Source organism: Chlamydotis macqueenii, chromosome 3, assembly GCF_036417535.1.
Source record: "Chlamydotis macqueenii isolate bChlMac1 chromosome 3, bChlMac1.mat, whole genome shotgun sequence".
Classification (NCBI taxonomy): domain Eukaryota; kingdom Metazoa; phylum Chordata; class Aves; order Otidiformes; family Otididae; genus Chlamydotis; species Chlamydotis macqueenii.
Window position 1 is genome coordinate 60,465,085 of NC_141558.1, and position 144,179 is coordinate 60,609,263.

Below are 144,179 nucleotides of genomic sequence, written 5' to 3' on the forward strand. Positions count from 1 at the left end.
CAGCCTTGGCTTCCTCAAAAGCTTCCTCGGTTTCTGTTGAAATGGCCATACTCAATTCTTTGGAATTTGGATTTGTAACCTCAGTAATTCCTGCAATTAATTCATTGCACAATTACGTCTTTTGTCACAGATTTGTTAAAATGGTATTGACTGCTATTTAACAATCTCCACCCAAAGAGATCACACAGCTGTAGAATTCTGAAGGTTTAACATTGAAAATGTTTCGTCTCTTCCCCTAGTATTCAACAGAAAAAGACTTTTCACCTGATTTCTTCAGCATCAAAACTTAGTCCTTTCTGGTTTTCCATTCTCCTCCTGTCTAGAGTATCTTGACAACCTGTCAAGTCAGCTGAAATGAGCGTGGTCCTCACTGGTAGGTTAATTATTTTCTATGCTGGTTAATGATTTTCCACACAGCCTACAACTTAACTGTTTGTATTGACACAGAAATAAATGATAAAATTGAGGGTATTTAATGAATATTTGTACACAGGAAAGTAACTGTTAATGAATAGTTACTAAATGAACAACTCAGAAGTTAGGTCCAGCTGCAGAATATCCTTTCTTCCTATGGAAAAAAAAAGATACATTTTTGTCTGCAATGTAGCGACACATAATTTCCATGGGATCATCAGTACATAGCATATGTTATTCAAACTTCTGAGTGGATGATGACTCTACACAGAAGAAGAAAGGAGATTTCTATTTGACTTATTCTTGAAATTAATCATAAAGTATCTGTCTACATATAAAACCACGAAAATGAAGTTTTCATTATTTGTAAAAAAAAAACACCGGAAAGCTTTTAATTATCTCAGATTTTTTTTTTGGGGGGGGAGGGGCAAGGCATTTTCTTTCCCACCAGTATGACTGGCAACAGAAACAAAATGAAGATTTTAACTTAGAACCATATGATTGCAGTATCTTTTCATTTCTAGGAAAAAAAAAAAGTGAGGCTGTTACTGTCTTTTGTTGTACTAGTTATTAAAACCACATTAACTGAAAAAAAAGTCCCAATTTGGCTATGTCCGTTTTCATGAGTGTTTTAAAATTATCAGACAATCAGTGTTCAATTTACAGTTTTTAATAGTTCAAATGTCAAAATCCTTGAACGTATGGATGCTGCAGCAGTTGGCTGCTCAGTTGGACAGTTGTTTGAAATGCTGCATTAATGGAATAAAGGAGACCCTTACTGTAGACTGAAGAGCTTAATTCTCAGTTTCTGTTGCTTTTTTCTTTTCTTCAAGTGAAATACCACTGTAGAAATTCTGAAGACTGCACCTATGGAGCCTCTTTAGATGACAACAAGCGTATGTAAGTGCCACTCTTTTCTGAGAACATTGACAGTTAAAATAAATCTACCATAGACTCCTCAAGCCCTAGGAAATCAAAATCATCATCACATTAGAACTGAAAGACTAAGTCTAATGTCAATATACAGAACTATACATAATAACTTAAGAAATAATGGAAAATGAGATACTTTCAGCAATTTTAAGCTTAAGCATACTTTGCGAGTTTTGATGCTACTGAACACTGACTTCTCTTAGAGAAATAAAGAGTAATGCATTCCTTGGCACCCACAGGCACACGACACGCTGATAGGCCCTGCAGCACCAGTTGTACCTACCCACAGGAACCAAACTGGCTTCCCCCATGGGCAGACAGGGTCGGTAAAAATGCTAACAGCACACCTCTCCCTCGCCAAGCAGTAGGACTGAATTTAGCGAGAATCAGCGGGAGGCGATACTGTGGAGCAACATGGTGCTTGTCCAAACACAAGACCCAGAAGGGCACCCAGATATGAATTCCATCCTAACGTCGCAGCACACTGAGCACGGCCTGGCCTGGAGGCAGTTAACCCAAAGTCAAACAAGAAGAAATCATAGAAACATAGAAGCATAGAACAGTTTGGGTTGGAAGAAGAAAGCATAGAAACATAGAAGCATAGAATGGTTTGGGTTGGAAGCGACTTTAAAGATCATCTACTTCCTATGCTCCTGCCATGGGAAGGGACACCTTCCACTAGACCAGGTTGCTCAAAGCCCCATCCAACCTGGCCTTTAACACTTCAGGGCTGGGGCATCAACAGTGTCTCTGGGCAACCTGTTCCAGTGCCTTACCACCCTCAGTGAATAATTTCTTCCTTATGCCTAATCTAAACCTACCCTCTTTTAGTTTAAAGCCATTACCCCTTGTCCTATCGCAACAGACCCTGCTAAAAGAGTTTCTCCCCATCTTTCTTGTAGGCCCCCTTTAGGTACTGTAAGACCGCTACGAGGTCTCCCCGGGGCCTCCTCTTCTCCAGGCTGAAGAGCCCCAATTCTCTCAGCCTGTCCTCACAGGAGAGGTGCTCCAGCCCTTTGGTCATCTTTGTGGCCTCCTCTGGACTCGCTCCAACAGGTCCCCGGGGAGGGCACTGAAGCCGGCTGCTGAGCTCCCACTCCAGATGTGCAGGCACCTGGCTGGCCTGGCGCCCCGCAGGTGGGGAGACGGCCCCCTCCAGCCTGCGGAGGAGACCCGCAGCCGGCAATAAAGCGCCGGCGAGCAGAGCTCGGGTTGTAAACCCGCACCCGTTGTCTGGCTGCGTGCCTCCGGCGGCACCGGGACGGGAACGGGGACCCAGACAGGCACCCCCGGCGCCGCGCACACCTGTGCAGGGGTCGCCGGGCGCCTTCGGGGAAGGCCGCGCCGCCGCCCCCGCCCACTTCCCGCGGCGAGGGTCGGGCAGCGGAAACTTTCTCCGCGCTCCCTCGTAAACACGGCCCGGAGCCCTCCCCCGGCCGCTATTTTGGAGCGGCCTGATGTCACAGCCGCCGCTCCAGGCTCGTGCCCGCAGGGAGGGGCGGCCCCCGCCCGCCCTCACCTGCAGAGAGGGGGCGGAAAGCGAGGGGCGGCCGAGCGGGGCGGGCAGGGAGGGAGGGGACAGCCCGCTCCGCGCCACGGCCAGCGTGGGTGTCGCAGGCTGCCGGCGGCCGCGCTCCCCGGCGGGGCGGGGCCGGCCCGGGCCGCCACGCTATTAATAATCGTGGTCGCGGCGGACGGAGGGCAGAGCGGCGAGGAACATGCAGGGTAACGGGCGGCAAGTGGCAGCAGGAAAGGACCATGAGGACCACCTCGGTGGGATAGGGGCGGCTGACGGTGGGCTGCAGGCTGCTGCCGTGCCCATGCTGCCGGCCATGGAGGTGGCCGAGGAGCCGGAGAAAGCTCCGGGCGGCAAGAGCAAGGACCCCAACACCTACAAAGTGCTCTCCCTGGTAAGGGGTCGCGGCGCCGCGGTGGGCGGGCGAGGGGCCTTCCCCGGGGCCCGCCTCGCCGCCGGGCGGGTGAGGAAGCGGTGCGGCGGCGGGCAGGTGTTGCACCCCGCGGGGCTGGGGACGGGCAAGCCTCGCCCCTTCCCCTCAGGGGCGGGAGAGGAGCCCGTGGCGGGGCATTCGGAGTCTCCTGGGGGAGGTGGGGGGGTCTGTTCCGCCGGTCCGGAGGGGGAAACCGCCCTCGGCACCAGCGGCTGCTCGGGACCCCTCGTTCCCGCCTGGGGAGCCGGCTTGGGGCAGCAGCGGGACGCTTGCGCCTGCATTGTTGCCCGTGGGCAGCAACCTGCCTCAATTGGGGGAGGGGTGTGAATTTGTCTTTTTTTTTTCTCTTTTGACAGCGCTCAGGCTTGAATCGTTTCTATTCTTTTGTAGTTTTAATGATTGTCCCATCTTCTGTCATATGGTTTTAGCTGTTTGGTGTAGGGAAGATAAAAACAGGTTAAACCAGGAAAATACGGCTGGAAAAGCTAAACGGTGTTCAAGAGCTGAAAGGATGGAGGAAGTATAAAAACTTGCTTTTCACTGAGTTTGAAGTACTGTGGATTGAAAGTTTGTCTCTAAGCGCTGCTTTCAGCCCTGGTTTGGAGGCCGTAGTGGCCAAAGCCATTGTTAGCCGGTAGGTCACGTTCCAGTTTTAGCCATGCTACTGTATTATAATTATCCTCCCTGAAGAGATGTGAAAATAAGACTTCCCAGATTGCCTGGAGTGATCATTATGAGGCTGAAGTCATTATCAAGGGGAAACAGCTGTGGCATTCTTGGAAGGCAGCTTCAGTGAAAGTGCAGCAGGCGTTATATGTATATGTATCCTTAAGTAGTTCTCTTTTGACACGTTAAAGCATAAGGATCAAGATGCCTTTCCAGGTTTACCTGTAGCTTTGTAATCTGGTTACTCTTTCAAGGGAACTGTCCACCATATCAAAGTGACTACAAATTGGTTGTATTTCTGACGTAATAGGTGGTAAGTTCGATTTCCAAGTTTGTTGGAACATTGTAAGAAAAATATCAAAGTTCATGTAAGGGTCTATGGTAGTTTTAATGTAGAAGGTTTTTTTTTTTTTGGCAACTATTCTGATGAAGAGTCCTCTGAAATAAAGGTAGCATTTATAGCTTGTTTCATTACTTTGTCGTCTTCTGGGGAGGTTGGGTTGTCCCATAAAAGCCATTGCAGTTGGATGGTGAAAACAGCTCAGCTTTTTTTCAGGCTTAGAAATAGGTAGTAATATTGGAAAATAATCATATGCTCTTCAAAACTTAATGTTGTTGCTCTGAGCTTTTTAGGCTCTAATACATCAAAATGATTAGAGATACATAGCCATGTAAAGACTGGAGTTGAGCACCAGTTAAAATGTTTGCAGGTACTACTCTTCTGAATTAAGTCCTTATTTTCCAAAGTATAGCTGTTCCTTGAGAATTGGCAAAACATTCATCCTGTGCTGACTAAAATGTCAGTGACTTATACGTCATCTATACAGAAATAATTTTAAACTTCTAAATATAAACCACCATGTAGTATTGTTTTCGGCTATTGCAGACACTGAGATAAAGTTTTTCCAAGTTCTCTCTGAATATTCCAAATTAAGTACTGTAGGTAATATTGGATTGAGTAAAACAAGAATATATTTAACCTGAACGTGTTAGAAAGTGGAAGACTGGACTTGGAAATGCAAGATTGTTCTTTGTCACAAGCCAGTGCAGTATAAATGCATTGATGCTATCATCCTGATCTAAGAAAGAAGTGAGTAGACTTATCTGCTTGGTGATTTCAGTTGGGCAATGTGAAACTGTAGAAGTGACTAGACCTAGGCAAACTCCATTTGCCTGCATTTACCCTAGTTGTATGCACTGTTGTTTCCTTTATTTAGGTAGATTTAAAAAAAAAAAATCTGGTTTCTGGTAAGTTTATGTTGAATTTCTTGTAAAAACTAATGAGTGCATTTCTGGTGATTAAAGAGTATTTGAATTACTTTTTTCTTTTTTTTTTTTTTTTTTTTTTTTCTGGAAAGCATAGACTTCCTTGGATTCCCCACTTCCTATCCATGTGCCTGCCCCCTGTAGATGTCTGTACAGTTTGTGAATACAACCTTGATGTTCCCAGCTTCCATCCGCGAGCCAACCTTACCCAGTTAGAGAGGAACTGCTGAGTTCCCATGTACAAAAGGTTCTACCATTGCAGACTCTACCCATGGGTTTTATTCGTTGCTCCAGAAGCCTCTGCATTACATGGCAGTACTTAGTTGTTAAACAAATATACATTGGTTGAGGAAGGATGTAGGTAAGTAAGGAAGTGATATAAAGTCACCTCTGGTTCTAACAGGCATAATTTTAAGTTCAGCTGTAGGTTTTTCATACCATGCAGGTTGCTGTTCTGTTGCTGCTGCACAGGGAGGATTCCCCAGGTGGTGGGACAGGCCCACAGGGGTTTACTAACCCATGGGGCTTCCCTAAGGCAATGGAGTGAAAACATCCAGCTTTCAGTAATCATGAGAGATAGTGATCCTTTTATCAATTTATGTCGTTTCTGTGCATACCTTTTCATTTAACGTCTTGCCAATTTTCTGAGCCCAATGAGCTGTCTGCCTATTTGCAGTGTCTCTAGGCTCACCCGCTGCCGTTGGGTGACTGAGCAGCATGTTGCCGTACAAGAGTAGTGTAATTCTTGCTTAGGTTTGAGGTTTTATCTTCCTTTCTGCCAGTGGCTCTTAGGCATTGCATTTTTGGTCTGATTCGCTCATTCCATTAAAATAAAAATTTCCATGCGTTTATAATGGATGAAACATTGAAGAAAAAAGTAACAAAATAGACAATGTTTCTTTTGATAGTTTCAGGCTTTATTTGTCAGAACTGGAAAACTCATTTATACTGATACTTTTGTTAAAAATTTCTTAAGGAGTTTTTGCAACTTGAGAATTCCTGATTAGAAAAAAAATTATCAAAAGATTCTAGGTAAGGTCCAGACTGGGATGTTGAAAATGTGTTAGTCTCCTCTAGGGAGTAACTCAAGTGTTTCTGAGTGCTTAAAGATAAATTGTGAGGTTTTTAAAAAATGCTGTGAGGAATACACTTAAAAATATTTGGTAAGTCTGGGATTACTTTTCCTTGTACTTTTTTCAAGAAGGCAGTCCAGTCTTTTTTTAAGACTACTGTTTTATGCAAGTGCCAAACGCTGAACAGTCTTCTGAAGTTTTCTTTTATTCAGTTGCCTTCTGCAATTCACTGAGAGGGTAGCTAGAACTTTTATAATACTCTGTGAATTCAAACAGTTTTATTTAACAAATTAAGACAGTGTAACTCTTGGTGCGTACTCCCACAGAGTTGTTCTGTGTTTTACGGCTGGTTGCAGATGCAGTGAGAAGCAATCCAGGATATGTGGTTGCACTCCTCTAGGTTTGGTTAGTCTTTCTTTTGGATGGTTAGTGAGCTCTTTATCAGCCTGAGGATCAGACTAAGGCAGTGGGTGAGACAAGGCCTTGTAATCATCTGCAGATTGAAGCTAGTGAAGGATACCACGATAAAGATGGCATCCTTGGGAGCCTCTGCCCTGATCTCTGTCTTTTTATCTAGCAGTGGAAATTAAGTGTGCTGCACTGTGTCCAGGGACTAGTAACCCAATATAAGTTTTTTCTTTCCCTATGCTTGGCATTTGTTAGATCCTCTTGGAACACTGTGTCCAGACTGGGGCCCTCCAGTATGGGAAAGATCGATTCAACTGAAGTAAGTTCAGCAAAGTGCTCCAGGGTGATCTGGGGCTGGAGCTTTTGTCCTGTGAGGAAAGGCTGAGGGACCTGGGCTTGTTCAGCATGGGGAAGAGATGGCTTGGGTGTGGAACACCTAACAGTACCTTCCCATGCTTCTAAGGACATCATCAAGAAAATAGAACCAGGTGTACTGTACTGGTGTGCGCAGTGGGAGAATGAGACGATGGCAATACATTGAAACAAGAGAGGTTCTTACTGGATATAGCAGAGGGAGGAGGAATTGCTATGAGGATAACTAAGTGTTGGAACAGATTGCAGAGAGAGGTTGTATTGTCTCTACTCTTGGAAGTTTTCAAGACTCAACGGCATAAACAGCACAAACCCATAAGCAGTCAGGTCTGAATTCAGTTTTGACCCAACTTTGGGTGGGAAGTTGGACTGAAAACCTCTTGAAGTCCCTTCTATCCTTATGATTCTATAAATCTGTTTCCAGTTGTCCATTGGTGTCTGTATTAAATTTAGTGTGTATATCTGAATCATAAACACCACAGAAATGGTGTGGAAACAACCTTTTCTTATGTAGGTGTCTGGAAGATTGCATGCTTATTTGGTTGTTTTAGTGCTGATGGGTTTTCCTCCTAAATATGTTTGAGGATGCCCAAACCTTTTTATAGGTTAGTACTTCTTTTGGAATAATGCATTTCTATAATCTTTCTCTAGAAAAGATGCAAAATACCAATTTAATTATTTTCTTTAATATATTTCTTAAGTTAATCTTGCTTTCTCTTCAACATCTGCTGTTGAGGAAGGAAAGATGGGGAGCAGTTAGTGAGAGAGCATGTGGGAAATGAAATTGACTTGCTGAGAAGTAGGGCATTGGCTGAGACCCTTCAAAAGCTTGTTCTGCTCTCAGGTTTGGGCTCCTAAGAGGGATATGATCACTGGATGAACTCCTGTCTTCTGCTGTTGCTGCTGTGTTGCTGCAGTGTAATCTTAATTCCCAGGGGAAGGGCTGCATAGAAAGCTGGTTCTGAACTCATGGATTTTTTCCCTTTGTGCTCAACATACAGGCTCAGGAATTAAGGTAACTAACTCATGTGAAGAGAGGAAATACTATGACAGGAAAGTGTTTGTGGCCAGACCTTGTGATTTGGAACGTGGTCATTGACTTTAGCCAACTTTGGTGTGGGTATTTTTGAGTATCAGTCAGTTCTTAAGAACTGGATTCAAGGACATTGTACATTGTGCCTGAGTTTGGGAGACCTGGGCATCATGTTCAGTCTTTAATGTTTTTTTTGTTCCTAAGCAAATCATTCAATTTCAGCCTTTTTTTGTACTGTTTTGTTTTATGTGCCTTGCCTTTTTTCCTTTTTCAGTTAAAAAATAGTAGTCCTTGCTGAAATTACTTGCTTCTATGAGCATGCTGTATTGAGTTTAGATGGAACTTGTGTGTTCTGAGAAACTCCACACAGCTTAACAGCAATATTAAAATGGCTGACTGTTAGGCAATCTAACGTTTTTTTTTTGGTTGTTTTTTTTTTTTTTTTTTTAGCAGCAAACATCATTTAGTGAAATATGGGGTAAAAAGTAACAGTGACAGGATGGCTATAGTTTAAATAGACTTTGAAGCACTTTTGGTTCAGAAATATTAAAGCAGTTCTTGGCCAATCTCCAATGCTTCAGTTTTTATAGGAAATTCTATTCCAGTGTTTGGAAACAAGTGTTTTACAGTAAGCATCTTGCCTGTCTTCCATCAATATTCCAGCTCTCCAGCTCCAGTAGCAGCTTCTTTTGAATTCTGAAGACACAGTAAAAACTGGTGTTTGACAAAAGGGTTTTTAAAATTGCATTTGCTGTTGATATTGCTTAAATGCATCTAATTACAATAAAATTGTAACTATAAATACACTGCTATCCAATTTAATCCACCAAAATAAAGTTGGAGATTTGGTGAAATTTAAGATTACTATGGCTTCTAATGTTTCTCTTCAGTAAACTTATTTTTCAAGGAAGACTTTGCAAATAATTCTCATTATACACAGGGAGCTGTAAACCCACGATTTCCTTACTCTTCAAGTGGGTACCTTCATATGGAGTATTGAAGACAAAAATCATAATCTTGTTCTCACACAGTAAAAAGCTAAGAAATACTTAGTGTCCTGGTTTCAGCAGGGATGGAGTTAATTTTCCTCTAGTGGCTGCTGTGTTTTGGATTTCGTGTGTGAAGAGTGTTGATAAAAACATTCTGATGATACGAGTTGTTGTTAATGAGACCAAGGACACTGTCTGGCTTTCCAAGTCTCGTTAATGTGCAGATGCGGGAAGCTGGGCGAAAGACAGACAGAATAATTGACCCAAACTGGCCAAAGAGAGTATTTCATGCCATAAACGTTATGCTCAGGATATAAGTGGGGGTTGCCCATGGGAGGAGGCATGCATTCCATTCCTTTCTGGCACCCATTCGGGTACCCTTGGCATCCTTTTCTTCTCTCCTGCTTGCTGGCATCATTCCCTCTACCTTGCTAGCTTGCTCTCCCCACTTCGCTTGCTGCTGGGTGTCATTTCCATGATCGCTGCTCAGGACGGGCTGCGTCGGTCATTCGGACATCAGGTGGTGAGAAACCGTACATTGTTCATTTTGTGTATTTTGTATATATTAATATCCTTAAATTCTGTTATCTTTGTAGTTTTTAGTATTTTTAGTAAACTGTTTTCATCTCAACCCACGAGTTTTCCTTTCTTCCCAATTTCTTTCCCCTGTCCTGCTGGGTAGGGGGAGGGTGAGTGAGAAACTGTGTGGTGATCTGGGCTAAACCACCACATTTAGCAATTATAACTCTGAAGGGTTTCCAGGGTCAATTTGTGTTCTTGCTTTACTTGCACTTTACTTCACGGAGGTAGTCAGCATATCTTATCCTAGATGACAGAAGCTGTTATGAAGGAAAAAATATTATCCTAAGAAATGCTTGCAAGAACTGGGGCTTTGTCTATACTTCTAAAAAAAAAAATCCCCCAAAACCAAACAAAAAAAACCCCACCCAAATTCTACTGATATAAAAATCTTCAAGGGAGAGGAGGGACTGCTTTTGTTTATAATTGTACTCAGAACTCATTTTAAATTTTATTGCCAAGCTAGGTTGACTTTGAGTGTGGCTGTGCCACAGTCAAAGGTATGATTGCGACTTTGCTAAGCATACTTCAGCTTACTTAAAGCTAGGTAGTTTAGGTATTGCTTTCAGCATAGTCAAAACAGTGTGGAGTTTAGGACAGGCTGCAAGATACTCTTTTATGTCTCTGAGCTGGAGGATTTCAGCCGTCTAGGGGATTTTGGTCGCCCCTCAGGGTGCAGTGTGAGAATGCTTCTGGCTTCCTGGACTGCAAGACTTGTCACAGGCTGAAGTACGCTTCACTGTGTGACTTGTGTGCTTCTGGCAACACTGCTGGCTGGTTGCCTGCCTGAAATCATTTGCATTGTGTCTAGGAAACTGAGTGTAGACTGTCTGCTGATGGATTAGGCTGTAGTGTGCTAGGATCAACCATTTGGTCCATTCAGGCAAAACAAATGAGTGATTGGGGCTGTGATTAGTGTCATGTGTACTCAGACTTCCTGCTCGAGTGTTCTGCTCAGACTCGATCCATACATTAGCATTTTCATTACCTTTCTTTAAATTTGCAGTAATAGTCTTTGTGTACCTGTCAGGGACCAGATGAGGGCAGGTCATAATGAAAGAGATGATAAACCTGTGTCCAGGTGTGACAGCAAGGCAGACATGGACAGTGGCCTCACTGACAAGGGACAGTCTTGCCATACCTGAGCAAAGAAGGTTTAGAGATGCTAACCAGATTCAGACAGTAGTCTAAACTGCCAGAGGAGTATCCTGTGATGAGGCAAGTCTGAATCCAAGGAAGGAAGTCAAGTCCATGAGTCTGAGTGAGGGTCTGGATCAACAGTGTACTTGACCAGGGTGGACTTAACTGCAGTGTGGCTATAACACAGCTCAGACAAGGGACAGAGGCAAGAGGTGGCTATATGCAGCTGCCAAAACAAGGTAGGGGAGACTCAGCAGAGGCATAGGCATCTTCCAGCTTTTTGTTGATGAGCTGTCCTGAAGGCTAGTTGAGGTTTTCCAAACAGTGCTCTCAACAGCTGAAACAGTACGAGAGGACTGGCCCCAAGGACAGGCAGCCAAACTCCGGGGAGTGGGGAAGCATGCTCTTGGTCTGAACACCACCTCCATGTAGTTCTGCAAGGCTCTCAGATACTAAAATAATAAGGAACACATTAATAGTTTAAATTGATAGACTTTCTGTAGAGATAATTATTAACTTGAATTCAGAAGAACTTAGTTATTGTGCTAAAACTGTTAGATTTCCGGCAAGGGCAAAAACATAAAGATTAAGCAAGGCTTTCTTCCAACTCCTGCTCTCGAAAATTTTTCCTTGGCATTCTTTCACTAACATCAGTAGAATTATACAAGGAGTGAATTGTTCTGATTTGGCTTGCCGTGGAAGCTACGTTCCTGTTGCTTTCAGCTGAAAGGAGGGGTAGAACAAATTGAAGGAAAACACAAAATGAAAACATTAAAGGTTTGAAAAGTTTCTTATCTTGGAGCTGGTATTAGAAATTAATATATTGGCAAACATCACTGTGACCATATGCTATGGGCAGTGGATAGATATTTGTCTTAAAGAATGTTCGGTCTGACAGAACTTGGCAATATGCTATATTGCAGTAGTATCCTGTTTGAATGAAATGGTACTATATCCAATTTTCAGAGAAGCTATTTTACAATGATCAATAATGGAATGGTATTTTGAAAATTGAAGAGGAAATATATTAAAACAATGAAAAAAATACACTTTTTGCACTGAAAAGCATAAAAATACTTTCCTTTTCTGCACAGGTATTGCACAGGTCAACTGTATAAAGTTTCCTTTAAGGGTACTTACAAGACATCAGTGGATTTTCTTGTAAATGGAATGTGGTGGAGGGCAAAGGAAAGTATAAGTAAGGACTTTTGGCAAATAGGCTATTGTTTAACTGTTCGACAGTAAGTAAATTAGCTAAGGAGAAAAGGGAATTATTGAGAAAAGAGGAAGTATTTATGTTACTGGAGAAACATAGGTAATGTGTACTTTGTCCTTCTATTGTGTAATGCCACATAGGCAAATCAACCTATATAAAAGCCTTTTAATATGTGGTAATATTTGGGCGTAAGTTTGTGTTAAAGGTTTCTTGTTTGTTTATTGTTCATAGAATAACAAAAAGTATAACATTGTTATAGCTGCTTACACAAAAGTCAATAATCAAACCCAGCCATTTATCTTCTGTTGTGCTTTTTATCTCTGGCATGGTCATGTGGGCCATTTCTTTAGTCCTCTTCTGGCTGAAATACAATGTTTCCAGGTTGTGAAGCATCAAAACTTGAAAATCTGCCTTTTCTTTTTTTGGGGGGGCTATATTCAAAGGGTGTAGAGGTACATAATGGCCTCTTTGTTAACCCTGGCCTTTGTTTTGGGAAAATGGCCAAAGGAGTCAGGAGTAAAGGTGTGCCTGTGGTCAATACCAGTGTGCTTAGTAGAGACCTACAGGGAATAGATTTGAAACCTTATTTGTCCTGTCTTCTTCCCGTACCCCTTTGATCTGCAATTTTTGACACTCCTTACCTTCTTACCAGATTTCTTCACTTGCTCTTTAAGGTCACTTTGTCTTTCTGCTCGACCTGATGTTGGTGGTGTGGTGGCAGTAGCAACAGCATCTGCCACAGAAAAATGGAGGTGAATGTGGATTTACTTGGTATATTTGGTAGTATTGTCAGTACCCAGAAGAGGCAGCCCCTTTTTTACACTGTTGTTACAACTCTCATGACAGTACTGTAAATTGGAACAGCTTTATTCTTGAAAAGGGATTTTTGGAATAGGAAAAGCATGAAATTGGCTCAAGGCCATGTTTTCTTCTCCAGTTTGGCTTTTATTCATTAGTCAAGTGCAGCTCGTTTGGACAACAGTTTTGAGTTGGCATAATACTGACTATTTCTTCTCTTTCTGTATAACTGTGCATTCACATGTGGCTGCCACTAAAGCAAATGGCATGTGGTGGTCTTTGTTTTGTGTTCATAGTCTGCTGTGCTAAATAAAATAATTGTGTCTGAAAGTACAATATTTACTTTTTTTCTTATAAATCAAGATCAGTTTTCAGTCCTATTTATCCTTAAGTTTTTATAAAAACCTACCTGCTGGTTAAATAGCAGAGTCAGCTGCTATCTCTTTTTCTGGGAATTTAACCAGACATTTTATTTCCTCTTCTTGGCTAGCGTATAGTTGCACTTTACTTTCTCTCTAAATTCTGCCATGGTGTGAAAATGTATTGAAAAACAAAACAGCCAGGGGTGAAATGTGTGTGCTTTGGTAACGGCTCATGTGTTAATGCCTTTTTAGAGAATGTGTACCTATACAGTTGGATAAGGGACAAATAAGAAAAATATTTTAGATTCTAGCTGACAGATGCTAACTCTATTCTGTTTTATCTCTTTCTTGTTAAAAACCAGATGCCTGAATAATTTTGGAAAGTATTTAGAGGGCTATAGTAGGATAATGTCTTCTGCTGATAATTCCCTGCTGAATGAACTGTTATCACTCTCTGGTAAGCTCAGTGAAGGCATTTTATAAAATCTTAAAGTGGCTTGAGCTACCTTTAAAACATTCTTGTCCTTTGAATAACCTTGGGTTGCAATAGTACAAAATAACAATCTTGAGAAGTTGAATAGAAACAGCGAGAGTAGACCTTCTGTGTGCTGGTTTGAGAAGAGGAACAATAATCCCTATATATTTTTAGAGCAAATTTTCTCTTTAGCTCTGAAAATGTTCTGTGTGTAAACTGCAACTTTTCCATTCTCTGACTTCAGGATAATTCAGTCACCTTCAGTGTTTCAGGACAACCAGAACCTGGAGAGCCTCAGTGGCTCTCCTACTCGTGGGGTCTGGGTGTGGAATGTGGATCAACAGAAGCAAGTACTTGAAGGCATAAAAGTATTTACAGATGTGGAAAGAAGAGGTGAATGGTGCAGAAAGAGGTGAATGGTGTGAGAAAGAGGTGGTGCACTTGTTTTCAGTGCTGATAACTTTTTTTTCCTTAGGTGATTTATTTAGCTATGCAGCTGTGCTGGCGTGAGTGAAATATCTACCTCCTTTCATTTTAGTAAACTTTATTAAGTATCTCCTGCTTTTGAATAAAACTGAGTTGTTGGAGGGTTATTCCTGTTTAAAAATAACTTTTGCAAGATGAGTAAGTGTTCCACTGTCCCTGGCAAGTGTAGATAAGGGTTTTTTTTCTCTGTGCAGTATGCTTTCTACATTTTTAATAGTGCCCTTTTAAAGACAGAAAGTGACCTGTTCTTACTTGAAATTCATCATTTACTACTGTGTTCTTTACACTTTTGCAGATGAAATTCTTTCTCAAACGTATTTCAGTGTTAAGGTCCAGGTTGTTAGTCATCTATTGTAGGTGCACAAAACAGTGAAAACATAGTATACCCTTAACAGATCCCAGTGGTTTTGAAAAATTCCATGGGTCTTTAGACTGGGTTTGTAATGTCAGTATTATAGATTTTTCTCCATTCATGGACAGACATGACACAAATGTGAGAGTCAATCGTGGAGATTAGAATGGAAAACTACTACTTTGCATTGCTACTTTGCTAATTATATAGCTGTTAGTTAGTGGATATGCCTTAAATATTGGAGTGACAATTTTGTTGGCCGTGGAATGCCAGAGGTGAAGAAAGGAAGATGGAAAGCAACTGAATACATGGTGGGCAAAGAGTGAGTAAGGTTAACGAAGAAAGAAACTCAATTCAGAGTCATTATTCCTTAAAAGAAATACCAATGCATTCTTTGCTGAAGAAAATGCACAACGGAAGAGTAGAGGGAAAGTAGCAGAGATGCAGAGCTAGGGAAGAGTGAAGAGAAAGGTAACAGTAACATTGACTGTATAAAGGAAGAGTAAAATACGATAGCAAAGGAAAGGTGGCGGTAGCTAAGGCTGGTGAGAGATTCTCTGTATGTCACTGAGACCTGTACAATTGACCTATCTCTTTGGGATCCAGTGTCTGCAGCCTGTGCATTTGCTGTCTCTGTGGCCCTTCCACCAGGTCCCCAAAATCACTGCTGAGAAATTCTTTTTAGCTGCAGCTCTAGAGATGAGTGATGGAAACAATCCTGCTCTGTAACCGTATTATCATATTTCCATCTGCCCAACTCGAAATAAGAGGCTTTTGAAATGTTTTCGGGATTGCAGTCTTCCAGACATTCAACCACCTATTCTCAACCACTAAATGTTTACAAAGCAAAGCTTTTATTGCTTCCTCCCACGTAAAGGAAGCAGTGATGGGACAGAGATTCACCCCTAGATGACAACGTTTTTTGATTCCAAAACAAACTTTCTAAAAAATATTTTTAAAACAAACAAGGACGCTTTCTTCTCTGCAGTTGTTACTGTGTTGGTTTAAAGCTGTTCTCTGATATTATATTAAAACAAAATCTAACATTTTGTGTTAGCAATCTCTCAAGTCATAGACCATGAAAAGTTCATGTGCTACTTGTATACAACAAGGCCAGGTTCTTTAATTTTATTTGCCTTCCTACTAAATGTTGGATTCCATATTCTTTCTTAACTGGACCTTTTTCTCAATTCTTGCTTTCTCTTTTTTGGGGGATATGGAGGAGAGAGAGAACAGGTAAGAATTTTTCCTTTTATTTAAAAAGAAGGACTAAAACTTGAAGGCAGGCATCAGATTGACAGTGTGGTAGTAGCTAGAGATTTAAGTCTGGTGCTTGCAGTAGGATGCTGCAGGGCTCTAATAAGATTCTTGGTAGTAAACCTTAAACTACATGTGCAGTTACTTGTCTTTACATAGATTTTAAAAAGTATGTAATCTTCACACAGTAGACTGCAGCATCCCAAAAGGATGCACCTGTGTGCAAAATACTTCAGGTAATATTAATAACCAATCTGCTGCAATGAGGTCCCATATAGCAAGAAGCAAAGTAAATTAGTCCATATTTGGGCTGCAGCAGTGAGATGACTTTCTGTACCTGGACAATCTTTAAAACTAGCTTGAATATTCCTCGTCATCTGCAGAGCTTTCCATTGACAAAAGGTGAACTGCTAGTGTAACACCTCTTGCTATGCCTCGTGAGGACTACTACTGCTGCTGTTGGCCAGTATTAGTTGTTCCAGCTGATTGTTCCACATTGTTCCAGCTGAACACTTGTGCCACTTGCATGGATAATATCCACATGACTGAAGTCATTCAAGCTCAAGATAAAGCTTTAGTTCAAAGCCTTAAACACTAAGCTGCAATTACACGGTGTAGTCAGCTATATTAGAGCTGGTTGTCCCAGAACATCACCAAATGCTTTACCTCTAAGCTCACCATTTTTGTGATGCTTCTTTATTAAGTGTTGAAGGAAGGAAGGAAGAAAGAAAGAAAGAAAAAAAAAAAGGGGGGAGGGAGAGCAGAGGGGGAAGCTTTAGTATTTTGCAGTAAAATATTTTTAAAACCGAAATTTAAGCTAATGGGACTGATGTTAAGAAAGAAAAAGCTTGAATGTAATAAATGAATAGAAGTTCCTAGATCTTCATTTATTGTAGATGGACATAGTGTACCAGGTAAAAACCTGGACCATGTTTTCTCTTGAAGGGAAATGTGAAAGAAAACACAAATTTCAAATAAATTTAAAAGCAGAACCAATTTGTAGTAGAGACACAGAGAACACCTGTAGTGTGTTGTGGTTTGTGATGCTATGAGGTTTCTGGAGTGTTGCTTGCAGGAAACAAAGGTTTCACTATTGCATCAAGTAGCATTACCATTTTGTAGTATTTCCTACCCAGAAGAATGTTCATATGCCTCAATGAACACAATCCTTTCATGTTTTTGCTTGTTGGAATTAATTATATTAATAGAAGTATAAAACTGACAATCTAGACTACAATACAAAATAGTGATTTTGTAATATTTGGTGCCAAAATCTCAGGAATTATTTGTGATAACTTCAGTGAGTATTTACCCATTTTAGTTGGGTAAGTACTCACGCACTTTGGCTTATTTTTACATTAATCTGGTGTCACAATTGAATTCCTGTTTTTGAAATGTGCATTACCTCCACTGAAGCTCCATAAGGGAATACTAATAGTCTGTTTAGTGGCACTGCGATGTGTTTTCATTACAAGGATGCCTTAGGTGGCCTAAGTCCCGTAGATCATGTAGCTATTTGAAGATATGGGAATAAAGCTCTTAAAGTAGGTGTGGTTTGTGTTTGTTTTAAAGTGTGTTTGTGGTGACATGTCAGAGGACATTCTGCTCTTTGGCCTTAGTAGCAGGGCCTGGTGGGAGCAGGGCAATATATCATCACCCTGAAATAAAATGTTGTCACATTGGCTTTTTAAAAACAAACCAATTTGTTGTTTCCAAGTAATATATAAATTAAAAGAACAATAACAGATTTTGATCTCTCCACTGATTTTGCTGGCTTTGACATCTTGCGTCTGATCTCCTACCTACCTAGCTGTGCATGTGCTCTTATCTAGGTGATATATTTTATATTGAAGATTTTAAAGGAACAGAACAACTTACATTGAAGATAATACTGTTGATACTGACTTAACAGAAAATGTCATTGGTACTGCACATTAATATACTGTTTTGTTTTTTTTTTTTTTTAAAAAAAAAGGCAAGTATAGAGCTGCGATTATGTTCGTTCTTGACAGCTGGGTTAGTAGAAACTTGCACTTTTCTATCAGTTATAGTGTATCTTGGTGCATTGATAATGCTAGACTTTTTTTCCTCCTTTTATTATTTTTGTTCTTTCCCTGTCAATTCAAAGATAAATTTCAACTCAAAAAGTACTTACTTTTCTGCAAGATGTTGTGTTGAGTAATCTAAGATTCCAGACTTGCCTTGTTCAGAATCCTAGGCCAAAGTTTAATCAAGTCCAGTCTATAATTACTTTTTTCATGAATGCTGTATATGTACTATTTTTTATATTGATTAATATGGTTTATGATAAATTGTACTTCATAAGATGCCCTGGTTTCAACTGGGATGGAGCTAATTTTCTTCCCAGTAGCTACTGTGTCTTGGATTTAGTATGGGATTTGGAATATGAAGAATGTTGATAATACACTGATGTTATTAGTTGCTGTTAAGAGATCAAGGACTCTTTTCCAGCTTCCCAGGTTTCATTAATGTGCAGGAAGCTGGCAGGGCTAAGGCTGCTACAGTTGAAAACCAAACTGGCCAAAGGAAGTAGTCCGTACCAGAGACATCATGCTCGTATGTAAGTGAGGGCTGGCCAGTGGGCAGCTCTCTTACTGCTTGGGATCATTCCAGGATCACTCTCTGTTCTGTGCTGCTTGGGACGGCCTGCATTGGTGGTTGGGCAGTGAGAAATTGTGCATCGTTCACTTTATATATTTTATTACCCGCATATTTTATTATTATTATTATTATTATCATTACTAATATATACTATTATTTCTTCCTTTGCTGTCCTAGTAAACTGTCGTTATCTCAATGCACCAGTTTTCCTTTTCTTTCTGAGTCTTTCCCCCATTTGCCTGGAGAGGAAGAGGATGAGTGAGTGGCTGTTGTTTGGATGCCAGCTGGGGTTAAACCATGACACAAATCCAGAATAATATCTGAATTTAAGTGCTACACATTCCAGAAATTGCTTTCTTACTGTCTTTATTAACTGCTTAGTGAACAAAATTGTAGAGTGAACTGTGTATTTTTTTTTTAAAACAAATAGTTTTTATTTATTCCAGTGCTCACAGTCTTTTAAAACGTAAGCTTGAGAAATAATTAGATGCATTTTAAAATGGGGTGATTTTTTTTTTTTTTTTTTGCCACATCACAACATGATTCAGGTGTCATACTGAAAAGACTGACTCAGCAGCTTTTGCTGATGGAGGAAGAAAAAAGGGAGACACTTTATGTAGTTGTGTACATAAAGTTATTGAAGTATTGCTTGAAATCGACTTTTCCTTAGAAAACAATGACCAGAAAGGTGGCGTATATGTTCTTTAATTCTGAGTAGGATAATTCTGAGTAGGAAAGTCTGCATTATTACAGTGCCTTCTCTTTCAGGACCTCTGGCAAACTACCTTATTACATTCTACACTTGAATACAATAGCCTTCATAAGTGCATTGTTGGCTTTCCTGGACCCTTTAATTACTAGATATGAACTGATAATACATATATTTTTCCTGAAGAGTTTATGGACCAAATACAGTACTTAATGAAGTTAAAAGGAATCTTTCACTGTATTTGGGTAGGCATTAGATCTTGCACCAAAATGCTGGGCAAGGGTAATGTGGTGCTTATTTGATAACTTCAATGCATTCAGAATCCGAAATAAACACAGGCATAGTTTCCGGTTAGTGTAAGACACTGTGGTCAGTCTAATGTGACATCCCACAGTTGCTTACCATGCTATGGACCAACATCTAGTATGAACTGGACACTAGGAAGTGGGAAAAGGTTTTCCTGCCCAAGAAAATTATAGGTATCACTTAAGGGCCATGCTTTCTGTTTGTAGTCTGTGGTCAATGGCAAAACGTTGCTTCACCTTCTTAAAACAATGTAGGAGGAAGGAAGAAGTGGAGCAAAAAGTTTTCTATAAATTTGATATATGTGTAACCATAAATCATCTTAATTTTTTGTTCATGAGAAAGAAATACATCATGTCTACATTAAATAACTTGATAAGAAATCAAATACACACGCCCAGTCTTGAGAATATTAATGTTCATGCGCCAGTAATTAATTACAAGCAACATAATTACTTGTGTGAGTAAAACTGCTTGTGAAAGCAGTGAAGTCAGCTTCCTAGTCTGCACGTTTATCAATTTCAGTACAATTGGATAGCATTATAGAGAAAATACGGGCTTTCAAAATAATTCAGTGGTCACTTAAGATTGCTTTCTTTTCCTTCCTGTCCCACAGGTACTGTGTGTCTGCGTGTTAACAACAATCCTAGGATGTATATTTGGACTGAAGCCTAGCTGTTCAAAAGATGGTAACTAATATGCCGTTTTTTAGTAACATTTCTAAGCAATTCATTTTTGTTTCTTTTCTTTTTCCTTTTTGAAAATTAATTCTGATATTATCAGAATGCCACCCTTTCTTGCTGCAGGAAGAGGGTTGGATGCATTGCTTGAGGAAGTTTCAGTTAGAGGGGAAGGAAAATACCAGGAAATAAAGCTCAGGTGTGTTCAGTACTTGTGTGTACTTACTTGAGAGGTAAACTGATCCTGGCACTCAGTGTCTGGTCTGGCAGCTTCTGTGTATCCCAGCTGTCACTGTGGTGATGTCACATGGCTGGCTTTTCTCGGTTCATTATAAAAACAAAAAACAAACAAACAAACAAAAAACCCAAAAAACAACCCCAAAGAAACAAACAAACAAAACCCCAAAAGACCAAACTCAATAGTTTGTTTCATGTTGTCCTGGAACGTTTGTTTTTCATCTTTTCCAGTTAATTGGGTTTTTTGTGTTTTTTGGTTTTGGGTTTTTTTGTTGTTGTTGTTTTTGGTTGTGTTTTTTTTTTTTTTTTTAACTGGTTAGAATTATAGTCTGAAAACATGCCTTGTGGAATTCCTCTGGCTGTTTTCTGCCCTGAAAAATATGTGGTTTTCCAATGGTGAAGTTGCTTCAGGTAGAAGGTTAATGAAAGATATTTAAAGAAATCAAGCTTCACTTTGGGATCAACTATCTAGAATAATTTAAAAGTTGATCTGTTTAACAAACAGTCCTAGAATGTTTTTTAACTAAATTTCAGATTGTTAATTTCCTGCTGGAATTGCTTTAGGTTTTTTCTCATTTTATTACAGCTTTGCGGTATTGACTCATTACTATCTCATTTTCCTAATATCATACACCTCAAGATTCTTGAAAAGAGGAGCTAAATGGTGAAGGATTTATTTATTTATTTTTAGACAACCTCAGTCTAGTGGAAGAATGCTATGTCTTTTGTGTGTAGGGTTGGTGCGTGGTTTTTTTTTTTAGCATTAAAACTGAAGAAAAATTAAGCCAGAGAACAATATACTCGAGTTCATGTCTCCTGTGTCTACTTTGGAACAGCCTTTCCTGTGTCTTGAAATAGTACATTAACCATGGTACAGTGGGATGTGGAACTGGGGCTTTTTCAGTTCCTCAGAATTGTAAGAAGACAGTCATTCAAACAGGGCATGAGCATGGGAGAGTTGCAAGCATAGCCAATGCAGTCTAGATTATAATTAATGTTTAATTATTTGGAGAAAGTGAAACATTATCTTATGTGAAAATGAAGATCAGTGTTCTCTGCAGAAGCATTTCATTAAGAGTTCAGGGCACCCTTATTGAAAACCTACGTTCAGATTTCCTCTGATAGAGACCTTCCATATTCTGAATGACTGTACTTGTATCTTCTGGTGATACAGAAAGACAGGGACAGTCACAACTAGAATTGTAGACTTTTGTTTAACTTGTTTCTGCCAATAATTAAAATACCATGCTCCTGATAAAATGGAACAGAACCCGTTGTCCAATATAATGAAAAAAGGATTTTTGTTCAATAAGAGTAGTTGGATCAAGACCTTGGTTTTCCTTTGGCTGTCACTCTTTTTGCAGTTACCCTGTAAATTGTGGAATGAGGTAGCTGTGTCATTGCACACGCTAACCTTATTAATTTCTCTTGTATGTTGACTGATTTGGGCTCAGACACTGACATCTAACACTATCCAATATTGCAGTGAAAACCTGCAAAGGCCGTTGTTTTGAAAGGACCTTTGGAAGCTGCCGTTGTGATAGAGATTGCATCAAGCTTGGAAACTGCTGCTTAGATTACCAGGAAACATGTATACAACCAGGTAAGGATGGAAATAAAAAAGTTGTGGGGGCAGCCTCTCATATTCTGTGACACGGGATATGCATGTGTGAGTACTGTCGTGGTCAGGTGGCTGTAACACCCGATTTCCTTCAGATGGGCTGCAAGTGGAAGAGATGGGATGCTGAACAGCAGGATGGTTCTGCTGTCAGTGGTCTCCCCCTCTTTGTGCTCCCTCCATTGCAGCCGTGGGTAGAGTTGCAGTGGTGATGATGGTACTCCTGTGGACGACCAGGGCTCTGGTGCAGCTGCTGTTGTACACAAAGTAAGCTTGTATTTCACCCAGCTGGATTACATAGGAGCTGACATAGCCAGTCGGCTGGCTTTCCTATAGCTCCTGTGGGGAGAAAGGCTGTGAGGGACTGTGCTGCTGCCCTCGCACTTGGAAAGAGGAGGAAAAACTGCGAATCGAGGTCTCTGCCAGCCTTTTGTTCTCTGTCTGAGGGTGAGAGAACAGTGACTTGCATTGTCCCTGGTATCAGAGACAAACTCCCACATTCTCAGGCAAGCCAAGAATAGGAGTGCATTCTGCATATAGTACCTTTATGTCATTGCCTGTGTGAAAAAAGGGGGAAGGACACGGCAGCTGTATGAAAGCTGCTATCTCTCCCTACCCAGCAGCTCGGGCCCTCTGCCTTGTTGCTCCCCAGCTTGAGTGTGAAGCAAGGGTCATGTGCTGGCCTTTGGGACAAGGAAGGATGACAAAATAGATTGTGCTGGTGAAGAATGATTATGAAGTAAGAAGCTGTTCTCATTATTTGCCAGAAAACCAAGGTCAGATGGGCAAAGGCGTGAGAAGTACCACAGAGAAATTATACAGGGAAAGATGTTAGTGTGGGTAGTAACACTAAGGACAGAACGTGACTATTTTCTCTAATTTAGTTTTGCCTTAATTCTTCATATGCAGCGTTCTTTTCAGTTAACTGTTTTTCTTCTTGCTTCTCTCTGTGTATTTGTAAAATTTATCAATGTAGTCTCACGTTGAAATTAAAAATTCCAATGTTGACTTTTAAAATTATTAAACTAAGCTCAGTTCCCTACTTCAACTGACTGCTATTGAAAGGTCATCTAAATTGCATAAAGCTTCTTGCTTATAGAATAGTTGCATGAGTTGTAATCTTCACTTTGTTTCATTATACCACTCTCCCTCAGTTTAAAGAATTCTTTAAAAGCAGCCTGGAGAGTCTGTCTTAGCACTAAGAATGAGAATTAGTTGCTTGGTGGTGTTTTTTAAAATTAATCTTCCTATGAGTTTATGTATATAGTCTCGAATAGTGGCAGAGTGATACCTATGCCGAAAAGGTGCAGAAAGAAGCTGGAGTGCTTGATGGTGACTAGTAAAATCCATTGCGACTTTAATGCAAGTCAGAATAAGTTACTGCTGCTTGGTGTTTTCTGTGTGTTCCAAATTCACGCTCAAGTTTGTGGTTTTTCTGGGGAGTTTGGGAGGTTTGTTACAGTGTGCATTTACCAGATTAAACTTGCATGAACTAGCATATTTAAGGAGATCTGTAAAGATGATTCTTTCTGATCTGTGTTATTTATAACCATATACTGCATAACTGTATTCAGATAGCTATGCTCTTGGATTATTTAGCCATGGGCGTTTCTATTTGTCAGAGTGCTGAGGCTTGCAATATTATGCATGCATGAGATCCCTCAGGACTGTTTTTCAGTGTGTACATATGAGACAGAACTTAACACTCAGTTTATTAATTCTGCACTTAAACTAGTATTAATCATTGTACTGTCCTTCTCTCTGTTTTTTTAGCCCACATATGGACGTGCAATAAATTCAGATGTGGAGAGAAGAGGCGACCAGAATATCATTGTTCCTGTTCAGATGATTGTGTGGAAAATAAAGATTGCTGTGTCAATTATCAAGCTGTTTGTAAAGGTAAGTATCCTCAACCAGTTCCTGCAGTCTCTCATATATGTACCCATATTTGTATGAAAGGAGCAAGGACGTAAAATAACTTTAGAAGGATCCAGTAAACTGGGAAAAAAAAAAAAAAAAAAAAGCCACAACTTGGATTTTTCAATAAGCATGTACTGTCTTAAATTGCACTCATTTGTTTTAAGGAGAGGCAAGCTGGGTTGAAGAAGAGTGTGAGGACATTACTGAACCTCAGTGTCCAAAAGGGTGAGGACATTGTATATTTGTATAGCTCTGCTCTTTGCTTACATTTAATTTTTTGAGATTATTTTCCTTTCTATGCCTTCCTGGAACCTGCTTGCCTTTCTTATCCACAGTAAGAGCAGCTGCTGGACAGAGAAGGACACCTGTTCAGCCAGCATTTGATAGTGCTTACTAACAGATCAGGTTGCTCTATCCCAGCAGCACTTGTGTATCCCAGCACTTGCTTGAGTTGCAAGATATGCCTGTTCCTGAACTCCGCTGTCTCTCACACATATGTATGCTCTTGGCAGCTCTGCCTTGTGTGAGCCTCATTATTGTCCTACATGTACTCCAATACCCACTGTCCCAAATACTTTGGGACCCACTCAGCAATCTCGGGCTCCTAAGACTGTCTCCCTTCCCTAAAGTCCTTTCCACTTCCTTGTCTCTTTCAGCCTCAAGGCTGCAAAATGTGGGTGAATGACTGTTTCACCAGGAGTGGGACAGCATTATTTGCAAGCTGTCTGAGCTACTTTCTTTAAAAGATATAAAATGCCTTGTATTCTCTGCCTCAGCTTCATGTTGGACCCCCTCCTGCAAGTGATGTATATGTTGTGTGAGGAATGACTTACATAGTTTGTGGCATCAGCACTCTGGCTCAAATGATACAGCAAAGCTCCCAGCCAGGAAAAAAGCCTGCATTTCTTGTAATGTTTTTAGCTGTTGTATTTTCAAATTAACTTTAAAGCAAAAGTTGGCTCCAAACTATGATTACATGTATAAGTTATTAATAGAAGCAACTTAACCATTCTTGATTGAGAAATGTTCCACTGGAAAATAGTTTGTAAATATGTTGCGGGGACAAATTGAATTCAGATATGTTCTTGTCTGAGAAGTGTCAAAAAAAAAAAAATCAAAACTTTTCATTTTGATGATTTTGAAATTGTAGTGGGCATTTTATTTTGTTCTTATGTCATTACTTTCTTTTAAATTATGTTAAGCTATTTAAATTGTGCTATATTTATTCATTGGAGTTATAATACTGTCAAACAAAATACACTTCCTTCTGAAATGTTTTTATATGAAATAACTACTTTTCATTCTGATTCAGAGCAGTAACAAACACTGACACTTCAGAAGCTTCAGCAAGACAGGAACTGGAGCTTCTGTCCAGCTTGGAGTCTGAGTCCCTGATAAGCCCCCACATAGGAGGGTGATATCCAGGTGGTTCTGGAAGCTTTTGTCATTAACTCCTGTTCTGAGGTCAGGGGCCATTCAGGACTGTGTGCTGGGAACTGACTCTAGGATGCTGATTTCCCTAACTCCAAGGGGTGGATAAACAAGCAAGAACCTTGTACAAATCCACAGTCAAAGTTGATGGTGTAAGTGCTGAAGGGCAACTCTGTTAACTTGTTTTTAGGGTTTTTTGTTTTATTTCTGTTCAGCAAATTAAAGGAATACGTAGTTACTCTATTAAAATTGTTTTAATCCTGGCAAAACCAGAAATATTGCAATAAAACCCAGCCCAGGAAAGGGTGATGCGTGGTCAAAGTTGAATCAAACAATGTTGACTGCACACTGTACTAGCACACAAGCCTCTCCCAAAACTTAACAGCTCTGTAAACAATCCACTTTTTCCTATGGTGAGGTAGGCAGGAGTGCAGGTGACTTTAGCTCAGTGTTCATTTTGAGGCCTCAGGATATGCATTCTGATACTGTGCGTATTAATACAACATGTTTTGTGGGTTCAAGTTGGTGGTTTTATTCTGTTTTGGTTTTAGTTTGTGTTTGCTCTTGTGGTGCAGAGTAGACAAATGACAATGAGGTGCTTAAAATCAGAAATCTTGCTGATTTCAGTGAGACTGATCAAATGCTTAAAATTAGGTACACACCTAAGTCTTTCCAAGACTAGATTCTATGTTACTTAATAGGATTATAAAGTTAATGGGCTATAAGATTTCAAGAGTGATCTAGTCTTTCCCAGTTTTCTAAGAGTGCAATATTACTCTTGAGAATTCTAACCTATTTAAGCAGTTTATCCTAGTGCTTAGCTAGATGGTTTTCCTGATGTCTTAGTGTCTTTTGCTGTACTTTAAGCCTATTACTATTTGTTCTGTCTTCATTGAGGTGGAAGAGCGCCTGATTCCTTTCCTCTTTACAGATCTCCTGTATATCTGAAGATTGCTATTATGCCTCCTGTTGAGGCTTTACATACATTTAGTTGAAAATAAAGCTTTACTTCCTGTGCTTTATTGCTGTATATAGGCAGTAGTGTATATGTGTGGGAGAGGAAGCTTTCTGTGTAATATGTTCAGCTTTTCAGGGGAACTTTCTTCTCTTTTTTTTTTCCTTTTTAATTCTATTTTTTTTCCTTCAATTGTGGTTTAACATGCCTGTGGTGAGGCAGGTCAACTTGGCAGTGTGGTCCTGCAGTTCTGCAGTTCTTGATCATCCAGACTGGTGAACCTGCTAGACCACAGCAAGCTTATGTTGCCTGCTTTGTTTCCATAGAAGCCAGTTTATGAAGGGGATAATTACCACTGCATTTCCTTCAGTTTGGAGTCAGGATGTGACTGTGGCATACATATTTATCCAAGAGCTGTGAAACACCCTTGGACATACTCTTTGGACACAGGCCGCATGAATCACTGTCAGGGACAAAACTTGAGCCTCCCAGGCTTGCTTGCTCATGGTAGCACTCTTGTTGAAGCAGCAAGTGTAATCTTGCCCACCGACAGGAAAAAATCATGGAAAAATCTCGAAACTGAGCTAAGGTCAGTTTGTCTGAGGATTTTACTGGAGTTGTTCCAAAGAGTGCAGTTCTAACATGGTCTATCATGCTTTGCTTTCCTGAGCACCAAGCAGGTCACTAACTATGAGTTTCAGCATGTGTAGAGTATATGAGAAGTGAAATGGCCAATCTCTCTAGTTGTGGCAATGGTCTATTTTGCCAAGTGTAATTTTACGTGTACAAGGGGGTCAGTAGCTGGATTTGCAGACAATCAAAACATGTACTTAACAGTTTGTTTACTAGTAAATGCCAAACCAGACACAGTTGTGTAAAGTTTCTTTCTAAGGAATTGTTTTAAACTTGGTTTGGTGTCTGTCTGGGGGGTTTTTGGTGTGGTGTTTTTTTTTTTTTATTTATTTTTTTGTTTGTTTTCAATAAGTAATATAGAGCAGTCTTTGCTTCAAAGTTCATATTTTATTTCAGGAAACTTTGCAGTGGAGATTTTTAGACCTCTGCATTGGAGGGAATCAGTGTGGAGGCAGAGAAGGTATTTGCCAAAGTTGCAGAGATCAGAATCTGTGGTGCAAGAAATACTTGTAATATGGGCAAAGGTAGTACATGAAGTTTCCCTACTCTGTTCTGCTGAAGGACTTTAGTATTGGTCTGAAGATCATGCATTTCTTGTTCCCAACTGCCCCTACTAAGACTTTCAAAAGATGGTATGAAATATACCGTATAAATAAGAACCAGACTACAAACACACAACTTACAAATACATCTTAATGTTTTAGTTTGTCTGGGGTATAGGGTAGACTACGTAATAGTTCTGACTAATGAAATCCTTTTGTCTGAATTCTTGTCTAAATTGTTGATTAAAATTTTCTAGGATAGACATGTTTTGGTTGCCTGACTAATCTTCAGTTTAATACAGTCACGTTTGTTTGACTGAAATAAGACTTATAAGTGTATCACTTGTAAATGACTCTTTGGATTTTTTTTTTGTGGGGTACCTCAGTAATTGTCAACACATTATAGACAGTATTTTTCTTCTATCCTCACTGTTTTATTTGGGAAAACTAAAGTGCAACAAAGTCTTTTTTTTTTTTTTGGGGGGCATTTTTTGTGTTTTTTTTTTTTTAAGTTCATTTTACAATTTGTAAACATAAAAAGGAAAAATGAGCTTATAATTGGCATGTAAAATATATTGAATTATTTAATCTGAATCTGTATTTTCAGTGGTGGTTGCTGTACTGCAGTGATTTTTTTTTTTTTTATTTTTTTAGTCTTGCATGTCCTCATTCCCATAGGTTAAACATAAGATATTACTGATAGTTACTGATGCCTGTTCCCATCTGTGATACAATGTTTTAAGTACTTAGTAGTTGGAGAGAAATTGTTTGAACAAGGCTGAAGCTAGGAACAAGTTAAGCCTAGAAAACCTAGGTCCTGTGGAGGCTGGAAGGGGAGAATTTATTTTTGCTAGTTCCAGTAAAATCAGTTTCTGAATTTATCTGTTAAGTTCCAGGCAGAAATACTGTTACAGTGTTTCAGTCATATTGCCACTTTTTTTTCAGTTTGGAGGTTGGTAGTACATCTGGCACAGTAACAAAGTTCTTCTTAGTTAAATAATCTTTGTAAGAGAAAAGGAAAAATGTTTGTGATAGTTGCTAATTTAACATATCCAGTACGCTAGACTTTCTTACAGTTTTGTTCTTTTGTTCACTGTATGTGTTAAAAAGGTAGTGTGTGGGGGTTTTTTTTAACTTTTTTTTTTTTTTTTTTTTTTTTCAGCTAGATTACAAGTTGTTCAGGAGCAAAGTGAATAAAGCAAAGCCATAGCTTCACATTACCTTTTCTCTTTCCCTGCTCTTACCTCGGTGGGGTAAGAGGTGGGGGCAGATTGGAGGGGCTGAGTATTGCTCCAGTGGGACTGATTTCAAGATAAGGAGTACCAAACCCACCAGACAGATTACATGAGCATCTTGGCTTGTTCTTTATTTTATAAGTGTTTGTCAAATCAAGCCTTTTCATTATTTCCCTGTGCATGCCCTACTGCAATCCTAAGCCTCTTTGGGCAGAGTTGCTACGCCAGTTTACGAGTAGAGGGACCAGGTGGCTGGTCTGCTCATCACTGCACCAGCCTGCAAACCTTCCTGTTTAGGAAGACTTACTTCCTTGGCCTGGTTTATAGTCCCATAATGAACCATCCCCATGATGTGAGGGGAAACTTTATTTCAATAAGTGATAGGAAATTATTTCTCTGATTCTGTGTTTTAATACTTCAATTTCTGTTTGTTCAGATTTACCAAGTCTCCAGTGTTACTATTTTCATTGGATGGCTTCAGAGCAGAATATTTGCAGACTTGGGGTGGACTTCTACCTGTTATTAGCAAATTACGTGAGTAGTTTCTTTATCTAAGCAACATTATGATGTTTTACCTGAAAATCTATAGATGCAGATATGCTTACACCTTAAAAACCTCACTTTTCTTCCATGGAAATTGAAGTTGTTGCCCTGAACAACTGTGCAGAGAGCTTGAGGTGTGGGAGCGTGGAAGGGCAAAGAGGCACGATTTTCAGTGAAACCTTAAAAATTATTAATTAGCCATTACTATATTTAGGAGGTGGATGCTTTTTGTTGTGAGCTTACTTTATTTCTTCAAAACAGAAGTAGATCCACTTCTTACTCTATGTTGCATGTTGTCTCATATTTAAGTGGAACGGCCTTAGAAAATGGAAAGCAAGGTAGAAAGCATTTTTTTTTATGTTTGAAGAAGAGAAGGAAGAGATTAGGAACAGATGATATAGAAAGGCTGGCGGAAGTGTACCGAATCTGAGAAAACTTTGATTTAACAAACACTTCTAGAAGAAATGAGACCATCATAAGTACATATTTTTTCCTAGCTTTTGTAGTGTCTTAGTTTAACTTTGTAGTGTCTAAGTTACTTTTCCTGTGTCTATTTTGGCTGTGGTCTGTAAAGAACCGATGGCATTTCTTGCCTGAAAAATATGCCAATCTTCTTGTCATTCATAAATTACTACCTGGAGTGGCTGGTTTCAGTTTGACTAAAAATAAATAAGTAAAAATACTTGCTTTTTATACAGTGGTTGTTACAACTTGATGTGTTCCAGAGAATAACAATTCACAGATGTATTTGAGGTTTTAGCCTTTTTGGTTTGTTCCATGTTAGAATAAAATGAAGCTCTTGAAACAGTTTATTTAGATGCAATTATAAAACTTTTCAACTGAAAAAGACTACTTGAGCATAGCAAGGAGTGGCTGGCTATTGCAAATGGAATAGCTCTGGCTGAGATACAAGATAAAGTGGCACAAAGCATCTGTAGGACTTCCAGGCTGTGACATGCACTTTCACATGCCTGTGGAAATTTATGCACCTAACTTAAGTAAGGTTTGCTTAAGTACTTTGGCCTGGCTTGTGACTTCACACTAGCAAATACTGTGTGCTAATCTCCTTAAAAACCTATGATTTTTATAACAAGGTAAAGAAAACTGAGATTTCATGGATTCATCCTAGAGTAAAAGTTTGTTGGTTTTCTGTTTGGTTTTTTTTTTTTTGTTTGTTTTTTTTTTTTTTTTTTTTTTTTTTTTTTAAATCACTATTTATTTTGTAGTCTCCTCTTAGTTTTTTGACAGGTGACTGAGAGCTAGGGTGCCACTATGGCAGTGGCAACTTCATCTCTGGGAGCACCCAGGGTGAAGTAGCTAGTTGGTCTCAAGCTGCAGACTTCACGTACTGGACACCAGCGCAACTTTGAAGGGTGTGATTTTTTTTTTTTTAATTTATTATTCGTTCTTATCTGTGCATGCTTTTCATAAAGACTGTAGGTTTTGCTCATGTGACCACTGAAGTCAGTCATAAGGAATATATAAAATTTGTATTAATAGCCATTTAGTCAGCTTGCAAATGAACTTATGAATTAAAAAAGAAGTGTTAACTCCAGAATTTTCAAGAAAGAAAACTTTCTGGAAATATGTTTTGGTTTTTCTTTTCTTTTTTTTTTTTTTTTTTAATAGGTGTATATCTTCATGAGAGAAACTTGCAAGGGTTTTTATTTCTGTGACCTTGCTGATTTTCTTTCTTCCTCCCTCTAGAGAAATGTGGAACGTACACTTCCAGTATGAGACCAGTGTATCCTTCAAAAACCTTTCCCAATCATTACTCCATTGTCACAGTAAGAATTCCTATATATTATATGTTTCCGCTACAGAAGAGACTGTTCATCATCAAGTTGTCTACAAGTGAATAGTATATTTCTCTGATGCCCTATTAAAATGATTGGATTTCCCTTCAGAATATGAAAATGTATATATTATACTCTTTAGATAAACAGTAATTGTATAACACTGCAGATAAGTAGTCAGATCTAATCTGATTAAGTAATGCAATCCTTCCAAGACTAGCTACAAGAATTCCTTTAAAGTCACTTTAAACCTCCTAACTTCTCTAAATATTTCTACTAAATTGCAGCTCTCTTTCTTGGAGCAAGAGTAGCCTCACTCCTTCAAACTGCCAACTTTGCTCCACTTGTTTAAGGTAGCTTGGCATGATGCAAAGAAGAGTAAGAAATGAAAGGAGAGGTTTGAACATCACATTGATGTTGACCCTGTGATAGACTGTACCCAAACCTGGATAGGAGTGTCACAAAACCGATCTTGTAAACTTATCACTGCCTGCGTATAGGAGCAAAAAGGAAAACAGATATTTTCAATGCTGAGTGCAGGGTTGGAATCCAGCAGATTCTTCTTAGTTTCATCATGTCAGAACTAAAAATCAATCAAATACTTGAGGCTCTGCACCTTCTTTCTTATCTTTCCAGTTTGTCAGTACTGCCTGTTGTTAAGTGAGGAGCACAGATTCAGGAATGATATGTTTAATTGTGTAATCCTCACAAATATCCATGATTGAATATGCAGCTAAGAAGCATTCATTATTCATGCCGTGCAGCCATGGGAGAGTGTCCCTGACTGCAGTATACAGCTTTATCTCTGGTCACCATTCTTAGGAAAAGTAGCAGGCCCTGGTGTTTATCCAGGTCCTAATGGTGATGGTGTTACATCCTTTAATGTTAAAAGGAGCTAGTCTGCTTGAAGGCAGAACACAGTCTGTTAAAACTACCTAACAGCTGGTGCCTCTGAGCACTTATTTCACTGCTTCTGTAAGGGTTATCATCAGCTAGAGATTTACCAACGGATATGCAATTCTCCTTTTGAAATCCCTGAGTTTTGGCCATGTGATGGAGGTCCAGTGTAGGTAACTGTTTTGTTCTTGATACTAAAGAGACAACATATGCGTGAACTGAGATGATGTCTTTCAGTTTGATCATAGAGCAAGCTTCTTGCCTCTTTTTTAATCTTACTGAGAAGCAGTTAAGAATTGGAAGGTAGAGCTCAGTAGCAGTGGTAGATGGTGCTGTTAAATTTGGGTCTTGAGGTGCTGGTGGCATATACACATAAAGATTATTCACTGGACATATTAGTCTAACTGACACCTGTTTGTGTAGCCAGAAGGTTCTTTTTCTTTATAACGTTGTGACAAGATATACTCTCAATTACAGGGGCTGTATCCTGAATCTCATGGTATAATTGATAACAAGATGTATGACCCCAAAAGAAATGCATCCTTTACCCTTAGAAGTCAAGAAAAGTTTAATGCACAGTGGTACCAAGGACAGCCTGTAAGTATTAATACACTGCTGAGAATGTACATCAGCCTGTTGTTATGTTACTTAATATCACTTGGATGCATAGTGATGTTGAAAGAGTAGAGAGGTTACTTCTAAGTCAGCCAAGAAGCGTTACTCAGCATGAGTAGGAATTGCCATAATAGAGCTGCAAGATGACAAATGAAACAAAGCGTAACAGATTTTATTGAACTTAAATGGAATTGTCTCTAAGGGGAAAGCCAGCTTAAAATAACTGCTAAAGATACCAGATTTTGTTCTGTTTTTAAAATGAAGTGGGCTTGCTTTTCTGAGGAAATTGACAGACTATTTAGCTTTAGTAATAAGCAGTATTAAAGGCGTACAGTCTGCCCAAATTACTACTAAATCTAAAAATGTGATTTTAAAAGAAAATGTCTCAGTTCAGTTATACAGCTATGGCAAACCTGCTGAGACTGCCGTCAAGATGAAGTGGCATGGGAAAGTTTGGGTGAGTGCTAGCCTGAAGAATAGGAAGGATACAGATGCAATTATTTACAACTACTTAGTAAGGTGGGAAGGACAGATTTTTTTTTTTTTCTTTTTTTTAATGTGTTTTTGGGTGGTGTTGGTTGGGTTTTTTTTTATGGTAGGTTTGTTTGGGTTTTTTTTGTTTTTGGTTTTTTTTGAGGAAGGAACACACAAGTGTAGACTTTACAAGCCACTGAGAAGAAAATTGTATACAAGTGAGGCAGGAAAACTGCAGAAGGGAGACAGGGAATCTGCAAATCATGACATCAGCAGTAAAATAAGAAGAGCTGACCAAACTCTTGCTCTTGTATTTCAGAATATGTGGGGCACAGGTCCTTGGAACATTCCCACCCCTTCTTGCTTCACTGTTCTTGCGATATTTCCACTTCATGGTGTACAGCCATGATTCTGCCATTGCGTTGTTGTTCCATCCATGAGCTAATGGTTCCTACTTCTGTCCTGGCTCCCCCTGGTGTAGCAGCAGAAGGGATGCAAGCGTTTGCCATGAGGAATCAGGCTGCAAAGTGTATCTGGACTGCAGACAGCCATGATATACAAGATTGGTGGCCCAGAGTGCTCCACTTAAGTTTTTAGTTTTTGATCCTTCTGAAAAGTGCTGAACTGGTGGGGGCTGTAGTGGATCTGGCAGTTACTCAGCTAATTCAGTGACCTGCACTAATGATGGTGATTGTTCTTCTGCAGATTTGGCTAACAGCTATGTACCAAGGTCTAAAAGCGGGTACGTTCTTTTGGCCTGGGTCAGATGTAGCAGTTAATGGAACCTTTCCAAACCTGTATGAAAAATACAATGGGTACGTAAACTCCTATGTCTTGGATTAATATTTTACTTTAACTGTTGTAATGGGACAAACTCCAGAGAAAGCATAATTTTTTTTTTCCTGCTTTTCTAAATAGTTGTACACAACATAGAAACAAAGAAAGGATCCAATTAACTTTCTGTTTCAGTATAATGTAGATTCTGTGTCTAATCATTTTGACATTCCTCAGCAGATCTTTTACAGAAAAGATGTGGAAAACTCAGCTCTAAGAGCAGCCAACTTTGAAGACTTAGTTTCTTTTCTGTTTCTATTTATAAAAATCTTTTGTGGGCGCGTTTAGAGTCATTCTATCCAACCTCTCATACAGTGAATGGATCAGGTCTTGATTTGGTATTGTCCATGTAAACTAATGTTTTAGTGTTGACTGTGGTCAGTTGTTCCAATGTAAAATTATTTTCACTGCAGATTTTGAAAATACTTCACATTAGGGCAGTCATATTTTAGTTGGTGGTTTCTCTTCGCTGCAATTAAACATTTTCTGCCTAATGAAAATTCTAAATGAATCCTTTTATCACCATTTATTTAATAATCTCAAATCTCACCCAAGGAGCATTCATATAGCATGAAAATTCTGGTTCTTGTCTTACTACCTACATTTTTTTCCTCTAGGAACTTGTACCTTTTTACTTGAACTTGTGTTAAGTAGCTGAATTACTATATTTGTGGATGCCTCATGTTGTTACAGATCAACATGTTTTTTTGTTGGTCTACTTTAGAAATTGGTATAGAGCATCTAGTTTGTGAGGTATTATGAGAACTTGTATTCAAACTGTTAAAACATTAAAAAAAAAAACCAAACAAAAAGGAAAAAAACCCACAAAACAAAATAAAAAGCAACACTACCACCCCCCCCGCAAAAAAAAATTTCAAAACATAATACAGGAATGAAAACGTGCAGAATCATGTGCAGGTTGAAGCCAGTTATTCTCTTTGAATAATAAACATAAGCAATACTGGGAGCTTTATTCTGATCACATTGCAGTCAATGGGGACAGTATTCAAGGCAGCTTTAGTTCAGGCATTAATCCCTGTAGAGTCACAGGCAATGAGCATAGATGAACTTACATCCTACTAAATAGGCATGAGTGGCCTCCAGTTGAATTCAGTTTTCTCTGCCAAAGTACATTGATATTTGTAATGTCTGACTAAAATTTTTTAGCTCTTGGAAATATATGATTGGTTGATCTTGTATTGTTCTGATACAGCTCAATCCCTTTTGAAGAGAGGGTGGTAAAAGTTCTTCACTGGCTGCAGTTGCCTGAAGATGAAAGGTTGGTATACAATTGCAAGTGTAAGTTCCTGTTTGAGTGGTACTGCAGTGAATTACTTTGTAAATATTACTTTTATTTTAAACAATATCCTATATTTTAACACTGTTAGAATAATGAATTATTTAATGCAAGGCTATTTCTGTGACTGAAGCCTTTTTTACTAAGTTACATTTCTCTATTTCCCTTTAATGTGTCTTTCCTCTGAATAATAGCGTTGTTTCTGAAGTTTTAGATCCATTATTGAAATATAATCTCTTCAAACTGTCTCAATGTGTATGTAAAATATTACATTTTTGGTACTGTTTGATATAGACCACACTTTTACACTCTGTATTTAGAAGAACCAGATTCTTCAGGCCATAAGTTTGGACCAGTAAGCAGCGGAGTAAGTAGTTTCATGGTTTTTTTAATTTTTTCTTTTTTTCCCCTCTCTGATCCTATAATAAATGTATATAATTCATGTTAGATTAACTAAACATATTCAATATGCTTATTAGGAGAAAAAAAAAGTGAACAGGCAGCCCATCCATAATTAACATTGATACAAAGCATGTAATAACCTATTTAGTATGTCTAATTTTTATTTTCTTTATTTCAATAACTTCTAAATTGACAAAGTATGTTTAGATATATCTTCTATGTTGTTTTATTTGCTCCTATTAATTCTTTATGTTGATTTTTAGGGCAGGGGAGGGGGACAAAAAGTTTGTATGCTTTAAATTTAACAAGAACAGAGATTTTTATAGCACAGGTCCAAGTTTTGGGGGTTAAGTATTCATGTTTATAGTTGTCATTCATTTTTCCCCAGTCTCTGTGCAAAGGTTAGATGAATATTGGCCTTATCTCCCTGCAATTAGATTTTTATGCCTTCTCGGAAAGAGAGTGAAAAAAGGGACATTCACCTCATCAGTTTGTGGTATACCTATGGTGTAAAAAAGAAGACTTTGGGACTGCTGTTGTCTTCAAAAGTACTAAATAGATTTTCAGTTTACTTAAAATGTAAAATGCAAAGGACAAAGCTCTTGGAAAGTCAGAAACGCTATAAAATTCTCTCATCTTGAGTGGTGAGGAAGTTTGGGCATCTTAACTAGGTATTTAACCTCAGTGGTGACAACACTAAAAAGCTCTTGCCAATTTCTCTTGAGGTGGGAGCAGTTACTGTTACTGTAAGATAAATGTAAGTCCTCAGTGAAGTAGTAGACAACTAATTGGAACTGCAGCATAGGGAATGTTTTTGAATTGGTTATCAGTTTCTTTGGTGACTAAGTAGATCTGAAGTTCTATATATCAGGACTTCTCTGGTGAGAGAGACCCTGAGGGTTTGTACATAGTCTCCTCAAGAGCATCTTATCTTTGTTTACACAATGCAAGACAGCTTATACTCGTAGCTCACTGAGGTAACAGAATGACTTGCTTTAAAAATCATAGAATCATAGAATAGTTAGGGTTGGAAGGGACCTTTAAAGGTCATCTAGTCCAACCCCCCTGCAAGGAGCAGGGACATCTCTCCAACTAGATCAGGTTGCTCAGAGCCCCATCCAACCTGGCCTTGAATGTTTCCAGGGATGGGGCAACTACCACCTCTCCGGGCAACCTGTTCCAGTGCCTCACCACCCTTATTATAAAAAATTTCTTCATTATGTCTAGTCTAAACCTACCTCCCTCTGTTTTTAAAACCATTACCCCTTGTCCTGTCACAACAGACCCTGCTAAAGAGTTTCTCCCCATCTTTCTTATAAGCCCCCTTTAGCTACTGGAAGACTGCTATAAGGTCTGCTAAAAATACTTTGTTTTGTTTTGTGTACTTAGCAAGTATTCTAAAGTAGCCCCAATGGCTGCACCTACACAAGTGAGCTTGAATGCCAGACCTCTGATCACAAACAGTGCTAGACTGGTAGCTTGTTCTTTAGCTTTTTCAGTTGCTTTAAACTAGTTTGCTCTGAGACTAATATCCAGTCACGATTTCAAGGGCAGTTTATTCCAGTGTCCTGGGCCACGTGTCTTTCACATGGAAGGTCCCCTGTATCTTTCACCTGTCTGGGCTGCATCTAGCCTTGAATGGTCTATAAGAGTACCTTATTTCTTATTAGCATATACTATTGCAGTTAAACTTATTCACTCTCCCTAGAAATAAATTTTATTTTTTAATTGAAGTGATTAACACTTACTTTGCATTCATATTTCTGTACTGCAGGTCATTGTGGCATTACAGAGAGTGGACGACATAGTAGGGATGCTGATGGATGGTCTCAAACAAATGAACTTGCATAAATGCCTGAACATTATTTTTATATCAGATCATGGTAAATTTGATTTTATAAAATATATCAGAATTTTGAAGGGCTGTTCTTATAAAGTAATATTCTGAGTGTTTTTAGCAAGACTAAGGAAGCAGCTAATACCTAGAAATTACATTTTTTGTGTTATCAAGATGGTGTGAGAAATAATTAGTGCAGGTGAGAATCAGACTGTTTTATGACTGGGGAGAAGTGGAGAATGCAGAGAGGGTTTACATAATTTTAATATTTTCCTCCTAAATCCTCCTGTGATCATTACCAGCTGATAAAAGAAATAGAATAAAATTAAGTCTATCTTTCACAATTCACATTTTTGTTCTATCTTTTAACTACACTTACAGCAATATCTTGTGAATTGCTGAAGAAAAGAAAATACAAGCTGTATCTTCCTTTCAGTTATCAGTTCCCTTATCCATTATTGGAAGCTGTGAATATAGAACTTTTATTTTTGTATTAGCTTATCTATATTTCTGGAATTATTTCTATAATAAGTTATGTATTTTATCAATACATTTTTTCTGTTTCTTTTTCTGACAAACAAAATGTAAGCACACTTCCATGCAGCACAAAGTTGAGTTGCAGAGCTCGCTGCCACCAGGAATGATCCAAGCCAAGTATCTATACAGATTTTAAACATTTTTACAAAATTAATGGAGGGTAAACCTGTTAAGAATTAATAAAAGTAGGCATTTAAGTGCAATGTGCAACTTGAAGCCTGGAACTTTGACTTCTGGAAACTGTTAAGGAACACTGGTAGAAAGATCAGTCCATAATTGCTGTGCTTGTTGGGTATTTCTCTAGACGTGTTACCCAGTGCTGTTAGTAGGATACTGTGCTAAATGAATACTTGGTCTGACCATTACTACTGCTCTTAGGCTTGTAGGATGTCTTTCCCTCCAGAGAAGAAAATTTGTGTATTTATTCAATTGGAGTGTCTCTCTCAGCTGAGGAAATAGATATACACAGAATCAGCCATGTAATGCTTTTTCTTCGATAGCGAGTAGCGCAGTCTCCTTCGATCAAAAGTCTTGAGGTTGTTGATAAAAAGACCATTTAATAATGATAATGAGCTGATAAAAAGATAATTACATTTCTGACTTCTACAACTTAAGTTACATGTCTCCTCAGCAAGGCTACTCTGCACTGATATTACCATTTTAAAATAAAATTTATTTCCTTTTGCAGGGATGGAAGCAGGGAGCTGCAGAAAAACAGCGTATCTGAATGCCTATCTGGATAATGTTCAAGATTTCATAGTAGTACCTGGTCCTGCAGCTCGCCTAAGACCTAATAATGTTCCAGATGAGTATTTCACTTGTATGTAATTGCTAAACTAATTTTTGTTACTTGGTTATATGCTTTTTTACTTTATGAATACAAACTTAGGATCCACATATTCCATTGGTAAACTGAGTGAAGGTCAACTAGGGACAGCCTGGATAATGATGAAGGGGAAATACTGAGTAGTGCACCTGTGCTTTTAAAAAACATTTGACTTTGCAGGTCTGAACGTGTATTTGAATCTTAGATTGCTTTTGTGGGCTGCCTCAGAGTGACCAACTGCAAACACTCTTGCCTTGTGAATAATGTTCCTTTGAATCGGATCTTTGGTACTCAAGACAGCCCAAAAATCCTCCACCTTGTGTCTTACCTCCCTTCCTGATTTACCAGTTTATATGTAGATTTGCTATATTTCTGTCTTAAAGGAATGTTAGATTGTCACTATCTTTTTATGTATTATTTTGAGTCTTATAATATATTTTCTAGTTATTCAGAATATAGCCTAATGATCTGACAGCAGTTGACTAAACTGCAAATAAACGTAAATAAGATAAGAAACCTGAGTGGTTGAAAAAAAAAAAAGGCTAATCAATAAACACTTATAAACTTTAAACTTTGATTCATTGTACAGCTTCATTTCAGGTGAACACTTAATGCCTGCACTTTTTGGTACTTTTTAATGTAGAATACAGACGTTCCATAGTGTGGTGTGTGGTGTTTAGAGAGTGTGTGTGGTTTGGTTCTTTGGGGTTTTTTTTTTTTGGTGGTGTGGGTTTGTTTGTTTGTTTTTTTGTTTGTTTGTTTTTTTGTTTGTTTGTTTTTTTGTTTGTTTGTTTTTTTTGTTTGTTTGTTTTTTTGTTTGTTTGTTTTTTTGTTTGTTTGTTTTTTTGTTTTGTTTTCCTATCTAGAATATATAAGGGGAGACCTTATAGCAGTCTTCCAGTATCTAAAGGGGGCCTGCAGGAAAGATGGGGAGAAACTCTTCAGTAGGGCCTGTTGTGACAGGACAGGGGTAATGGTTTTAAAATAGAGGGAGGTAGATTTAGATTAGATATTAGGAAGACATTTTTTACACTGAGAGTGGTAAGACACTGGAACAGGTTGCCCAGAGAGGTGGTGGGTGCCCCATCCCTGGAAACATTCAAGGCTCAGGCCTTGAGCAACCTGATTTGGTTGGAGATGTCCCTGCTTCTTGTAGAGAGGTTGGACTAGATGGCCTTTAAAGGTTCCTTCCAACCCTAACTATTCTATGATTCTATGATTATTGTTCTCCATGCCCTTTAAAACTTGTAGGCCTCAACCCCAGTGACTTTAAGTTCTGTTTACTTCATTGCTTGATGCTATTCTAAACTATTTAAAATGCTTCCTTGGAGAATGTAGGAGTCAAATGCAGTTCCAGGTTCTCTCTGGAGAAACACATTCAGGAAGAAGAAAAGCGGAGTGTCTCCTGCTTTTGACGTGTGCACTGTTTTTGTGAAGTAGCATAGCTGTCTTTGTAGGACTGGTATATCTGTGCAGGAATTATTAATGGTTTCCTTGCCAGTGTACTCCTTTGCATATTTTAGTTGGGCATTGGATATCACACTCAGGGTAGAGTAACTGTGTGAAATGTCCTGGCCCTGTGTTATACAAAATGTCAAACTGAATGATGTAACGTTCCCTTTTGGCTTGGGTCTAAGCACCTGGCTCTTAGCCAGCTTGCACTTGGCTATCTTTCTAAGGATCCTTGCCAGATAAAACTGCTGTCCTCATAGTTCTGTTTGTTTCTTTTGCCTCAAGCTCATTAGCAAGCAGGAAAAATCCAGCTTGATTAGCACAGCGTTTAGTTGCCTCTTTTGTGAAAACTTACTTCTTGGATAATTTTTGTAACTGCAGCTGATACAGTTTAAAATTTTAAAGCTGTAAATAAGTAAGCAAGCGGAGAAGAGACTGTGAACTAAAATTTCATAAAAGCAGTAACTTGACAGTTTAATGATTGTTTTGCTCCATATAGTTTTCATTCTGGAAAAATAAGTTCTTATGTCCAGAAATTTTTTAAAGCTAAGCTAGTTATATTATGTGATGTGAATGCTTTCATTTTACATTTGATTTTTTTTTAACTTAGGTGACTAATTCTTACATATGATTCTTCCAGTTAATTATGAAGGCATTGTCAGAAACCTCACAGTAAGTGTCTTATCTGTTGTTTTAACTTAACTTCTACTGACATTTACAGGTATTTTATAGCATCAGCTGTTTGCTGGGCTACTGACATAGCATCTGGACTTTGAATCGGTGACTTTCCATGTAGTTAACAACAACAACAGTAGTTCCGTTCAGGGGAAGGGAAGGTCAAAGTTGAGTAAGGTGTCATATGGCTATTGTGGTTGTGCATTAACTAAGGTTTTGTATTAATTTCTTTTCACCAACTCTTACCTAGCACTGTATCGTGTTGCTCTTCAAACTGGAGAACTTGTGTATCTGGACCATGCTGGCTACAGGCCAAGTCAGTGTAAAGCTCAGTTCTATTTCCTGGACAAGCATAAGATTTTATTGCTCACAACTTTTTGATAAACAGTTTTGAGAGTATATTGCTTCTTTTTTGAGAGTTCCAGCTTAAGGAATTTGCTTTTCTGCTCTATACCTGGCTTCTGTTCTCATCTCTACATCACAATCTGTTTGCCTTTCAGTTGTGCAGACGCTGCTGTCAGTGAGAGCTGTGCTGTATAGACAACTTCACTACTCAGAAATTCCCATGTTAGAGTAGAGGGGATTTTTCTTGTTTCTTTAGGTTTTTTGTTTTGTTTTTAAATCATTAATGGATCTTAATTGGTAGAAAAAAATCTATTTGTCCCTGAGTGACCAGTCTAAAAAACCTTTGAATGGCTATTACTTTCTGTATTACAGAGCTGTAGAATTATTGCACTGGATAGTCTCCTATCTCTTGAAAGTATCATAATGTTCATGTCTTGGTGTAATTCTTTTATTAATTCTAACCAGTACTGCTTCATTCTATATAACTGTAGTCTATAAGAAAAAAAGAGTAAGTAAATGTAAATATTCTTCTAATAACTAGAGTCAAAGCCAATCAGTATTTGTTATTTAAATAGTTATTATACTTACATCCCAGACCGTATGACTCCAAACCTGGTAGAGTCCCTTTGTGCATAATGGAAGTTATTAGAGACCCTTTGCAACTGAAGTGCTTTATAAGAACTGTGCATGACAGAAGCAAAAACTTGGTGAAATGTACATCTTATATTTTAATTTAAACATTTCAGTGCATAGAACCAAATCAGCCTTTCAAAGCCTATATGAAACAGCTACTACCCAAGCGTTTCCATTATTCCTATAATGACCGGATTGAACCATTGCACTTCTATTTAGACTCCCAATGGCAGCTTGCTAGGTAAGTTACAGTTTCACCACTTGATTATACAGCAGATAACTTATTGTTTTCTCATAGCTTTTCTCTTCCAGATGCTTAGAGTTCAGTGATAGCTATTGGAGCCTGGTATTCTTGTTTGTCATTGTGAAGAAATAATGTGTGCTTTTCTCTATTTTTTTCCTGGCCTGAGGAGGCTCAGTTCTAAACTCGTAGTTATAGATAACTCTTCCTCCTGGGCACACAGGTAGTGGCAGGCTTTGCGACAGAAATGTTAGAAACTAAGGTCCTTGTTGTCAGATACTTGAGCACATCTTGCCATGCTTTAGGATTTTCCAAAGTGAGTCATGAAAGCTAAGTATGGGTGTAACTACTCTGTTAAATCAGTCTTGTGAGCTATCCATTGGCATGCGCTGAACTTACTGAACCTGCTATTGATAATTACCTTACATGCTGTGACCAATGAATTTACGACTCCCAGAATAATGGTATCTGCTACATGTAACTTTGAACATCTCTGTGGTACCCCAGAGCTTTCCTCATTAAAGAGTTTTCTAGTCCAGTAAGTACCGTTGTATAACATTGTAAACGTGTGCAAGTCATGCAAATCAGGTTTGGGGTTACTAGAATTGTACATGTTTAAATAGTATGTATGGACCTGGCATATGTTGGAGGCTTGTTCTTATTAAGCTGTAAGATGCCCAGCTGAATGCTCTAAATTACATTATTTTACATCTTTTAATAAAAAACAAACAAAAAGACCCTTAAGAAACTACTTATAAGAAGTACTGTAAAGTTCTGTTACCCAAATGACAGTGAAGTGAAAATCTGTTATGCTGAGAGCAAATGTTTTGTTTGTCACCTGATATTTGACTTTAAATAACTGTGGTGGACACTTGAGAATTCAAAAGTGATAATATTTGCAGAGAAAACAATAATTCTCATTTTAAATACATTCTCTTCCAAAGCTTAAAGACTTTCTATTCTCTATGGACAAGCCTCTAAAAATCTTTAAACAGAAAAGTAAAAAAATGCATCACTGAATGTATTATATACTGATATGATTTGGAAAGTGTGAGTGATATAAACTGTGAATTTTTAATAGGAAGCCACTTGAGATTAAAAGCTGTACAGGTGGATTCCATGGCTCAGACAATCGCTTCCCCAGTATGCAGGTGAGACTCAGACTTATGCTAGCTCTTATTTTTACCTCTTTCTGTTTCTAAATGTTGTGGTTGATGGGTGTTGAGGGTTGGTTGGTTGTTTTTGTTTTTTTTTTTTTTTTTTTTTTAAGTTCTGTGACACTATTCCATCTACAATTAAAGAAATCAAGCATTTGTATGATTGCTATTGTGATGTGCTAGGTAACCCACAGAGGGTGGGATTCCATTGTCATAAGAGTTGACCAAAGGCCCAACAGGGCTTACCCCAGAGATTTCACTGTGCTGGTAAAAGTATAAAGTTGTGCCAAGATGTTTTGTTGTAACATTAAAAGCAGGAAAAAATAGAAACTAATTGAATCCTCAAATACAGTAATTGTAGATCGTAAGAGAATTCAGATTGGAAGGGACCTGAGGAGGTCTCTGGTCCCACCTCCAACTCAAAACCATCAGCTGTGAGATCACACCAGGTTACTCAATGCTTTATGCAGTTGTGTCTTCGAAACTGCCAAGGGCAGAGGCTTCACGACTTCTGACCAACCCATTCCACTGCATGACTGTCCTCATGGTGTAAATGTGTTTAGTTATAGCCAACCAAAACCTTTCTTGTTTCAGTTTATGCCTATTATCTCTCTGCCTCCTACTGTGTAGCACTGAAGAGCATGGCTTTATCTCCTTGGTGACTTCCTTGTAGGTACTGGGGGACTGCTGTTAGGTCCACCTGAAGCAATCTCTTCTCCATGCTGGACAAGCCCTTCTCCACTTTGCAGGGCAAGAGCTTCAGCCCCCAACCACCTTGGGGGCCTCCACTGAATTTGCGATGATTATTTATTGGTGTCATTCTTATGCTGGAGGTGGAGTATCCTGATGTGGCCTAAAGAACTGCAGAGTGGAGACAGTTAACCCCTTTCCTCAGTGTGCTGGCTGAGATTCTGTTTCATACAACATGGGATGCTGTTGGCCTTTTTTTTGCTGCCAGGGTGTGCTGCTGGCTCATGTTTGGCTTGCTGTCTACTCTGTCACACAGGCCCTTACAACCAAAGTTATTCCCTAGCCAGCTAGTCCCCTGATCTGTCAGGGTAGCCCATTCTTTGTTTTTAGGGGTAAGAACAGAAGTAGCAGGCTTAAGCTGCAATAAAGAAGAGTTGATTTGGTTATTAGAAAACTTTAAAAAGTGTTAGAGTACATCAGTTTGCCCTGGAAACCTGTGGAGCTTCCACCACTGGAATTACATAATGATTGCTCAGACAAGCATATTTCCAAAATAACATAATTACTTTTGATTCTGTCCTTTGCAAAAGTTGACTAAATGATCTCCCAACTCCGTAATTCTACTGTGTCATGATAGATTATGTATCACTCTTGAGGTATTCTGTTCAGGAGAGAGCATGTTACTCATAATTAAAATGAGGAGAGTCCCTAAATTCTTCTCTTCAATGAGAAATGGGAAGGAATCATAGCTAAACATGAAATCAGGTCTTTATTCAGCTCCATCTGATTTGGGGAAGTCACTTAATCTGTCTTCTGCTTTAGTTTCTGCTATCAATAAAATGAAAGACAATACTGTTAATTTCAAAAAGGTATTTTTAGAATAAATTCTGCTAACAGTTCTGAGGTACCTGATACTATCTCAGTGAACATGTGTAAATACATCTATAAAGAGAGTGCTCTGTATTAAAAAAATGTTGAAAACAAGTTTTATGAAAAGACCTACATAGCCCATGTAAAGCATAGATTTCTTTTAAAAACCTTATTTTTTTCATATCCTGTAGAATTATGTAGTGTTGATGGCAAACTGTTTTTTCTTAAACCCATTAGCCAAAGCCTGTGTTAATTTTGTATCAGTTTATGCTTCCAGGCCTACTCTTCTCCAATTTGACCATGGAAAACCTGTTGATTAGGGTACCTAGTAATGGATTGCAACCAGCAAGGCCATGTAATGCCAAATGCCAGCTTAGTGTCTTCCCTCTATGCTATGATTTGACTGTGTAAATTCTTTTCAGTAGGTTGACTCTATCCAAACTTTTTGCCAGGTTTGGGATTGTCAGTTTGTAATTGGTCTCAAAACAGATATAACTTAACCTTTAGTGGCTAACATCATAGCAGCATAATCTTCATACTGTGTAATTTACTAGTTCAACAGAAAGGAGGTAGCATGTTCATGCCTAATCTGGTTCAATTTAGGCTTGTTGAGTGAATTATTAGCCTACTGATTTTAGTATCAGTAGTTACGGAATGAAAGCCTGCCTTATGCTTTAATCTCAGAAAAGAAGTTAAGAGTTTAGCTTCTATTTTTGCCACACAGCTATGAAATCTGAGACAATTGTGTTGTTTGCAAAGAGCTTTGAGATCTTAAACAGGAAGATGTTGTAGAGTGCAGAGCATCCATCACTCATTCGATATCTTGACACTACAGATGGGTGCAATCTGTTTCGCTTAATCAAAAATAAGCTGAATATCTCTGGGCAAGTTTAAAAACAATCTTTTTGGCAGCAGTTGAGTTTAAGCATTTGCTGTCCTTGTCTCCTTGTTCTTACTCCTGCAGCAAACTCTGCTCTGTGCTACTGTAAGCTTTGCGTGGCTGCAGAGTTAAGTAGGTTGGGGAACTGAACCAGAAGGAAGAGAGCCAGTAGGAAAAGATAGGTTTTTGAGCTGGCTGCCTTCCTGGATCAGCTTCACCATATGGCTACACAGTAGCTTGTGCCAGTACAACTCAGGAAGTGGTGCAAGAAGAAGGAAGAACAGCTGCAAACCAGGTGTAGAAGCCTAGGATTTTGCCACTGCTTAAACCATTTAAAATGTAGCTACCAACAGATGTTTTTATAGCCTCAAGTTAAAAGCTTCCAAATTGTTTACAGAGCATGAAATGTGATGGCAATTTTAGCTCAACATTTCCATTAAGTCTCTTAAAGCATTTAAGAAAATGAATTTAATTTCTTCAAAAGCAGAAAAGAGCAAGGGACTTCATAAATGACTGACAGCAACTTTTTAAAGGCAACAATGAGACCCAGTTGGATTTCCTAACACTCTTTTACTACTTTTAAAAATTATTCTTATACATTTGCTTTTGCATTTTTGCATTTTGCTTTTTTGGCTTGATTAATGCTATGTTGATAGAGTAAAGATTAAGTTATTGGAAGAAAATGCTCTCTGAGTTTGAAGATATTGTCCATTTCAACTTGTCTTAAACAGAGTTCCACTTTACTGTTCTCTATAAATTCTAGGCTATCTTTATTGGCTTTGGACCAGGATTCAAGTTTCGTACTCAAGTTGATCCATTTGAAAACATTGAAGTATATAATTTAATGTGTGGTAAGTACAATTGATGGGAGTGATTTTTTTGCTCAGTAAAATAAAATATCTTTTGAGTATTGTAAATCTTCTAATAAGAGATTTTTTAATGTCCTCAGAAATTTGTCCTTAAGATTTGCTGCTGATTTTCAGTAACAAAAAGCTGGTTTTCTGAGAAATGTCCTTCTTCTAAAGGACTAATGTTTCTTTAGAATCTGCCAGTCAGGCCACCTTGTATCTCTCCTTTCCACTGGTCAATTTGTGTTCCCCTGCCTGCTCCAGAGCTGGCACTTTGACTCACCAGTACTAAAACTGACTATTTCACAATCTCTACCATCAACAAGAAGGCATATTTCTCTCTTATATCTACCTAGAGGCTTTATCAGATTAATCACTTGGGTAACCTTATTCAGGCAGAACAATAAATAACAAGCATAGAAATGGGTATGGGTGCAGCTGCCAGGCAGCTCATTTCCAGAAAGCCTGGTTCAGTCACTCCCTCTGCTTTTTACAATACAATTCCTTGTATTTTGTTATATACTTTCTTATTTGTTGTTTTCCTTTACTATAATTTAATTTTAGCTACATGATGTACATAGGTATTTAATTCAGATAAAATTCTTATTTTTTTAAAAAAAAAAACTTGTTTACTTGATTCATATAATAAACCTTCTCCCAAATTAATCATTGTATGTGTCACTTGTTTCATTTATGTATTGTGTCTTTTTAAGACTAGATTTGGATCTTTCCCTGTCCATTCTCATTGTCTAATACAACAACTGTTTCAAATATACTTTTTTTGGTCTTTTGATGGATAGCAACTGTCTTGTTAGTCTCTAGTCCCATGGCTTTGGTGTCTTGCTTTAGAATTAGTTGTCTCTTCAGTTGCATAGCTGCAATAGTCAGGTTTCCTATTTCTCTCACCTCCATGGTGTCACTCTAGTATTCATGGTTGATTTCTGTTCCATGCAGTTTGCTTCTGTATCTGAGGATCACAGACACACACTCCATATACAGATATTCTTCACTTTATTTTCTGACATTGTACAGTACACTGCACCAGCAAAGTGGTATTTTTGTCTGAAAATTATAGATACCTTGTGGCTCTCCCTGTTGTGTTTTGTTTTTTTTTTCCTTCTTCTTCCCTATTTCAAACACAACGTTGCTGTGACTCCTTGTTCCTCTGTTTCTTCTCCTTTATTCTGTATTTCGTGGTTTCTCCAGAAGTCTATCACTGGTTCTACCACTTTCTGTTGATTTGTTCCCCTTGAGATCTTCACCTGTTTTCCATTATTTCCTACCTTCTTCTCTCTCTTGCCAGGATCTATACTTGCTCTAACATCTGCTTCTGTGAGAGACAAAGTACTACCAAAGGGTTTGATCCAGAAAACACGTAACAGGAGCACTGCACGTGCCTGAGATCAGTGGCGATATTCAGGTATACCACATTTAAACCATGAGTCTAAATTCTTTGCTGGAATAGGAAAACAGGCTGTTGTCAGGAGCCATGTCTCTCTCGCCTTTGTATGCTTTGCTGTCTTCTCACGTCATGGTTGATCTTGAACCACCTTCTTGTGCTGCCTGATCTGTTCTGCGTATGCTGCGTTGGAGGGGTAGAGTCCTTATTGGCATCTCAGTGAAGCAAGTTCAGTGACAGATCAGATGTTTTAAGTGCAGTGATTTAGGTCTAGATTTCCTCTATCCTGTACAGAAAGAATTAGAATAGGATGTGCAAAACCCAGCACATTCACTTCATTTTTCTATTTGAAAGTTAGTCACCTTACTCAGCTTTTTCCTTGCCCAGGGCTTAGCTGCCTTCTAAACTGCAGAAAAAAGGCATCATCTTTCACTTATTTTTTTGGGCTGTAGGGTTTCTCATGGTGGTGCCTGACTGCACTTTCTTGCCAAGTGCAGCCAGAAAAGAGATACTGTCTCCCATTTGTCCAGCATCTCTGCACTTAAAGCATGAGCACTGGATATGTACAACTGATTATCTTGTCTGAAATGGGGAATGTTACCTCACATTTTCCAAGGCGTTCAAATTGCCGGACTTGAGGATTTCTGAGGTGTTCTGAATTCCTGGATACTCCACTTAATTTCATTGTTATGTTTCTATTATTTTTAGTTGTTGAAGTGGGGACCTCTGTTCTGGGACTAGTTCTGATTTGGTTTTTCACTTTGGTGTATTCACTGGAGCAGGGACTGCTAGATTCAGAAAGATTGTTTCATACTTCTTGCTAAAGCAAAACAGATTCATCTGGAAGGAATGACATCAACATGAGTGGCACAGTGCAGGGAGAAATGTATTCAGTTCCCCCATGTAGGAAGAGAAGTTCAGCTCCGAACTCTTGTGCTCTAGGTGAGTGATCTAGACACCAAGCTTTTGGACACAAGTGTGTCTCATCACCTACTGTGTTTTGAAAACATCTTTATTTCATAGATTCAGTATGAGTTAACTGGAGGAACAATGAATCTATGAATGCTAGCAAAGATTAAGCATGAAATAGGGCTTGTTCTATACAGTTTTTTGCAGGTATCTGAAGTCTCTCTGAGCATTGGTGGTAGGCAGCTTTTAATTGTTTGAGTTACTTTAATGGCAGAGGTTTAGGTCTTTGTGGGGTAGGGATGTTTTTGTGGCTAGAACTGCTTTAGTGAGAATTTTGAAGCTTAACATTTTAGACCTAAGTGACAAGCAGAACCTGTGTTCTACCTAGGTTCTCTAATTTCCAGATAACTTTAAAAAAAAAAAAAGGGGGGGGGGGTGTGAGAGAGAGAGGACAAAAACCTTGTTCCTGAAAGCTTCAATATTATGCAGTCACTAGATTTATGTGTTTGAGATTCCCATTGTTCCCCACTACAGGTTTAAATGCTGTAAGTTCGCTTCCCCTCAGATGTAAGCCTCTCTCTTTTTGTGCTTGTTCTGTCCCTCTTTACAAACTCATTGATACCATCCTGAGCCCTAGCTAAGAACATGTGTGTGTCCTTTGAAAGGGGTTACATTGCTTTCCCCTTTGGGTGTTATGAGCAGCAAAGCAGTGTGGCTTTATTGACTCACCCGTACTTGTAACTGCCATAAAAGCAGCAATGTATTACAGTCTTTCTCATCCTGTTAATATCGCTTGAATTCTCTCATAGATTTGCTTGATTTGAAACCAGCCCCAAACAATGGAACTCATGGACGCCTAAACCATCTCTTAAGGAACCCTGTTTACACCCCCCACCATCCCAAAGAAACAAGCCAGCCTTCTGAATGCTCTGTAGTGGGACGAAAAGCCTTTTCAGTGAGCCTTGGCTGCTCCTGCAGGACAGCGGTACGTACTGAAATGGTTCAAGCTGTGGAGGCAGACATCTGTGTTGTATTCAAAGAGTGAAACTCTGGATTCTCTAGTGTTTGTCTTTACCTGCTGGTTTGGCAGTCCCCTACTATTGGTTTCAAAATCAAATCTTGCCTGGCGTTGGTGAGTACTGGCCTGTATTTGTATATTCATTTTTGCAGTTTGCTTATTATATAAAGTCATATTAAGCTCTGAAGAACCTGGAAGACACTGCAGAAGCAAGCTTTGATGGAGAAAGTGTTCGGTTTTTACTTGCTTCACTTGAATTAATTCACTACTCCAGTAGATGTCAGTGACTTCTGTATAGGGATACCTTGCAAGGCAGGTGTTACATTCATTACTTTAAGTGTAGTGGTTCATAATATACTTTGTAGAATACTTAGTAGAATCTTACTGTTTTTGCTTTATAATTATAGGGCTTGCCAATAAAGGATTTTCATCAGCGTTTAAATCTCACTGAAACAGAAGGTAAGAACAAAGTAATTAAACGTAATACAAAAATACAACAAAAATGTAAGAATTACTGGAAATATAAAATGTTTTATATCTAAACTTCTTAGCAAATCTCAAGTACATGAAGTAAAAATTATTTGAAATACTCTCTGGGACTATAGTTCTGAGGCTTTCAAATACTATGTTTGAGCTGTAGTTTGCAAGGCTGTTGGCATGCTTGTGACTTGTGTAACAAAATAAACTATTTTGAGCATGCAGCAGGTAAGACAATAAGTAAATCATGAAAACCATAAGTCAAAATGGAATGTGGCCCTTGGTACTAATACCTTAAATACCTAAAATTGAGATGATTAGGCTGTCAGAAGGAGAAATAGGCTGATCTTGCCTCGTGTGGTAATGTATTTGATGCTGTTGAATGTGTAACTATTCAATACTATTGAAATGTAATAAGCATTATTTCTGCTGCAGTTAAGAAGACAGAGAAGCTTACTTTGCCCTATGGACGGCCTAGGGTTCTGCAGAAGAGACATAATTACTGCCTCCTGTACCATCACCGCTATGTGAGTGGATACAGCAAGGACTACAGGATGTCTCTGTGGAGTGCATACACTGTTAACAAAGATGTAAGTACCCGAAGAAAGGTTAGAAGTAACCTTGGAAGGTAAAAAGCTTGAATATCAGTTATTCCTGAATGCTTCTCAAATCTGCTCATGATATCTCCGAGGGAACTAAGTAAAACCATGTAAGATAAAGAGTAATTTTGTATGAGTTTTTCGTCATTTTCTTATATTAATAGGGATTGGCTTTGACTCCTTCCTGTTTCTGAGTGAGCTGTACCTTTTGCCACCAGGAAGCGAGGAGCCCATTGCCATTGACATAGATGCCGTGTGGCATAGTGGCTTACTGCTTGGCAGCGTAGGTGTGCTATAGCAGTCTGGCGGTGCTGTCCTTAAAGTCTGGTCTCAACATGGGTTTCATGGTCTTAAGCAATGTTTGTAATGTGGCAGGACCCTTATAAAAAAATAACCTCTGGATTGTCTTAAACCATTTATGCAATTAAAGTTGGTGGCATGAAGCAACCATTTATTGTAACAAGTGGCCCAGTGGAGAGAGATGGCTAACAGCATATCTGGCAGTGTCTGATTCCTAGCCGGAATGAACAAGTATACTTACAGTAGATCAGGTTATCTTTATGGGCACCTTTAGGTTTTTCTTTTGAAAGAAGTTATTCTCAACTCAACTGAAATGCTGCAGTTCTGTTTGGTTTATTTCTGATATACATGGAGTGGACAGGAGGGCTTGTTTTCTGCTGGCAGGAGAGGAACAATTCTTGCATCTTAGTTAAGTCCCTTCACAGCATAAAAGGCAGTTGCTGCTAAATAGATAGAGTTCTGCAGTCCTCTACACTGAGACAATTACTGTAAGTCAGCTGTTTTACCAATGATACTGTCATCTTGTTCAATAGGACAAATGGTTTTCTGCTACAGAAGATACCTCCAGCTGTTTACACAAGGATGTTCGTATTTCTCTTAATCATAACCAGACATGTTTGTTTTACAACAATCATCCTCGTCTAACTTATGGATTCCTTTATCCTCCAAGTGAGTACACTGCCTTCATTATACAATGTATCTGATTTAAATAATTTGTAATGTGGTAGGTGTAGTCTTTTACAGATATTCTTGATAACTAGTCAGAGTATGAAGCAGTAGATGCTGAATTGTTGCAGTTCAGCATATGAGAGAGATGTTTTAGATGTTTCAGCAGCTGGTAGGTTGTCCAGGGTCATTTAGTACTTCCTGAATGCTTTGGACCTCGTCAGCTTTCTGAAGTGGCATCTCATAGAAGAAACTGGAAGGAACACGTAAACCTTGCAGCAAGTCTGGCAAGCTAGTAAATTGCAAATTCACTTTGACAGATGTTAGTTGGAACTATCCAAAGTAAAATTTAAGGATGTATCATTAAGTAAAAAAAAAAAAAAACTACCTTGACAAGCTTATTTTCTATTTGAAATATACTATTATGTGCCATATGTGGTCTTCCGTAAAGCAATTCAGCATTGGTCTGAAGAATGTAGTTCTGATTCTCAAACATATTACAAAATACTTAGCTATTTACAAGTGGTTAAATTGTTTGTGAACTGTTGCTGACCTGATTTGGAAGCATTTTATATTGACTTTACTGCCTAAAGTATGTAAACATCCATGTCATGCATAATTTGCAGAGTTCCAATAGAGCTTCTATTTTTATGCCTAGATTCTGCAGTCAGAACAAGTTGATCTGACACTCATTAAGTGAATTATTTTCCCTTCCCCACAATTCAAAAGCCTGTTCTGATATTTTTAAATGTCACAAAAACTTGTCCACTGTGTTTCTGACAAGTGCAATTGCTGCTGCTGCTAAGATTATTTGTTTTGGGTGGAATCCAGCATGCACTTAAACTCACATCAGCTGTGGAAAGTGAAGTTAGGTCAGCTCCGCCTTAACGTTATTACATCAATCTTTAAAAGCATGAAAATGTAAGTTTAAAGTAATGAATCCAAGTAATGAATTGCTCTTTTTTTGGTTTAGATTTTATAACAGATGCAAAGAAACATCACTATGATGCCTTGCTTACCAGCAACATTGTGCCAATGTATCCTGCATTTAAAGGTATTTTGTTTGTATGTGTATTTTGTGTGCACAGTTGAATACAAGAAAGGCTGCTGATTTCTTGCTTCCAAACCATGTAAATGATCCCTGGTTCAGCTGACTCTGTAAAATAAGACCTCCAGAAGACTGTTGGCTTCTTACCTCAATGAAAAGTTCCTTGAAGTAGGATTATCACTCTTGTGAAAAAGGCCCACCATTGTGAGCCTTATGATTCCTAATCAACTGGCTCATTACATGGGAGCAGAGTATAAATGTCTCCATTTAATGTCTAATATTCTTGTTTGCATTTTCCTACCTACCTAAACAGGGTTTTATACCGACTGTCTTCTAGAGAACCCAGATAACTATATATAATCATGTGAGTTAAATTAATTTTTAGTTTAGGAATGTCTTCTAAACTCAGATGAGTTTCCGGGGAGGAATCTAGGGTCTCAATCACTAAGGAAACAGGAAAATAATCATGTCTCTAGTAAAAAAGATATGAAGACCTGGGTGAGAGGGAACATGAGATGGTTGGCTGAGGGAAATTAAGCATATTCCTAGTGAAAAAGAAGGATAACTATGGCACTTCCTCTGGATGAGAAAGATCCTGTTTTGTAATGGAATAGTGGTCAACTCTTAATGGTAATTAAAATTATTGTATTAGTAAGGAGATGCTTCAGGTACATCTAAACTGAAGGACTTAAAGATACTTCCCAGCACGTAGGTTTGGGTGTACAAGCTAGACAGGCCACCTTGATAGTGGGGCAAGACACAGGCAGGCATGGTCTTCTCTCACCTTCCTCCTCTAGCCTCTCCATGCTTTGGTTTCCAAGGAAAAAAAAAAAAAACAAGTGAGCAGCATCACTGTGCCTCAGTCAGGTTTGTGGTTAGGGTGCCTGTGAAACCACAATGTCAGGAGATACAGCAGTGCATGCTGCTACTCAGTCAGATGCAGCCTTTGAAAACTGTAAACACCTGTATACTTACTATTTTCCTAGCTTATCATGTCTGTTTATACTCCACTGAAAACTCAGCAGAGTTGTATTAACGGCTTCTACCTTGGAGATGATGTTTTCCACTTCTGTGACTGTGTTTCAGTGTTATGGAACTACTTCCACCAACACCTGCTACCCGAATATGCTGCAGCCAGGAACGGTGTCAATGTAGTCAGTGGTCCTGTGTTTGATTATGACTCTGATGGGCTCTATGATACCCCAGAAAATATTAAAAGGTGGGAACCTTTCACATTCTAGTCCTTTGTTTCTTTCCCCTGTTAGTGGTCAAAAAGTAATTATGATTCTTGTTACCAAGGAAGGCATCTCATGGAGGTGTGCCCTTGGCAGGTTATATCAGTTCAGAGAGACAGTCAAATGGCCCTAAGCAGATACAGAAGTGTGAAGCTAAGAAAAAAAGCAACAAGCACAAAGACAAAATGCATCCTCGAAATGTGTCATCCTGAAACTTGAAGGTGAAGTGTAAGAGAAAGCTGTTGCACGTGGAAGAATGTCTACTAGCCTAGTATCTTATGACATTGTCTGTAGGCATGGACGAGGCAGGGGCTTATCTCTGGTGTCATGGTTGACCCATCCTGAGCTGGCAGTATTCCATTACAAAGTTGAGTAGAGGTACACTAGTTGATGGAATTGATTCAAGCCAGCAGGCAGATGGTTCTCTGGGCTCAAGCTGAACTCTCCATCTATTCTGGATTCTTACACATTTTTATGATAAATGTTTGTTGTTATGCCTCATAAGACTTGTTACTTAGATCAGCCTACAAGCCAACCTCGTTTGCAAAATAGTGATGTGGAATTTCCTTCCAGGCCTGAGCTTTCTTTGGCTTAAGTAGGTGGATTGCTAAAACTGATATGCCACAACTTCGCTGATTACTGTCCTGTGTGCAAGTATGATTTGGTGGATTTACAGAATGATCTGTTGTGTTTCAGACACCCCAGTAATTCAGAAGTTCTGGTTCCAACTCACTTCTTCATTGTGCTGACTAGTTGTAAAAATACTTCTGAAACTCCTCTGGACTGTGAAGGGTCTCTAGATGCCTTGTCTTTCATTGTACCTCACAGAGAAGACAACAGTGAAAGCTGTGCAGTAAGTAGTCTATTCAGTCTCCATAAACATCTGAAGTCATGCTTCAGCTTGCTTTGCTTGGCTATCAGTGATTAACTAATTAAAGACTATAAAAATGGTGCAGTCTATCATGATTGTCAAGAGAGAGAGAATATTTTTGTAAACAGAATTATGTTAAAGTCTGTATTATATGCTCAAATGTGAAAATAGAAGTTTCCTGCTCAAAGAGCAAAACTTAGAGCTGGTGGGGTAGAGTCACAGTATGTTGAGGCAATCAATGTGATACATACACAGATTTCTGTAGCGCAGATACCCACTCAGTATCTGAGAAGGATGAAGAGCTGCTAGGAGAAGATGAGTCATCTGCAAAGAAAGACCAGGGCTAGGCCAAATGCATACCCAAAAGGAGGAGAAAGATGTTCCTGAAGAGTATTGGTTGCTTCTAGTTCGGGTACCTTGGCGTTGTGATGGGAATGCACATAGCTGCACTCCGTATAAACCAGGACAAAGCACGGAAAGAATGCAGACCTGTCCTACAGTGAAGAACTACACAAGTCACTGCCTAAGTCAGGCACAGCTCTAAAAAATAGCTTTATTGGAGATGGTGGATAGATGCTGGACCTCACCTGCCATTGCTTGTTAACACCAGCTTCCACTGATGCAGCTACAAGTTCTGTAGACTAGAGGAAGTAACAGCAAGTACTAAACTCAGGCAAGCTTATAACTATTTATAAGAGTGCTCTCTGTGGGGTTTTTTTGTTAGGTGTTTGCCAGCAGTTACTACTTTGTCTCTATAAAGCATCAAAATGTCTCTTGTTACTTGATTAAATGTATGTCAAAAAAGGATGTTTTACAAACCCTTTTTTTCCTTCCTCTGTCCCAATAGGACGGCAAGTCTGAGTCCATGTGGGTTGAGGAGAGAATGAAGTTTCATACAGCTCGGATCAGAGATATAGAATTAATTACTGGACTTAACTTCTATCAAGACAGAAAACAGCCAGTATCTGAGATTTTACAGTTAAAAACATATTTACCAACTTTTGAAACAGTCTGATTTTTTTCCTATGGAATGTTGTCCATTTCCCAGCTGATTTGTAAATAGACTGGTTTTAATTAATGAAAACACTTTTTTTTTTTTTTTAAAAAAAAATAAGCTGGAACATTTATTGAGAACTCTTGACCAAAATGCCAGTAGGGAGAAGAGTGGGTGCCACATTTATATCTCAGGGACTCCTGATGGACTGTGTGTGTAACACAGGATGGCAGCTCCTGTCATTCTCACTTGAATGTGGTAGAATCATGTTCATTATTAAATCCTAACAGCATTTGATCGTCATAATCTGAGACACAAACAAAAATGTTGTCTTTTTATGCACTGGAGAGGGAGAAGTTTATAAAGCATGGGCTATGATCAATATTCTGCTTTAAAAATATAGATAACTGGCAAATACAGTTCTGGGATATGGCTACATTCTTGGTCACCATTCAGATATAACCAGCATCTCTCATTCCAGTTTTCCTTGAAGCATGAATTACATTCTGAGCTTTGGGTCTCATAAAATAATGCAGCATTATGGTGCAAGAAGCTATACTGGGATTAGTCAGACTGGTAACAGAAACTTCCCCAGCACAGTAAAGACCCCTGGCTAAAGGAGGTCTGGTAGCTGGGAAGCCTTGGTATGCTGCTGCCCTCTGGTGTCTCCGAACAGAATTTGATGCACAACTTGCATATTGTATGTGCATCCTTAGAATGAGCAGGTATAGGATGCATCAAGTCACCTGCAAATCGGAAGAAATTAATTCAGGAAAATTTCTGAGCTTCCAGAAATAATTCTTACTTCAAATTAAATTTAGATGTGATGAAAAGATTTTGCTTTCTTGAAGCAAAGATGTCTTTCTCAATTTGGTGCATGATTTTGTCAGCTGAGGTTTTGAAATCCCATTTTTGTCAAGAAAAGGTAATTTTGCACTAAGATTGTTGCCTTAGAATGATAAGATGATCTTCTCTAATGACAGATCTCATCTCTACACTAAGTGTCCACAGGCCATTCAGTTCACAGCAAACTACCAGATCCTAGCTGCATTTGTAGCTGTTCTTAGTGCTATGTCATCCAAATTCCAGCTCATGTAAGTTACCCATCTTGAATGCAGACACTGCCAGATGTAGATTCTGATGAAGCATGTAATGAGCTTTCTTGGAAGCTTTCAGGCTACACAAACGGCTGCTAAAGGCACTCAGGAGCATAGGAACTCCCTCCTTTTCCAGGACACACACTCACCTATGTAATTCTCCCACTCTTTCTAAAGCTGATGAGCCAAAATTGGCTCTGTTATGTATAGAGTTTGCCATAGTCAATTACACACTTATGTTCTTCTCATTTAAAAAGAAGAAAATACATCACGCACAAGCATGTTAGAAGAATGAAGAGTCTGTGACTGAGCAGTGAGGCATCTTACCTTACGGCTTGGTCAGAGGATGTTGGAGGCTGGATTCAAAGCTTCCTGAAGTCAGTGGAAGCTTTTCCATTAGCTTCAGTTTGAGCAGGCTGAAATCCTGGGACCATTTTTTCCTTTAAGCAAATGTATTTTCTCGATCTTCTTTTACAAGCATGATTTTTTTTTTTTTCCTCCTACAGTAGTTTCACTGTGTGAAATGTAAATGTGTTGTAGCAACCTCACATTATATGACTGTGACAGCATTATTCAGTGTAACTGCTTTGTAACATTGCCTGTCACCAATAAAAACATCAGAAATAGTATGCTATTCATGACCCTTTCTGTCCCAAATGCTACTGGCTAGTTAAACGCTGGTTCCAGATATAGAGCACTATTTCACATTTTTCAGGTGGGTTGGGAAGGGGGTTGCTTCAGTCCTCCTCCCTTCAACTCAGGTTCTTTGAGTTGCAGAAAACTTGTCCTCCAACTGGAATGTTGAAGTTACATTCATTATTGGAAGGGGAAGGTAGGAAGAAAAATGGTCAAGATTTTTTTTTTTTTTTTTTTTTTTAGAACTAGTATTATCTTCTGAATGCAAATGACGGAGATGTTAATGTTTTCAGAAAGTAAAGCAATGCCAACTTCAGTTGAGGTAGCTCTAGCCTAGCTCCTGGGTAAAACCAGAACAGGATAGGTTTCAGGAAGCAGGTGACTGCTGGTTTGACCTAGGGAGGATTTTGGAAGGGAGAGTGGCTTTGAAAGCTATTAGGGCTGTCAGGATGCGGTAGTGGCTGAGAAGGGTTTGGGATGTGGCCTTGCCAGAAACTGACAAGTTAACTTGACAAGGAAGAGAGCTATCCTTATTTAATCTCAGTCTAAATAGTTTTGCTTCTTTTCTTTCTTTCTTTTTAGAAACATTTGTAATGCTGATATTAGAGCATTGTGAATAAATGGTGGTGTTAGTCATGGTATCCAGGATGGCTGATACTGGGTTGTGGTTTTTTGAAGCCTGATGGGCCCCAAGGAGCATGCTACAGCCACCATCAAACTCATAATTATGAAAAAAAAACCAAACAAACCTACGGCTTTGTTTATCTAGATGTAAAATACTTCAGCAGATGTACAGTATCACAGCTCCACTGAGCATTCTCAGTAGGTGAAGCTGTCATAGCAATGCTGTCATGACATGACTGTCAGCATTATTCAATGTAATGGCTTCTTAATGTCAGCTGACCTGTGGTCTGGCGTTGGAGGTTAAAAAAAAAAAAAAAAAAAAAAAACACCAAGAAAAAAAGGGGTAGACTGAAGGTTGCAGACCGAAGGTCATCAGTCTGGATGTTGTAGCAGTGTGATAGGAGCGTTCACAGATGTTAAAGATTGTTCCAGGATGGGCAGAGCTAATCTAGTCCTTGTAACTGTTATGTTCAAGAAGAAAGGAAAAAGGGCCTGAAGTTGCAACAGAGGATATCTGGTTTAGGCAGGGGCTGTCTAACTGTGGGGTAACTTCAGCAATGGGGTGGGCTGGGTACTTAAGGAATGAAATGGATCATGAAATTATTTTGGCCAGGCAAGCCTTAACATACTTGAGAAGCTGGTGGCTCTGGGAAGGTGAGGTAGAAACGAGCAGTGGGGCAGAGGAAAGCTCAAGATGGTTTTGTTGCTGAAAAAATGCACATGGAGTTGTGCCTTCAGAGGTATTCAGGTGGTATGGATTTAAATTGCTGGCTGCTCCCCTGAGTAACTGCGAGGTCATTTGCTTGACTAATGTGTTACAAGTTTCTTGCTCTTATTTACCTCTGCATTTTATAAATCTACTGCATTTTAAAAAGAAAATGAAGCAACATCTAACTGCCTGTATTTGAGACAGGGCTGTTCTGGCAAATCTGTTCTAGACATATCAAGCATCCACTAAACCAGTTCCCAGCCCAATGCACAACAGCTATCTGCAAACAGCACCTGCCAGAGGCTGCCCTGTCTCAGCTGGTGAGTGGGTGGCCTGGGCTTCTGCTTTTCCTTAGTCTGAGGAAATTCAAAGTACAAAATTATCCCTTTAAATACAAGGTTATAAACCAGGCTCAGCAAGCTGGGAGGAGCTACCCTCTGCTGCATGGGAGGGCACCCGCTTTTCCAGGAAAATGAGATTCATGGGGACCAGAAGACAAAGAGAAACATAAAAGACAGCCTAAATCTGTGGCTTTGGGTTAGGGCACTCAGCTGGGAGAGATCATCTCCTTTCTGACCTCCCTTTTTCCAAGATCTACCACAAAGCTCAAGGCTATTGCTGAGGAGGCACCTGTGCCAGGACAAGTTGCCCACTCTGGAGTGGATGCTTGGGGTGACAGCACCATGAGGAACCTCTCCTATGGCAGGGTCACAGGGCAGCTCCTGTAACACCCTGTGTCCCCAGCGGAACCACAAATGAGGTTAGGAAACCATCCTGTACTGGTGGCTGTACTCAGCTCTTTTACTGCTGTGCCGTGGTGAACTGTTTTTACCCTTCTGGGCAGTTCAAGGACAGAGTGAGTGTGAGCCCAGCAACTTACTAAAGCAGAAATCTCCGAATATTTTTCTTTAGGTACCACCATTGCCAGTGGCAGCAGCAGCAACATCTCCTGATTACTATCGTACACCTTGTGGCAATGTCTGGGAGGTGTTGGGGCACCACACTGGGGTGGTTTGTGTACCATGAGTTGTACGTCTACCATAGTCTGGGAACCTCTATATTACAGGAAACCAGTCCAGGTTTGGCATCCTGTGACTCAGACTCCCTTGGAAAGGAGTCAGAGTCCCTCACTGAACCGCTATGAGTCACCACACCGGCCTCGAGCCTCAGGAAAGGCTGCTATGGAGACCATGGACAAACTTGCAATAATTATGGAAGCCTGGCAACAGATTTTAGAGGATGCCATTGCAAATTGTTGTATTCCTCCTCAGCCACAACACGTGTTAAATTTGTGTTGCCCTTTATTGCAGGTTTAGTCCTTTCTATTTTTAGTTTCTCCGCTGAAACAAAATGAATAAAGTGAGATGGAAAAATTCTTAGTTGCCCCAAAGCTCCTGACCAATCTCCCCCTGATTAGAAGACAGAGGAAGCTCCCTTTGGTCATGTCCATGAGGCACATACGTGTGGCTGAAAGCCAGTCTAGATGGTATGAGACTTTGTGTTCATGGCACTCTGGCAAAACAGCACTTCAGCACCAGCCTCTGTCTGCGGCTGGAAAGAGAATTTGTTTATATCTCTTCCTATCTCTCTGTGCTGGAGGCCTTACCTTTGCCATCCTGCATCGATACCAGAGTTTTGAACTTCCAGGTGGCAGAAAGCGCCCTGCTTGAGGATGATGAATTCACTTTTACATCTTGTACCTGCTGGCTGCATAAGATAGCACAATCCACTACAAAATTTTAATTATCCCCTTTGTTACAGTGCTGTAACTAGGTTTAAAACTGTACCTAGCTTAATTGCACTGGAGAAAGGAATAATGTACATTCGGTTCTGCTGTTCAAAATAAATTCTTTAGGGAGGTGCAAAGTTTTATAATAACGTAGAGAAGCGTTTAACTTTGAACAAGCAGTGAATGCAGCTGCATTTGCTGGTGGCATCTGGCCCTCTTCTGGTCTGATTTGGGATAACTGGGAAAAGATTTGGTTTGCTCAGTGTATATTTTCTAATGAAATACAGCCCTGTATTTCCTTAGAAAAGGTACAGTAGGGGCAGTAGAAACCCAGGCAAGCCACCTGGAAAAGAATGGACTTTCCTAGGCTTTTTTATGAAATACTTCACATGCTTGTATTTAGCTAACGCTCCCACTACAATTTCTAGAGACAAGTGACGTGCAGAAAACGGACTCCACAATCTGTAAGATTGTAAAGTAGGTATGTTTATTCAGCGCTGGGCAGCACAGGGGGGTAGTCCCACCAAAACCGTGCGTGCCTTACGTGGCAACTCACTTTAAATTTATATAACCAAGTGTTACATATACATAAAGTTTCACAATACACCCATACGTATGCATGACCTATCCCCGCTTTGTATTAAAATTAGTCCCAAGGGGTCATTTTCCTCCCGTCTGGGCTTGCGCAGTGCCTCCTGGTGGTGGTTGTCGGGGGTCATGGAGATGAAGGCAGGTGACTCCTCTTCGTCACCGCTAGTAACCTTCTGTTCTTGCGCAAACTCAGTTATCCCTTGGCTTTCATTCAAGCTGCAGGGTCAGTTTTAGCTGGTTCTTGAAGCGACCCCCCTAGTCCTTACCAGGAACTGTCTTTTCGTGAAGAATTGCAAGACTTTCTGCTTCAAATAGTTTGCACAATGGTTAGCAAATTATTAAGTAGTTAGCAAAATATTAAGCACTATTTATCAACTTGATTCCTTAGGATGCACAGCAATAATTAATCAATGCCATATCTACTAAAATTTCTTTAACTCCTTCTCTCACAAGAGCACTTGGAAGACTGAATTACTGGAGTGCAAAGAATCAAAAAAGAAATTCCGCAGAAGCAGCTTATGCTATGCCTTCCTATGAATGGGGAAGGTTTGGTTTTTTTATATGAATTATTGTATATCTTGTGTATCAGACGTGCCAGTGGAACTAATTACACTGCAGATGTTAACACTTTTCTTTCCTTGTACAAATGAGCTAAAATCACATAACATGTGCTTGCTAACTCCTCCTGCTGGCTTCAACACAGCGCAGAAATGCCGTGTGACTCTATCAACTACTTCATCACTGGCAGGAATAATTGTCTTGGGGATATCTTGCAGAAATGGACGTCATCTTGGAGCTTGCATAATATAAACCAGGTTGTCCATAGCTTTCTGCAAAAAAAAAAAGAAAAACAAAACCAGCAACAGTATGAGCCCAGACCCCTCACCCCTGGATACTGCAAGAAAGAGAACACATTGTGGCCAAAACAGCCTGACTCCAACTGGAGAGGTGGGGTGGTGTTATGACACTGAACATTCATGACTTCAGAGGAAAGTCAGCTAATGGATTGGGTGGTAAAGACTGTATTTTGATTAAGCCCACAAATTTGGCTGCAGATCTCAAGTTCCAGAGGACAGGACTCGGACTGATAGACTGTTCAGAGGAGGAGAGAAGAGTTTTAGCTTAATTGGACACTTCTCAGTATGTATGAAGGACAAAGCAAACAAACTTGGGAAGATCAGAAAACACTTCGAAGAAGGCGGCACCAATTGTTAAGACATAACCCCTAAGTGGCTCTAAGTCCATATCAGGAGTGTCTGTTGAAACAACTTGCAGGTTCCATAGCTTTGTCATCAGAGGGCATGGATAGCTGTAGCTCCGGGAAACCTGTTGGTGACAGCTGTTCAGATTCAGCATCTGATGAAAGTTGTACTCAACACACATAGCTTCTGGACATGTAGCTCCTTGAATACAGAAAGTGTGGAGATTCCTGCAACATCCAGAATGAATCCTTCGCAAAGCAATGACAATTTGTCAAAGGATCATCCATGCCAAAATAAAGCTTATGAAAGGTGGACATTTTTCACATGAAAGACACAGCAGTCAATCCAAAGTATTACAAGCAAAAGACCTACCTACAAGGAAATGAAGTGGAGCTTAATATTAGAGTCCACTACAATCACAGAGCTGTAGATATTTCAGCAAGACTGCAACTGGTCCGTTACTGAAAGGGCATCAAAAGCGGGGCAGTGCTTTGGAAATTGGAGGGAATAGATCTAATAGTTGAGAACAATCACATGACTTCTTAAAAAAGAAAGAGCAATTAACCAGAAGCCTGTTTTGGCCCAAAAGACTTGGATAAATATGCAAAAAGGAATATTTTCCATTATTAATAAGAAGTTAAATTCTGGGGACAGGGTAGATGGCAATTAGCTTCCTAAAGCCCCATCTTTGAAAACAGAACATACATTGATTTCAGCCCTCTCTTTGAAAGATGGTTTTCTCAGACACGTAATATTTATGACAGATTTTGATGGTATAAGAGACGGTACTTTTTGTACGTGATGATTTTGTTGGGATGCGTGGATGATAAGAATTACAAAGCCATCCTGAAAACAGCTAGAAGAGCTGTGCTAAGGCTGAATCACAACACAAAATACTTACTAGAGGAATATAGTGCTCGGGAGAGCAGTTAATATGTTCTTAGACCTGCTTGGCTGACCCACCTCCTTTAACATGAAAACAAGAGGGTAGACGCATTTTTGTGTAAAACAAACTATGTAAGGAAATGTTTGCCTCATCTGGATTCTCAAACCAGCAACCTGAGAGCACTACTTGTGCACAGGGATGTCACTCTTGGGAGAGATTTAGAAGCTGAAGAATTTGGTCAGCTGGGACCAGGCTGATGGTGAGCACAAAGCCTGGGCTGTCCACAAGACTTTCCAAGAAGGAGGCTGGCACTAGGAGAGTGAAGAGCTTTTTCTGACCCCTGCCTGACGCAGTGGTACTGGTATCTCAAGGCCTGTAGGTCCTGTGCCAGGTTTGAGACCCACTGAGCATTTCCAGGCAGGTTAGTTAAGAAGTCAATGGTAAAGGTCTGAAGTTCTCTGAAGAGCCCTTGTTAAAAGTTGTTCACCTGGGAAAGGTGATTTGAGGAAACATATCTCTAAAAAGCCTCTTTTCTTTGCTCATGCAGAAGATGAGGTACACAGTGCTTTTAAGGAGCAGAGTGATGAAAGTAAATCTCAGGTGAATCTCTGGTTCTGAGTGACTAAGAACAGCCAGCCCATCACTACTACTATTGAATAAAAGTGAATAAAATGAAATTCAAACAAGTTGTTGTAAAAGTCTTTGTAAGTGTTTGTTTATGAAGGAAGTACATGCAACTAACAAACATGCGGCTCTTCCTACCACTTTTTTTGAGTCTAAGTAATGTAGGTGTCCATGTACCAGACTCTGCTCCGCACTTTGGCTGGGGGCCCAGCTGCAGCAGAGAGGATCCAGAGGACAAGGCACAGCAGTCCTTTTGCCTATTTCTATGTCCAGAGCCATTTCACAGAATTGGGCCTCAAGTAAGGAGCTGGATCAGAGGTTTTTTTAACAGTAGGTTTGTTTGAGTTAGACCCAGAGCATCAGACCCAAAGTTCTATTCATCAGACCAAACCTACACAAAATGGACGCGACTCATTGTCTATGCATGTCAAAGAAGTCAGGAGGGAAATGAGTTTCCCTTTCAACAATTGAACTCAAAGGCTTAATTGTAACTTATTTAGTCAACTGGAAAAAAGGGTGCAATTACATAAGATAATCTAATGGATTTCTGACAGACCCCCAACGCCTACGTGTGGATTTGTACCCGCCTAAGGAGGAGATGCAAGCCTTGCTCATCCTAAATCTTGGACCTCAGAGAGTTGATTCATTTTTAAAAGGCACACAAGATAAAAAGTAAGCCATTTAAAATATGCTCTTTTTTAAAATTACTTTTGACAAATAAACCCCTCTTCTCTTTCTGATGATTTTTCCAGGTACCTGCTAGTGACAATTACTGTGACATATTGTGACATATTGCTGTGATCCGTTCCTCCAGGATGGATGCTGTTAGGAGGATGCCCAGGGAAGGTCTGCAAGGGCTCCTGTTCTGCTGCCTGCTGTCAGTTCAAGGCACGGCAGCAGCCCAAAGCAGAAGAGAAAGGGGATCAGTGAGACCCTGTGACTTGCAGCTTGTTCCAGAGGAGTCTTAACTGTGCACTTGGGTATTTTATTTTCTGCATCTTTAATATAGGTAAGATTTATTCCATGTTGAGTAGCTGTAAGGGTCAGGAACCCTGGCTGTTAAATGAAGATGGGTGACATTGTCAATTCTTCTCCAACAGCATTTTGTTGGGTATCTAATCAAGTAACTGTAAAATAAAATGGCATTTCTACAGTGTGGTTTATTACTGCTATGGAACATAAGGATGAGCAGCAATGCTGAGCCTATTAACACAGCAAGCAAAGCCAAATGTTGCCTTCCTTGGCAACGTTGATCCCAAGTGGCTTCTTGTAGGCATTACCAATGCTGGGATTCATTTGGGATCAGTGGCTGGGGCATGTTCTGACCTATGTAGTGCTTTCTACAGTGGCTACTTATTGGTTATGGAGCTGTGACTTGAAGGATCAATCTAAGGAAAGAAACATTTCATTTCTATGCCATTTTATAAAAATCTTTGGAGTCACATGCAGAAAAAAAAAACCTCAGTTGAGCAGATTCTCCCAGATGGGCAACTATAAGCTACAACACTCATGGGAAAACCCACTGAGAGACACTTGTGGCAGCTTCCAAGATAAGATGAGCTGGCCTTCTTCATTAACTCCTACCATGCTAGATTTCAGAAGTTTGATCAACTTATTGACCTTGGACTTTCTGACCTCAGAACAAGCCTAAAATTAGAACAATATGTATAAATGGAAAAGGCCAAATGTGGGTTTTACGTATTTCCGTTGCTCTGCATGTTTGCTCTCTTGCACGCATAATGCTCTTGACAATTAAGTCAAAACAAGTACTCTTTTCCACTAAGATCAATGAATTCTAACACTGACTTTCCTTAGGGTGGCAGGAGTTGGAAATTTGTGAAAATAAGTATTTTCTCAGCAAGACTGTGTACTTTTACTCCCTGGCTTTACAGTGGTTCTCAACTATTCTCATGCTTTTCATCAAATACATATTTCTCTCTTGCTTTTGCTTCACAGATAAGAAGAGGCAAAGTTTGTACAGTATTATCTTTCTGGCTTGCTGTTGTTGGCTGTGAAGCTGAACCCCAGAGGGATGGCCATCTCTTTAGCTGATCTATTTCCTGTTGTTTTACCAATCCTCTCCTCCTGCCAGGGTCTCCACCTGGGGCTGGAGCTGTGTGATAGCAGAGCGTTGTTAGAGATGTCGGCTGGGCCATACCTTGTCTTGGATCAGCTTGGTGCACGTGGTGTAAGCACAGCCCGAGATTTAGGGCAAACTAAGTTCCTTCAGCATGTGGTGTTATGCCAAATCACAAAGTTCATGATGAGATGATCTCTTATGTCAAATGTCTTCTTAGGTTAGGAATAAAGACTTTTTTTTTTAATTACATGATTTAAAAATAAGTAATTAAGAAAGCATAACTAACACCATACAATGTCACAGTGTATCAAGATTATGTCTAATACCTTTTCAGATGTTACATTGTCTAAAGCTTGGACTTACTAGGTCTATTTTGAATCCTTGTCCTTCACATTTATTTATCAGATACACTGGCTCGTCACTTCCCTCGTAGGTTGTACTTTTTAGCTGCTTATAGAATACTTTCTTGTGCAATTTGTGCTCCTGCAAGTGCTTATTGCCAGGCAAATGCCACAGGAGCCAGCCTGTGCCCTCCTGGGAGCCCTCCCAGGCACACAGCCCCATGCAGTTCCCCTAACTTCATACAGCCTCGGGACATCGGTCCGTGGGTGGTCCAAAGCAGTGTGACTGCAGTTCTGTCAATTAGCTAGGCCGACCCAAGCCCTGAAAACTGACTGAAAAGCTCGTTCTTAGCCTTTAGCTCAGAAGCAGGAAAACATATTTCGTAGCTGCTGAAAGCTGTTAAATACCTGCTTTTAATAGGACTAATTTAAAACAACAAACATTTATTTGGATTGTGCATTTCTTTCAGTGGCCTAATTAATGGGGCCGGGTAATGAATGGAGGCCCCACTGGATTGTGTTTACCCTGCAGTACGGCGTTAGCAACCTTTTGGTCTGGCTCGTGAGGCTGTAAAATGCTTTGTTCCTCACAGCATAAACACTATTATACTACTATTAGGGCTGGATTTACTTACCATGAAGAAACCATAAATACTCCTGCATCTGGCACTGCCCCAATAACAGACAGGAGCTGAGGAACGCTGCCACAAAACACAGTCAGAGGTTTCTGGGGTGACTTTTCAGAATCGTCCCATATTTGCTGCTCTGGAAATGTGGGCTTGGACCTGCACAGAGAAGAGCTGAAAAGGCCTGGGCTAGCAGCAATGACTGCAGGCAGCTGCTCTCCGATGCAGGAGCAATGCTGGATCGTGCAGTGCAGATGGGACCTTAGTCACGCTTCTAACCTCTGTTCAAACGCTAAATGTGTTGAAGGGTTTAGTACAGTTTGGGAACAGGTTCCTTGAAGAAATTCCTGGTATTTCCTGGTTCCAGGCAGGCTGAAAAACACTGTGAGAATGTGGTGGCTTTTGGTATGTCCATTTATGGGCATGAATCAAAGGAACTTCAGGGAGGAAAAAAGTGGAAAATGAGAGGAAAAATAAGTTAACTGAGCTACTTCCCCTCTCGGATTCTTCTTGGGTTTTGGGCAAAGCCTGACGCTGGTATTTCATCCCAGCTTCTCCTTGCTAACTACTTCCATATGTAGGCATAGTATAACATCAGTGAAAGCCACATTTAAGCACTGTTTTTAAAGAACATAGGATTTTGGTGGTAGGTTGCAAAGTCAGAACGGCTGAATTATTATATGTTTAAGTAAGAGTAGTTCATTTAATGTCCTTCTCAGTCTAATGGTGTGAGTGTTTTCTCTAAGTGCGATGCCTGAAAAAGGTATGCTACATGAAAAAAACACAAATGATCTTGTTAGAGCATGCTATTTCTAGTGGTGTCCAAAAGTCAGTTTTCTCAGCTGAGACCCCGTCCTTGTGAGACAAACAACTGGATACTGTTCAAAGACTTATTTGTTCCTGTGTGGTTACGGATCATTAAAAGTGGCTCATTCTTGAAGAGTTTCTTAACTAGTGTCTTTTGGATGTTTCTTAGCTCTGAGGAATCTGACAAATTTCCATCTGGAGAGTGGAGCTTATTTCATATGAAAGGGCTATAATCCCTGTCTGTTGTTCACATCTGTATTATGTTAGAAAGCTAAGCTGCAAATCCATACAAAAGTGTTATGGTACAAAAATCTGAAATATGATGGCTTTACAGTTATTTCACAAACTATTTGGTATTCTGGTCTCCAGCCACTTTGAATTCCCGTTTAATGATTAATTGAGTAACATTTATTAAATGAGTATTGACTTTACAGTGGTCCCTTACCAACTGTATAATTAGTATTGCTGGAGATCCATTTTAAGGAGCTCATTTGAATGAACATACTTGCATAAATGAGCAAAATATTTTAAAAGTACAGTAGCAAACCTGCACAACAGAATTTTCTGAAGATGCAAACATCCAAAAGTGACCTTCCAAAACAAGGTATTTTGGAAGGAATGTGAACCAATGTTCTCTCCAATGTAAGTGACTTTGGACTTTTGAACCTAGGTTTTTATTCTTGCATCTATGCATCTTAGGCACAAAGAATGAAATCAAGAAACATCTTTACGGTTGAAAGGTTCACATTTTAACCATAATTTAAGATGCCATGAATTCCACACAAGGGCTCCTTTTTCCCAGGAGACCTTTGAAAGAAAGCCTTACAAACAGTATAATGCCTACTTACACCTCTGGAAGACCTTGGAGACCTTACAACAAAGTATTTAAATTTCTTTACCTTCAGAGACGAAGCCTTCAGAGGTCTAACACTTGTGAAATGGTCTAAAATGCATGCTTCTGTCAGAAAACTACATGTGTTCCTGCAGAAAAAAAAAGGAGTGCAAATCATTATAATGTAGTGAGAGCTGAGGTTTATGTTCCTTGATACGTCCAGGGGAGGGCAACAACTTGCTAAACAGATTTGCATATGCAGAATATTTCCTTATTTTAATTCACAGTGGCAACAGCACACTGCTATTAAAATATTCTGACAGGAGGCCTCTTCCATCCTCCTCCCCTGGCCTGGAAAGCAGTGTGATAATTTGTCAGATGACAGGCAAAGCGGCCGCATCATTGCATTACAGGTCGTGGTCCAGAGCTACTTTGGGGGAAGCCCTTTGGGTGAACACAGGGCAGAGTTGCTAACAAATGGACTTGAGCAGCATCATAAACATCTCATCTCTTAAGGGCACTAATCCTCACCTGCCAGGTATGTCATGCTTCTTTTTGTTCTTCAGATCCTGAAAGCTTCTATAGTGATATCTATGAATAAAGTCCGTGTACGTCCTGTCCTTGCCGGAACCAGAAATGACAGTTCTCTTGTTATTTGGGGGTGGAGCCACAGTAGCCACAACCAGTCCTTGTGGTTCTACAAGCGTTTGAAGGGTTTCCAGGGTGAACTGAACAGCTGCATCATATTCATAACCTGAAAAAAAAAAAAAAGAAAAAATGCTAGAGAGTCTCAGGGAGTGTAAAAGCCAGACGCTACCCAAAACTATTTCATATGGGGCACAGAATGCCACTTCCTCATGCCAGGAGAATTCCTTGTATTTTTTAGAGGAAGGGGAAATGCTTCTACAGCCTTGTGCAAATCCTGGTGAGGCCAGTGGCAAGACTCCCATCGACTTCTCATTAGTTTAGAGCTCTGTCGTCCATCATTAGTCAAAGCTGGTGTTACACTGATTTGCTGCTAATGCTAGCTGAAATCAATGGGATTGGAAGGTGCTGGGGAAGGATGGACATTTTTGTAAGCGAACACTCTTTCACCACCAGGAAATTCCAGATTGAACTTGTTTGCCTGAAAAGGATTCTTGTTGGAGAGCGTGTGTTTTTTTTTCTGAAAACAAGAACTAATGCTTCTAGTGCAAAGGTTAATTTTAAATTCAGAGAATCCCCTCGTCTTAATAAAGGGCCAAAAAAGGTCTGTTATTAATGCAGGACCTAGCACAGGACTGAAGCTTTCCTTTTAGCTTTAGGGGAATGAGGGAAGTGATTCACAACTGTCCTTACACTGGTTTTTGCTTATCTGAGAAAAATGTTTGGACCATTATCAAAATGTGCAGCTCTTACAACGCTTCTCATCTCTGGGACTTCAAGAATTTGAGTCAATGGACACTTTACAGAACTGTCATGTGAAATGATTTGCCCCCAGTCATTAACTAGGAAGATAACCCAGGTGTTTCCATCTCAATTTGGTGCTCAGTACCACACCATATTAAGGTCTTAATTCAAGTAAAACCATATCCAAGTTAGCCCTACTCTGCATGAAGGTTAAACCAGAAGATCTTAAAAGGCCCCTTCCAACCTGTATTATTCTGTGATTTTTATGACACAGCTCAATAGCTCTTCACTGTATTTTACCAAATTTTGGACTTCTGGATTTGACTCTACAGTCAGGAGCCACTTCAATGCAGATCCTATAAAAACCCATTTTCCTTGCCTCAGCTGAAAAACTAATCTTAACCAGCAGAACATTTCAATGAAATTAAGTATGTCCCATGGAGTATCATAGCAGGAGTTGAATCTTATGGTGACCAGCTGACTTTTAAAGCCACCACACGTGATGCATGAGGAACCTGCTGCACTTTCTAATGTAATACCAGGCTTGGCAAAGCAAGCCTGGCCCTGCCCTCCATTCTAAATTCAGAAGAGTAACAAGCTGCAGTTGGTTCACTAGCAATAGAACAAGTACCCATAAATCATTAGCTTATTCATGAGAGTATGTGCTTCTGGATAAAAAACTCCACCATGCATGACTTGATTTTCACCTAGTGCAAAGCCTAGCCCCTTTTAGGAGTATGTGAAGTAACAGTGAAGACTAAAGACAAATGAAATACCAAGCCATTTATATAAAAAATATAAATACTTTATTTTCAACTAAAAAGGTGCAAACATGTAACTTTTGGTCACACTTCTCAACAAATAAACTGTCCAAAAAGAGCCATAGTCAAAGAAAGAAATAAATGCGCAAGTGGAAAGACTGATCAGCTACAGAAGAGCCATTATTCTTAAAGCCACTTGTTCAATGAAGCAGAAGTAAATGTATCTTGCCAGATGAGTGCTTTGTAAGGATACAGGCACCTCAGCTCTAATACTCTCCATCTGGATCTCAACTCACCATTTGGCCCTATCTGAACAATTTCCACTAGAGTATCTATTTCATGCTTTGAATGCATTGTCAGACAAGCTTTAAATCCTACCTATCTTGTTCCAAAAAAAAGAAGGCTATCATTGAAACTTCAAAGCATTAAACAAAGGCACAAAACTTTAAATTAATTTAGATAACTGTACAAATATATATACACACAGTATTTACAATATTAATTAAAAGTAGCTTGTAACAGGTACATTAACTGCCACAAGCTGTCCAGTCTAATAGACATGATTCTGATTCTTGTTGACCAAGCCATACGAATCAGAGTGTCAGAGCTGAAACATTACTGTCCTGACTAACAGAACACCTTCTACTTAACACTTCGCTGGGCGAGGGTTTGCATTCCAGCTGTTGCCGTCACTAAACCACCGCCTGCAAACATGCGAACGGTCTCCTTCCCAATTGCACTACTAGATGAAGCAGGCTGTACCACATTAAGGGAACATTTGATTGACTCTGCTTTTCCTGCCTATTTCCCTCAACCCCTTCACACCACCTCATGAACAGCATGTTCTGAAGCTGTGTCTTGCTGTGGTCCCACTGTCCGTTTTACCTTCTTCTTCAAACCACCATTTGGGGTCAGTAGAAAAATTGTCTTAAGTCACATGGAGCAGTTTGTTGAAATTAAAAAAAAAACTGATTTAAATACCTTGTGCTATTGAATCATGTTTACAAAATGAGATGCAAATCAGTTCAAGTTGAGAATCTAGTTAGTGTCTCCTTCTGTCTTTATGCCATGTCTCCATACATCTTCCTGTAGTACAGAGACTCAAAGATGTCATTGTCTCCAGGGCAGTTGTAGTGGCATGCGCAGGTCTTGATGAACATCATTTTCCTCTTCATGATCTCCCCATCAGGGCACTTGAACTCCACAGGGAGGGTGGCTGTTCTGTGGGGTGTGCAGCAGCGCCCATCAGTGCAGACACCACAGAACTTAGCTCTGTAGGTCTTCACGCTGGTGCAGCCGGACAGCTCAAACTTGATGGGCTTGGAGATTTTGGGGGTGCGAATGCACTTTTTGCCTTTCTGTTAGGATATAAGTGAATAGAACATGTTGAGAAGGCAGGCTTTCACACAGCACTAAGCTTGCAAGCTAAGGACAAGCAGACAAATTAATCCTTATTGTATTTTCATTGAGCAGGAGTGTCTTACATAGTGCCATAACACAGCACGAGAGAGAAAATTAAGGGCATTTAATCATAAGCAATTTACCACTAGGGCAAAACTCAAGTTCCAAGGTAAACCACTTGAAACTGACTACCTGTCAGACCTGCACATATTTTGGTAAGACACTGGGTTTTTGCTTAGCGGATGGCAGCATCCTAGCAGATCATACATAAAAATAAGACTGTTTACCTTGATGTTCTCCTCCAGGTCTGCTTCGCAAGGTCTGACCATGCAGAGTCTACTCTGTTTCTCCAGTCTGCAGAAGGCATTATCATTGGTGACCCTGGTTGAGATGCCCATGCCACAGGTCTTGGAGCAAGCACTCCATTCCGTGGTCTGCACCAGACAGTTGGCACGCATCATCGTTGGGTCTGGACCGTAAGTGTCCTCCAGTCTGTAAGCTGCAGGGGACAGACAACCAGGATGAGATCACTGTCCGATCACCTGCCCAGCTAGAGGTTCTCTTCCCTCTCCAGAAAATTCAGGCAGCCACGCTTATCTGTGGGGCAACCCCGCTAACTGCTGGAGCGCCCTGCGTCAACCCATCCCACTGCCTTTGACCTCCACGCAAGGTGCCCCCTCCCCCCAGGGCTGCCATCCGCGGAAGGACCCCCACTCACCAGCGAGAGCAGGTCCCACGGCAGTCTGCTCCTTGGCCTCGTCGCAGACCCACTCCTCGCAGCATTTTCCAGGGAGCTTCACCCGGCGGGGGTAGGGGCAGTCGGGGCTGGGCAGGCGGACGTCCATGCTGCAGAGGGGCACGCAGCCCACCGCCCCGTCCAGGCAGGTGCACTGGTACTTGCAGCTGCTCTGGAAGGACTCGCCGCTCCGGTACACCATGCCGCCGAAAACGCACGGGGCGCCGTCCCGAGCTGCGGAGGGTGGGCAAGAAGCGGACGGTGAGGCGGGCGGGCGGTGCAGCGGGGCCGGGCTGCGGCCTCGGCTCCCTTCCCCATTTCAGCCTCCCCCCCACCACCTCCCAGCCCGGCAGGACACACTCCCTGTCTTCCCCCCGGCTCTCACCGGTGCAGACGCCGATCCGGCGGTTGGCGGGGGAGCCGAAGTCGCAGAAGAGCCCCTTGTGGTGGTCGCAGGGGTCGCGCTCGGTGCAGAGCTCGCCCAGCTGCTTGGCGCAGACGCGGCAGCAGCCGCAGCCGTCGGGGATCAGCGAGACGCCGGCGGGGCAGGTTGGAGGGGGCCCTGCGGGGCACTGGCACTGCCCGCTGCACTCCTGGCCCTGCGCCTCCTGTAAGCGGCGAACGGGGGGAGAGGGAGTCAGGGCCGCCGCCGGGACCGCGCCGGCCGGGGCCGGGGTGTCGGTGCGGCGGGCGGCGGCACTTACCAGGCTGAGGGCGAGGAGGAGGGCTACGGCGAAGCTGGCGGGGGCCATCCCGCGGCGGTCGGCGGCTTGTGGGAGGCGACGGCGCGGTGGTGGCGTCGGCGGGCAGGCAGGCAGCGGCGTCGGGCTGCCCGGCGATGAGGTGAGGTGAAGGGAGCCGAGGTGAGGAGAGGAGAGGTTCCCGCTGTGCGATTCTCCTCTGGGCGGTCGGGCCTGTCGCGGTGAGCGCTGGGCTGGCGGACGGGTGGCTGCTCTGCTCCGCTCCTTGCGACTCCGACGGGAGAGTTGCCTGTGTGACTGCTGAGCGCCGGGGCGGGCGCCCCTTTATAGGCGGCGGCGGCGCGGCCTCGCCAATGGGCTGAATGGGCCCGCGGACAAACAGCGACATTCCGCGCATTCCTGCGCGCCGCGCCGCCCGCCCCGCCCCGCCGCCGCCGCCGCCGCCCCGGAGCGGCCCTGACCCCTGACTCCCGCATTCCTCCGTCTGCGCCCCCCGCCTTCCCTCAACGCATCCCCCCCCCCATCTTTTTATTTTTCACCCTGATGTGTTTTAAATGTGAGTCACCTCCGCTGCCAGCGGCTCTCGGCCGCCCCCCCCACCACGCCCCCCCGGCGGTCCGTTATTTGGCGGCGGGTCCGAAGGGGCGCGGGGGGCGGCGGGACGGTTGCCAGGGGCGGCCGGGGGAATCCGCTATTTCCCGGCCCCGGTCCTCCCTGCTCGCCCCTCGTCCCTGGCCCAGGCAGAGCGGACGGGAGGCGCAAGGGGTTTCGGGGGGTGCCCCCAGCCAGCCGAGCTCCCCGGGGCGGCCGGGCCTCGCCTTGGGGTGCTGGGGCGGCGGCGAAGGGTCCCGGCGCTTTGGTACCACCAGAAAAAGGTGTAATTACGCTACCGGGTATAAATTGACTCTGTGTACCACTGAATCATACTGAATATTTGTAATGTGTTCCTTCCCTAATAGATGCTCTCTATGAATAGAGAGAGTGGCTATTTACTCTGAAATATTTGGCACGGCAGACGGAGTCTGAAGCGCGGAAGAAGTGGCTATTATTTTCCCACTGCCTGTGTGCAGCTGTCATTCCTGAGGCACACGTTCCTCGCACATCCCTGCTTCCCAACCTTGCTGATGGTCCACCCCAGGATCACAAGAGGCTGGCATGCCACCGCACTCAGCCAAAACCTAAACGTTGTGGTTTGTATCTGACCTAAGCATTGTGGCTTGTATTAAATCATTGCAGATAACTGTTATGGTTCTCTTATTTCTTTTTTTTTTAACCAGGAGGACGGTTCTTCCCCCACCTCCCCATGTGTCATTTGAATATTCAGTGATGTCATGTTGTTTGACCTCAGCTTTAGCACAAGGGATGCCAGCGTTTTGGCTTTTGACCCGCAGAAGTATGTTAGTGCTTAATGCATCTTATTAGGGAAACTGAAATCTGATGGGTACCTTAAAGGAGACCATCTTTTGCATGTAGGCTTTCTCCTGCCACCAGACCCCTCTGCCTTCTTTCCCTCCCTCCATATGTAGGCATACTTCCATGCTATGATACAGCAATATGTATGCCCAGGATTCTTGAGGGAAAAAGAAACATTTTCATGTAAAACCCCAGTAGGATATATTGTACTGTAAAACTGTTATTTATATTCTGCCAGCGCTGTACTTTGGCTGGTGAAGTCGTTTGGATGTCGTTTCTTCTGCTCGAAATTCTCCATTAAAAGAAATGAGATTGGCTGTGAAAGAAAAAAAAATCCCAGAGGAACAGTTATGGTAAATAATATATGTTCCCAAACCCATGAGACCTCCTGAAATCTGTATTTACTCCAATGGCCTCAGTGCTGGGTAAATAATATGTGTACCAAACTATGTATGACATGCATACCAAAATGCAAATGTAACCAGGTAAACAGAATGCCTTTTAAAAATGCCTAAATATGGTAGGAGAACATCAGAGAGAGAGACGCTCTAGACATGTTTTATAACTTTCCGTGTTAGAGGTTTTTTTCAGAGAAACAATTTTATTAAACAAAACCTAAGAATCTCACTGACAGAAAAAGTATGTTTAAAAGTAACAAACCACCAGAAAGCCAGGAAATCCAAAATTAAAGGATAAATCTGTCCTAAGTCCTCACACTGCGGGCCAAGTACAGCAAGCCCCATCCACTTGCTGCCCTGAGAAAAAAAAAAAAAAAGACTTAAATAGGCAGTTGAGCTTCAGAACTAATTCTGATCTTGCCCCGCTGTGAGTTGGGCATTAGCCCACCGCATCACCAGTTGTACGAACCCATGAAAGTGGGTAAGGGTCACAGTCTATCAGGTTTGCTTTTTTGTCCTTTTGGCTTCTGTGCTGTTAGACGTGACTCCTTGGGTGCGTGGTTTGTGCATGTGTATGTATGCAGAGGGGCAAAAGGAACCTGGAAGCAAAGGCAGATCTTTCAGACCCCAATCAGTGTTCAGCTTATCCTTTCTGATGACAGTATCTCATGGCCTGGAGAAGTACATCTTGGCATTGATGCATAAAATGGTTAAAATGCGATAATTTTGACTTCCATGCAGGTGTTTATACAGCACATGCTTTTAAGATAGTATATTTTTTCTGCTGAAACTAGGAATTCACTGCACCAGCCTTGCAGACTTGTTTACACATGCTATATACAGTATATGTGTGTCTACATCAGCTTCAGTTGATACAGTTCCTTTGGTGAAAGTCTTGTAAAATGTACAGGTGTGGATACGCTACATTCCTCTCCTGTGTTTTTCCTTCTTTTTTTTTCCTCCTTCCCCCCAAAAAGTCACTTGATCAGGTATCAGACATACTGAAAACCTGGCAAGACTACAGGAAAGTGGCTAGACTTGGAGTGTTTGTGTACTTAAAGAAAGAATCTTGCACATTTTCAACTTTCAGTCACAGATTTTTTTTTTTATAAGAGCAATTGGAGGTCTGAGCCAGCCCTCAAAGCGGAAATCAAAAGCTCCCAGAGAAACATACCCGAGGAATGTGAATCCGATCCAAGAACCATACGCAATGCACATACAGTACTGTCAGTCTTATAGGAAGTCTTGCCATATATGGACATCTGGACCCCGAGCTGTTTATCATCCTGATAGGCTTCGAGCTGGCTTCAGGCATTTCTGGCTGGCCTCACGTTTAGTACGCCAATCAGTTCCTTTCCCAAAATGCTCACCAGGATATTTCTTAAAAACTGTGATAAATATATCTCGAAATCCTGAGAGGTCTAGTTAAGCTTACGTTAGTAGGCTTTTGCTTAAAGTGCAGATTCCACTCTTGCTAGCTCAGAAATAGACACAGCATAAAAATAAAGAGATTTATTCTGTCGTGAGTGTGGTTGCCTGGTATTTCTCTTTCTTAGAAGTCATCTGGTAACTTATTTTATGTATCTGTAGGCATAGAAAGTGCTCTGAAGTAGACCACTTGCTGGACTTTTACTCATCCTTTTCTGGAGGGACATGTGAGCACATGAATCATAGAATCATAGAATCATAGAATCATAGAATGGTTAGGGTTGGAAGGGACCTTCAAAGGTCATCAACAAAGTCAAACCAAAACAGAAAACTCCATCTCCCAGGAGCTGTCAAGCAAGTTATCTGCATTGTGCCATTTGTATTGCTTTGTTAGAGCAAGGCACGTGGTGCAAGCCTTCTGCTTTGGAGCTGTGACAAGTCATGTCAGCTAATCTTACCAATGAGAGGCATCAGCTCTTCTCCAAAGCGAACCAGAATAAGAAGGCTGTGCAGTGCAGTGGATGGCATAGGGCCTATGGAAATGTTCGCTGCGGAACTGGTGGACCTCATCCAAGTTCCTTGTGATACTGGGTCAGATTCTTCTCTAGCGTCAGTTGGGCAGATTCACTGCATGCACTGTTGGCCATCAAAATACTTGGACTTCAGAAGTCCAAGTCCATTGAGCTAAAGCTACTCAGCAGTACAAGCAAAGCAAAACCATCAGATCTGATTCCCATAGCAGATCTGAGTTCTGTTGTCCTCCGTAATGATTGTTATTTAAACTTATGTTCTTTATGTTCTAACATGTAATATTTTCTTACTTCTAGAGTCACTGAGAATCTGAGAATGCTGCTTTAAGCTATTGGCTTCATTACTAAAAAGTAGCTGGAGTTTTTTTTATGAATGTGTGTGGTCTTAATGCAGCAAAGTGATTCCTGGAAGTAGAATCATCTGAATGAGCATTCAAAGCACATGTAAAACTATGTGTAGGAAAGAGAGATTATAAGTAGCATGAAGCCAAAGTTTCTTTACCTTACAAAGCCTTAGGTTCAGTATCTCTGATTTTATTCTGAAGAAAAATTGCCATAGATCTTAACAGCACTGAGGGGAGCAGCATTCACTACATCTGTGCAGAGGTTGGCTGTGTTCTAAGTTTTTGTGGGGAAGCGCAGAGCCCTTTCACAGCTCACAAGGATCAGTAAGGAGGGAAGAGACCTTCAGTTGTTTACATCTCAGATTTCACTGAGGTTCGCAACCTCTTCCAGTAGGAAGTCAGCTACTGTAGGACTACAGTGAGTCACTAACCACTCCTGTGACAATTGTCCTATAAATGGTTAACAATTCATAAAAAGTAAGTGTCTTTGGCTGGAGAGGAAACATGGCCAGGGACTTGATTCAGACCATCCACCAGAAATCCTTTGAGGTCACTCTCTTAGAGGAACCAGGTAGAAAATAACTGGAGGAGCACTTCCTCCCACTCTGTCATGGCTTATGTGAGCAGGAATAAATCAGATGTGCTTATTTTAAAATGCATGTGATGTTATTTTCAGTTTTTCCTCCTTCTTCTCTCAGGAGCTGTCAGTGTAAATTTTGAGGTTTTGCGGTTTTTTTTCCCCCCAGACCAAGAGACATTGATGATTAATTAAGACTTCACCAGATTAGGGACGTAACTTAACAAATGCAGTTTGCTCTGCTGTAGACTATGGGATCTCTCAAGTTATGCTGTAGCTGCTGTGGAGAAGTACAGTCCTGTGGAGAATCCTGCGGGATACATTTGTCCATGTTGTCCAATAGGGTAGGATCGATATTTGTACATTTCAGGAATGATGAATAGAGCAGGAGTTTTTTTGAGGATTAAGAGAGAGATCACTGTCTAAAATTTTGCCCCCTTTTTGATGCAGCCTGAGTTCACTGACCTTGGTACAGTGTAGCATGGGCTTTTCTGTTTACACAGTGCTTCCTGAGAAAGCGGAGGAGCTGGGTTATTGTATAGGTCTATAATGCCTCTGGAGGTCTTGATAAGCACCCTGCATCAGCTGACCTACAAAGGAATGTAATGACCTCAATGTATTAATGTCTGATTTCAGAGATTGCTTGATTTTCAGGAAAATGGTTCCCCATGGTTCAGCTGCTGGCTGGGCTGGCTGTTTTTTCAGCAAGTGATGTGTGGTATGTGACCTGTGTAAATACATCTGTACAACTGACGCAGACGGTGAAACTAGGATGTAACCTACAACAGCCAAGGTGGCTTCCTTATTGACCTGCGGATGTGTGTGAAATGTAGCAACTACCGGACCAGGGCTGAAAACCGTCTTACAATGCTAATCTCTCTGGTGTTGGTGGGAAATTCTCTGTCGCACCATTTTTCACATGGAGCCGAGAAGAGCAGATACTCGAAGAAATGTGCATTGTCAGGGAAGTGGGGACATTTCTAAGATATTTTCATTTCCTGCAGGAACTAATCAAGGAAACTTAGTTGTTTTAAACAGCAACGGTCCCCGGGCTAGAGTTTACAACTATGTTGCTGCAAATGTCTTCGTAATGAGTGGCTTTTAACTAATAAGCATGAAGTTGTAAAAGTGGTAGGACTCACTAACAGCAAGTGTTTCTGAGCGTATTACTCCATTTATAACATTTTTATTAAAGGGTTTTAAATAGAAATCAATGTTAAGTTTTTACTGTACCTAGGTGTTTGTTTTGACCATTTTGGACAATGGGGTCTTTATGAAGATTGAGTCTATGAAGTTATTTGTGGTGCGTTTCTTGTGAGGAAGGTACCCGTGATGGATCTTGTGGAAAAGTCTAACCTTAATAGCATGGTAGATCTGTATGATTAGTTAAGATTCAATTATGCCATGGGATGAAAAGACAGTTCATCGGCTGCCTTTTTTTTTATTGCCTAAGATTGGCAAGGTATTTGAAAACCCTAAAACCGTCCTAACCAGTGTTCACCCTGTAAGTTAGAGACTTTGTAATACAAAAATTTCAGGTGAGTTTTAAAAGCATATAGGAGCTAGCCCCATCTTTTTCTTTCTCCCCATGTCATTCACAAGATACAGAAGGTTGAATTTCAAATTTCCCAGGAACAGCTTTCTTACTTTACTGCCTTACATTTAGTGAGACCTCATCTAGATCTTTACGTATGTTTTTTTTCCCCTTCGTAAATGGCTTGCAAAGAGTGACAGTAGAGTGTGTGGCTTAGGAAGCGTGCTTTCTATTTCTTTTTTTGCCATCCAGCTGCCACAGGGGGGAGTAAAAGTTTGGAAAGGACTGTGCTGCTCAGGAAGCCACCGATGTGAATCGTATTCCGGGTGCGTACCCTGGCCAGTCCCTTATGGGGAGACGGACGAGTCCAAAAGAAGTGTGGATGTGCTAGGAATGAAAGATTTGGTTGGAGGAAGGAGCTGTAAGGTTTCTGCTGCTGAGACAGGCTGAATGATTCACTGCATCGCAAAACCACCTTGTTTTTCTTATTCATTCCAGCTAGCTTTTCTGTCCAGATGTAAGGGCAGTGTGACTGAATTGTTTCCCTGCCTCCGGAGGGAAGATGACATGTGGGAGTTGTACAGTACTTGCAACATCCCTGCTGGTCTGACAAAAGGCTTTTCCCACGTTAGGACTATTTGCTAATAAAGAAAAAATGCTAGGCGGAAGCGAAGCGTCTCTGCAAGGCAGAGGACATGGCGAGGAAAGTTTGCCAACTTGATAAGGAAGTGTTGTTCTTGTGGGACTGTTAGTGTTGATGAAATCCGCTCTGCCTGCTAAGGCGTGAATAACTGGACTTTCTAAGGGTCCTGTGTGTGGCAAGGATGAGGAGGAGGGATGCGTCCCCCACACTGTGACCCTGACTCTTGCAGCATGTGGTCTGCAGCAGCTGTCAGCCACTTTGCCCTGCCAGTGGGCCTAGGGCAGTTTTGAGGAGGGATGTGGGCAGAGATGGGGAGGTAGGTGTGAGAGCAGAGTGAGCAGGCTGTGATTTTGGATTAGCGCAGCATGACAGGAGGGTGGAAAGGGACTTATCCCTCCTGTCAGGTTCCCACCCACATGCCGGGTTTGAGCCTGTACCCAGGCACAACCAACTGTAGTGCTGAGTGGGAAAGGGTAAACAGGGCTGAAGAGAGAGGTGCCCGTATGTGTTTGTGTGGGAAGGGTTGGGGGGAGGACACGAAAGGAAGCAGAGGAAATGGTGTGTGAGGAGAGCGGTGTGAATGAACCAGCCAAGGATGAGGTGGGCTTGGCAGCTGCCTTCCCACTGCCCTCACAGCGTTTTGCCACCGAGAAACAGTGCTCAGGTTTGTTCAGCCACGGGCGAAGTGATTTGCCAGAAGAGAGGGGATGTATCTGAAGTGAAGCCTGGGTGCTCCTGTTGTGAGCACCTTCGGATGCCAGTCTTCTTTTTTCCTTGCCCTGCTCCACTCAGGAGCAGGCTGTGTTGAGGGGCACAGTAGAGCGACTATGTGTTTCTTGCTTTTTGGATCTGTTTTGGGGAGTTTTATCATTGAAGAACCTAGTCAACATTTTTTTTTTGTGTGAAAGAATGAAGTAATTTTCAGGAACTACTTACTGATCAGGAAAGCAACTGAAAGGAGTGAATGAGGCACATTTTCTTTATAAAATCCTCCAGATCTGAGTGTGCAGATCTATAATGAGATAAAGTAAAAAGGAAGAATTAGAGGAGAATGCAAAAATGACATTTATGTTTCTGTAACCTATAATGAGAAATAACATTTCTGTGTATTGCTTGCTAAATGTCTTATTTTAGAACGCAGAGGAAAATATGGCAAGCAGGTCTTTGCTTTTGATTTTAATGGTGAAAGTAGGATGGGAACGAAAATTTCTTTGGGTGAAATTTTTCTATGCTTTTTGTATGTCTGTGCTTCCTGGTTGTTGAACTATCATCAAAAGGAACCTGGGAGAAATCCACATTCTTTGTGTCTGCTATGTTGATAAATTCAATGCCTGTTCCACAACCTTTTGCCTAACATATACACACACAAAAAAAAGGGAATAGATGGTCCAGTTTCCAAATAAGACATAAGGAATTTGTTTATGCTGTTGGGAGGTAGTTTGTCTAGGTTTGAATGGAACTATGTTAAGTATATTGAAAGTCTCAAGGAATGCAAGGCTGGTTTTGTTCAACAATAAACATCTAAGATAGCAAGAACATTTATACATTTGGCAAACCTCATGTTTCTCATTTTGTCTTAGAGATGGTTGTTACAAGTTCAGGGAGTTAACCGAAGATAAAAATGCAAACAGAAGAAGGTAAAAATGCAAACAGAGAAAGATAAAACTAAATAAATTCAGAGCAACTTCAAAATTTTCCCTTTGTTCCAATGATGCAATGCATGAGTTTAGAAGGAATTAAAGTCAGAAACATACTGATGGTTGTACCACAGTTTATTGCACTCACCTGGACTCTTGCAATAATGAAAACCTGGCGAACACTGCCCTGAGTCAGTGTCACAGTGTCACATAAATAACTTTTAAAGATACCTACACTTCTGTCCCACTCTTCCTAAAGCACTTTCAGCTTGATTTGTCAAAGACTTTTTCCTAAAATATTGGCTGAGGAAATTGTCAAGGAATTGTCAGTATTATAAAATAAGAGAATAAAAAGGCAGGCACCTAACAATGTAAAAACTTAGATGCTGGTTAAAGTGCTTTTACAAAGTACAGTATCAAGATACTCATTCAGGACATGGTGTGTGTTTCATAACATTTGAAGAATCAAGACGTGTACAAAGATAAAACCAAGAACAAAAACAGCATTATGTGATTTATAATTCTAGAACCCTTTCTATGGCTTTTTTGTTTTAATCACTTTGTTCTTTTCAGGAAAAAAAAAAGATTTTGAAGTTTGAGGGATATTACAGCAATCCTTTTTGAGGGTTTAAGGCACTTTTGCTGGATGTATTAGCCCTTCTATTTCTACTCTTCACCAGGGTTTAGGATGAATGGACAGCATAGTTACTGTAGTGAAATTGAATCATTCTTCCAGTTGAAAAGGTATATGTGTGTTTCTGGTGCTAGAGGTCACAGGTTTGTTCTTGCAGAGACTCCATTTTACATTGTGTTCAGAGTGGATTCATAATGTATTTTTGACATTTGAAAAAGGTTATTTTATTATGCTATAATTCCAGCAAGAAAACCACACATGCTGTATTTCAAACCAAATTAGTTGATGAATGGATGAGGTGTCTAATTTTTGTTTCTTGAAGGCCATCAGAGCAAATCCTGCCAGAGTTATGTTTTTGCTCAAAATTCCTTCATTTTTCGTGCTTCATGTGGACCAGCACAGAGCAGTACATTCTCATCACTTAATTATTAAAAAAAATATTAATACGCACACACACACAAAAGCCAAGGTAACAAGAAGTTCCGTCCCACAAGTATTTACCAAGAAAGCCAAGCAGGAACATAGTTGCAGGACTTAGAGCATATTTGATAGTCCCAGACTTAAGTGAACCGATGCATTAGAATTTTGGGGAGAACTAAGATGGGAATAACAGGGAAGATGGAGAGAAAAAAAACTCCAAAGGTTAAGATGGTACAGCTCTCATAATTTGTGTGATATGGGCCTACAGTATCAATGCCAGGAGACTTCTGGTGAATGTAGAACCAAGGTCTGTGATCCTCTTGCCTAATGATTGCCCTTGCTTAGAAGGAAGTTTTGAACCAGTAAGTAAGCATAGAGGCTGTGGTAATTGTTAGACACAATAGAGTGCTCAGCTATAGACAGCTTCAGCAGATTGCCAGTAGGACAGTGGTGACACTCTGCCTGACCAGCATATGTCATCACCAGAGGGGTAGAACTTTCTTCCTTTCCCGCCTCTGCCCTTTGCACCTGGCAAAGTATGCACCACATCAATTGTGTATCGAATCTTTGTTCATTTTAGAAGCCCTCTCCTTTTCCTGACCATTATTATCCCATTCCTACAGCAGTCTGAGTCCCAGTTCCTTTTCACCACCTTTCCCCATTTTGCTTGAGCCTTACGTGAATTGCCTCCTCTCCAGCACAAAGGTAAAGCTGGTCATTGCTCTTCATTGCCTTCAGCTCGGGTTCCCACAAATCTCCTTCTCTGTCTTCAGAGCAATGTTCCCCTCTTCGATAGGTGACTCCTCGATCTGCTTTTGAATATGAGCCGATAATTAAGACTACTTTTGCTAGCCCAGGGAGAAGTTTTCATGGGACAGCGTGTCGGTGAACATGGGAGGCTTTTCGATAGGCCACTGAGGGATCTTATACATATGTTCAGCCTGTACAGTAGCTTGAATGATGATGATGTTAAAACATCTCTGCTTTCCAAGCTGGAAAGGTCACTGTGTTTCTTTATAATATTTTGGGAGATGTTTCTGTGGTTTGTCAGATCTAAAAATAATCTATGACCAACACATTGAAAAATTATAACAGGATTTTTTTTTTTTCAAGAGTATAAAAGGCAGTCAGATTTTTGTTTTCCTCTCAGGGAACCAGTCAGAACTACAGACAGGCTATGAAAATCGCCTTCAGATCTCCAGGACATTTTTTATTTTGTATATGTTTAAATTTGAGGGCATCTGCCTGCCTAATTGTTAGTCTGTCTTACGCAGTTTATACAGCCTATCGTTTTCTCAGCAGAGAGAAAAAGTCACCATGAACATTTGTAGTCTTTTTTCCTTAAATTTCTAGGGCAACTGGGAAGCTTTAATTGAAGTGTGTTTTCATTAGAAAGAGGCATCCTGATGAAATAGACCCTGCGCATCACTTGCATTACTTTTCAGCAAAATGAAGCTTAGAAGAAACTTGGAATTCTTTTTTTTTTTTTAGCATTACAGTGTTCTGGTTTGATTTTGGAAGGGAAAGACGTTGGGGAGTTTATTTTGAAATTCACTTTGTGTCAATAACCTGGTCTTGATTGGGCTGAAAAGCACTTAATATTTTCACTTTGAGAGATTTTTTAAATGTCTGTCACCGTAAGAGGGGCTGAAGAGACGTTTTGAATCCCAGTATGCTTCAAGGAGCAGAAAATCCATTTTCTGGCCCACATCAGGGAACACTTAAAAATTTTCTGTGATTCACTTTGAGTCATTAAAGCCTATTGTGTAAAAGCAAATTTGGTAACACAGTTTTACTGTGTTTTGTGTTCCTAAAATCCCATTGTTCTGGATGTCTGCAGTACAGAGCCTTGGATTGGGTAGTTCAAAGGCTCAGTTTTAGTTAACAGGCCAGTGAGTCCAGCCGGTAGGGATCTGTCACTGATGACTTCTTTGGAGACCTTCAGCCATCATTCTGTATCTTCTGTGCTTTTCCTTAAGTCCTCTGCTTGAGTACGCATTGTAGTTGGGAGGGTTGAGTAAAGCGTCAGTACTTGTAAAGAAACAGTAGTTGTATGTTGTACTTTTCCAGATCTGGTGTTGCAGGACAAGACACCGAAGAGGAAGGATTGAGTCTAGTAAGAGCTTATTTGGAGACCTGAGGGTACTAAACTGTTCTCTGATCGCATTCACACATTAGGGCCTTACCTTCCCTCACAGCCGCTTCATGACCATTTTGTGTTTAACACATTTCATCTAAGTGGCCCTACAGAAGGGATCTAACACAGAACTGCTCTCCAAAGTGGTTGTAATTGGGTTTCTGCCATAACCTTTCAAGCATCTCCCAGAAGGGTGACACGCCAGGGACATTTTCAGAGAGCTCAAGTGTGGGCTGCGTTGCCAGTGCCTGCAGGCCTGAGAGCTGGTCAGGTTATTCCTTCAGGGGTTTTCATGCATTTCGTAGCAAAGGGCAGTAGCATTCAGCCCTTGTCAGGGTGTCATAGTTTAGCCCTGCTCGGGACCAAGCTACGCAGTCTCTTGATCACTCTCCCTGCCCTCCGAGGGAATAGGGGAGAGATAATATAACAAAAAAGCTCAAGGTTTGAGATAAGGACAGGGAGAGATCATTCAAGTTACCGTAGCAGCAGTTGCTCTTTCAGACTCGCTGCTTTGCAGATTGGTATGGGTAAGAGCTGATGTGAGAGCCTTATCGACCTGATCTACTACCTCCCATGTGCCCAGCTTAGAAAAATCATTCTTGCAATTAAAAAAAAAAGAGGAAACAGCACAACTTCTCTTTGCACCGATTTAAATCCCATCCTATTTTAAACCCCATCTTCATCAGTGAGTCTTATCTAACACTGGCAGGAAAAGAGAGGATGTTTCTTCTCATCAGGACATAGCCTCATCAGGACATTTAGCTTTCTTTTAAGTGGTGCAATAAAATATGGGAACAGGCTTCAGCTTCCCATGTTCTAATTCTTCTTTTTTAATCCTGTTTTCATTTTCGAAACTATTTGGACCCAAGAAGACATTTTTTTCTCCTTCCACTTCTGATTTGTTTGTTGGAACACTGCCTGCTCACCCTATTTGGATGTCAAGAGACTCTCTATTTTTCCATTTCTGGAATAGTCATTCACGACTCAGGGTTTCTTGTGCAAACCCTCAGAATTTACAGTGTGTTTATTGGTCTCTCACCAACTACAGTTTCTCCCTTGTAATATTTTTGTTTAAAGTTTCTCTCAGATACTGTTATATGGATTTTGTTCATGAAATAATTCTGTTGTATGTCTAGGAGTTTAAGCGACAGTTTCCCCTAAAGGATTTAACCAGCTAATTAAACTATAAAGGATTTATAGAATTTGTTGAACTAGTAAATTTAAGACATAATTGATGGGATAATACATTTTTAATAGCAAATTAGTGTGCAAAAGATACCAGGTGTGCAGGGTGTTGCAGGAACGCACAGTAAAACACAGCCTCTGTGTTGAAGAGACCACACTCAGGTCCTGATTTTGGTGGTTGTGCTGCACAGATTAGGAGCATGTTTGTATAAAAGAGTTTGTAAAATCTGGTAAAATAGGGGAGAACTGATAACCCAGGATGGGTGTTTCATGAGAATGCAGATAAGATGTTTTGGCTTTAGGGGTGTTGCAGCTGAAAGGAGAGTGGAGGTTAAGTGCAAGACCATAGTAGCTAAAAGAGCATGGAGAACAGAAAAGGGCTGAGCATTATGAAGAAGGAAGAGTGAGGAAGAGGAGGTGCATGGCATAAACTGGAGCAGAAATGGCAAGAAAGGAAAACACTGAGGGGGAGATCAACAAATTGCAAAGCAGAAAAACATATAGAGGGATGACTGAAAGAGTAGCCCGTGGTGGGTTCTGTACCAGGGCCCATTGCTGTTCTGTCCAAGGCCTAATTAAGTCGGTGACTTCACAGTTAACTCTTTTCCTTTTTACATCTATGGAAGTTGGAATGTGGAAGGAAGCTGTAGAAGCAAATGGAAAGCTGGGATGCGCTACATGTACGTGAGAGAGGCCTGGGCCATTGAACAGTGCAAAGGTGCAGGAGCAGGGGATGGGAACCAGTATTCTTGTTCCATAAAATGAAATGTCTGCCAAATCGGTATTGCTGTATGACTGCATTTCTCATTTTACTTCCTCTCTGTCTTCCATTAAAGTGTACAGCTTTGGGATAGGCACTTTTAGGGGGCTGGGTGAAAAAGGAGAACTGCATCTATCCTTTGATTTGAGTGCTACCCTTTAAACCTAATGAACTGGTTTGTTAAATTAGTATAATATTGTGCATTAGACATAGTTTAGTTTTCAGCCTAGGCATGAACTGATTCTTTGCTGAAAATCAAGTATGTCTGGGAATCTTTCTTTTCCTGCTGTGGTCCTCGCTGGGTTTTGTGCAGGATGTCATTGGAAATGTGAGCTCCAGATATATCACGAGACGGCCTGTGTTACATGACAGCTGCATGTTTCAGAAGAAAATCCTGGAGATGGCTGAATGTGCATGTGGACTTCTGGATGCTCATCAGCACTGATTCCAAAATTACTTTTCTGTTGCTGATCACTGATTAGCACTGTAAAGCGACACAAGCAAGACAGATAGCTTTAACCACTAAAAATGCTCCCTCTTCTGCTCTCATGGTCTCTTTAGCCTAGAACTTTGTAAGCAGCCAGATGCAGTTTTGCTTCCAGAGATCTCGCAACCCAGATTTTTGTCCCAACTAGCAATTTCAGGCCAATTTAGACTCTACTGAAAGATGGATTTATAAGGAAAATGTTGACAGATCCTGGTCTCTTGTATCACTGGTGGGAGCCATGATAATAATAATGATTTCCTTTAACAGTCTTCCATCAAATGTTCAAAGTGATAGTTTTTTCTTTGGTGCAAACATCAAAAATGTGGACAATTTTGTTTTCCTAAACTTGGACAACATCTATGTTTCCACCATTTCTGTGGGAATGCAGTACATCCTTTTCCAATTTTATTAAAAACCACCTTTTTGGCTAAAGCATGTGCCATTGCAAGCACTTTCATTGTGTCTCATATATCTAGCTCTAGGAAGCTGGGGTCTGCCTATTTCATTTCTCCAGGACTTTCTTACTGTGAGCAGTGTAGATGAGAGCTGTGTTTTTCCTCTCAGAATGCCTTCAAGTTGCTTGCCTTTCTAACCTAGACATCTTAAGTGTTTCCAAGTAGTTAAATGACTCTCCAGTGACAGTAATGTTTTACTGATACTTATGCTGCTTGTTGGCCCAAACCAGAATCTATTTCAGAGATGATTGTAGTGAGCTCTGACATCTGGAAAAAGTTACACGAAGCCTGGCTGCAGTGTAGTTCTTTACCTTTTGGGACAAGCCTCTTGCATTTGATCTGGGTTAGAAATCTCGAAATCAGCTTTGGATGTGCATGTGGAAAGAAGGCTATAAGAGAAAATGCAGGAAGATCTCACTGTTTCCATTGTTTTGGTTTTTTTTTAGTTCTGCTCAGTTGGAAGGAAGGCACCCATCTCATGTCAGGCTGAGAAGGTTTGTCAGTGCAAGACAGAAGTGACATCTTAAAATGTGTGTCCGTGTCCTATGGGCAAACACTTTGTTCGTAAAGCCATCTTCAATTCCTGACAGGAAGACTGAGGAAAGATTTGTGCTGGCTCATGGTATCCCACGCACAGCAAGAAAATGCTTTCCAAAGAAGGAACTAACTTTTCTCTGAGCAAGAGAAGGGTAAAAGTTCTTTATACTCCTCTCAGTTTTGCTTAAGAGTTTGTAAAAAGGATTGGCCTTGCTTACATGCCTCTCATCACGAATGGAAATAGGCAGGCCATCCAAGGGAGTAGTCTTATTTACATGGAAACTGTTTTACGTAAGAAGAGGAGGCTGGTCCAGCAAAGGTGTGGTTGTATTTACATCCATGCTTTTCCCTTATGATTGGAGCGTGTTTGGAAGGTGTGGTCTCATTTACATCCTGCCTAGACTGCCTTTGGCTGGTGTGGATTCAACCTTTGCCTGTGGCTGTAAAAGGAAGAGACTGCTGCAAGCAGAATAAAAACGACTGTGTGAAAAAACATGACTGTTTTCCTCCTCTGTTTCTTCAGTGCATGCATTCCTGCTGGTATGTACCTGAAAAGAGAAGGCCATGTTCCTGGGGAGAGAGTTTTGGGTCTGTGTAGGTATGTGTATGTATGTTCATGAGTGTATATATATTTCTAATGCCAAAGTGAACATACCAGCTTTCGTGCTACCCTGGCTGTTGGAGAGTGCTAGAGCTGCTTCTGAAGAAAGGTCAGAAAAGCAAGTTCTTATTCGTTGCAAATGGTTCCTTTTTTTTTTTCCCTTTCTCTTTTTCTTTTTCTTTCTCTTTTTTTTTTTTTCTTTTTAAGGTGCATATACAACATTTCAAAGGTGCTATTGGCAGCTGTGGCACCTGTCTTTATTATGTGTCTATGTCACATTTAATGTAGTCCTTTGCATCAAAATGGACCCAGCATAAACATGGTGGCAGCATCTTACACAATCTCTGAACTGGGATAGAAGACTACAGCACAGAATATGCAGGGCAGTCAGGAACTGGCTATGCTACATGCAGTTGCTATGCAATGGTCTGTCACTTTCTCTACAAATATGTAACATATTCAGCTGTAGAAGCTACTGTACCTTATGGTCAGGAAGCAATTCAGCTATTACTGGCCTCTGTCTGCATTAACTTTGGGATGCAGATACATTTTTAGCAGAAGGTGGACTGGAGGAACTCCTTGCATGTGGATTGTGAAGCCTTCAAGCTGCTGTTGACTTGATGGATTGAATTTGCTGTGATTACTCTCGTCCTTCCTCATTCTTCTTTTTCCAGCTGTGGTTGATCAGGCATCATGTTGGTGAATACTAGGCAATAAGAAAGGCAGAAGAGATAGTTTGCTGTTTTTTTTTTTTTTTTCCTGAAAAGGACTTTAAAGTATCTTGAATCTACAACAGCTTTACAATTGGTTGAGTATCACTTATTCTCAGAGAGAACCACAGCTGCTTTGGCTGTGGGTGGAAAGCAAAATGAGAGTCCCTTTGACGTGAAGCTCTGATTTGTGACTGTCTAGAAGGACTGAATGCCGTCAGAGCTGCCACCAACACACTGGGCCTGCCTGCCCCTGCCATGGCTGGGATTACTTTGCTGTGACATGCCATTGCTCAGCGCAAGAAGATGCTTCCAAGAAGGTGGCTTTGTGTGGGGATGTCCAAGTCACAATCCTTTTATCTAAATCTCCTCACTGCTGCCTCTTACACTCCTGTAACCCATGATAAATATCTAGACATGACAGCCTAAAGATACTAACATTTTAAAGCTACAGTCAGGATTTCTTTTCATCTTTAGATGTCACTTAATGCCTTTATAAACACCTGGCAATGAGCCACTTCTCCTTTGGGTACAAAAACTTGGTGAAACTGGAAGTCTAGCTATCTACCATGCTCTGGATTAGGAGATTAAAGTTAATAAAATATTTCCTCTCTTTTCTTTAGCCAAGGCAAGCTGAGGTGCACAAAAATAATTGCATGCCAGTCCACCACAGGAGGAAAAGTGTCTGGCATTGTGTCCCTGGATTGCAGACAGGCAGGAGAGCCAGGAAGTTTGTTGTCAGAATCCCTTGCACGTACTCTGGGGCTGCAGCTGAAATTTTTGAGTTACTCATACGTATTGCACAACTTCTGAAGGCAGGTCCTTCAGGTGATGTAAACTGCGTGGGTGATACGTGCTGAGGACACCAATGTAAGTTTACCTTTTTACACCCGAGGAACTGACTGGTCTAAACTGCCATTGCAGAAGCTGTGTAAGTTTGCCTGGACTGTGTGCTATGCTGTTCTGCTTCTCCAGAGCCAAACTAGGCTGTTTAAATAAGGCTTGTGAATCTCTACACTGCCTTGCATTCATGGGTGAGACTGCACTAAGAGACATATACCTCATTTTTAAAATTGGCATAGGTTCCAAAACACAAGGATGCTTTATGGATTTTTCTGGCTTCCTGGTCTTCCTCTCCTCCTTGAACTTTCTTCCTGAGGCTTAGCTTCTCTCCTTCATCCCCAGCATTGCTCCTGAGCAAACACTCTGGTTAGATCTACGTGGGCCAGTGAAGGTGTCAGCCCCCAATGGCAGCTCTCTGGTGAACGCTGAGCAACCGTTCTTCATGTCCCAAATGATGTGACAGCCCTTCAGTTGGTGTGTGTACACCAAAATACACTGTTTCTCCTGTCAGAGGAAAAGATGGCAAGCTTATAACTTTAGGAAAAAGGGATCTAAGGGAGATAAGAGTGTAAGAGACATCACTGCAGTTCTATATTTGGAATGGGTTACGTATGTGTGTGGTAACCCAAATGATGGGTGGACTGCACTTTCCCATTACCATAATTACATTTCCTTTCATAGCTAGGGTTGGGGATGCATCCAGACATTGCAGAACACATCAGTAGATTCAGTGTGGCTTACTCAGTCTCCATTTATCAGACTATGTCCCAATTATGTTACATTTAGGAAACAGAATAATTTTCTAGTTATAGCACACAAAATTTGTGGCATTCTAATCCTAGTCATCCTGCTGTATGACCTTGGAGAAGTTGTTTTACTTCTCTTTGATGTTAAAAAATTCACTCGCCCCATGGATGGATTTTAATACCACGCCAAGTTTAAAAAAAATCTGAAGCTAAAGTTAGCTTTCTAAATCTCTATTTAGGGGCTAAATGGAGTGATTTGTTTTCCACAATCCTGAGCACCCAATAACTGTCTCCCACTGAGGCCAGCTAGAGATTTTGGGTGCGCAGCAGTCTGAAACATGAAGCAAAAGCCACTTGTGTGCACATGAAGAGAAGCTCTCTGATGTGGTGTGGTGAGGCAGGGACAGCAGTCTGTCATTCCTGGGTGGTTGTCACAGTGACAGCAGTAAGGAGATGTGGATGGGATTAATCTTGCTAATTTTACCAACTAAAAGTAGGATGTCTGCGTTACATTGGTTGTTCAAGATCTCTTTAGTAGAACCCTTGGTTCAGTGAATCCAGAGCAGCTCTCAGTGGGTACAGATGAGCATCCTCCAATGTATCATTGTTGTAGTTTATCCCTGCTCAGGACCAAGCTATGCAGCCTCTCGCTCACTCCCCCCACCCTCCAGTGGGACAGGGAGAAGAACTGGTAAAGAAAAGAAGGCAAAACTCATGGGCTGAGATTAAAAAAAAAAAAGTTTAAGAGAATAATGGAAGAAAACAAAACAGAGATGGAAAACAAACAAAACCCAATAACAGAAAATACTGAAGCACTTCATTTACAGTACAACAGCTCACAGCAAATCCTGATGCCCAGCTTCCTCCCAAGTAGCAGGAGCCTCCCCTCAGCACCCTGCTCACTTACATACTGACCATGGTGTCACATGGTGTGGAAGAGCCCTTTGGCTAACTTGGGTAAACTATCCCAGCTGTTGGCTAATCAGTAACCTATCCCAACTGTGTCCCTCAGCCACAGGGGCCACCAGCTCCAGCTCCTCTCCCAGCTGAGGTGAATATTAACTCTGTCCTAGCCAGAACCAGGACAGTCATCCTGCCCACCTATCTGAATGTGAGATGAGAGATGTCCAGCTCTGTCCATGCAGTAAAGTGCTTCATAAATGCTTAGGCAGCTTGCTCGGACTCTGCTGATTGTAAAGTCAGCAGGTGACTTACAGTGCGTTAAGGTAGGTCCGAGAGTGTGGCAGAGCTGCTCATAGTTGCGGAGAATGGTGAAACCCCATCCCAGGCCTGAGGAGTTTGGTTATGAGAGTTATGATCAAGTGAAAGCAGAGATAAGTGGTTGAGTCTTGCGGGGAAAAGGAAATAAAAACTTGACTGTAGTAACTGAAAACCTATTGATGGCATGGTTTGTTTCCACTGGAGAGCTTTGTTCTGGGCAGTGTTTAAGGAGGAAGATTAATTTTCCCACGGGAGAAATAAGCTTTGAATAAGTCAGCTAAAATGGATTGTTCTTACATGCACCGCACATCTATAGGAGAAACAGAAAACGTTTACATGCTCCCTGAGGAGGAACCATGACAAGCAGACAATTAACCAATTCCCCTGGATCCCCAGATTTAAAGAACCACGTAATGGCTTAATTGAGTTGAGTTGCTGAGAGTGAGGCACTGCGCTGAGATTCGTGCTGTGAAGTGCACGATTCCCAGAGGCACCCATCAGGTTTTAAAGAATTGACTTTCCATGCTAATTGACCCAGATGTGCTTGATTTTACCTCACAATCTCCATTTCATTCAATTACTGATAAAGAGAAGGGAATGAGAAAAAAAGACTCCATTTGTCTCATGTACTATATTAAAAGGAATCTTTCCTAAAGCAACATTTTGTAGTGCTGAACAAATTGTTCAACTTGAACTGGAGTGGCATTTATTCCACTTTTTTTTTTTATTTCCCAAATGACCGAGCATGTATTTTGTGAGGACCAGAGAATATCCATTAAGCCTCTCTGCTTGGCAAAGGAAGCACAGGCATCGTCACCAGAAGAATGAGGGCGGTACAGATGGATGGTCGGTGTCTGACCTGTCTGACCAGGCAGGGCTGAGCAGCACAGCGTGAGGCCTGAGCACTCTCATGGCTTAGTGGAGCGCTGGCCCGCCAGAACGATTGATACACGAAGAAGAAAATAATGGTTTAACTATTTTTATCATCAAGAAGGCAAGGAGCCGAGTTTAGGGAATAGGCTTTGCAATGTGAATTAGTAGCTGAACTCTTCCATGTACCAGGCCAGTAGGCATCTCAGTTTGGCAAGCTATGCCACCTTTCATGTGTGTGTAAACATCCCTGGAGCGCACAGAGCAGTTAGTGCAAGACTGAAGTTCCCAGTGCATTCTGTATGTGTGCGCAGAACCCCAGGTTTTGTTCCTTGTCAGTTCACAAGCCTTAACTCATGTACAAATCCAGTACCTACAGCTACATTCCTGGAATGCCACTGGAGGCTTCCTTTGATAAGGAAGCGTGCTCTCCACCTGGTTAGTGATTTCAGCTTACCTTGAACAGCGCCAGCAACAGGCACGTTGAAGAGCTTCAGTATATTCACGTTTAAACAAGCTATGTACCACTGGAATTAGTGGAGTTCATCTAAGTTCGTACCGTTGTTAGGGGAGCAATATTTAGCCCCTGATATCTGTGACTAGCCATGTTCTGTACCAGCCAGTCAAGTTACGGAGCCCTGGTGTGAAGTGAAGGTGTTGGAGGCGTTGACTTCTTTGTTAAGAGTTTTTGTATGCCGTATATGGTCAGTTGTGGGGTTTATTGCTGGTGTTTTCTTTTTTTTTTTCCCATTAGAAGGCTCTCCTCCAAATTGCTGAATCATATTGTAACCATAGACCTGGTGATTTTTCAGAATTTGAATCATAGCTGAGCTCTCTGGATATCAAGCTGTGAAGCCACGCGTGGGCTCAGTAGTTTGGCAGCCACTCAGGGCAGCTTTGGCAATATCATGTTCACAGTCCAGATGTTGGATGGGTCAGCCACAGCATACGTGTTAGAACAGAGCAACAACATGACTGAAGATTGCTGTTTACTCTTCTTAATTTAAATACCATGTTTTGTAGTGTTCTTGATGATTTAGCCTGGATATTAAGAACCAGGCTGCTTTAGATCTGTATCCCATCCTAGAAGAAAGTCTCACCTAACAGCTTCACATGCAGTGAGAAACCTCTTTTGGAGGTTTTGCTCTTGTGTTCTTCCTGCCAAGGTCTCCTGTGAGAAGTTGCCCCAGGTAGGCCCGCTTCTGAAGTCAGTTACAGATATATTCAGGGTTCACAAAAAGCATCATGACCATGTGGAACAAGAAATAAGAAAGTCAGGGCAGTACCTGAGATTTGTGAATGTAATATGATCATTTTTTGTCTTAACATTCTGCTTTGCCCTTACAAGCTGCAGTGATTGATGCCTTAGCAATAATTAGGAAAGATACAGACAATCTTCGTTAAAGCAGGATTCTTCTTCAAAGCTGTGCTTCTGCAAACCCAGGCAGCTGAGCTGCCTCCTGCAAGTGCTTGATTTTAAACAATGTTCTGTATTCAAGCAGTGTGTTTTGAACATGCTAAAGCTTTGTGCATGTGACACAAGAAACTGACGAGAGCCTGAACAGTTCAATTCCTGTATCAATATTTCTTTAGGAGTACAACACCGAGTCTGTGAAAGCAGCTACTGCTGTTTTGCAGGGCATTTAAAAAGAAAGATCTTTATTTTTTTTCATAGTAAGCACTAAATCTGGAAAGGAATAAACAATGAATCACCTAGGCCAAATGACTTTCTTATGTCTGCAGAAAACACACTGACAAAACTTTGGGGTTTGGTGGTTTTTTTGTTTTTTTTTTTTGTTTTTTGTTGTTGTTGAGAATGACTGTGAGACACATAGTAGCAAAGTGTTAATTGCGTTGATCTAATTTATTTCAGCTAAACTTGAGACCTACAGAGAAATGAAAATAGGAAACATATGTAAAAAATACTTACAAAACGCAAGAAAGTTCCTGTGAAATGTGAATATATAAGGCTCATCCTCCAGGCAGGACCGATGATTCCCCTGTGGCTGTTGTGCTAAAACTGCACCCTGAAGGTGACAGATCTGGCAGTTTCCTTCCCTGGCCAACCAGTTAAACTGAGCTGTTTTATGGGAAGAAATAGCACTGGTACTGAAGAGGACTTGTGCTGGAGTAGAAGATACCACATAGGTGAGCAGGAGGAAGCTTTTATGTGCCAGTCTCGGTGCTGAGCAGATAGACTGGAGGCTCAACAGGGAAAAAGGAAGAAGGGATTTAGGGAGAGGGTGAAGCGCTGTTGGAAGAAAAAGGGCTTCTTGTGGTCCATGACACGGAAGAGTGAATGGTTCTGTGTCTTGTTGTGGGAGGAGAGTCTTGAAGAGAAAACTAGAAGAATGGCTGAAAAATATGAAGGAACCAAGAGAACTTTTTGTTTGCCTTGTTTTGTATTTCAGCAGCTGGGGTAAAGCTGAGTTCCTCAGAGGAGAACATTAACTGAGCAAAGCAGCACAGGCCCTCAAAAAGGAACAAAGTGCCTAGAAAAAAAAATCCAGGCAAAGAATATAATTAGAGCGTTCGATGGCAGCAAATTGAACTAGCCAAAGAACCTGGAAATTTTACAATATATTTTTTTTCCAGGGAATAAATATCTACTGTATTTATCTAAATAGAAATTTTCTATGTAATTTCTATTTTTCCAATACAATCAGCTACTTGAATGGTCACTTACTCAAAAGAGCAGAAAGAGTTTGAATAGATCTTTCGATGAACACTTTATTGTAAGAAGTGGGAACTAAAAGGAGGAACTGTGCAAATTCGTACCATCGAAGGCCTTGCCTCACAGATTCATGAAGGTTCTTCAGTCTTCAGCTCAGATAAGATGTGTAAATTCAAGTCAGAAAACTGTACTCTCAGTGGGTCTAACTGTCAAAACTATCAAAGTGGCTTTTGTGATGTGTATTAATTATTATTTCTGTTCTGTCCAGGAGTCCAGCAAAGAATGAATGAAATACCTGAAGATCAGCTCAGTAGTTGAGTCGTACATTATTATGGTCCTATTTCTAACAGATGATGTTCAGGTCAGAGATTAATTTGTATGCTGACAGTTTACTTTGAGTTTAATATTGTAAAATATAAATACTTTTCTTTTGCAGAGTCAAAAATATTGCTCCCAGGAAGAAGTCACAGAAAAATTTATGTGGTAATTCCATGCAAATGAAATATATTCCACAAGTTTTATTAAAATAGTTGAAAAGAAACTAAAAGAAGTTTTTAAAAACAGAGGGTTTTGTTTCTTGGGAACCAGAACAACTGTAACGGAAACAGATGCCTACATGGAATACACGACTTACCACTTAAAACATCCAAACTGCAATGCAGCAAAAGGCTTGCTGTGTTCCTGGAGTTATGAGATACACATGAAATGCTTTTAAAATGCTTAAATTAGTCAAAGACGTAGTCATACTGAGTGCAAAGAAATCTGTATGCTTGTTCATCTCTGCCTAGATTCTGAGCTATTAATTGTCTTAGATACTGTTAATCCTATCCTGCATTTTATTTCTACAGCATAATATTATCACACTAGAGATATTGGATGTCTTGCTTAAATTTTTTTCATAATATGTGATTCCAGTTGATTTATGTGTGTGCTTACAGACAGATGCCATCACCTTTGATCGTGTGAGAAGGGGAAGCGCTAACTGTCATTATACCCTGTGTCATTTTCTAGCGGTCAGAAAAGACAATGGTATTGTTGAAATGTGGAGTCCAGAAACAACAAGAACTCGTTTCATGGTGTGTGTAGAAGTTTTAAGTCTTTGCACATGTCACGTGGAATCCCCACAAATACCCTCACTTTCCTTCAGCACGGTGACTGAGGGTATTGCACCAGGTACAACACAGGATTTAGCATCAACTTGATTCTCTAAGTAATAATTGCCAAGTACTAGCCAGATACCTCAATTTAAATACCTTTAGAAAGGAAAAGCAAATCCTAAAATAATTTCTTATCTTTACTACAAATTCCAAACCCCTCAGTATATTTGGAAGAAAACCAGATGTAGCAAAGGGATTGAGAACTATGCAGAAGCTGTGAAATGGCACTCCTCTCTCCCTGAATTAACAACCAAATTAACAAATGGATTTTGTACCCAAGGCAAGAAACATACAGTGTGTACTGAAAATGCTTAACTGTAGAGTGGAATTGGAATGCCACAGGGTTGGAGGAGGGCTAGTACAAAGCTGGGAGAGGATGATGAAAACTCTTCGGTCCATTGTGTAATCTGTGAAAAAGGAAACATTTTTAGGGATATACCGTATCAATGATTGCTACAGATAGACATACATACATATCTCTCAAAATGAGATGGTTTTCTCACTGCTAGGGTATAGTACAGAACAATGTTCACTGTTTACCCTGGAATAGTTGGGATCTTACTCATTTCTTTTTTTCGTTTTTGCTTTATGAGAGCAAAATCTAAAGTAATTGGTTTGAGTTGCTTTCTGAAACTCCCAATTCAACTGATTTCTCCTTTCCATTACCAGACAATAAGAGGTATCTTTTTTTTAGGACTTGAACCTAGGACTTGAGAAAACTTTAGTTGTCCAAATCCGTCGCAATCACTAAGTGAGATCTTATCAAGCCTCTGGTTTTGTTTTCTTTGGTGTTTGGACTCAGGAGAGGAAGGTTTTGAATAGCAGCTCCACATATTTCTACAAGAATGGGATATAGATAAAGAAATCCAGGAGTGACAAGTTTGCATTTGTGAGATCAGGGTCACTGTAGGGCTGAGTCGAAAAATGATGGCTAGGAAAATAAGGAGAGGAACAGGGAAGGTTAAAAGAGTTGTGCGAGACAGGCATTAAGTTTTCTAATCCACTGAGAATGATGAGTGTATTTCCTGGATCTGTGCTCCCCCACCCACATAGCCAGAAAATAAACTTCACAGATTAATTTCTAGGAGCATGGAATAGTTTCCAAAGAACATTATTATCTGGGAAATAGATTCTCTTTTTCAAAGTACACGTTCTGGCTGTACTAGACCTAAAGAACTTGTCTGGCAAGCACATGATTTTCTTTTACATTGGTATTGCAAGAATTAGTTCAAAGACTTTTTTTTTTTTTCTGTAGTAGTTCTGTTTCTGTAGACCCTGCAGGAAGATAGTTGTTGGCTGTTTTCCAGTATATTAATGGCAAAATAGCCTTTTCAAGAAAGTGAAAAGAAGAGCTTTCTCTTCTCTCCCTGCTAGAGTACTTGTCCTAAAGAAGAGGATATAACTTCAAAGGAAAATGAAATGCCTGATTCTAAGTAGATAAAGAAAACACAGATAAAACTGTAGATGCTATAGATCTTTGCTTAGCTTCTTCATCTCCTTGGAAAAGCAGTGGTTTTGCCTGCATTGCTTGTGACTTTTCAGTGGAAAAGAGTATTCTTTATTCTATTTTAATATCAAGTTGCAATCATCTTCAGGACAGCATTCATTAATTACTCCTTATACTTGATAGCAGGAAACCTTTTTTTCCCTAGAATCATAGAATCTTTAAGATTGGAAGAGACCTCCAAGATCATCAACCTAACACCACCATGCCTACTAAGCCATGTCCTGAAGTGCCATGTCTACACGTTCTTTGAACACTTCCGGGGATGGTGACTCCACCACTTCCTTGGGCAGCCTGTTCCAGTGCCTGACCACTCTTTCAGTAGTGTTTCCTAATATCCAACCTAAACCTCCCCTGCCACAACTTGAGGCCATTTCCTCTTGTCCCATCACAAGTTATCTGGGAGAAGAGACCAACACCTGCCTCCCTACAACCTCCTTTCAGGTAGTTGTAGAGAGCAATGAGGTCTCCCCTCATCCTCCTCTTCTTCAGAATAAACAATGTGCTCCTCTTAAGACTTTTTCTCCAGACTCTCTTCCTCATCAGCTTCATTGCCCTTCTCTGAATGCACTCCAGCAACTCAACGTCCTTCTTGTTCTGAGGGGCCCAAAACTGCACACAATATTCGAAATGCGGCCTCACCTTCTTCCATGCAGAAGACCTATACTGCATGTTGTACTGCTGGATCTCCTGGATTTGTAGGGAAGTTTGTTTTCTGGGTAGTATTTGTGAAAAGTTCTGAGCCATAAGTACAAATGAATCAAGCAACACCGTAAAGAAGGGAAATAGCATAAAATCTTTGATTTCTATTCAGAGAACCTCTTTATCTAGTGCTGACTGTATCATCATTGTGCATGAGTAGTGTGGTGGGTGAGTATCACCATCACGCACAGATGAGTATCCCCATCACGCTCTCTAGGCACAGATTTACTCTATGGCCAGGAGCCTGTCACCTGTTAGCCCTCGATTCTCCCTGTACCACTGCCACAGAAACACTTGCTGCTCAGATCATGTGAAGCTTCCGCTGTTCTCCTACCTAATACCACTAGCAGCTGCATGCAGCCTTTCATGTCTGCTTCAGCTTGGAGTTGTGGATCTGCTGGGAAGGAAATCCAGCCACGAGACACTCTAAGTAACAGTTTGATCTTTGTCAGTGAGATCAACTCAATTTAGACGCAGACTGTTGAGAGGTCAAATCTGGACTGGGATATGTTAGAGGCTGTCAGAACATTGTAAGCAGGAAGGGCAGACATTGCAACCGCCAAGGTTCGATTCCAGCAGAGAGTCTTGTAAATGGGGATGTTTAACAGACCGTGGAGAAGTTAAAAGGAAGGATTAGACAACTGGTGGGGTCAAGTGCACTTAAGTAATCATAAATGCATAGGGTGGTGCTGTAATTAAAAATGCTCCTGCACTCACTCGGTTGGCCTCGGCATCGGAGCCTTGCCTAGTACAGGCATAACTTTGGTTCCAAGGGGCTTCTGTAATTAGTCCAAATCATATGAAAGCTTTAAAACTTATACATAGAGTTAAACTAAAAAAGACGTAGGGGGAGAAAATACCCTAATTATTAAGACTCTTGAATAAACAAATTTAACCACTCTGTATTCCGAAGTGAAAGTATTTGTATGAAAAACAAGACTTTGCAAAAAAAGTTTCAATTCTTATTTTGACATGTTCAAAAGAGAGTGCTTTTTTTTAATGAGTATTTTTATTAAATATGTTACCTGAATAGCTTTGATAATGTTTATCAGAAGCACTTTGATATTAAATGTCTGTAAAAAGCATAAGCAACTTTTGTTTTAAAATAAAGGGATTCATTTTTATTAAGAAAAATGTTTCTCTTGACTATTTTTACTGTCTGTAGCAAACACACAAGAGTTATGTAACTCCATTAAATGCTTAGAATAATATTTCCAATGCACATGTTGCTTGTTGAGTTAATGGAGTGTTTTCTTACACACCAGGCCAGAATCACATGATGAAGTTCACACTGATTTCTTTAGGCTTTCATTCTCTTTGATTACTTATTTGGGTCAGGCATTTAGAAAGAAGATAAATCTAATATAAAAAATATTGACCTTCTCCTTGAAAACATGTTTTTAAACAAGTATCAGAGCCACTGCTCTGTGCCCTGTGATGGGCTTCTTGCTAAGTTCAAGTTCAGATATAGTTTTTTAAGAGACAGGGAGCTGACAAATTCCCTCCTCACAGCAGCGATGGAAATGTATGAGCCTGATGTCTGTAAATTCTGGAGAGAAAAAAGAGGCAGGAAAGATCTGCCTGCTAATAAAAGGACTATTCAGAATATGATACTTATGTGACCCAAAATAGCACGTCTGTTTCTCCCATATTATATTTCTTGTATTTGGCATACAAAAATTCAGCTGGGATCCTGGCTTCTCAAAACCCTTTTTACTTGAAAAGAGAAGTGACCTTTCTTCCTTAAATGTCCTGGCCTCTCTTGCTCCTTATACAAATTTCAGCCATGTGGAGTGGAAGAAAATAGCTTATCCAGCCACCCTAACAAAAGTTTTCAGGAAACTGAAGTGAAGACTGGATCTGGAGTTTATATGGAAAGTGTGGAGCTACAATGGAGTCTGTTTAGCAGCAATAAAACTGATGAAGATTAACCAACATTGTGCTACTAAGAATTTTTTTTTAAATGCTTTTTAAATTCCTTTTTATACTAAAGGCAAATGTCCACTAACAAAAACAGAGTCTGCCTTGGACCGCAGGTGAAATGCCTTGCAAGAACAGCGGGGGTTGGAAAGGATTACAGGAGAGGGAGATGGTGGACTTGCCCTCATGGAAGCTTTGCAGGTAGCATCTTCAGGTGGTTCAGACAAACATCTGCTAGGCCATAGGCATGGAGAGAAAGAGAAGGAGATGCAGGTTTGATAACACTTACCAGGTATCAGTGGTAACATTTCAGGTGTTTTAGCATGAAGCTCTCAGGTGATTTCTGAAAATCCAGAATCCCACCTTCCTGCAGGGATAATGAAGACTTGTATTTCTTGCCAGTATAATGTGCAGAGAGTATTTGTTCCTGTATTTTGCCCCTGAAGGGGATACGTTCTCTTAGTACTATACATTTTGAGATTGGGCAAAGCATGAAAGCAAAATCATGAGAAGCTGTATTTCTGCCTGGTTCTTAGTAAGATAATAGGGAGTCTCATGGGTGATAAACTTAAGCTGCTTTGTTACTTATTTTCTTAACATTATTTTTCGTGTTTTGCCCATTCTGAACAGTGCAGGCAGGGAAACATAAAACTGCCTTTCTTTTTAAATTATTTTGCATGCCACTGACAGCACATTCCCTGTGCCTTTTCAGTCCTGCAGAAACACTTGTGAGTTTGTACAGCACCAAGCACAGCAAGGCCTTGCTCCATGATGATTATTTCAGGCAAATAATTAACAATAGTGATTTGCTGTGCAAAAGCAGATCCGTTCTCCACCAATGATGTCCTGGTCCCTGCTGGGAGGAAGCCAGCGGGTTGCTTTGTGCCTAGTGGGCATGGCGGCGGCGAGCCTGTGCAAGAGCTCTCCGGCTGGTGCCTTGGTCCGAATCACCTCCCTTCTTGCAGATGGATGCAACCAAAGATGCCCAGCCGAACCCTCTCCTTGCAAGCAGTAAAGCTGCCGCTTCGCCCTGTGCCCTGGGAAGGCGAGTGCTGGAGGCTGTGCCAGGCGGCTGGAGGCAAGCTGCCAGGGAAAGATTTTGCATCATGTGGCCCTAAGGCAAGTGTTCAGGCAAGGGTTAAAATGGCAGGACAGCCTGCCCACTAGAAAACAGGAGTTTTTTTCCATAGTCACTTCCCAGCCTTGGATATGCAGTCTCCAGTTACTGGAGGGATTCAGAACTGGCACAGGCGGCCTCTCAAGTATTAGGCTGCCCGGTGTGCTTGGCACCAAATTCAGACAATTTTGAGAACAGTTCAGATCTTCTGGAGAGTATTTTTTGTTTTGGATTGGATTTTTTTTTTGGTATTTCTTTCCATAAGAAAGCAGTTCTATTTTTAGGACTTGGCCCTAATTATTGAACCCAGTGGTTTGAGTTTTACTGTTGTTGTTTTTCCTCTCTTCAGTCAAAATGAAGTGGTTCTGGCTGATCTGAGCCGAGCCATGCGGCTGCTTCTCTTAAAGTTACACTGGAGGAGATTTTGTGAGTTCACGAGTGCGTATGTGTGCGTGGAAAGTTTCTCTAAGTTTCCTGGAATAAAAGGAGCTTTGCTTCCTCTGCATCTATACCCTGTGCTTGTAAACGTCTCTATTAAGATTTGTTTTGTGGAACATTGTGAAGGGAGGCCAGCCTAAAATAGCATGTGTCATTGAAGGGAATTTTATAGTTGAAGCTTATCTCCCCAGTTACTTCTGTTTTCTTTCTTGTTGCAGCTGTATACCATTGTGCTTCAATGTATAATGTTTAGTAGAACACCCCATTTTTATCACCTGTGGAAAATCAGACAGCATAGCAAATTGATGACCAGAGGAGTGATTGAAGCCAAGTATCCCTATCCCCTCTCTCCTTTGGCTACAGCATACATGTAGACCCTGCACACTCAAGTTGGCTTCTGGATGAAAGGGAATGTTGCTTCCTCCGCATGGTGCTGTGCTTCAGCTCATTAGCTTTTTTAGCTATGCTACTTCCAGGGCCCAAGAGATCAAGGGTGACATGGAGAGCTACCCGTCTTCATCCTTTACGCATCATTTATAAGTTGCTGCTTGCTCTCCCTTTGTCTGAGAGCATCTGTCTTTCTGTTGCACAGGGTGTCTGAGCAGGCGGGAGGGCACATGCCTGTTACTGGCTGGTTTGGGAGCTTTCCAAAGAGACAGGGAAGGGCAGAGCCCATTTCTCACAATTTTGAAGGACCAAGGTGAGTAGCAGTGAAACACTTCCCATGTGACTGCAAATGCTGACCAGGCCACTGTAGACTATCCTGAGGTCTTTTTTTGCAAAGCATGGCTGGACATCCCTGCTCTGTGTGGTAATTTAGGCTGTTTTCCCACAGGCTGGGACTTTGGCTTGAAGAGGGGGAGGCACCTTCCAAGAGCTCTGAGTGGGCCATTGAAGACAGAGTTAAAATCTGTGCCTGTCCTTAGGGTTTCCCTGTTGGCTAGCTAGGGACGCTCTCTACTCCATGTTCATCCCAGCAGCACACAGGCTGGATGCGCTTCCCTGGAGCCACCCCCTGCACGGTGCCTGGTAGTAGGAGCCCAGCATTGCAGGGCTGGGTGCTGGCTCTCTAAACACCGGGCATCCCCACAGTGCTGCCTCTGAATCACTCTCTGGCTGCAGACTTTTGCTTTTTCTAATGAGCATAGACTTAAGGGCTTCCTTCTAGGACTTAAGGGCATCCAAAAGATCCCAGGCTATTTTTTTAAACATTTGCGTGCTCTTATCAAAGCCATAACAAATTGCCAAGCCATTTTCAACAGTTTCCAAATGTAAGTCTAGCCCCAGGTCTTACATCCTATGGAAAAAAAAAAGACATTTGTGTGGAGTTCAGCATTTGCTGGGCCAGAAGTATCCACGGTTCTTTCTGCCTCTGGCTCTGGCTTCCAGAAGTTCAGAGATGTGTGAAGCTCAAAACAAACCTTGTTTTCCCTTGATTTTCATTTTGCTTTCCTTAGACAGTTAAGGGATTTTTTTCTTATATCAGCTTGAAATTAATAGACATTCAAGAAACTTTCATCCTGTTGTATTTGGGTTTTTCTTTTCACCCTAACTTTCCTGCCAACACTCAATGCAAGTATAACCTAGCAAAGAATCTTAGACAATTACATACTAAAAAGTACATTTTTCAAAGGAATGGAGGTGTTAGCTTCAGTTTCCTAGGCACATTCTCATAGAAGTAATTACATTCTGTCTACTGCATTCCTCTGCCACTTCAATTGGATATGGTGTTCTTCCTCAGTTTGTGCCCTACACTTTTGCATAGCATTACTGAGTACTGTTGAATATTTGTTGTCCATCATCTCAGCAGTGACTTCACTACAGAGGCAGTGATTAACGTAAGCCACTGGATCAGTAAAAATTAGTAGCATATTCTTGTGGTTTTCACCATCAAAAATACTTGTTAGTCCAAAGCTTTCAGAGTAAGACGTGTTTTTAACCATAACTAGAGAGCACAATAACTTGTGACATAAATCAGCAGCACAATTAGCTATGGTTGCTTTCCAATGAGGAATGTTTGATGGTGACTTTGGTACAGCAATGTAAGAGGATCACTGTGGGCCACCTGTACTGATACCTTCAAACTGTGACCACTGTTTCACAGCAGAAGCCGACAAGTTATGCTATGGGTGAATTAGAGTGTGTTTGCTGTAAGTAGAGGAAGAAAATGATCAGGATCATCCAACCCACAGCAAAAAAGCTGGAGAGGGGGAGATGACGGCTGCTCTCTTGGTGTGTTCACAGTAGGTATGAGCTGTTCACAGTGGTTGAAACAGCCTGGTACATGACCGCTAGCTAATTCCAGGGAACTTTTCCACTACTCCCTGATAATCACAGCGTTTCACAGCTCCCTGCCAGAAGTAGAGTCTTTTTTTCCTCACATTTCAGCACATTCATTCAGCAATGGCAGAATTGGGACCTGTAAAGCGAGTGTTAGAATGCTAATTTTAGCTTTTCTTTCATTTCACTATGTTACAGAAAAAAATATCCCTCAATTTGCACGGTCCTTTTCCTGGCAAGTCTCAGCCTTTAACACATTCAGTGTAGTGAACCAAAACCACTGCTACTTGCTTCCCCTGAAATTATACCAGTTTATTTGATTTCCCCCACCCAGACTATTATACCCTGGAAGCTAGCTCTCTGTCACAGGGAGAGAGGCCAGTCCTGGTGATCATGTAGATGCTCTTGGGTCAAGGCTAAGGCTGTGCTGCCTTCCATGACCACTGGCTGACTGGCTGCAGGGGGGCTGAGGTCAGCACGGACCTGGGGAAAGCCACCCTCTGAAACCTGAAGTATCATAACTTGGTGACCAAACCACACCAAATTCCTGTCTTGGAGAAGGAGAGTTTTTGTGGGAAGAGAAGGAAGGCAAGGCAAGGCAAGGTAAGGCAAGGCAAGAATATTTTATTCTGGGGGCTGTAGTTAGGGAGGAACTGCAAATATGTCAAGAATTTACAGCCCAGATGCAGGAAATTCAGCTAAACAAATCTAAATGTGACCTGACAGAGACGCTGAAAAACTAAAATAATGGAGTACTGGACCTTATTCTGTGTGTCTGTGGAGTGGAAATTTGTTTGGTAGCTCTGAAACACAGTGGGCTGTTGTCACTCAGTTGAGCAGTAAGGGCAAGACTGGGAAGCAGTGGAAAAGCTCACACTGGAGTGAGAACTGTAGTCTTTGATCTTGTCTTTATTCCCCTACCATCTTCAGGTTTGTTTAATAACTGGCTTTTTTTCTTTCATATCTGATGCTGTTATGTGCCAAGATTTATGTTTCATTGATGTAAATGATAATCATTGCTCCTTGCCAGGACAGAAACAGTGTCAGTCGTTGGCCTGCATTTCCATAATGGAGTCGGGGAAGGGAGGAAGGTGAGGATGCCTTTGGGGTAAAGGAAGGAAAGACCCCCAAGTCTGAACTGTCCATGCTTTTAAAAGGAAACAGGATTTTGATGGGTTTTGGTTAAAAATTTTAACTGCCTCTAAATATTAGAGTCTGCTTGCTACCAGCTCAGCTGCCAGATGGTACATGCTTACACATACTCTAGCCCTCCTGACTGTTTTCCTTTCTTCTTCTTCTTTTTCTTTTTTTCCTGAAGGAGATGCCAGAGCTCATATTGGCCTTCTCAGTACCTTACGTGCTTCAGAAACCAACCTGAGCAACAGTTTTTGAACACAGAACTATGAGACAGAATATTTTTAAGTCCATATTCAAGAAATATTTTGTTTTCTTGAGTTGCACCATAACTCTTACACAGCAAACATTCTATTTGTAAAGTTGCTAAGCTTCATCTAACGTGCCCCCAGTTTTTTAACATTCCTTGAAAGACGTTTGAACTAATGGATTTCACAACTGCATTGCTTTACTATTGCTTCATATCTCATAAATCAAATGTATTTCAGTTTTTCTCAGTTGTTGATTATAGAAATGTCCCATAACTACCATTGTCTTTCGCTTGACAAACACCTAGAAGGTGGTACTACTTGTTTTGTGAAGGAAGGTTATTTCAACCAAGAAGCCAAGGAACAGCTCTCATTTTGTGTTGTTGTTTTTGCATTTAGTGCTGCTGAGAAGAATATTCACTTTTTTTTTGTGGATCAAAACTGTAAGTACTGTCCTGTCTGTTTTAATGCTTCTTTTTTCCTGGTGGGCTTGGCCTCTTTTAGTTTGGTGGTATGTTTATATGCATACTAATGAATGCTGGTAATCTTTTGTGAGATTTGAATTCAAGCAGGAGTAAGTCTTGTAGTCCACAAGTTTTTTGGTTTCCTTTTCAGAGAAACCTCTGAAAATAAGGACTTTAGACCTTCACCACACCCCTGAAAGTCCATGAGGCTGTGAAGCCCATAAACGCTGCCCAGTGCAACAGACCAGGAGGTTCCTCATTCTCTTGATGTTGCACCAGGAGTTGAAATGTCAATACAGGTGTGTGTAGAAAGTAGTACAACAGGCAGTCACTTCACAGAAGTACATGATGTAAATCTGTAAAGATCCCATTTGGACAAGGAGACAGCGGTGTTGTGATTACCAATGTAATTGCAAGAAAGAAGCACAAAGCTGTTCCCCCAGCGACATCAGTAGAAGCCCAAAGTTATAGCACTAGTTGGTCAGTAGGCATGGAGCTTGTGACACTGCAGTGGGAGAAGATACTGGGTGATTGGCCAGCACTCACAGGGTGCTGGGAACATCCCCAGCTCTGTTACAGCTGTCAGTGCTTGACACCAGGCCTGGTGAGGGGACACAAGGAGGTCGGAGAGTGAGGAGAGACACTGAAGCAGGACCTCCGAGGGTGGCTGGCCAGCCCCGCTGGGAGAAGAGCCTCTACTGCCTGCTACCCTCTGACAGTGGTACAACGTGGGGGCAGAGGAAAATAAAAATGTAGCAGCTGTACCAGCAAAGAATTGAGAACCACTTGACAGGAGCTCAAGAGAGGGAATAGAGAAAGAGGGAGAGAAGTATCTTAAGATAAATTTGTAAGTATTTTTTTCTGTCAGCATAACATTTCCACTTTCAAGAGAAAAAAAATGTGAAACTCACAGGTTTCAGGAGCAAAGGAAAAGCCACTCTTGAGCCCCAAGTCAAGCTTGGGAACCCATTCTGTATGTCCTCTCTGCTCAGCCTCTGGTTGGCCTGTTGAGTCAAGAAGGACAGGGCCTGGCTGACAGGCCAGATTTCCTCACATAACGGCTTGACTTCTTCATGCTTGCCTGGTGAGTGGCTGTTGCTTATGCCTGCTGAAGTGCTCCGCATGCTTTTGTAGAATCATAGAACAGTTTGGGTTGAAAGGGACCTTTAAAGGTCATCTAGTCCAACCCCCCTGCAAGGAGCTAGGACATCTCCAACCAGATCAGGTTGCTCAGAGCCCCACCCAACCTAGCCTTGAATGTTTCCAGGGTTGGGGCATCAACGGCCTCTCTGGGCAACCTGGTCCAGTGTTCCACCACCTTCATGGCAAAAAAATCTTTTCCTTATATCCAGTCTGAATCTACCCTCTTTTAGTTTAAAACCATTATCCCTTGTCCTATCACAGCAGACCCTGCTAAAGAGTTTCTCCTCATCATTCTTATAGGCCCCCTTTAATCACTGGAAGGCCGCTATAAGGTCTCCCTGGAGCCTTCTTTTCTCCAGGCTGAACAGCCCCAACACTCTCAGTCTGTCCTCATAGCCCTCTGATCATCTTTGTGGCCCTCCTCTGGACTTGCTCCAATAGGTCCATGTCCTTCTTATGTTGGGGGCTCCAGAGCTGGATACAGTACTGCAGGGGTCTCACAGGACCAGAGCAGAGAGGGAGAATCACCTCACTCGACCTGCTGGCCCTGCTGCCATTTGTTTGGCATCAATGGGCATTTCTCCTTTGTAAAAAAGAGGGGAAAGATTCACTTGAAATTTTGGAAAAAAGTAACAATTTCATCTAATAAATAAGGGGCCTGCAGCTGACTGAGAGGCTCCCTTGCCCTGCCAGTCTCCCTCCCTGCCACTCATGCACTGCTGAGCCCACATTTAATCACCTGCAGGGAAGGAGGAGAAAGGGGATGTGTGCGGTGAGCTTGGCTAATACCAGAAAAGGGAAAATTCTCTGTGCTCTAGTAATAAGGGAGAAGAAAGAAAAGCCCATACAGTAAGTATATTCCACTGTCAGTGGAATATACTTCAGGTGACATCTTCAGGGTGCACACGAATGTTTCAGAAGCAGCAGTCTGTCTGTATACACAGGGGGCTAACTGCGTGCAGCCATATGGCCCGTGGCTCAGTGGCGATCCTGAAGCTCTGCAATGCTGCCCTTGCGTTAGGCTCAGCTTTCAAGGGCTCATTTGACTGCCAGGTGTCACTGCATGTGGGAGATGCAAGGCCAGCCCACTCTCCTCATGGGGAGGTGCTAAGGACCATTGCTACATGGGTTTTCTCAAGGCAAGAGGAGTCTTCTCCTGGCCTGACAAGCCTGCTGTAGGACAATACCCCAGCATCATTGCACAAAGTTGCTCTTGTATAGGCAGATCGAGACCATAGCCTCCTTGTGCTTTGCTGAGGTCTGAGCTTTTCAGTCCACGTGAACCATTAGTTGCTTTCTGGCTCCCCTTTGCCAGACATTTAGAAACATGTCTTGTAGTGGAGCTGTTTTTCCAAGAAATTATTCTTCTTTTCAAATACACCTCACTGCAAAAAAAAGAGGAACCGAGGTTTTATTAGAAGTACTGACTATCAGATGAGACCTGAGAAAGTGAATTGACTTGATATTGGAATGAAAATTTGGGTTGTTTTTTTTTTTTAAAAAAGACTGGGGAGTGGGGAGGGAGGGGAGAATTAAGTTTAGAACTTAATTCCTGCATGCTCAACAGCCTCATTTACAAGAAGAATACAACAAATCTCTTGTTTTTGCAGCACAAGGGCTTTATACAGGTAAACACGTTGAGAATGTTGCCTGTAGTGTTTGCCCAACTAGACCATAAAGAATTCCTGTGAGAGGGGGGAGCTCATGCCATTGCACGGCCCCAGTGAGTTCTGCTTTCCTCCTGCCTCCATCTGCCCCAGTGCCAGGAAGGGAGACCGCTGGAGTCGTACTATTCCTGTGAAGCCATCCAGCACATTTATTCTGAGTACAGACACAGTGGTCTTCCATTTTGCAATTCCAGAAACAAGAATATCCTGTTGAGCTTTCTCGCTTTCCTCCTTCCCCACTGCCACCACTTGGTATGGCTGTAGGGAATATAAATGGAACAGGAAATTTGACCGCATCCAGGATCAATGTCATTAAAGACACGACTTGTTTTAAAATCTAATTTTATATAACTGCTCTGTTATATAATATGCTTTTGTTTGTCGTCTTGATTTTTATCGAGGTAGTGTACATTCCCCTGGACCTTTTCATGAAGGAATGTTTATACCTGTGGGTAAGTGCTAATGGCAGTGAAAGGCTTGCATTCATGGGAACAGCATTTAGCAATTCATGGTTGCCAAGGTAAGCAGCAAAGGCATGCCCTCTGCCACTCCACTGCCTCTAAAAGAAACAGTCTCTAAGGTAACAGGCTAGCACCCCTTGAGGCCAAAAATCTTTAGCTTTTTAGACAGAAAAACACATTAAATAATACCAAGAAAAGCATTTTTTTTTGTCCAGGCATTTTTTCTTCACAACAGAAAAGGGGCTCAAAGTGTTCTATTTTTGGTTCCGCGCAGGAATTTAATTTAGATGCTGCCCAGTGCATTGTGCACTCAACACCCCTTTGACAGTTGAGTTCCAGGGGCACATAGGACTAATGAGCCAAGGCATGACTGCTGTTGGAGGCTGGCGTCTCCCAGGCTTGTGACTGTTGTTCAAGTGAATAGCCAATTTCCTTGATTAGCTTGGAATTTGCAGTATTATCTGGATGGTTATTTGGCATGAGCCCTTTTTCCAGGATCGGAGTCAATGTGAGAGGTTGAGTCACCTGAAGAAAAGGTCTGCAGAGGCAGTGCTTGCTAGATCCTGCTTGTGATGGGACAGAAGAATGGGCTTCTCTTCTCGACTTCATCTTGCTCTGTAGCCACCTGCCAACCTCTTTTATCTTACTGTGGCAAAGGGTGAAGTAGATGAGTCATCAGATTTTACCAGTGCAAGACTTAAATTAGGAGAGGAAACAAACAGTAGAGGGCCATTTTTAAAGCTTAAGTCTAACAAAAAGTAAAATGGAACTGCCTGATCATCTTTCTGCTAATGTCGGTGTGTCAGAGACCCATTGCATGCAGAAGACAGCTTGTTTATGTCATCTGCAGGACATTCATATAACTCTAACACCAGTACAGTTTGCGGGATGTGGGGAAAAGCAAAAGAAGCATTTTCTGGAATATTTTTTTTCTAAATGACTCAAGATATTACAATGACTTGACAATTATAAAGTGACAGTTAATTACTATAACTGAGTCATACACGACCTACTGGTTGTAATATGTCTTTTTACATCTAGTGCAATTCCTGTAGCTGGAATTGTGACAAAGGTCTTGGAGCTCTTCATGAGAGGGAAGATGCCTCCTGGAACCCTTTTGCAACTTGTTTAACAGACTTAATGTTGATATTAACACGTTTTTACTCAGAATAGAGTCAGATTGATAATCAGACCTTGCCATATCTTCAGGTGTGCAACACATGCCTCATATTTCAGTGAGTCTTTGTTAATAAACCTCATGCTATTGAGCTGACTTATAATGACTTACCTACTTTCAGTCTGACAGAAAGGATACTGCCTTGGTTGCATTCAAAAAAGGACATATGTCACTGACAGTTCACTTCTCTGTTTACTTTCACTTCATGTTCTACAAACTAAAGGAATTATGGAATAACTATGGACTTTCTAATGGTTTGAAGCATAATAACACAAAGAACATTAACCAAGGAAATGAATGAGTTATGTCATCCATCCCAGAAACACCCACAATATGACAATTTGTTATTATGCAAAAGATCCAAAGTCAAGGGCAAGCTAGGAAGTATCCAGACATACTTTTTAAGTTCAGCACTTTGTCATGTGCACATTTTGATGCAGCACACATTCGCATGCTATTATGCAAGAGAAGTCCTACTCCATTTGAGACAAAGATTGACTGGGGCTCGCTAAATAAGAAGGAACTCGGTATTTTTTCATTGCATGTTTTGCTCTTTATTCATGTCTCAGATGCACAAATGCACCTAAATTTCTCTTCAAGCAGGATGGAGAAATGTAGCTGTCAGAGCAAGTTGTGGGAAATGGTCTGGCTTCTTTGGCAGAGTCTGCAGACACCTGAACAGCCAACGCAAAACATCCCTATGCTCCCTCAGCTCGGGGGAGTTTGATGGCTTCTCTGAAGATAACAGTGTCTTTCTGCTGTTTTGAAAACTCAGCAGCCCCATGCCTAAGTCTGGTGGGACTGGATGTTGTAAGCAATAGGTGTGCGTGCCTAGCACATGCCCACAGCACAGAGCACGGTGGTCACAGTCACTTCCAGTTGAAACATGACCCAGTTGTGAAATGAGTCTGGTCAGGAAAACAAAAGCACTGAGTCTCTAAGCTCTTGTATATTCTCAGGAACATCCCTATAGATTTGGCTGAAACATTTCAGAACCGTTCATCTTGAGGGAGATAGACAGACAAGATGCAAAAGTTCAATTTGATACACTTTTAACTAACAGAAAATAAGTTCCTGAAATGTGATGTTTCAGACAGCAGTAGTAACAGGGAACAGTATTAGATTCATCTGTAAACTAGCAAATAGTAAGAACTAGGGACTGAGTTATAAAAAGCAGCTTTTTAAAATGCTGGCTTCAGTTTACTTCCCTGAACTATAAAATATTATTTGATGTCTAAGCTATCATTAGCTGAACAGTCTGAACTCTTTTATTTTCTTCTTTTCCCAAAGAACCATTATGCTGTTACTGTGAAAAGGCAGAACCTTGGGAAAATTAAAGTAAAAACTGACTGCCCATACTTTGACAATGTGGTTTATTAACCTGTCTTTTACCAGCTATAAAATACTTGCATTCTCATGTTAGAAAGATGAAAATATGTAACTGCCATTTGTTTAACAGCTCTTAACTGCAGCTGGAAAATGTATTAGTTTCATCTGACTTAATTACTATCACATTTGTATTTCTTTCCAATCTCTATTTTTCGATCTGTACTTTTGCAGATCCTAAGGCATAGTGTACACATGCCTTTATATAGCATTTATATTCCAATGTACACATAAACTGACATCTGAGGGGCTGATCCAAAATTCAGCAAGATCGCTAGAAAGACTCCTAGCTAAGCATCAGTCTATCCCCATGGAACTCTGAGCAGGACTTTTCCTCATAATGTATTCCCTAGATTTCTGTCACTGCCCCCAGAGTAGGTACAGGGACTGCATTAATGAGATTTTTTTTTTTTTTCACATGAAAGTTTTATTCATCCCTTAGCAAAAACTTGACTGATTATGGAATTTCAAAAAATCAGTGTTTTATACAGCAGATAGTTACTGGAGCTTTTAGAATATTCTTTCTATAACATTTAAACTTACCTAGTGCCCAAATATTTTTGTCCCCAAATATTGGCAACTTCAGTTTAGTTTTTGTTTTTTAGTTGGAGAGCCCAGAATCTTATCCAAACCTTACCTGAATGAGTCAAACGTCTTGATATTGCAAAACTGGAGAGAAAGTGATTTGAATATAAGACTTTCTTGACAGATTTCCAATATTTCTGGACCCAGCTGGCACTACCAGAGTTTCAGCTTTTCTTTTGTAAAGTTGACATTTATTTCCATATCTACCTCAGATCTAGAAGCAGAAAAGTAAAAACATATGTAAAAAAGATCAACTTAACATTTCAAGAAGCAAGGCAAGTTTTGAACAGTACTGATTCTAAGAATAAGAAAAGATCTTTTATTTCACTTGAACTACTTTGCCCATTTTCACCTCAGCATTTGCCAGGAAACCTCAAGATACTGGAACGCAGACCTCTTACATGAACACAGACAAATGTAGTGATGTCTAATGATATATGTGTTAGCAAAAGGAAAACAACAGTGAACTGTGTTATTCAAGGATGCATTCATTGTATTTGCTTGACAGTAGTAGATGCTCATGAAGAGAGAGAAGTCCTTCTCTCAGACCAGTGTATTTACGGCTAGCCTGAAATCTAACTTCTGAAGTATTTACCTAAAAATGCTGGTATAGGCCATGGGTTTTGTCTCCTTCTGGCTTAAAAAAGTTTAATCCATTTACAGGTAAAATACTGTTTTTCTTCCAGTCCCATGGGTCATGTGTATGGTTGATAAGTAGTAGAAGCTAGTAATCTTATCCCTGTGCACTGCCACTTACCCCACCACAAATAACATGCCTCACTGTTATAAATGATTTGCACCTTGTGGTGCTTTCCTGGCATTTGGCCTTCTCAAGATCTCCCTCATTTTCTACAGTAATGTCTTACTGCAACTGGGGCTGGTTTAGAGGTGGTGATATATGAGCCAGGAAGAACCCTACCTTATTTTCAAACCAAGAAACAGCTCATTGACCTGACAGCTAAAACCACAAGCATCCTTTTACTTTTAAACAGAGGAAACGTGATAGGAAGTAACTGAAAGACAGTAAATGTGAACAACTCTTAAATGCCAACCTGGCTTTAAATAGTGTTTTGACAACACACAGAAAACTACTTATTTTGAGACTTACGGGACTTCTGCAGGAGTTGGTACACATACAATGAAAATTGTTATGTTTACATAATCTATAAATAAAACAGTAAAGAAATCCAAGTCTCAGCAGGATCACAAGTCAAAAAGGAGTAGGAATAAACAAGATCATTATTATATAGACTGGTTGATTTTTTTTCTTTGATAAACAATGAGGTCTTTTATATGCATGTATCTCCAGATATATTCAAAACTTAGAGAAATGAAAATGTTTATCAGCGCCTATTTCCCAAAATACTGCTTAGGGGAATCAGGTGAATGTTTAACAGAAAGAAACCAATTTCTTGGATTTGTAACTAACATTTTTTAAGAGAGTGAGTTAGAACCTAGAAAGACAATAATGATGCTCAGATAACATTTTCTAGAGGTAAAATTAATCATAAAATACAGCCTAATGCAGACAGAAGCACAGCCTGACATTATGTGTGCAAAATTGTCCACATCTACATAGGCATGCTTGTTCACTCACCCAAAACATAAAATCTTATTTTAAAAAAGTGACCTTATTATCACATATAGTAGAAAGATAACTCTTGATAATTTGAGGTGGAAAAATATTAACCTCAAGTGTTTGAGGAAGCAGAGGGAAATGTGTACTATAGTTCTTAAACTTCCTCAGGCCACGAAGATGATAAAAGGGCTGGAGCACCTCTCTTATGAGGACAGGCTGAGAGAGTTGGGGCTGTTCAGCCTGGAGAAGAGAAGGCTCTGGGGAGACCTGATAGCGGTCTTCCATTACCTCAAGGGGGCCTACAAGAAAGATGGGGAGAGGCTGTTCAGCAGGGCCTGTTGCAATAGGACAAGGAGTAATGGCTTTAAAATAGTGGGGAGTAGATTTAGATTGGAAATTAGGAAAAAATTTTTTACAATGCGAGTTATAGAACACTGGAACAGGTTGCCCAGAAAGGTGGTGGAAGCCCCATCCCTGGAAATGTTCAAGGCCAGGCTGGATGAGGCTCTGAGCAACCTGATCTAGTTGGGGATGTCCCTGCTCCTTGCAGGGTCCCTTCCAACCCTAACCATTCTATGATTCTATGATTCTATTTTTTGACACTTCATCCAAAATTAATGGAAATGCCTCTTGGTCCTTTGGGTTCAAAGCAAAAGTCACTATCTCTTCTTGAGAATCTACTACCTATAAAAAGTCAACATTTCTATTTCTAATATTCAAAGTAAATTACAGCTGATAGAGAGGGAATGCAATAATCTTCATTAGCCTAATTTCTATAGACACAATATTAAATAAAGTCTATTTTTCTTGTAGACATACTAATATCTCTATACTAATGGTATAAAAATAATCTTATTTTTGGTGAAATACACCAGTGAGGGAATCACCAGCAGAATGGTTTGAAAAATTAAGATAATTTTACTGGAATTAAAAAAATCTGCTCTGGGATTTGCGGAAGCTGAAGTTAATGACCCAGAATCTGTAAATGTTACTTAGACTTCCCACAATGTTGGCAGAGAAGAAGAAAAATACATTGAAAAAGTTACACACACAATCCCGCTCCCCCGGTTTTCCACCACAGGGAATCACTGAGCTAACATTGAGCTGCATTGAATAATTTCCCCATGTTTTAAACAGAAGGCACAATCACTGCTATTGGCATTACTTTGGCTTTATTCATCTAGATGTTAATTAATAACTGCAGCCGCTGACCCTCTATCACTGTCTTCTTGCAACCACTTTTAAAAGTGGATGACTTAAAAATAATGAAGCTCCTTAAAGAGCAATTTAACCAAGTATCCCAGTATCCTGCAGTGTCCCTGAGTGCTCTTCTCAGCACTCCTGGCTCCTCACACTCTGCCAGACTCCAGGACGTATTTCCTCTGCCCTCTTGGCACATATCTGCCTCCATGTAAGCGCATCCACGCAAGGCTAGCAAATCCCAGCATTTGCTGGATGCAGAGAGGCAAATGGAGTTTTGACTCCACACTAAGTGTAGGAATAGAAATATGCTTGAGGGGTCATGTAGTGGAAAAAAGGTGGGTGGACACCCCTCAGTCTGGGGTCAGATGAGCATATCAACCTGTCAACAAGAACTTAGTTGCACTGATATGCAATGTATGTTGAAATAAAAGGTCTTAGAGAAGGTGTCAGCGTACCAGTGCCACATCAACCTAACCCACAGGTTCAGTGCTTATAAAGAATTGGGGTTTTTTTTTAGCTGGTACAATACAAACCAAGTATGAATAAAAATATGGGATGCTTTTACAATGTCAATTAAAAAAAAAGGTGAAAATTTAGGTTTATGTTAAGAGGAATGTGATTTGAAGACAGTAAGGTAAGAGAGGGAATTCTTTTACTCTGCTTGCCTCCTAGTTACAATAGTGAAATAAGTTTTGGCATGAGAGTTTGGAAGAGACCAGTAAAAATTATAAGATTAGAAAACATGATGTGGAGGAGAGGCTAAAGGATTTGGGTTTGTTTAGTCTAGAAAACAGAAGACTTAGAGGGGACATATTAACTTAATCCTCCAATATATAAAATGCTATAGAGAGAACAATGTACATTTGCTCTCCTTTTCTCTTCAGGAACAGGACAAAAAGAGAGCTACTTAATTTTTTGGCAAAGAAAGGCAGTAGACTTTAGGTGAAAATTTCGAATTGAGTTATTGATATACTGGAACAGACGCTAAAGAAACTGTGGAGCTCCCTTCACACAAGGATTTCTAAGAGCAGTTGTAGACAAACATCTGTCACGCATGGCCTACGTGTACTTAATACTGCTTCACTGCTGGAAGACAGGTTGGGGGCTCCCTTCTAGGCATTTTGGAAGACCTGCTTCTTCTACAGCTTAGGAGGACTTTGGCACATTTACTATCAAGTAGCTTATATGCAAGATAGGTTATGGACTACCTTTTTTAGGTATTTGAGTTGCTTTGTTGTTATTATTCTGATCTTTTCCTTTCTGCTTCATCTTTGTAAATGTTTGCATAGTTACAAAATTGAGTGTATTGAATTACATAATCAGAGATACTCAGGTTAAGAACTTAGGCAAGTATTTTGACAGTGCAGCTATTATGCAGAAGAGTTTACAATTTACCCCTTTTAACTTGGAAATTCAAAAGCAGAAAGAAACATATAATATGTTAGTTATTTTCGTTTAAAATCTTAAGTCTACAACAATAAAAGCTTTGTGTTATACTCCTTCATCTTCTCTTTGTTAGTCATTTGGATTTTGTCAGGGAACAGAAAATAACTAAAAATCCTCTTCCTGTAAAAAGTTTCTAGTATTAAAATTGTTCTAACATCTGTGTGTCTATGTGAGTTCTTATGACGTGTCTGCAGTTTTTTAACTCAGAAATGGAAATCTAAACTCAGTCTCCTTCTATAAGTTATCGATAAGGTTGAATATGCCTTCCAGTCACTGAGAACTATAGAAAATGAGAAAATATTTTTGTGCTTCCTACTGGTATTATATGTTCAACTTTAAGGCAGGCATATTGGGAAGGATGTGGAAAAGTGTATTTTGTTTTTCAGTGAACTACTAGTGCTTGGGTTGGATAGATAAGAGACATAGATCCTCGAGGCTGCAGGCTGTATGCCAGGATTCACAGATTAGGAGGGAGTTTCTGCATGCAAGAGAGTTGCTATATTTGCAGACTTTCATAAGAATTGATATAAAAGCACCTTTTCTTAGGCTAATATCAACAGAGAAGCACAGAAGATGATGACAAGCTCTCTAATAAGCTTGAACCATTTGGCCTAGGAAGCTTACAAAGCGCTTGCCAAGTCTTTTTAATTCTTATCAGTAAGTTTTCTAATATCAGCAAGGAAAACTCTTAACCATTAAATAAGGATTTTAGTTTTCTAGGTGTTATCAGCAAACACCTACTCCTGAGTAAGTGTTTAGGCTTTACACCTTAGTTGGAGATAAGTGACTTCCAAAAGCCCTGTGTGACTGCCTACTTCCACTTGCATTGCAGTCAGGGGAGACTTACCTTGGGTTTTAATGGGCCCTGTACAAGCTGATTCAAGGGCCCTTCAAAAACCCCTTTCTGGGCACTGTTTCTCCAAATAATTTTTTTCACAATCCCTTAATGCCTTTCTTTTGAATTGAATGCTTTGACACAGATCAAGCAAATGTGGAAATCAATGGGACTGCTACCACTAACATTGCTGAGCAGAGTCAGGCCCCTGAGGTTTTTGAAACTGTCAGGCCAAAACTAATGTGACTGAGACAGCTGGAGGCCTGTCAGAGCATCGCTTGTGGGCTCTCAATCCCCTCTCACTAGAGCAAGTAGCTAAAGCTAATTATTCGACTTGCTTGTGACCAAGATTGAAATGACTCTACTGAGATAAGCAAAAAAAATAATGGGTGGAGGTCTTTGTCACCCCAAGTTCTAATCAACTCTTTTTTTTATGATATGGAAAAAAGTTTTTTTAAAAGTCCATGACTTTTCATTTTGGTGTCGGTAAAAAGGAATGACGCACAGACAGCTGCTCTCTCTTCTGAACCATGGAACCTTTGGGGAACTTTCAGGAATCATGCAGAGTCTCTCAGCAGATAGGGATGTGCTCAGCTGTCATTTGCATAATCGCTTATGGTTAGTTAGGAAGAAGAGCTGAGAAAGCCAGAGGTTTGTTAGAAATGCCAGAGGCTGTGGATATGTCCACACTGTAACTCAGATGCTCAGCTTGTTCTCAGGCCCTGGACCTCTATTCATTTTCTTCCATGGATACCAGAGTCCTGGGCTGCCCTTTGGAATAAATCTAGTCTTCCCTGAGATCAAATTATTCTGAGGATAATTTGCTCCCAGAAAACACTAGTTTGGCTTGTTCAGCTCTATGCAGTTTTCCTGTGTTATTCTAGTAAACTCATGCTCTCAGGTATCTTCGCACAGACTCATACCATGCCCTGTGGTGTGCATTAATTTGACATCATGCTATAAAGACACCACTGCAGCAGGCTGAAATGTTCTGAAAGGTAGCAACATAAAATCATGTCTTAGGGCCAGGGGAGGCTTCCTGTGGGCTCCAGAGGACACAGCAGGTGAGTCGCTGCACAATATAGCCCTAAGCAGCATGGATGCAAATCACCCCGTGCTACCTGGTGTAGGATCACTTCCCTGGGGGAAGCCTGTAGCAGCATGGTTGTAGCTGGTGCTGCAGAGATAAAACAGAGAGTTCCAAAGACAGGGAAGAAATAGAGGTATTTTAAGGATTCTCAGAAGAAAGAGGAAGATCTAAGGAGAAAAATATTTACAATCCATTCAGGCAATAAAAGGGATGATGGATGAAAAGCACACTAGCTGGATAAGAAACTCATTCTACTTCTGCCAGTACTTCATTATAATATGCCTCAGCCAGGCTCCAAACAGTGATTTGCTCTATCGTAACTCCTGCATTCAGTTACCAGGGAAATATATTTATTGCTAGTGGTTAGCATCCAGTCTTTGAAATGATGAACTAAGCGCCTAATTTTTTTTTTATTATTTAGTCAGAAAAAGTCATAATTTAAATTTGTTTTGCAAGTATTCTGACAGATCGAGGAAGGTTCTTTTTATTTTGATGTCCAGAGGTCAGGTGAGTTCCTTGCAGAATTTCTGCCATCCAAAACCCAAGAGTTAAACATAGCATCTTTTCTCCTTGAGAAGGGTGATATGCACTGAGGGCTCAGCACTCCTTCCTTTTCTGTATCCCATATCTCTGGAGAGAGAAGAGGCAGAATGGTTCCTCAAACCAGCACAAGGCTTCGCTCCAGATATGCTCTAGCAATGATTATGCCATTCTGGCAGGAAACGGGGAACCATTTTTCTTTCTGTTCTTGAACCTTCTCTTCAAAAAGAGACAAGGACCTGGGAGACGAAATATCTTGAACTCTAGACCCGCTGTGGCCAGCGCACAGCAGAGCCTCCTCGGCAGGCTCCCATCTGGAGTATGCCACCGGCGCTATAGGAAGCAACCGCTCACAGGCCACGTAGCCTTGAAGTAACAGGGATTGGTTTAGACAGATTTGATGGGTGCTCTATTTTACTGACCTCTTGGGCTTTCTGAACAATAGAGGTAGAGAGAAGCAAAGGATCTGCTGCACATACAGAAGACATCATATGCATTTATACTAAACTTTAAATTTGAGGCTATTGATGTAAACACTTTGACCTCGAGAGGAAGAGGAGTGCAAAACAGAGGAGAGATATTTTTATATCATTTCACTCCCAGGACGGCACACAGGAAGAGCCACAGCCTCAGGCTTCTTTTTGTTGCATTCTCTCCACTTAATAGCTTGGATTTTTTTATATTGGGCAATAGCAAAATATTGGGACAGCAAAGAAAGAAAGACCTCAAACTATTTCAAAAGCTGTTGTAGTCTCAAAAATTTGAGTACTAAACTAAATAAAGTAGCAGGCCTAGTAGTTCCTTTTAGCTGTGATAGACGTGTATAGTTATGCGCACAATGGCTTTCATTAGCCATCACTTTCCATCCAAAGTAAAAAAAATCATTTATTTACTCAAAGTCTGTTCTAAACAATGATACTAAAATAATGATAATAAACAACAGTTCTACAGGCACTCTCTGGTTTAGTTTTAGTTGTAAAACTCTTAGTTTATGTGAACAGTTTTATTTTAAAATGCCATAGTCCTTATTCAGGAAGGCTTTTCTTCCTCTTTGGGCAACTAAGAACTGTGTAAAGTGCATGTATAAATATATATGTGTATTTAGGCACACCAAAGATCTGTGAAGTGGTTTTATTTTACTATTTTATTTTATTTTATTTTGTTTTGTTCTGTTTTGTTTTATCTTATCTTATTTTATTTTATTATTATTTTTATTTTTATTTTATTTTTAGCTGCTCATACTTCTACATGCAAGTAGTTCCAGACTGAGTAAAATAGCTGAGATGAGTATCTCATTTGGAGAAAGTAAGTGGAGTTAAAACATGCATAAGTTCATTCAATGATCAGGGGATGCTCTGCATTGCCACTGTGTTCCCTGTGCCCTCTTCCTCACCTTTCTTGGACATATACTGTGGCACATCCTGAAAGAGAATTCTCCATCCACCAGTCCCTTGATATTGATATAAAGGCAGCTTCATCTCCACCCAGATTCTTCCCTTTCCTCAGTAACCATGAAAGCACAACATCCATCTTTCCCTCTCTCTCACTATGTCTTTGGATTTTAAGCCAGGTAAGAGTATGAGCTATAAATTGAAGTGAAATATACAGCTGGGTAAATAAAGTGAGATGAAAGGGAGAAAAAGGGAAATGTGTTTCCTATCATAGAGTTTAAAAAACAGACTTGGCACACAAGGGGAAAAAAAAATCGGGAAACAAGGTTCTACATATAAATTAAACTTTTTCACCGTGAACCTTTTTAGATAGCCCAGGAGTAATAAGAACGTGTGTTTCTTGGACTGGCAAAGCAAGCATTCCAACACTAAATGGCTTCCTGCTCAACATGTTCAAAGAGACTGTTTTTGGGGGTTGGTTAGAAATATGTGTGAAGTATGCACTTTTACTTCAGGCCAAATCAAATGTTTTTAATCTCCCCCCATCCCCTCCCCCACCAAAAAAAAAAAAAAAAAGCAAAATGTGACCAAAGTTTTCTCCTTCACTGAGGAAGTTCAATGATTAGGCTTCAGTTAATATGCAAACATTCACACTTCCCAGTAAAGATACTTAAAAAAGAACTGGTCAATGTCATTCAGCACTGGCATTTGAGGCTGTTGAGCTGTAATGAGTAGATGCATACAAGAGCTCAAGAACTTGGCCCCACGCAATGACAGGGAAACAGTGAATATTTGAGGGTGCAATGGGTGTTTTAGCATTTTCCCCCATTGGTGTCAAACCTATAATTCACAAATTGTTGATCCATTTTCTTCTTCTACCACATCGGCCTCAAATGTTATTTTGTACTGCATGTTCTTTGCAGATCTTCAGGGTTTTGGGGTTTGGGTTTTTTTTTGGGTTTACAAGGTTTTACTACATGGCCAAAAGTGAGAATAACAGACACGAGAAAAAAGTGTGGAGCACCATAGGCTATGGACGCGCCAAAGTTGAGGAGGTTTTCCAGTTCCTCACAGAAGCCACAGGGTACTTTTTGCAAAAAAAAAAAAAAGTCACAAAAGTACACCTTTTTTTTTTTTTTTTTTTTTTACAGTTAGTGGGAAATAGTTACATCTAACTAACCTGGGCCTCAATATGTCCCTTTCAGTATAATTTCAGAAGTCTCACCAATTAGTGCCTCTAGCAACATTTTTTCTCCCAACTCCAAACAAACAGAAGCCATCTAAGTGGTAGCCAACTATTTTCTTTTAACATTTTTTTTCATTCCAGTGCTTTTGAGCAAACTTGGGATCTAAACACTGTTCTGGTTCAATATTTGAAGAATGCTATGTACTGAGTATAGTCCAAGATGGTATGTTGTTGTGAGACATTGGTCTTGTCTGTTGCTGTTATGCCACCTTGAATGAACTGAGCTGCATACTTTGTTTTGGTTCTTTCTGCCTAATTTTCACAAAAAAAAAAAACAAACCAAAAAAACCCCAGGACTTTCTAAACATATATTTTGGGGTTTTGCTTGATGAAAATGTATCCTAGGAAGAGATCTGGATCTCCGGTCTCACCTAATTCAGTAAAATTCAGCCTGTGCTGATTTGCAGCAGACCAAGCAATTATTTTCTTTTGGCCCAATTGACTATAGCACTTTCAGAAGCAGTGCTGAAGATAGAACTAATAACAAAGACAGTGGGACTTAATGGATACTGAATAGACTCCACTGGTGACTCATTCCTGGACATCCACATACTTCAATATCATATCATACTTGATATCCAGAGCTATTGGCAGGGTGGGAAGGTGGGGGAAATGACCCATGAAGAAGAGTTTCCTGAATCTGTCCCTCTTTGAAAGTCCAGCTTTCCCAGGGAGAGTCGTAGGAGTTCCATTTCTAGTGATTCTGTGGCAGATGCTTAGTCAGGCTCTTCTGCCACCTCCCTGGTGCTCTTAAATTCAGTTTTAGTTCAACTCCATATTCATATTGTCTTCTGCCCTTCAGACTCCTTCCTTTCTGCAGACTCACGCAAAACAAAAGCATCATGCTTGTTTGCTATGTCCGAACTCTGCAACTTCCTTTCCCTTGACCTTCACCATTAATCCTTTTGAGTTTCTGTTCTAGCTCCCTCACATCTAATACCTTATTACTACATGCCAGTTATTTTTCTGGTGTGTTAGATCAGTCATTAGCAAACTAACATGAATGCTCAGGAAGAGGAGTAGGTTTAGGTATGTCCCATGGAAAGTGCAGGGTGCAAACTTTCTGCAGAACCATATCAGCAAAACTACAGACTCCCAGCAGTAATAAGTATCAACAGGTTAGAAACCAAAGGCGTACACTCTGGTGTAATCAATATGTTTCTTTTACCTCTGCCTGTTCTTCTAAAATTGACTTTTGAAACACACCCTTTCACTTGGGACAAGGGAAGGTAAAGATTTGCAAAATACTATGAAGATATACATGAATTTTATGAGTGAGCCTTAACAGTTACTCCTAGGTTCCCCACACATGCACTTTTGAGGAAAGACAGAAATAGACCATGATAAAAAAACAAATGAAAGACAGAGCATGAGAGAGAGACAGAAGGAAAGAAAAAAGAAAAGAGGAGAAAAGAAGAAAGAGAAAAGATGAAAGGAAAAAGAAGAAAGAAAAAAAAGAAAGAAAAAGAAAGAAGGAAAAAAGAAGGGAGAAAGAAGTAAAGGAAAAAAGAATGAAGGAAATAAAGAAAGAGGATTGAGAATAGAAATCCAACTAAATATGGAAAAGAAAGCCAATGCAAAAGAAAGATTTCAGGAATAATTTATGGTAGTTTAAATCCCTGTTTCTTTTGCCAGGTAGAGAAATCCTAATCCTGTTACATGATCCCAACATTTTTCCAACTGCTTCAGTGAATCATTGCCATTACCAATATGGGCAGAAATTTACTATATCAGCTTCCCAGACACTGAACACAGTGTTGGCAGAGCTGATAGATATTAACTCAGTGAGTCAGATAGGGTGTTCTTTTTTTATCTCCAAGGCATAGAGCAGCAGCTTGAGCCATGTCGCCACTGCAGCTGCTGCCGATAGCTGGTCAACTGACCTGGTAAGACTGGGATTGCTGATCAGTAGTACTACAAGACCTGCATGGTAAGTGCAAGCCATCCCAGCAGGTAATGAGACTGTTATTGACATCCTGGACTACTTCCTCGAGGTCATATTGGTCATACTCAGTAATCTAGAAAAAAACCCCAACAAATAATACTAAAGCTGTCATTATAATGATACATAGTTGCAGGCATCATTATCTCAGTCGATAAGCTTTGTCATGAAACTATTTTTTCAGTCTCACAAAAGTCTCCCTCATTGGAGCTTTGTACCTAGGACATTTTCTACTGTGGATAATTTAACATTTTACTGTTTTTTCTTGCTTTCTGCTAGCATACACGACTTTCAGAGACAGCTGCTGAAGCAAAGTGTTATTTGTTTTGTGGAAGAAAAGTCCATGCATCTACGTTTTACACAATGGGAATAGGTTTTGTTCTTCAGCAGGAAGGACTTAGGGGTTTTTCCTGTATCTCTGCTAAAGAAATAGAATCATAGAATCATAGAATCATAGAATGGTTAGGGTTGGAAGGGACCTTCAAAGGTCATCTAGTCCAACCCCCCTGCAAGGAGCAGGGACATCCCCAACTAGATCAGGTTGCTCAGAGCCTCATCCAGCCTGGCCTTGAACACTTCCAGGGATGGGGCTTCCACCACCTTTCTGGGCAACCTTTTCCAGTGTTCTATAACTCACATTGTAAAGAATTTTTTCCTAATTTCCAATCTAAATCTACTCCCCACTATTTTAAAGCCATTACTCCTTGTCCTATTGCAACAGGCCCTGCTGAACAGCCTCTCCCCATCTTTCTTGTAGGCCCCCTTGCGGTACTGGAAGAAATAGCTAGGGCTGAAGGTCATTGTGACAGAAGAAAACAAGGAATACACTCTGCACTCAGTAGAAACACACCATGAAAGCAATCCAAAGGTGCTCTGAAGCAGTCGCATGTGCTATGGAATCATTATATGGTTGACCTCTGCCAAATGGCATCAGTGGATGAAGTAACAGCCAGAGGCTCATGTTCCTCTTCAAGAGACATCAGACTTTGTTTTCTCTGATTTTTCCATTCTTCTCTGCTTTCAGTGTTTCATCCTTTGAATCATTTAAGAAGTCCAAATTTCAAAACCAAATACTCTCTGAGAAAGTCAAGCTATGCTGGTCTATAGCTAGGAAACTGCAGCTGTTTCTTCCAGATGGATGCATCACTCTATGCTTGTCTTGTCCCTATACTTTTCTCCAGCCACAGTTGCCCAAAGGTCAAGAGAGAATGCTAGGGAGACGCATGCATCTACCTCTCCTTACGAGCAAACCTACTGCCAGAGTCCACCCCTTCTCTGCTACCATACTGCATTACTCTTAAGAAATCTCCTTTGGGCCACCCCACAGTCACCTCAGTTTCCACACTATAGGGGACTGATGCTCTAGGTGCTAGCAAAATGCATTCACAAACATTGGTCTCTGGCTCCAGTTTCTATCTGTGATATGTAAACATCAAACCTAGGGGACTTGTCAGTTTAGCAGAAGGGACTCTTTCTCTTTTTTTTTCAACAGTGCTTGTGTTCACCCTGTTGGCCTGGCTCATTTTGATGAAGTTGCACTTCAAGCATATTCAGGACCAATTGCTTTTTCAACACAATTGCAACCATATCGATCCATCCCAATTCTGCTGAACAACCAGATGGGTATCGATACACTGCAGGGAGACCTGGGTTCCCATCTCATATTGTCTTAATACAAGTTTCTGTGAAAGTAACTGAGATACTGTTTTTCAGCTGTGCAATGCAACTCTGAGCATTCCTCTTTGCAGCAAGGTGGACAAAAGGAAAACTAGACAACCTGCTAACACAGCTGGATAATGCTTCATTCATGCACCAGAAGTGTTATTTGTACAAGGCTACAGGAGCCCAACCTGTTGCATCTTTGCTTCTGAAAGTGAAATACCTGAGTGTGAAAAAATTATTAACACATCATGTACATTATATTTATGGACACCTAATTAACTTGATCTTGTACATAATTTAGAGGTAGGATCTGTCATGACACAAATATTAAAAATATGGTAAAATGCTGTAGATAGCTTTTCACTTAACACAAAGGAGTTTGTGCTTTCTTTCAGTGCAGTCAGCGGAATTTCTTTCGTCTGGAAGGTTACTCTTTGGCAGAATGCTATATAAAGCAACCCCCAAGTGTTTTGTTTTGTGTTGATGTTATTTTCTTTCCTTTTCATTTAAATGTCTTGTTTCTGTAGAATGAAAATTAAACAAAATAATTGGAGACCCAGGTACAATAGATTCTCTTACTGCTGAAAGCAGGCTCCTCAGATGAAACACAGTTCTGAAGACAAGATGGACTCTAAATTGGTCTCAGAAGCAGGTTTAAAACATGCAATTTCCAGCTTTTTACAGCTTACAGAAAAATCCAAGATCTTTTGCAGCTCAGCATATGAAAGGTTACTTACTGCAGAGTGGCTGGACTAGATGACCTTTAAAGGTCCCTTCCAATTCAAGCCATCCTATGATTCTAAGAAGTCCTGACAAAGTCATTTCAGGTTTCCTTGAGTGCTATACTGCAAGAATAACCAACAGGTAGGCCAACAACAGACTAACAGGAAACAAATTGCAAGCTCCAGCAAGAATTTCTTTCCTAATCTGCATAAATTACTGATGGGCTAGTCTAACATTTAAGAGAGGTTGCTTGACTGTTACCCAGTGGTAGATGTTAGGGCTCTGGGTGCAACAACTGCTGGGTTTCATCTGCACCAGGCAGTGATTCTTTGCAGTCCTCCTCTTCCCCTCAGGGCATCCGTCAGGTGTACTAAGTGCTCTGATGGGTGTTGGAACCAAATTTGAAACAAGGCCAATCTAAGTGACTGGTTATGAGTGGTGTTTAGTGTTTTATTAGCAGTCAAGCCTTTTCAGGGACCTTACTCGATGTAAAACAGCAATTCTCACTTTCTCCCTTGTTCTCTGTCAGTATGTACACACACACATGTGCACACAAACACACACAAAAGAACCCAAATTAATTTCAGGAAAGCCCAGATGTTACTAAGTGTGCTGGAAGGCAGCATCAATGCAAAACTGATACCATGAATGTTTATTACATTTGAATGCTGCCATCACTAGAGAGATGCCTAAGCTGGTAATTCAGTAATGGGAACTAAGCTATTTTAGCCAGCTTGTTGTCAAGACACCATCTATTCATACTAGACTAATTAATCAGCATATTATCAAAAACAAGGACTGGAAATTTGCCATATGACTTAGTGGTACCTGGGAGTCCCTGACAACGCTTCTGAGCCACATGGAGCAATTCTGTCAAAAGGCACAGATAGGGGAAAGATGCAAGCAGGAGCAAGTAGGAGCGAAAGAAACCCCAGAACCCAACCCTTTGATTGTGCTGGGGGTCCTTTCTCTTTTCTTTCTGTGCATGCAGAAAGCAGCTGATCTGGTACCTTCTGCAAATAGATACAAATACACGCACAAGAGCTGGGAACATCTTGTACACAGATATGAGTCAGTACTTGGCAGGTGGCTAACTGGAGTCAGATTTCCCAGACAATAATTACATTTAAAAAAAAAAAAAGAATTAAAGAAACAAGAGAAGAAGGACTAATTCCCACAGACAAAGAGTATGAGCTCTGAAGTGAAATTCCCTTTTCTTCCCACATAGTTGATTCTACACTACTTCAGGTGTTGCCTGCATAAAACATCTAGGAAACTTATAATGCATCTTTTTCTAAATGGGTGCAGGTTAGACCTGAATAATTGTTTCTGTCCTCCAAGGTGCCCAGGCTGCTCCTACGGCAAACAGCACTCAGCTTCCTCTCAGCCCTGTGGGACCATGTCTCGAGTTTACAGCATGTTTTCTAATTTAAGCATGAACAGCCAGATGTTGCCAGAACCACAGAGTTGTACATGGGTCATGAACCTGTACATTGTAATTTGACTTTTAATTACTGCTAATTTCAAATTTTGCTCATTCTCTGATAATCAGTCATTTTACAGATGTTTGAAAACTGTCTTTTCAAAAACAACAATACATGAGGAAATGTTTGCCTTTGGTAGAAAACCTCTCTGTCTGTGTGTCTGCCTGTCTACCTACCTGCCTACCTGCCTGTCTACCTACCTGCCTACCTACCTGTCTATCTATCTATGTAGATTGCTAGCTATGGAAAAGCAGAACACCAAGAATCAAAACAAATTAGCTTTAGGCACAGCAGCATAGTTGAATCTTTGTGTTCAAATTTTCTGATGGAAGGACACACTCCTGTGTCGACCTTTGGCTCCAGTAATGATCCAGATCTCCTCTTCAAGTGAGGACACTGTGGTGTGTCCTGGAAAATGTGCTTTAACCAGAGAGCTATGCCTAAAGAATAAAGTCCACCAGCTATAACATGTTTAAGGTATTATGATAGCATTTCTGTTTCCAGTGAGGGCTGAAATATTCTAATATTTTAATACTTTTTGTTAATTTGTTACCAAATTTTCTGTGGAAAGTCTTTGCTACCTTTTCCTCTTAAACTCCAATTCTCAAGGCAGCTCTAAATGTTTTCTGTTTGTTTGTTTAATGGAAGATAGGGGTAGGCCATGGAAAAGTGTGATCCATATCAGGCTGGATCTTCTCAGAAACTGCATCTGAGACAGTGTGAGCCACAGGAACAGTGTTAAGCTGTGTCTCTTCACAGGATTTTTTAAGCTCCAAGCTGCAGTTTGTCTAGGATGTTATCATTTTTGCTGTAATAATGTCCTTTAGCATGCACACAGCAGTCCAAAGAAAGCTGAGTGAGTAGGAAGCACATCTCCATAAGAAATGGATACCACCACAAAACCAGTGGGATGTAAGACTTGCCAAGTCACAGAAATGCCCTGCCTTGACAATAGCTCAGAATAGGATATAATTTTTGTTCACTTAAATAGGAGGGAGAGTGATCTAGTGAGAGACAAAGTGCAGAAGCTAACAGATAGATTATATACTAAAAAGCCTCACAAAAGTACTTTGCTGGGAAAAGTGAGATTAAATATTGCAAGAGATAATTAATCTGTTGTGATACTTGAAGACTAAAACAAAGGAATTTTTTAATATCCTCAGCTTCCTTTTCCTAAGCCAGTTCCTGGGGATACTTGCAGCACACGGCATTACAGCTTCCAGTTGTTTCCCATGATTGAAAGCTTCCAGGTTATCCAGCAACTGTTAAAGCTCTTGGCACCAAGCATTGCTGTCAATTCAGTCCTGACTATGGCCGATGGAAATCTGGTTGACCAAAATGCGGCTGGATTGAGCCGTAAGGGATTTAGCTTTCTGAGGCTTGTGGGGACACAGAAGTTCCTAAGAACACTTTTTTCATTGAAACAGTAATGTGCACGTCAGGTATCATAAGAAACAAGTTTGGGCTGATAACGCCATCCGAAGCTGCACCTAGGACACATTCGAGGGAGAAGGGGCAGCCCTTTTGCACATGGTGCTCAGGCCCCCTCATATTGCTGTGAGGACACCTTCCTGAGGTGGTGAGACCATTCTGCCCAGGGAAAGGACAACCAGGGTCCACCGACAGCCTGTAGAAAGCTTACGAAGTAGAATGATAGAATCATAGAATAGTTTGGGTTGGAAGGGACCTTTAAAGGTCGTCTAGTCCGACCCCCCTGCAAGGAGCAGGGACATCCCCAACTAGATCAGGTTGCTCCGAGCCTCATCCAACCTGACCTTGTTGTCAGTACAAGTCCCTTTGCCGGTACCAGTCCTCACTGCTGAGCAGAAGTCCAGTGTGGTGGGCTGGCAGTGAGAGTCTCGCCCCTCTTGTTGCTTGCTTGCTTTTTGGCCTTTCTGAGGACCATACAAGCTACTCAAAGGGAATACATACTCCGTGACCTGAAAGAGTATCTCTGTGACTGGGCCTCAGATGCAAAAAGACATGATATAAAAAGTGTGTTATAAAAAGAACTAAATATTGATCTGTTCCTGTGGTGAATGGGCGTGAAGGGGCTCAAAGTGCTGTGCTGTTACTTTTGTGGATCTCTGAGTAGAGATTACCATTTATAAAAACAAACAAATAAACAAAGAGCTAATTAAAAGTCATCTCTGAGCTTCGGGAGTCTGGATGCCAGCTATTTTGGAATCAGGGGTGCAGTGTCCAGTTCTGATTTTAAGCAATATCTTATACTTTGATGAGCACTTCGGGTAGGATTTATCTTGAGGACTTACTTAGTCCTCAAGAAGTTACTTAATCTAGTAGTACAGTTGCCCAGTCTGTGGGATGTCTGCTTTCAGATGTCCTTGAAGAATTTCTTAATCATCCTGCTTTTGGAAAACTTGTTTTCCACAGCTTCTGTTAAAGAGGATACCTTATGCAATGAGAAGTCCAGCACTCACTGGCCAGGAACAGAAGGAGAGGAAGCAGGACACTTAAGGGCTAGCAGGTTGCAGGGTAGTTTCTATCTTTTACCCAATGTTTGCATAAAGTGACTCACCCTTCTTTGGGCATCAACCAAAAACTTGAGGAAGGGAGGTACCAAGGCTCAGTCTGTCCCATCTGACTGGCTCTAGGCAGTTGCGAGTGATGGAGCGCAGGTGGTTTAGTGTTCAAGTCCCAGGTGCCCACCTCTGCTAAGGCATAGTATGAAAGAAACTGGAGAGCTAAGCTTTTGAGCACAGTCAGAAAAACTGAATGTTGCAATACCTACCTTAGTTCTGCTTTTGGATCTAACGTCCAGTGTGATCCATACACTCTGCATGTGTCCTATGCCTTACTCTGCACCTGCATCTATTCGTTTTATCTCCAGCTTTGCCACTGCATCTCCCTTAAAGGATTATTTTTATTTTGACCTATGACTTTTAGCAGGCGAGTATTTTTGGCTAGGTTGAGTTCTGTAGCAAAACACATTTTCCTTTTGGAATAAAAATAACAGATATAACAGATAATCTGTAATTCTCTTTAATGTGTCTTCCACTTAGGTGGTCACTTGAAGGGTAAAACGTCCACTGGTACCAAATGCAGTTTTGCTAATCACACACTGGCACAGAATAAACACTTCTGCATAGTTTTCATGTACTTCAAACCACTCCTCATTAGTACTGTTTATTCTAAATTGAGCATAAGGTTATAAATGGAGAGCATACCACTAGCATCCATTAATAGAGAGTCAGATTCTACAGCACTCGCTACATCCAAAAAGTGCTTACTTGCACCAACAAGTTCTGTTTAAAGTAATGGCACTTCAATTCCTTTTTGGCTGCCTAATCTGGGCCACATTTAGGGATGCAACAAGATTTTTTTACAGCATTGCTAAGATGATAAAAACACTTTATGGAAAAAAATTTAAGCTCTTGCAGAAAGTGGTAGTTGATGTCATAAGTATCATTCTTTCCATATCCATCTTATAGCCATATAGAGCTGGGCTCTTCTGCTGAAATGGTTGCCAGTATTTCCAGTTTCACACTCTTTTTCAAGGGGTTATGACCTCCCTACCAGTACTTGGAGCAGAAGGTTGTTGTGGAAGTGTTTTATCCTCTCTTGGAAGAGTGACGACATATTTAAATTGCAAACTAAAGCAAGTGTTAATGTTTGTTAGATACTTTTCTGAGACATTCATTCATGTATTAAAACTACAGACGGCAGCAATTAGCAAAATCTTCACTTGCTTTAAGAGAAGGAAGTGTAGATTGGATGAAGAAGTGATGAGCAGTGTTATTTTTTCACCACTTTAATCATTGTAAGAAATCTATTTTAATCAGCGATATGTATTGTGTCAGTACCAAAAAGGGGCTTGAGTATTATGTGAATAGATGTGTCCACAGTACTTCTTTCAAGAGACCTAGCACCTGTATTTCAAGCTACTTTCTGTTGAACAGAGGGCTCAGCCTCCCTCCTGGGATCACACATAAAGAGTTAATCACACATCCACAAAGCTACTTTGCTTTGTGGCTCCTACAGCACACCCACAAGGTGGTCCTTGTGTTCCCACCTAGTCTTCTGCAAGTGCTGTGCTTTAATTTAAATATTCTTTCTTGGTTTTTTTTTTGCATTGTATTTGTAAAAATACTGCATTGTATTTGTAAAAAACGGAATAATACTTCCTGTGGTCTTGCCAAACCAAACAAACCATGTTAAGTTATCTTGTGTGTAAATTTTTTAGCACTCCTGATATTTTGAGAAGTTGTCTTCTACTTCATGGTCCCTTGAATATAGATGGCCATACTTATATAAGTGGTTGTACCTGCTCACAATAAACCAGATGGACTTCTACCTGTGCACACTGCAAAAAGAGGCTTTAATGAAATTTCTGCTGCCCTTAGCCTTATCACATTAGCCTTGGAAATATTTTCAAATTTATGACACCAAGTTGTGTGGTGCTGTGGACACGCTGGAAGGGAGGGATGCCATCCAGAGGGACCTTGACAGGCTGGAGAGGTGGGCCCGTGCCAACCTCATGAAGTTCAACCAGGCCAAGTGCAAGGTCCTGCACCTGGGTCGTGGCAATCCCAGGCACAAATACAGGCTGGGCGGGGAATGGATTGAGAGCAGCCCTGAGGAGAAGGACTTGGGAGTGCTGGTGGATGAGAAGCTCAACATGAGCAGGCAATGCGCCCTTGCAGCCCAGAAGGCCAACTGCATCCTGGGTTGCATCAAGAGAAGCATGGCTAGCAGGGCAAGGCAGGTGATTCTCCCCCTCTACTCTGCCCTGGTGAGACCCCACCTGGAGTACTGTGTCCAGTTCTGGAGTCCCCAACACAAGAAGGACATGGACCAGTTGGAGAGGGTCCAGAGGAGGGCCACAAAGATGATAAAAGGGCTGGAGCACCTTTCCTATGAGGACAGGCTGAGAGAGTTGGGGCTGTTCAGCCTGGAGAAGAGAAGGCTCCGGGGAGACCTTATAGTGGTCTTCCAGTACCTCAAGGGGGCCTACAAGAAAGATGGAGAAAGGCTGTTTAGTAGGGCCTGTTGCGATAGGACAAGGAGTAATGGTTTTAAAATAGAGGGAGGTAGATTTAGATTGGAAATTAGGAAAAAAATTTTTACAATGCGAGTTGTAGAACACTGGAACAGGTTGCCCAGAAAGGTGGTGGAAGCCCCATCCCTGGAAACGTTCAAGGCCAGGCTGGATGAGGCTCTGAGCAACCTGATCTAGTTGGGGATGTCCCTGCTCCTTGCAGGGGGGTTGGACTAGATGACCTTTGAAGGTCCCTTCCAACCCTAACCATTCTATGATTTTATGATTCTATGATTCAAATGATATGATAAAAATCTCTGGTAAAATTTATCATCTGTCTGCTTGAAATTGCTATTTATGGTGTTATTGGTTTCCATTCATTCTGTGCTTGGGAATCTCAACTCCTTTCACCAGAATTCAGATTCAACTCATCTAACCATTGCCATTTGAAAAGTGACATCTAGTCCATGTTAGCTTTCTAGGGTAAGGCTCAAATCGATGTAAGGCAATTCAACTCACTGATCCTAAGGTGGAAAGACTTGTATCTTGACATAATGGTTCCTCTCTTTTAACTACAGAAGAAACTAGAGGAATTGACTTGACCAGATGCCATAACTTTGGGATGGTTATGTGAGGTGAGTCCTACTCCAGATCTGAACAATACTTGAGTATTAGAGATGAGATGGTGCAAAAAGGTTTGAAGGAAGATACAATACTGGATGTCACCAGTTCCATTTATAGGAAAAAGGGAGCATACCTAAGCCTGCCAGTACTGCACTATATATTTGCAACAAAGTGCTCTCTATGCTGAAAAAGGTGGGGAGAAAAGAGACTTCTGAAAATTTAAGTGGAAAGTTGAACAGAGAAATATGAGAGTTATTATTAGTGGTTCAAATTTGTTTATCAAGACTTTTAAAATTAAATCATCCAGAGATCTTTAGCAAACACTGCAATCTCAGCCTAAAGAAGGAGAAAATGTTAGTCTTCTTTCAACGTTAAAACACTGTTCAAAGTTCATGATCTACCAAGATTTCTTAACCTTATCAGGAGAACCTGAAAGAAAATGTCTGAGAGTGGGTGTCACCAGACAAAAAGAAATAAACAGGGGCTAACATAACTATGAAATTCAGTATGTGAAAAGATACTAGGCAGACAGTCAAAATTACAAGAACAAATACACAAGAGGGCAGAACTCTTACTGCCAACAATTACAGCAGTATTACATATCACTTGTGTTCTCACTTATGCTAACGTTATGCTAATACAGCTCACTTGATCTTTCTGGAATTAGTCCTGATTTTCAGTGATGTGAAAACATGTGCCTCTCATTTTTCCTTCTCCTCCAAACTAAGAGCTGAGGAAAGTGGAAACTTCTTGTGACTGTTAATATTATACCCTATGGAAGACCGAGCTGAGAAGTAGGAGTTTAATATCTTTGTATGTATTCTTCTGTTACACAAGAAATTATTTTTGGATGCAATCAAAACATTGCCCCTGGATCCTATTGTACTTAACAGTGGTGTTAAGAGCTCTGTGCAAGCCAGCTGAGCAAAAATGATGGAACACTGGTGAAAGTTCAAAGCCAGGCCTCTTACTTCTGATGGGAAAATCCAGCAGGGTCTCCAGATCTTTGCTTTCTCTGACTTTGATGAGTTGACATGTTATTCAAGAAATTTTAAAATATCTTAATTCAATAAATAGTGCCTTTTCAAACACCAATTAGTTTCTTATGTAAAAATAACTTAAAAGTATTAGAATAAAAGTTTCTGAGTGTAGGGGTTATTTTTACTTTTTTGTGTATTTGTTTCAGTGCTGATAAATAGGTCAGCTCTATGCCTGGCTACTACAGTCATTACCATTGCTACTACAACTACAGCTATGCAATGGAGAAACATTTTGAGAAAAGGCAACTGCATCACTCTTAAGATAAAGAAAAAGTCTTAAGACTTGAAGGCCTTTTAATGAAATGAGCAATACCACCCTCCCAGTATTATTAGACCTTCCTGGCTGAGATGTAAGATTGATATTGGGAAAAAATATCAGGCGTCCAGGGAAGTTGTTTTTCTTCCTTCTGAGAACTAGGGCAAAAGCCCAACTGGGCTGTTTGCTGGTATCCTGAACCATTATTATTCTCCGAGTCTCATTAAAACAAAAGAAAACAAAACAAAACCCCTGCCTTTGTCTCAGGTCATTCGGGAACATTTGCCCTCCCCTGTTATGTATCCAGGCAGGAAATGTTTTTCTTCTTTTAAAATGAGCAATGCAAGGATATTGTGGAGAATGCATGTAGAGCAATATGCTATCAGCACCCTCCAGTTGTTTATCATGGCCATTTTCAGCCCAAACGGGGACACTAAGTTCTCTTGGATTCTCACTGTGCTGGCAAAGTTGTCTGTGTGTGACAACAACAAAACCGACAACCACTTCCTGATAAGTTTCAGAGGATTACTTTTCTCAGTCTTACCTCACAGTTTAATTCCACTACTGGAAAGAAATGCAGAGTTTTACAGCAGACTTGCCTCTTTACTGTATATTTGTCAGTGATAACTGTATGGTTTTGCCTTTGCGCATGCTTTGCTTCTCTCTGGAGGAGATAATAAAGGGGACTGACTCTCCTTTGCCCTGTGAATGGATGTGGCCTGTGTCTAAAGTCACTTCAAAACAACAGACCCTCAAGTGCAGCCATGGCTAGGGGCCTTTTCTATAAAAATGCATCATTTTGCTGGAGGCAGCAGACTGAGCAGGGTTATGGCATGCCAGCGATGCACAGGAATGCGAGGCCACTTCATAAGCACAATTTCCAATCTCAGCATGTCTCTCCACAGCAATGTTGTGTTATGAAATTAACATGGATGTTTTATGCAGAAAGCTTTACATTCTGAAGGCCAGCCACAGTGCCACTCAGGTGAGGCGGATTTCTTTCTCAGTCAGGTCATGAGACCAAGAGCACAGCAGTGGAAATGCCCTCACATTTCCTCAGTTCTTTTTCTAGACAAAGTAATTTTAAGAGTATTCAAAGCTCAGTGGTGTTGGCCGCTTGGTTATTTTATTACCCACTTTGTGACAGTTCCCCTCTATGCATATTTTGCATATGTCCACAACAAATAGCATTTTTAATTGCATCCTGAACAGAAAGCAAAGCTCACTTTCCAATTGTAGGTGCCAGCAGACAAGTACAAGGCTTGTTTTCTTTCTAAAACAGACTTTCTTTTTAGTCTTAGCAACTATCTCCACTTCCTCTCCAAATACGTATTTGATGCTTGGCAGTGATCACCCTGGTGATATTACCGACGAGAGGGAAAAGGCAAGAGGATGGTCGGGATGATAGCTGCAAATTTAGGAAACCTAAATTCAAATCTCTGTCACAGACTTCCTGTGTTATCTTGCACAAATCACTGAGCCACAGAGCCACAACAGTCTGCATTTGCCTTGATTTCTATGCTTCACTTTTACATCTGTCAAATATGAAGCACAGGGTTTCTATTGCATGAGTTTATGTAAATTCAAATTGTGAAGTTCCTAGCTATTTGCTGTAATAGGGGCCACATTCCTTTTTAAAAAAAGACTTCTGAAAGGGATCATTAAGATACATAGCAAGAGGACTTGCTTTTACTTATTTGTTTATTCTTATCATGAGAATGCTCAATCTGAGTGCAAGAATAAGTGCTGTGGAACTGCAGACAAGGTTTTCTTCATCAGGAACAGATGAACAAATTCTTGCGACCTTGTTGGGAGAAAATGCTTCTCTCTCCTTACATTTTCTGGAAGAATAAGTGTAAAAGAATGGTTGAAGTAATAAATTCTTCTGAAAAAATTAGAGTTTCCTGTTGAGTAATCCAAGGCTTTATTGTTTCTCTGTAAGCAGCAAGCTGCAGTCTCTTAAAAAGAAAGAAAAAACCCACTAGTTAGCACAGACTAATACAGTAACAGTTAACACTTAGTATTCATTTCTTGATATGCCTCTAGAAGCAGCATACACTCTAGAAGTGTATTTCTTACCCCAAAGAATTCATATAGAATCATAGAATCATTAGGGTGGGAAGGGACCTGTAAAGGTCATCTAGTCCAACTCCCCCCTGCAAGAAGCCTCTCCAACCAGATCAGGTTGCTCAGAGCCCCGTCCAACCTGGCCTTGAATGTTTCCAGGGATGGGGCATCTACCACCTCTCTAGGCAACGTCTTCCAGTGTTCCCTCACCCTCATCATAAAAATTTTCTTCCTTATATGCAGTCTAAATCTACCTCCTTCTATTTTAAAGCCATTACTCCCTGTCCTATTACAACAGGCTTTGCTAAAGTTCCCTAATGATAGTTTTCTGGCTGGTTTTGTTTGGTTTGTGGGATTTAGAGTCCATCAACATGAGGTATAACTTAGAAATACAGGATTTTTCATTTAAATAATTTGTTTACTTTCTTATTGTCAAGTACTCATCCAAATCTGTCAGCAAACTGATAAATGTAAGTCCTCATTCTGGGCCCACACAGGTAGAAATGGAAATGATTGCCTCTAGTCAGAGTTAAGCCAGGGGGCTTTTGCAAACATCAAAACATACCCACACACTGTGGTCATGGGGCTTTTTGAGTGAGCCAGCATAAGGATCAGTTTGCAGTTATCTAATGCAAGGGCACTGCTGCTGTGGGAAAGTAGTCCCTGTGGTCTAGGGGCTGCGGGTCAGTGCTGGAGCAGCCAGCACCAATGCAGTGTGAGAATCAGAACAGCGCCAGCCCAAAGTTTCCCACAGCTTTACCTAAACTCGGCAACACCCACAGGCAGCAGAGGTAATGTTTCAGCTGGACAAGTTACTCTTCAGTTGCTTGTTGTATACAAAAATTAATGCTTGATTTTGCTAGTGCAGTGCAGCCATAAACTCTTCCGCAGCGGTGATAACTTCAGAGTGACGGCTGTTTCCTACCCACTAATGTCAGGTGCAAAGTTTTCAGTGGGCTGCTACGGTGAGAAAACTTAGGAGAACAGAGTTATTTTAATTAATGCTTCTCTGCTGAAACCTTAATGTTGTTAACTTTAAGAAGTCATTAGAATGCTGACATGGATGGGAGCCAATGCCTATGGATTTTAATGAATGCAAATATGGGGAGGAACCCATTTTCATGTTCTAAGAAACAGAAGGGATTAATCTAAAATGACATACTTAATTACTCAAATCAGGCCTTCTTCAGTGAGAGGCAATAAAAATAAGAGCCTGTGATTATTCCTATATTTCTGAATAAAAATGTTGATGCCATTAGCTAAGAAATATTTCAGTGACAGTTTGAAACAAATGTCTCCAGTGCACTTTTAATGTAGATTTTAAAGGTTCATTATTCTTGGCTAATTGCATGCCAGTTGATCATTAAAAACAGATTTACCGAGGCTTAGGAAGCATGCATCCCTTACATGAATGTTAATCCTCAATAAACATGATTTTAACAATCAGTTGGCTCACTCTGTATGTATAGCAGGGAATTCAAGTCACAGAATGTTCGTAAGATGCTTACTTTAAAGTATTACTATAATTTCCCTGTTTATCCTATACTGTCATTTCTAATTAAATGGAAAAAACAATTATTACATAGACATAAGACATTTTTCTAATTTGGCTTTCGCCAGATCTCCTCTTTGCAGAAGTTCATTAATGATATATTGCCCCAGTTTAATATTAAAAGAGTATAAATAAGACATTGTCTGAAAATAAAAAAAAAATTGATCAGAAAGAAAAAGCACACCTCTTTGGTTCATATAAAGAACCATTTCATGTGAATAGATCTGTATTTTCTGAAAGACATAGTTCTGCCCTGAGCCTAGTGATAAATGATTCAGGCCTAAAGGGTTCAGAATGCTCTCTCCAAAGTCTGGAGGCAGATTAAAATTTGTCTAGTATCCTGTTACAGGGAAAATTTCATAGTGTAGATTCATCCAAAGATTCACAAACATCTGCAGCCATTTAAATTGGTTGTGTCAAAACAAAAAGCCTTGCTCTGAATTCTCTTAAGCTTTGACAAAAGGAGTTTAAAAATCTATATCAATTTTGTATCTCAGTTAATCTCCTCCATTATCTAGGGCATGGGTAAAAAGTGTTTTCAGGTAGAAGTCCTGTAAAGACAGGTGAAGTCATCTTAAAATTAGGCAAAACTTGCTATTTGGGCTTAATTTAATTTGGAGTTCTTGCCTTTATTTCAACACAAAATTCAAATCAAATTAAGATTTGATAACATAAAGAACAAAGCAGACACAGACACTAAGCAGAACAACAAACCTTCCCTCATTCTAATTCCGGTCATTTTGTGAGATGGAGCATATCAAGTTTATCTTCTCATTCTGATACCACTGTATCACCCATGCAGTGTTGGTCATCTTTGTTTCAATTCTTTATACTTTTTTCTGAAATTGTGAAATATTTATGTTGAGCTATATTTGCATCTACGTATTAATTATTTTAATTATGTTTATATGTTGACACCTTCCAGCACAACTTGAAAAATAAAGCATATGGTTATTCTTTCTGGCAAGTGTAAGGCTTTAAATCTCTTCTCTACTCAACTATGTCTCTAGCCAGAGAGGAGATCATTGCTATATGGTATGGCATAGATCACTACTTCTCTTCTCTCAGCTCTTCAGTGCAATCAATACAATTCTTCAATATAGAAGTAGTTATTTTCAGATCTTTCGGTAACATTAAATACGCACACATCTTTGTATGTATAGCCCCTTGTCCCTGTAGGAGGAGAATGCTGCATCCTTCTGCATGCAGTTTGCTCTGTTAAAGACCTGTATGGAGGAGGAATGGAGCCTGCTTGCAGGGCTGCAATGTGAGTTGGTCCAGTACCGTTCGGTATAATACAGCTGGCTATACAGCCTGTAAAGCCTGTTAGCATATGGTGGAAAAATGTCACAGATCTTACTGTAGAGAAATTGCAGAACCTGAAGCTTTTTCAGGGCCAAAGAATGAAATCCTGGTTTAATTTAGGGCAGTAAGGATTTTGCCAGTGATGCTACCAGGTCAGATCTGGTCAGGTGAGGTGTGGGGACCTTAACTTCCAGCAAACCTCTGGGTACCAATGGGTCTAAGGAGGAGCATTTTTTCTCTTCTAGGGAAAGGTAAGGACTCTGCAGCTGAATGATCTCCAGGACATGGGTCTAGAAGAAGATGCACCTTTGTCCTAGATTATTTGGAGTGATCTGTGGTTACAGTGCAGATCAAGCAAATGACATAACGTTGTTTACCTGTCAGTTTTACTACAAGGGATCACGGGCTTAGCCAACAGTAAGCTATCTTGCTTTGTCTTTCTTTCTTTCTCTTTCTTTTCCTCCCAGAATAGCTCAGACCTGAGATTCTCCAAAGCCGAGTTACTTCACAGGGCTTTTTTCTATGCAAGCCCCCGGTCAAAACAGCAGGTGCACAGTTTAGGTTGAGAAGAAGCCTCTGGGCAAAATGGTAACAGTCAGGCTGCTGACCCACTTTACACAGCTGGCAGGTGCATGCTTCCTCTGAGGATGTCCCTGGCACAGAAAAGATTTGGGTTCCTAGAGTGATGTGTGTGTGCAGCTGCTCGTAGGAAGTGGAGAAATTGACCCTTCATGTAAGCAAGTTGTCCTATTAGTCCTGAATCCGAGACGGATCTCTTCTTTTTTGGTGGAAGCTAAGACTGCGTGGCCCTTGCCTTCTTGCAAATAGACGTTTGGTTATGAACACGGCTCCTGTGATGATATTAATGATTGGTGATTAGTACAAGGAAATACCAGGCACATGGCCTGTTCTATAGGGGGTCATCAAGCTAGACATGGTAGCTGTACTTCAAGAGAATGCCTAATAGCCTGAAGGCTTTCTAATAGCATTAGAAGTTTTATGTTCTGGAGTAAGGTAATCAAATCTCATGCTTCGGGGCACACGCTGATCTCTGCAGGAACCAGGAAGGCATTTGCCCCCCACGAGAGCTTTATGCAGTTGTCTGAGTGGTTTCCATCTTTTCCCAGAGCGATGGTAAATGGAAGCTGTTCGAGGCAGGACACTGAACTGCATGGAGTAACCCCCACATATCTGTGTCCCCATGTGGCTCTTTAAGGAGCTAAAGATTTCAAATCCTATAGAAATGAATGCATTATGACAGGAAAGCTCCAGCAAAACACCTTCAAAGTGAAACCCTAGGCCAGCTTTCAGTCTCTATTAGGTAGGTACAGTGCTCATTGAATTCACCCCCAGAACAGAGAACAATACTTGGCAAGCTGCTTACAGTGAGGAAAAATGATTAATGCTTTGTGTAAAGTGCTCATAAAATGGTGTGGCACTTGTACACAGTGTCTTTTCTCTTCTTAGGTAGGATGCTAGTGACCGCAGCAAAGCAAAGCAGCGTTGACAGCATCAAGTATTTGTTCTCCAGCTCCTAATGCACTGTCATGCCAGCCAGCTTCTCTGTATGCCCATCTGATAAAATCTGTGCCGTGTTTTGGCTGTCTTCTGCTCATCTTCTACTTATAATTGTCTCTGTGGCTTTTTCTCTTCCTTTTTTTTTTTGGTTTTCCTTTTCATTCTCTTCTGCCCAGCTGGAGGAAATAATTTGTCAGTTGTTATTGAAATTTTTACTTTGATCTGGCTAATGTAAAATATTTTAATCCAGCACATAATATGATGATGCCCCTTTGTCATTACCAAATAGAATTTTTTTCTCACGGGAACATTTCTATACACATATATTTGCACTTAACAGTAGCATGGACAAAGGCAAATTGCTCCAGCAAGGCATCTTTCACCATCAATTCAAGCCAAGACTTCTCACTTTTTTCTGCCGGGAACACAATGTTTAAGTATATTTTTCTACTGATGTCACAGGCAATGTCTTTTATGACCCTACAGTCAGTATTTTTCTCTTGAGATACCTCATATTTACTGTCATTATTTTTCACAGCCTTGTAAAAGGTGTGATGGTGCAGCCGAGGAAGAGTTTTGAAATGCTACATCTCAGACACGGGTCTAGAAAAGCTTCTTAGTCACGTTGTGAGTTTAATCACCGAAACTACTTGAGTTTGTGCAAATTGAAAGCTAGTCCTGTATCCGAGAGAAATTAATCTGTCATTTCTTTTTTATTTGCTAGTTAAAAGGGGGAAAAAACTCTGTTCTCTGTCTAGTGGAAAATACATAAGTAGTAAATGATTAGGGACTGTTCTGGTTTCAGCTGCTGTGGAGCTAGTTTTCCTCTCAGTAGCCGCTGTGTTTTGGGTTTAGTATGGGATTTGGTGTGTGAAGACTGTTGATAAACACTCTGATGTTATGAGTTGTTGCTAAAGAGAGTAAGGACACTGTCTGGCTTCCCAGGTCTTGTTAATGTGCAGGTGCAGGAAGCTGGGAGGGATGTAGCCGGAACAGTTGATCCAAACTGTTCAAAGAGAGTATTCCATGCCGTAAACGTCTTGTTCAGTATATAAGTGGAGGTGAGCCAGGGAGTGCATCTCTCTTTCTTGCTCCTTTGCTTGCTGCTTGGTTTTTGTTTACATAATTGGTGCTCTGGATGGGCTGTGTTGGTCATTGGGACACCGGGTGGTGAGAAATTGTGCATCATTCATTTTGTATATTTTAGTATCCCTATATTTTGTTATGATTGGAATTTTCCTCTGCTATTCTAGTAAACTGTCATCCTGATTGTCTCCCCAGTCCTACTGGGGAAGGAGAGGGAGATCGAGCAACTGTGTGGTGACTAGGGCTAAACCACAACAGGTACAAAAATAATGCAGACCATAACAGTGTTACCTTTGTCATTCCACATGGAAACAGCGGAACAAGGCAAAACTGTTCACAGAAAGTACTACTGCCAGAGAAAAGCCTCCAGTTTTCATTCTTCTTGGGATTATCCTTTCTCTTTGAACACAGACTGTTGCTGGCTGTTGGGATCTACCCAGACGTGCTGGAGCCCATAAGCTCTCAAAGCTGTGCAGCTTTGAGAAGCAGCAAACAAGGGACGAGGAAGGAAAACAAGGAGTGACAGCATATTTCACATGATGGTCCCTTGTACCTATTTCTCCAAAGGGGGCCAAGGCTGATTTAATTCTGCTTTACACATCCTTGTGCAGTTGTTTGACTTTTAAAATATCAT

The 144,179-nt window shown here is 40.7% G+C and overlaps 3 protein-coding genes and 1 long non-coding RNA gene across 4 annotated transcripts; 2 read left to right on the forward strand and 2 right to left on the reverse strand.

Annotated features, from left to right (window-relative positions):
- The first annotated feature begins 3,065 nt into the window (after positions 1-3,065).
- On the forward strand, positions 3,066-57,742 carry ENPP1 (ectonucleotide pyrophosphatase/phosphodiesterase 1). The gene is made up of 25 exons (XM_086744839.1): positions 3,066-3,257; positions 20,019-20,091; positions 21,806-21,922; positions 23,711-23,836; positions 24,022-24,082; positions 29,090-29,187; positions 30,904-30,983; positions 32,367-32,486; positions 33,684-33,793; positions 35,026-35,091; positions 35,404-35,476; positions 37,286-37,394; positions 38,574-38,705; positions 40,804-40,835; positions 41,930-42,057; positions 43,139-43,208; positions 46,418-46,505; positions 49,620-49,795; positions 50,236-50,287; positions 50,741-50,895; positions 51,738-51,873; positions 52,844-52,924; positions 54,005-54,137; positions 54,850-55,006; positions 55,872-57,742. Exons 1-25 carry the CDS (start codon positions 3,066-3,068, stop codon positions 56,037-56,039), a joined length of 2,733 nt encoding a protein of 910 aa, XP_086600965.1. The 3' UTR covers positions 56,040-57,742.
- Positions 57,743-61,697: 3,955 nt separating this feature from the next.
- LOC147601257 (uncharacterized) lies at positions 61,698-71,306 on the reverse strand. The gene is made up of 4 exons (XM_086744598.1): positions 71,249-71,306; positions 69,334-69,556; positions 68,870-68,951; positions 61,698-62,234 (listed from the first exon to the last, which is right to left on the reverse strand). Exons 1-4 carry the CDS (start codon positions 71,304-71,306, stop codon positions 62,190-62,192), a joined length of 408 nt encoding a protein of 135 aa, XP_086600724.1. The 3' UTR covers positions 61,698-62,189.
- Positions 70,975-74,082, reverse strand: CCN2 (cellular communication network factor 2). Its single transcript, XM_086745518.1, has 4 exons — positions 73,475-74,082; positions 73,072-73,323; positions 72,641-72,852; positions 70,975-72,310 (listed from the first exon to the last, which is right to left on the reverse strand). Exons 1-4 carry the CDS (start codon positions 73,839-73,841, stop codon positions 72,014-72,016), a joined length of 1,128 nt encoding a protein of 375 aa, XP_086601644.1. The 5' UTR covers positions 73,842-74,082; the 3' UTR covers positions 70,975-72,013.
- Positions 73,800-75,030, forward strand: LOC147601258 (uncharacterized). The gene is made up of 2 exons (XR_015258255.1): positions 73,800-73,932; positions 74,750-75,030. It is a non-coding gene; the product is annotated as an uncharacterized LOC147601258 (long non-coding RNA).
- Positions 75,031-144,179: the final 69,149 nt, after the last annotated feature.

Coding starts and splice junctions, on each gene's coding strand:
- LOC147601257 (XM_086744598.1), bottom strand. CDS start 71,306: ATGCATTCAAAGCATGAAATAGATACTCTAGTGGAAATTGTTCAGATA. Junction 68,952..69,333: donor AAGCATGACATACCTGGCAG/GTGAGGATTAGT, acceptor TTTTTTCTGCAG/GAACACATGTAGTTTTCTGA. Junction 62,235..68,869: donor TGAAGGCTTCGTCTCTGAAG/GTAAAGAAATTT, acceptor TTTTTTTTGCAG/AAAGCTATGGACAACCTGGT.
- ENPP1 (XM_086744839.1), top strand. CDS start 3,066: ATGCAGGGTAACGGGCGGCAAGTGGCAGCAGGAAAGGACCATGAGGAC. Junction 29,188..30,903: donor ACCTGTTATTAGCAAATTAC/GTGAGTAGTTTC, acceptor TCCTCCCTCTAG/AGAAATGTGGAACGTACACT. Junction 54,138..54,849: donor ACCCCAGAAAATATTAAAAG/GTGGGAACCTTT, acceptor GTTGTGTTTCAG/ACACCCCAGTAATTCAGAAG.
- CCN2 (XM_086745518.1), bottom strand. CDS start 73,841: ATGGCCCCCGCCAGCTTCGCCGTAGCCCTCCTCCTCGCCCTCAGCCTG. Junction 73,324..73,474: donor CCGGATCGGCGTCTGCACCG/GTGAGAGCCGGG, acceptor CACCCTCCGCAG/CTCGGGACGGCGCCCCGTGC. Junction 72,311..72,640: donor ACCTGGAGGAGAACATCAAG/GTAAACAGTCTT, acceptor ATATCCTAACAG/AAAGGCAAAAAGTGCATTCG.